Source organism: Lithobates pipiens, unplaced genomic scaffold, assembly GCF_037356315.1.
Source record: "Lithobates pipiens isolate NorthernLeopardFrog02 unplaced genomic scaffold, aLitPip1_a1.2 Scaffold_22, whole genome shotgun sequence".
NCBI lineage: Eukaryota > Metazoa > Chordata > Amphibia > Anura > Ranidae > Lithobates > Lithobates pipiens.
The window spans coordinates 186299813-186443991 of record NW_027507784.1 but is presented as its reverse complement, the minus strand read 5'-3'; the positions used below and the strand labels follow the sequence as shown (position 1 = coordinate 186443991).

At 45.3% G+C, this 144179-nt stretch overlaps 1 protein-coding gene and 1 non-coding gene across 3 annotated transcripts; both read right to left on the bottom strand.

Annotated features, from left to right (window-relative positions):
- Positions 1-36455: 36455 nt before the first annotated feature.
- LOC143925773 (U2 spliceosomal RNA) lies at positions 36456-36651 on the bottom strand. Its single transcript, XR_013262047.1, has one exon. It is a non-coding gene; the product is annotated as a U2 spliceosomal RNA (small nuclear RNA).
- A 12765-nt stretch (positions 36652-49416) lies between these two features.
- On the bottom strand, positions 49417-123198 carry WIPI2 (WD repeat domain, phosphoinositide interacting 2). 2 transcript variants are annotated; one of them, XM_077448736.1, is made up of 12 exons: positions 122987-123198; positions 107039-107121; positions 90533-90702; positions 86954-87050; positions 86410-86507; positions 84166-84258; positions 71632-71702; positions 70963-71070; positions 62627-62791; positions 61038-61145; positions 58747-58874; positions 49417-50469 (listed from the first exon to the last, which is right to left on the bottom strand). In XM_077448736.1, exons 1-12 carry the CDS (start codon positions 123058-123060, stop codon positions 50357-50359), a joined length of 1308 nt encoding a protein of 435 aa, XP_077304862.1. In that variant the 5' UTR covers positions 123061-123198; the 3' UTR covers positions 49417-50356. The 2 variants fall into 2 exon arrangements, with proteins under 2 accessions (XP_077304862.1, XP_077304863.1); XM_077448737.1 differs by lacking the exon at positions 107039-107121 and having other exon boundaries at positions 122987-123187.
- Between the last annotated feature and the right edge of the window lie 20981 nt (positions 123199-144179).

Sequence of the window (144179 nt, the reverse complement as noted above, 5' to 3'; positions counted from 1 at the left end):
GAAAAAAACAGCCCTTTTCACTCCAGTGTGAAAGCTGGAGGGCTTTCACTCCAGTGTGAAAGCCGGAGGGCTTTCACACTGGAGCGGTGCGCTAGCAGGACGGTGAAAAAAGTCCCGCTAGCCGCATCTTTGGAGTGGTGAAGGAGCGGTGTATTCACCGCTCCTAAACCGCTCCTACCCATTGAAATCAATGGGGCAGCACGGCTATACCTTTTTCGGCCGCTAGCGGGGGTTAAAACTACCCCGCTAGCGGCCGAATCCCGCCGCTAGAACAATGGTAAAGAGTCGCTAAAAATAGCGGCGCCTTACCGCCGACGCCCGCACCGCCCCAGTGTGAAAGGGGCTTTAGGGAGCATAAATCTGGAGTGCACCATACAGCAAGAAATTGCACCATCAATCTTAAGATTGAAACCAGCTGATTCTTCCACATTTGACACCTCAGAAGAGGATTAGTATTATATCTAATGGTGCGCTCAAATCAATTTTCTATTTAATTAACTACTCAAGTTATAGGTACTTCACGAGTCCGCAATGGCTAGGACTCCCTTACCAGCATACATCAAACTATATTGACCACTGTGCAAATATACAGATGTACTGTGCAAAGATATTGTGCAAATGTAAACAATTATCTAAAAGTGCTGTGCAAATAATGCAGTATTTGATATGTGCAAAGAATTGTGTATACAAAGAATTTATATATATTTAAATAAATTCCAAAATATAAACCTAGTAAAGTGCAAATATGCCATACTCATTTCCCATCAATACGCCTACTGACCAGTGCAAATTATCCAAATAAATCATATGTAATCCGACAACCGTGTAAATTATAATATGTGAAAGTATCAAAATTGATGTATATATATTTATATCTGTGCAAATAGCTATGACAGTGCACTATGCCTAAGGTTATGTTTATAATCAAATTTTATGACCACAGATTTGCATATAAGATAGTCACTTAATCCATATCCATATACAGCTTCAAATGCAGTTGGATCACGATCAGAGAGGGTTCCCCCTTATATCTTCACAGTACCTTTCCAAGCATTGTTACTCACGATCGTATTTTTCAGGAGTATGAGCACTTTCCAAGCAATATCAATATTACTATAATATTACTAGGATGACAACACTGTGCTAAGCCTCTCCCCCACCTCGCATTGTGCTCCCCCTCCTTCTCTTTCAAAAAGAGTTTTCCCACGCAAGCACAGGCCTCCAATCCGACGGGATCGGGCTTGTGAGTGATGGAGGGATGGCGTGGAAGAGACCTGGAAGCCGCCCCGTATAGAGGCGGTGAAAGAAAATGGCATTGCCAATTGTTTTCAGTTCTCCCTTATACTCAGCCTCATGAAGAGGGGAAGACTTCAGCCCAGGTGGGGGTGTCTGGAGGAAGCAAAAAAAAAAACAATCTTACTGGAGGTCTGCCTGCTGGCTGGAGAAAAATAATCTGCTGCTTCTGTGACACAGCGTGATCTCTGAGCAAAGCATGAGAAGGTAGTGCTCCATACAACCCCCAGTGGTAACAACATTTACTTTAAAGGAGACAATTCACAAGAAAATCTCCACTTACCTTTCCCGCCGCAGGGTTTTCTGTGGTAAACCAACAGACCCAATCGTTACCCCTCACTGTGGATTCCGTTAAACCTTCAGGAGCTGGGGATCCCCGAGGATACCCACAATCCTATACCTGCAATAGCACCACTGGCAGTAAACTTTATGGCCTTAATACCAAAAAATACTGGATTCCAGGGTCCAGCTCTCAAAAGAGAAGCATTCACAGGCAAAAACCTTGTTTCTTCGGACACGAGGCCCGGGTACCATTCAGTTCGCCAGAAAGACACCTTGAATGGATCCGCCTGCATAGCTAGCCCCAGCAAGAATTACTCCAGAGGAGCTCAGCTCAGCACATCTTTATTCCGTGACCAACACCTAGACACTGGCGAGAAAACTGAGGTACTCCCAGTAGTGGAAGAAGTTATATAGGGAGTGCACTTTTTGTCTTAGAGCGTGCCAGTGTCCATCACCTAAAGGTGGCCTATAACCCACATAGTAACTACTATGGCTCTGTGTCCCATGATGTATGATGTATAAAAGAAAGGTGCTTTTAAAACCTTGCCTCCTCGTGTTGGGTGCCGCTAAGCCCTGCCCCCCGCGTTGCCTACGGCTCTTTCCCCTTTTCTTAAAATACATTTTTTTCCTGAACGAGCGGTGGACTACAGGTTCTCTGAGACCTACAATAAGAAGCAGTATGGCGTGAGGAGCTGCAAGCCGCCGAGCGGTGCGCTGATCGCGCTAGGTTTTCTCCTTTTTTTTTCAAAGAAAACTTAGAGGCTTCTTCCTCCATGAAGAGGGGAAGACTGTCAGCACAGGGGGGAGATAACCGTGGAGAACCCCCCCCCCCCCCTTAAGCTTACCAGAGGTTCTGCTGTCTGGCTGGAGGAAGAAGCATCTCAGCTCCTAGACACCACCTGTTCTCTCAGTGTGAGGCGGTGAATGCGCAATACAGCCCCCAGTGGTGATACATAGGTATGACAAAATTTTACTGATCTTAAAGGAGACATTCATAGGAAAATTCAAAAAGTTTCTTAGAAAACTTCACTTACCTTTCCCGCCGCAGGGTTTTCTGTGGTAAACCAACATACCCAATCTTCACCCTTCGTGGTGGGTTCCATTAAACCTTCAGGAGCTGAGGATCCTAGAGGAAACCCACGATCCTGGACCTGCAATAGTATACCAGCAGTAAACTTTATGGCTTTAATACCAAAAAGTACTGGATTCCCGGGTCCAGCTCTCAAAAGAGAAGCAATCACAGGCAAAACCTTGTTTCTTGGGACACGAAGCCCGAGTACCATTCAATTTGCCAGAAAGACACCTTGCATGGATCCATCTGCATAGCTAGCCCCAGCAAGAATTGCTCCAGAGGACCTCAGCTCAGCACATCTTTATCCGTGACCAGCGCTTAGACACTGGTTATATAGGGAGTGCACTTTTTAATTTAGGCGCGTGCCAGTGTCCATCACCTGAAGGTGGCCTATAACTCACATAGTAACTACTATGGCTATGTGTCCCGTGATGTACAATAAGAAAACTGATTTTAACTTGTAAACAAGTTTGAAAAATAGGCCTGGTCCTTAATTGGTTAATACATTTACGGACATTTCTAAAATTCAGCGTTTACTTTGTGATTATGGGGTACTGAATGTAGATTAATGAGAACATTTATTTTTATTTTTTTTAACTGTGGCATCAGGCTGCAACATAACAAAATTGAAAAAAAGTGAAGGGCATCTAAGTACTTTATGAATGCACTATATATTGCTGTACTGTGTATTACTCTTGTTGTATTACACAATACAATGCAAAGTCTTAATTTTTTAGTAGTGGAAAAAGTTCATCTTTTTTCTTTTTTTTTGCTAAATTTTAGCTTTATTATGTACCAATATAATGGAAAATGTATATCAAATACCGTAATTTTTCTTTCCTGATGGACTCCATGGCAGCCTACGTATGGGTTAATCCCGCCTCTCATACCTCATAGGACCCCACTTCCATAAATCTTTGCTTCTAGACAGATATCGTGTTCCGTAACTTGGCCTACTCCAGCAAATGGAAGGGAACTCCTGCTGCCATAGAGTCCATCAGGAAAGGAAAATTATGGTAAGTATTTGATATAAATTTTCAGTTTTCCTGACAGACTCCATGGCAGCCTACATATGGGAAATAACTAGCCATACACTCCCGGTGGGAAATTGCTGGTTAAAAAAAGAAAAGGTTTAATTGGCACCATCAACAGATAAGACATGCAAACCAAAATTAACCGAAGACAAAAAAGCCGGTTCTACGCAATAGTGCGTCATAAAAGTGTTAATCGATGACCATGAGGCCGCTTTACAGATCACTTCCAGAGATACATGATGGGAAGCTGCATATGACGTAGAAATGTTTCTGGTAGAATGAGCTGTCACTGCTTCCGGAGGAGCCAAATCCTTAGCCTTATAAACCCCTTGGACAATCCAAGCTGCGATGGTTCTGGAAGAAGCACACAATCCTTTATTTTTTCCATGGAAATAGATGAACAGATGATCAAATTTCCAAAAAGAAGCTGTGGCTTCTAAATATTGCTTTAAAACTTCTCCAACGTCTAAAGGGTGAATATTAGAGTCTTCAGTTGTCCGGAAAGTTGGAAGAACAATCTCTTGATTCTCATGAAACACAGATATTACCTTAGGATTTGATCCTAGCATAGGAATCAATACCACTCGATCAGGAAAGAAAGTAAGGAATGGCTCCTTGAATCCTAGAGAACTGATCTCGGAGACCCTCTTAGCTGATGTTATGGCTACTAGGAAGACAGCTTTGAGCAAAAGATCCTTAATAGCTAACTGATCCATATGTTGAATTTATTTTCCTGAGAATAAATCCAGAACGAAAGGAAGGTCCCACTTGGAAAATCTCAGTTTTCTTTGGGGTCTGAGCCTTATTGCATCTCTGAAAAACTGCCTGGTAAGAGGATGTCTGGCCCAGGATACACTTGTGAAGGCAGAGATTGCGGAAACCTGAACCCACAAAGAACTCACTGATAAGGACAGATTCAGGACTGTTTGCAGGAAACCCAGAATATCCTGTATCGGATCATTACAGGAACTGTCAGTAGTAGAAACATAGTCAGCAAACTTTGACCAAATTCTTTGGTAAACTTTGTTGGTACCTGGTCTTCTAGCATTCAGTAAAGTAGCAATAGCTGTACTTGGACATCCTAGCCCTTCCAGCCTTCCCCTCTCAAAAACCAAGCCATCAGATGGAGGTGCGATGGGCATGGGTGAAGAGATGTTCCCTGCAACAGGAGATCTGGTCTGGAAGGGAGAGGAACCGGATCCCGGTAGTTTAGCTGCATTAGGAGGGGAAACCATGGCCTGTTGGGCCAATATGGAACAACTGTCAACACTTCGGCTTCTTCCAACCTGAGCCTTAATAGGAATTGGAGGATGACCGGAACTGGGGAAAAGGCATAAGCCGTGCGGAACCTCCACTGGTCCATCAGGGCATCCACTCCGAAGGCCTGGGCACAACGACATCTCGTGTAATATTTCTTCAGTTTGCAATTGCATGGGTAGGCAAACAGGTCCACTTCCAGTAAGATTGCCACAGACAGAATCCAGTTGAATAACTTGGTGTGGAGAGACCATTCGTTTTTGTCCAGGGAGAACCTTGAGAGGAAGTTTGCCTGGACATTTTGAATTCCGGGAAGGTAAACAGCTGTCAAATTTGTCAAGTTTGCCTGAGCCCAGGACATGATCGAGCTTACTTCCTTCAGTAAAGAGAGACTGCGGGTACCCCCCTGTCTCTTGATATAAGATACTGCTGTTGTATTGTTCAGCCTTAGGAAAACTGACGCTCCTGTGTCAAGTGGAGAAAAGCTTGTAGAGCTCGGAAAGGCAGCTCGGAGCTCCAGAACATTCGAGACTACACCTTGGGATGGGAAATCCCATTTTCCTTGAGCTACCTCCGTTAGACAAAGAGTGCCCCAACCTCTGTTGCTGGTTTCCATTGTCACCGTGATCCAGCAGACAGGTGCTATGGAATGGCAATTGAGGAGATTTTTCCGCTGCAGTCACCAGGAGAGGGTCCCACTGTTGAAGAAAACCCTTCTGAAGGGGCCGCATCTTCCATTGTGCCCATTTCACCATGGGGGCTGTGGACACTATGGTGCCGATTAACTTGAGACATTGTGAGGCTCCGAGAAGAGACAACGACATTGCAAGATGAATTCTGTTCTGGATCTTTGGAATTTTCTCTAAAGTCAAGAAGATGGTGCTCTTCACTGTGTTGAATTGGGCACCGAAGAATATCAGAGACTCTAGATGGCTTTTTTCCATGTTCAACAGGCAACCGAACTTTGTCAGAGTAGAGATGACCTGAGCTTGATGCATCAACAGCTGCTCTCTGTCTTGGGAAAGTAAAAGTAGATTGTCTAGATAGTGGTGTAACCGGATGCCTCTGACCCTGATTAGTGCCACAACAGCCAGTAAGAGCTTGAAAATACCCAAGGCGATGTTGTAAGCCCGAACAGGAGACATGTAAATTGAAGATGTATTTGGTCCACTGCCAATTGAAGATATTTCTGAATTTTCCTTCACAATCGGGACATGAAAATAGGCATCTTCTAGGTCTATGGAAACAAGCCAGTTGCCTGGTTGTATTGTCAGATGTACTGTTAGCAGTGTTTCCATCTTGAACCTTTCCTTCCTGATGAAGGAGTTCAGGTGTGTCAAATCGATGAATGGCCTCCAGAAGCCATTCTTTTTGAGGACCATGAAAAGGGGAGAGTAAACCCCTTGAAATCTTTCCTCAGTTGTGACCAAAATGGTGGTGCCTTAAGCCATCAGGGAGTCTGGGTAAGACAGGAGAACTTGTTTCTTTTCTTCTACGAGCGGTAGAGCTGTAGGAACAAACTGGTGTATGGGTGGACTGCTGAATACCCAAGAGTGACCTGAGGAGACTGTCTTGACGATTCAGTAGTCTTGAATCGAAGCTGCCCAGATGTGCTGAAAAGGGAGTAAACAAGCCTTGACTTGCTCCGTCTGGACAGGCCCCATATCAAAAGGACTTGAAAGTCTCCCGTCCCTCTGATGTGGCTTTCTTTCAGGGTTCCCAACCAGGCCTGTAGCGGCGAGCATCTCTAGCGTGCTCCTGTTCTTGTCTGGGTTGAGTTCTTCTTTGGCTTAGAAGACGACGGTCCTGGGGTAAGAACCCTGATTTACCTCCAGTAGCATGGGTAATGGCAGAGTCAAGATTGTTCCCAAAGAGGGAGGATACCTCAAAGGGAATCCTACACCATGTCTGTTTAGAGGCAGGGTCTGCAACCCACAGGCATAGCCACGAGGCGCGCTTAGCTGTAACTGAAGAAAGCATGACACGTCCCACTAGGCGAATAATATCAAGGGATGCTTCCCCCAGGAAGACTGATGCCAGCTTGAGTTTGTGTACTGATGAGCTCCTGACCAAATCTTCAGACACACTTACCAGAGCTGCACCAACGTCATTCGTCCAGGACTCCTTAGCTTTGGACAATGCTACAAGAGCCAGGGCTGGTTTAAAAGCCATACCTGCAGTGATATAAATACGTTTCAGATCAGTATCAATCTTCCTCTCTAAGCCATCCTTGAAAGAAACGGTATCTTCTAGAGGGAGTGTAACATGTCTCGCCAGCCTCATTAGAGCCGCATCAATAAGAGGCGCAGACTCTAAATGTTTTACCTCATCGCTCTTGAATGTAAATTAAGGAGTTTTTCCTTTCAACTTTACCCCATTCATCCGAAATAATTTTGACAAGTTCACCCAGGAAGGGGAAGTTTGGGTGTTCTTTCTTGAGATATTTTACAGTATTTCCTCTGCTTAGAGGGTGCTTCCACTGGCTTTAACTGCTCTGACCAACTGCGGAACCATGGAAAAATCAAAACCTGCACCAGGTTCATCCATCTCTGCCTCGCTGTCCAAGGATCCACTTAAAGAGAGACTACGTTGAGAGGGACCTGGAATTTTGGATTCAGCTCCTTCAGTGGCTAGAGCTGTAACAGAAGGAGGATTAAATGCCCGGTCAGAGTCTGTTTTGTTCAGAGATTCTTGAACCACTTTCCGGACTAGAGCTTCCACTTGCTGGTCCCCAGCTCCTCTTTCCTTCATAGCTCTAGAATAATATAAATTTACCCTCTGGAACCTGAGCTCTACATCCCCAGCAAGCCTTTCTCTCTGGGCAGCTGGAATGGTGGTGCGAATGGTGTCCAGATCCAGCTCTTGACCTTTTTTTGCATTGTCTGGAGGACGACCTAGTACATCTAGAACTTGACGTAGAATGATGATGTTGTGACCTAGACTGGTCAATATCCTTGTGTGCCAACAATTGACGTTTAAACCTCCTAATTACTACCCCAAACAATACAGGCAGAATGAAAAACAATTAATTTCCATCCTACCTGCGGCGTAAGGGCACTGGGGGGCGGTGAGACATCCATAGCAACAGAATCAAATGACTGAAAGCAATCCAAAAAGCAAATGAGCAAGCCGCTTTTCAGTAGAGGCAACACAGACTAACAGATGGCTAACACAGCATAAGTCTCCTACCTTAGATATCAAAAATGCGATCACCGGGAAGCAGCTGCCTGAGCTCTGAAAGCATCCCAAACAATAGCTGCTTCTGACAGCTATTTGAATCTGCCGTTAATCAATGGCGTCATTGCGTCAACAGCGCACCTGCGCTGTGACCGATGCCGCTCTATGGCGCTCGCGCACATGCATGACCACCTCCATCTTGCCCCAACCGCACACGCGCGAACCAAGCCTCAATCTCAATCGAGACTTCGCAGCTGCGGAGCTAGAGCGAGAAGTAACAGACTGGAACGCAGATGCATTCCAGCCGCCCTGACCAGGAAACCGGAGGGAAAAAAAAAGCAAAACAAAGAAACACACAAAAAACAGCTGCCATGAAAAGATTAATGGATACATTACCACTACAGCACAAACAAGATCCGTCCTGGGACTGGGAGTTTGTAATACTCACTGCACGACCGGGGCATTCTAAGAAAAGGCCTCCCACTAATAGCTGGGACGTTTAGCCATGTTGGGGCTTTCCAGCCAATGGCTAGGTAGTAAGGTCTTCAAGGCATCGCTATAAATCACCCGTGTCTGCCCTGCTAATAGCTGGGGAAGCCGGACTCCAGAAAGGACACAGCTATCACCATTATTCACGTGCAAACCACCAGGACTGGATCAAGAACTTGGTAAGGTAAAACACCTTGGTCCTAGGAGGAGGACAAAAAAGGAACACGGTCTCGGTCTAGAAGAAAATATTTATGGGAGTGGGGTCCTATGAGGTATGAGAGGCGGGATTAACCCATACGTAGGCTGCCATGGAGTCTGTCAGGAAACAATTATTGTACCTCTGTTGCAGAAAAGAAAAAGCGTTCTCAGTCTTCTGAGACAGGCATTGCCCCAGTCTCCTATAGAAACTCCTCCATTACTTCCTGCCTATTTGTCCTGGTATTTAGTATTTGGGATGGGAAAAAGGTTGGCGAACGATGGAAGTTGTTCATCTGCTGACATTGTCAGTAAACACTGTTCTTCCTTTATACACAGCCATCAACTGTTTTCTACCTTCTTCATGTACAGATGATTAATTTGGCAGAGTGAAAACATGAGAAGCCTGGGAAGTCTGTAAAGCTCACCATACACTATACTATAATGCAATCTCTAGATGGTGCCCCCCCCCCCCCCATTACATAGTTTTGGTAAATCTAAAAGAGATTGTACAGGGATTGTTCAATTGTATTGTATATGGCCACCTTTATACACTTAAAATGAACCAGTTGCGCTTTTGGTGCCATTAAGTGATAATGGCACCCCAAGCACAGAAAAGCAAACAGAATTTTTTAGAGTACAAAAATGCATGGCAAACATGCTATGAACAAAATTTTGCAAACCGCAATGCACCAAATTGCCCCATGGGCTATTTTGCTGCATTTGGCACGCATAGGGCACTCCATTGAAATCAATGGACTGCCCCGTGTGCTTTGCAGGAAAAACACACTGAAAACGTGTGCTTCCACTACGTGGTGTCAATGGGGCCTGAAAGTGAAATTTGACCCTCCCCCTCCCTGAGCTGGATCTGGAACATTGACAGCTGAATGTCTCCCTCCCATGAAATTGCATAATGCTGGTCATACACTATGCAATTTAATTGTGCAATTTCCTTTAGATGTATCAAAAATATGTAATAAGAGAACCCACCTTAACAATCCATTCAATTTGTATCAAATCAGTCAGGCCCTTAGTTGTTGGCACTACATAGTTGATGATAGATCTAAAGAAAATTGTACAATCAGATTGTATTGTGTATGGCTACCATAAAGTTTTACTAAACTGAGGACCCAGCATTAACTATATCTGGTCTCCCACCGTACATAGAACATGGAAATGCAAATATTTTTGTAAATATAAACTGTTAAATACCTTTTATCATCAGCAGTATATAGCAGTCTTGTCACTTTTATCAGTGTCTGGTTAAATCTTGTAGGAAGAGTTTTCATCCTATTCTGTTCTAGGAGGATGCCAGACCCCTGACCCTCTTTCTGGAGAGTGCTTGTTGGCCCTGTGTCCATTACATGCACCCTCCCATGCCTGCGGTGATATAAATACGTTTCAGATCAGTATCAATCTTCCTCTCTAAACCATCCATGAAAGAAACAGTATTTCTAGAGGGAGTGTAACATGTCTCACCAGCCACAGTGGATGCCTTTGAAAATTCAAAGCTTCTATTTAATGTGAAAAGTGAAATTCTGTCTGAAAGAGTGAACTTATCCTTTAGGCTAGGTTCACACTATTGCGATGCGGGAACGCCGCGAATCCGCGGCGTTTTCCCGCATCGCTCACCTCCCGCCGGCAGTTCACACTGCCCTATGCGGACGGCTGGGGGTGTCAATGTTATGTTAATGACACCCCCAGATCCGTCGGCATATCGCAGTGCGATCTGCCGACTCGCACAGGAATCGGATCGCATGGTGTGAACCCCCATGCGATCCGATTCCGTTGCGGACCCAAAAAAGGGTCCTGTGCGAGTTTGCTGCGGGACAGCTGCGAGTTCAGCCATACTATCTGTATGGCTGAACTCGCAGTGCTACGGAGATCGGATGTGATTTGCTGTGCGAATCACATCCGGATCTCCCCCCGCAGCAGTGTGAACCCAGCCTTATAGTGTACTCCCCAATTTGCAGTCAACTATGAGAAATCCCCATTATAGGTGTGTTATGTGTTCCCATTCACACAGCATGCCTATGAAAAAAAAACATAAAAAAAAAAAGTTTCTTACCTTTTAGATTGTTCTCAGGAGGAGTCATGGCTGCAGTGGCGGTGCGTCCCTAAGGGCACAGGGGCGTCGCCCCCTCTCTCCTGCCACCCCCCCCCCCCCCTCTAGCACCAATAGGTAGATTCATGCATTGCATGAATGTATCTATGGCCGACACTGCCACCCCCTATTTAGGTGCCCAGCCCCTTTTTGGGCACAGGGCGCCTGAATTACATCAGTGAGGGGGTGTTCTTGAAGCACCTGATAAGAGCCAAAAGCTCTAATAGGCGTCAAAAAATGTGACCTGCGAGCACCATGCTGGGTGCTCTCAGGTTACTCAGCCGTGTTAGAAAAGCGAATGAATATTCGCTTTCCTAACAATAAACCCCCTCTACGCCGATCAGGTGCTCGGATCTGTTACCTGTCACCTGATTTGCTGAAACGACGGGCACTGTGATTGGATGCCAGGCATCCAATCACAGCAAAGGACAGGAAGAGAGGATGAGAGAAGACATCAAGGAGCTGTCCCACCAAGACAGGTAAGTGCAGATAGTGGGCCGGTGGGGGAGAGCACACTGGCAGCATTTGATATCGCACAGTGGTTGTGTTTGATGGGGCACAAGTGGGAGCAATTGATGGGCACAGTGGTTGCATTTGATGGGCACAGTGGTGTCAATTGATGGGCACAGTAGGTGTATGTTTGATGGCACAGTGGCATAAATTGATGGACACAGTGGCTGCGTTTGATGGGCACAGTGGCGGCAATTGATGGGTGCAGTGGCTGCATTTAATGGCACAGCGGCTACGTTTTATGGCACAGTGGCTACGTTTGATGGCACAGTGTCAGCAATTGATGGGCACAGTGGCAGCATTTGATGGGCACAGTGGCGGCAATTGTTGAGCACAGTGGCTGTGTTTGATGGCACAGTGGCTGCGTTTGATGGACACAGTGGCAGCAATAGATGGGCACAGTGGCTGCCTTTGGTGGCACAGTGGCGGCAATTGATGGGCACAGTGGCTGTGTTTGATGGCACAGTAGTTGCACTCAATGGCACAGTAGTGGCAATTGAAGGCACAGTGGCGGCAATTGATGGGCACAGTGTCTGCAATTGATGGCCACAGTGGCTGAGTTTGATGGGCACAGTGGTGGCAATTGATGGGTACAGTGGCTGCATTTGATGGACACAGTGGCTGCGTTTGATGGGCACAGTGGCTGCGTTTGATGGCACAGCAAGGGCTGCAATTGATGGGGTTTTTTTTCAGAATTTTTCAGTTTGTTTGCCCCCCCCAAAAAAAATTTGAGCACCAGCCGCCACTACATGGCTGACTGCATGTTTTTTTTTATTTTGAACAATGTTAGAGTGAGTCTGTCCCAAGTCTGTGAAAGATGCCCAGGCACACATTTAACCCTTTGCTAGCTGAAGAAGATCTGCTTGCACAATACAGACATGGTTAATTATGTTAAACAACCTCCCCCAAAGAGAAATACCTAAGTTTTTTTCTTGCTAAAAAAAAATACATCTAAAAGATGTATGCTGCAATTTTTATGGTATGCTATATGGATAGGGACATGTAACATAAAGTGGGCGCTCTCATAATCTGGCTGCAAAAATGGAAATACACTTCAAACTGGTGTAGTATTTTTTTTTATATAGATATCATTTTTTTATTTGAGGTATTAGAATACAATGACAACATGGCACAATACTTTGTACAGTGCCTTGAAAAAGTATTCATAACCCTTGAAATGTTCCACATTTTGTCATGTTACAATCAAAAACGTAAATGTATTTTATGTGATAGACCAACACAAAGTTGCACATAATTGTGAAGTGGGAGGAAAATGATAAACGGTATTCAAATTGTTTTCAAACAAATATCTGAAAAGTGTGGCATGCATTTGTATTCAGCCCCCTTTACTCTGATACCCCTAAATAAAATCTAGAGGAACCAATTGCCTTCAGAAGTCACCTAATTAGTAAATAGTCTGCCTGTGTGTAATTTAATCTCCATATTAATAAAGTTGTTCTGTGAAGCCCTCAGAGGTTTGTTAGAGAACTGTAGTGAACAAACAGCAGCATGAAGGCCAAGGAACACACCAGACAGACCAAGGACAAAGTTGTGGAGAAATTTAAAGAAGGGTTAGGTTATAAAAACATATCTCAAGCTTTAAACATCTCACGGAACACTTTTCAATCCATCATTCAAAAATAGAAAGAGTATGGCACAGCTGCAAACCTACCAAGACATGACCATCCACCTAAACTGACAGACCGGGCAAGGAGAGCATTAATCAGAGAAGCAGCCAAGAGGCCCATGACTACTCTGGAGGAGCTGCAGCAATACACAGCTCAGGTGAGAGAATCTGTTCACAGGGCAACTATTAGGCCTCATGCACACAGGGCGTTAGAAAAAACGAGTTGCAAAGCCACTACCAACGCCAGGAAAAAGTGGCTGTAAAAACGCATGCACTGAGGATCTTGAAGGGACCCTCACCAAAATGAAAAAGAAAAACTGGAGTGGGGTTCCCTCCCAAGAGCATACCAAAAAATTTGCTGTGGGGTCCCCCCCCCCCCCAAAATCCATACCAGACCCTTATCGAAGCATGCAGTCCAGCAGGTCAAGGAGGGGGAGGAAACAACAAGCGAGTGCCCCTCCCTGCTGGACCATACCAGGCCACATGCCCTCAACATGGGGGGGTGGGTGAAGACAGCAGAAAAAGACACCGGAGAGAGGAGAACTGGCAGAGGGAGAAGACAGCAGAGAGAGGAGAACTGGCTGCGGAAGAAGGAGGGAGAAGAACCAGAGGATGAAGACATCGCCAGAGGGAGAAGAAATTGGAAGGAAAAGAGATGCTGGAGCTGCTTTTATAAATTACTTTGTCAAAAACCTGTGTACTGTTCTTATTTTTTACACTTTTTTTGGGTGATAGGGTAGGGGTACAATTTTCCTCTATACTTAGTCACATAGGGTGGGGGGCCGGGATCTGGGGGCCCCCTTGTTAAAGGGGGCTTCCAGATTCCAAGAAGCTCCCCCGCCCGCAGTCCCCGACAACCACCGGCCAACATGGGGACAAGGTGCTTTGGGGTGAGAGGTGCACCCCCCCTTTCCTGACCTACACGGCTGCATGCTTGGATAGGGGGGGACCCTACGCCAATCTTTTGGCATGGGGGTGCCCCTTAAAATCCATACCAGACTGAAGGGCCTTGAAATTTTTACCAGCGTCAGTTTTTACAGCTCTAACACCGATCCTCAGAACGCGCTGGCCCTGTTTTTTTTTTAAATCTTGAAAACACCTATGGCACTTAGGCCGCGTACACACGCGGGGACTGTTCGTTCAACTTTGTCCGCTGAACAGTGTTTCGGCGGACAGTCCGCTCGTGTGTGGGCTTCAGCGGACAGTTTCAGCGGACAGTCTGACGAACAAAGTTTTTCGGAAATTCCGAAAAACTGTCCGCTGAAACTTGGTTTGAGCGGACAGTCCGCCCGTGTGTAGGCTTGTTCGTCAAACTAAGTCTCGCGCATGCTCAGAAAGAATTTACACGCCGAAGGTTGCATTGCAGTGTATAGGACGTCGTTTTCTAGTCCCGTCGTACGTGCCGTTCACGTCATCGCGCACGGTTTCAGCGGACTGTTCGTTCGTCGTGTGTGGGCAAGTCCGTCCATGCTAATTTTGAGCGGACTGTCCGCTGAAACAGTTTGACGAACAAAGTTGAGCGAACAGTCCCCGCGTGTGTACGCGGCCTTACAGCTCCTAAAAGCCTGTGTGTGCATAGAAACATAGATTAACATGGAAAGGCATTTCTAAGCTGCCAAAAAAATCTTCTGATGCTGCTAAAAGCAGCTGTAAAAACAGCCTGTGTGCATGAGGCCTTAGTCATGCACTCCCCAAATCTGGCCTTTGGGAAGTGGCAAGAAGAAGCCATAAGAAGTACCGTTTGCAAGAAGCCATGTGGGGGACACAGCAAACGTGGAAGACGGTGCTCTAGTCAGATGAGACCAGAATTGAACTTTAAACTTTTTGGCCTAAAAGCAAAATGCTATGTGTGGCAGAAAACTAACACTGCACATCACCCTGAAAACACCATACCCACTGTGCAACATGGTGGTGGCAGCATCATGTTGTGGGGTTGCTTTTCTTCAGCAGGGACAGGGAAGCTGGTCAGCATTGATGGGAAGATGGATAGAGCAAAATACAGGGCAATCTTAGAGGAAAACCTGTTTGAGTCAGCAAAAACTCTGCACTGGGGCAGAGTTTCACCTTCCAGCAGGACAACAACCCTAAACATACAGCCAGAGCTACAATGGAATGGTTTAGATCAAAGCATATTCATGTGTTAGAATAGCCTTGTCAAAGTCCAGACCTAAATCCAATTGAGAATCTGTGGCAAGACTTGAAATTTGCTGTTCACATACACTCTTTATTCAATCTGACAGACCTTGAGCTATTTTGCAAAGAAAAATGTTCAGGGGGCGCATGCGCGCGAGCGACGGAGATGGCAGCTTGACTCCCTCGCCCCGCGCCTTTGGATCGTAATACCCGGCCTAATCCGACATAGGCATAGTCTTTCAGTGACACACTCACCCCCGCCAGCTCCGGAACATCCCGCGATGGCTCCGGTGATGCACAGATCGGCGAAGAAGCCTCCGAGGAGCCAGCAGCACTGCAAGTCTTCCCAGGCCTCTGCCAGAGGTAGAGTTAAGATGACGCTGGAGCCTCCGGACCCGGACGAGGACACTCATCTTTCGGCGGCGGGTCCGTCGTCCCCCACAGACAGCCTCCATCTATTCCCCATTGATGGGGGAAGTCCCCTCCGGCTGACACGGAGGACCTGCTGGTGCGGTTCCGCAGCATTGTATGGGACGAAATCACGGCGGCATCCCGTAAGCTTTCCTCTGAATTCATGCGGGGCCTTAAAGAGATAGGCCACCGCACTAACCAGCTAAAGCACCGCATGGACCTAGCTACCACTGTCCTTGAGGGCCATGAAGAGGAGGTCAGAGCTGGTGGCCTTGCGGGACAAGTTAGAGGACGCAGAAAATAGGGCCCTTAGGGGTATCCCCGAGTCACTCACGGATCTCCAAGGCACTGCCACGGCTTTCTTTCAGGAACTGGCTCCGGAGATCCCCCTGGAGAGGCTTGGGTTTGACCGCATCCATAGGTCTATGGCCCCTAAACCCTCCGAGGGCCCCCCGAGAGATGTTATCATCAAATTTCACTATTATCGTACCAAAGAGAGACTTCTGCAGGCAGCGAGGGAGCAGCAAACCCTCTCCTTTCAAGGTAAACCTCTCCAGTTGTTTGCGGACCTCGCTCCGGCCACCATTGCTAGACGCCGAGGCCTCAAGCCATACCTCCAGGTCCTCCAGTCACAGGGCATCAAGTACCGGTGGGGGTTCCCATTCAAGCTCACCTTTTCCCATCAAGGTCGGCAATTCCAGGCTTCATCCAGGACCTTCAGCTAGAGATCCCCTCGTCCCCCCCTGAGACTCCGCCCGTGCCCTCCAGATCTGGTCCCCCCAGGTCGGGACCCTCCAGACCACCCCGCCAGTCGTCACAGACCTCCCAGCGGTCCCAATCTGGATCCCAGGCACTTCGGGACTTGCAAGCCCAAAGATTCCAGCCGTCAGGTAAAGGATGAAGAGGTCTGCCCCCCATTTTTGTTGGCCTATTTTATTTGCTGACCACCTGCTCCCGTGTTGTGGGGACGTTACTTCATAATTTCTCCCCTTGGTACAGTTTTTCCCCTTGCTGCTCTCAACGCGGAGTACTGGTGAAATGCCCCGGGGCTCCCCCCCCCATCAGACTGTTATTTGTTACTGGACTGTCGCTTTAGCCTATGGGGGAATGCCCTGGGGCTGGCCGCCCTGTTGCCATACTGGCGGCCGGGGGTGACACTGATGCTGCCACCTGGACACCCACCAGCTGGACCCTTTTTCTTTTTTTTTTCTTATGTGTTCCTTGGTGGCTCTATCCGGGTGGGATTCTGGGGGGAGGTTACTGGCTGGGGAGGGGGAGGGGTGTGGGTGGGCAATGGGAGGCTTCTCCCCCACTGTTAGCCTGCTGGGATGCTGGTTCCACCCGTTCTGGACCCCTCTCCCTCCCATTCGGGTAGGGGGAGTGGGACGGATATTGTGGCCCGGCTGTGGGGGTGCGCCTGACCTCCTGGAAGATGGTGGCTTGGCTGCCCTCTCTGGGGGCTTTGGCGGGCCCTTATGTCCGCGCCATTGCGGAAGTGGTTTACCCATAGTTGTTACTGTGTTTTTGTTACACTCAACTTGGCTTAATTTTCCATGTTTATGTTAGTTCTGTTCTATGTTCACTTAATTATACTGTTTCAATGTGTTTAATTCAGGCCGGTGGTTCCGACGGACCACTGCTCCCCCAGATGTGTGTATACTTGGCTGAGACGGGTTTCTCAGCCATGGTCACACTCCTGAGTGGGCTATCCAGCCCACGTTGTTGTACATCTTTGAGCTCAATTTATGTGCCTTGTCAAGCTTGTTTTTCTTTCTATGCTTTTCGTATCTCTTTTCTTTTGTCTCTCCTCTTTCCTTCTTATCCTTCCCCTACTTCCCCTCTCCCCCCTTTCCCTCCCCTCTTCCCTTCGCTCCCTGGTGTGTGGGAACAGGAGACGCTCTGTTACATGCACCCGCCGTGATATCGCTTCATTGGCTTTCCCTGAATGTTCAGGGTATGAACTCCCCCCAGAAACGGGTTAAAATATTCAAATACCTCCAGCATCTTAAAATTGTCATTGCATGTCTACAGCAAACTCACATTTCTTCCTCTTCCTCCCCCCCGACTTCCTCCCCCCCGACTTTCTCCCCCCCGACTAAAATTATCCCTTTTTCAGCCCTTCGGTCATCCCATGATATTCCCCTCAGGGAATTTTATACTTACCTCCAACTTAAGCACTTCCTTCACCAATTGATTGGGCCCCAGTCTGCTCCCTACACACTGTCCCCTTTTGAGAGCCTTTGTAGATCTCAGCCCCATGCTTCAGGGATGATTTCTCTCATTTATACAGCTATTTTATCGTCTATGAAACCGCCGCTCCGGCCCTATCATCTTCAATGGGAGGCCGAATTGGGTAAACTGCTTGACCCGGAGGACTGACAAGCTATGACCAAGGCGCTGCTTACATGCTCCAGAAACGTCCTCTACCTGGAGAATGCGTACAAGGTGTTCTATAGGTGGTATTACACCCCGGCGAAGCTGGCGACATTTATCCCGTCTCACTCCCCCCTATGCTTTCGCGGATGCTCACAGGAGGGTACCATGGCTCACATCTGGTGGGCCTGCCCCAGGGTGACTAGATTATGGGTCAGAATATATGCTCTACTTCGTACACTCTTTCATGCGGATATCAGGAGAGACCCTTTTGAGGCCCTCCTGTAGAAACCGATTGCAGGGCTTCTGCGTCCGGAGCGTCAGCTATCTGCACATATATTTACTGCAACCAAAATAACAATAGCAAGGGCCTGGAAGACTCCGGTTCTTAGCTATGAGGCAGTCAAGAACTGTGTGAATGATATTATGGTGAACGAAAAACTGACAGCGATAGCATCAGATACCCATGCTAAATTTCTTCGGGTCTGGCAGCCCTGGTGGCTTATACCCGCCCATCCAGATTTGATCCAGTACTCCTCTCTCTTTAACCGTTGGATGTCCCCCCCCCCACTCCAGGGACCCCCCCACTCCAGGGACCTCCCCGCCCCCCCCCCCTCTCCCCATTTCTTCTCTTTTCTTTCTCTTTCTTTCTTTTCTATACCTCCATTACTATCTCTTTCTCTTACTTGCTGTTCTTTTGAATCTGTCTCACAGCGCACTCAGGCTGCCAAGTGGCAATCTCTGACCAGTAGTGGGTGTTTTATTTCCCTTTCGATAGCAGCCCAGACTCATCTGATCACTGTGTAAGAGTTTTGTCTGACTTTCCATCTGCTATGTGGTTATCCGACATAGGTGCCCCATCGAACAAATGAACTCTGTCCGCCCCTTTAGTTCTGCTCTATGGAGTGCGGCTGTGTGTTGCGGCCAGCCTCGGATACTCCTAGATGATTATTATGGGCCGAGCCCAACATTGTTATGTCTATATGTAACTCTTCACATGTTATTGATATGTCTTTGACAGATCTTTGTCATCCTTGTAATGTCTCACTGATGTGAATTTTCAATAAACCTTTTGTAAAAGAAAAATGTTCAAACATTTCACTCTCTAGATGTGAAGAGCTGGTAGAGACATACCCAAAAAGACGAAAGGTGGTTTTATAAATTATTGACTCGGGGCTGAATACAAATGCACGCCACACTTTTCAGATATTTATTTGTAAAACATTTTGGAAACCATTTATTATTTTCCTTCCACTTCACAATTATGTGCCATTTTGTGTTGGTTTATCACATAAAATCCCAATAATATAAATTTATGTTTTTGGTTGTAACATGACAAAATGTGGAAAATTTCAAGGGGTGTGAATACTTTTTCAAGGCACTGTAGTTGGTCATGGATAGTGAAGCTATACCTAAGTGATTGGACATTAAAGTGGTGCATACATACAAAGACGTGACCATACACTAGACTAGAGCATTAAAAGAATAGGTATTAACAAAAGGGTTAAGATCCTGGAGGAAGGAAGACAGTAATGCCGCGTACACACGACCGGTCTTTGATGGACTAGGTTCCGACGGTCTCCCCCCGACGGACTTTCGGTAGAGACCCGACTGACTTTCTGAACGAGCGGACCACACAAAACCGGACTAAGTCCATTCGTTTTGAACGTGATGACATAAACGAGACTAAACAGGGAAGTTCAGTAGTCAGTAGCCAATAGCTGCCCTTGTGCCGTATTTGGTCCGTCGGACTAGCACACAGACGAATGTTTTTTACGATTTTTAATCCGTCAGATAGATTTGAAACATGTTCTATTTCTAGGTCCATCTGATTTTTTTTATAAAAAGCGGTCGGACTAGCCCACACACAATCGGATTGGCCGACGGACTGATCCCGTCGGACCTAGTCTGACGGAAAGTCCGGTTGTGTGTATGCGGCATTAGAGTGGGGTGCCAAGGGATACAAAACTCTCTCCCAAAGAGAGGGAGTTGGGTAGGTTGGGTGACATGCAAAAAAAAGGGGGGAAGGGAGGGTGTAGAGAGGCCCAGGCATGGGGAGTAAGAAAAAAGAGAGGGGAAATAAAAGGAAAGGGAGGGGCTGTGTGGAGAAAGGGTATCTGTTTGAACATAATGTGTGTAAGTAATTGTAAACAAACAACAAACATGCTATACTTACCAGCACTGTACAATGGTTTTGCACAGAGCAGCCCCGATCCTCCTCTTTTTGTGTCACCTGCCGGAGCTCCTGGCTGCACCCCTCCCCCACTGATTGCCCACCATAGCAAGCCCCTTCTCACGTGGGCTCACTCCTAAGCCTGCTCTGTGTGACCATAGAGATACAGAGTGCAGCTTGACTGAATCCCTCCTCACTGGCTGTGATTGACAGCAGAGGGAGCCAATGGCTCCCACTGCTGGCTGGCTCAGCCTACGAGGAGGGAAAGAGCCGCTGCTTTCGTGTACATGGTTTGATTGAGATTGGGCTTAGGAAAGTATGGTGCATGAATGGTGTCTGGAGCTTACGCACTATGCCCTCTTCATCTAATTGTTAAGGGTGCCATAGTCTTAACAGCTGGTAGCCTCTTAGCAAACAGTAGTGCTGACAGTGGGTGGAGCTTCATGGGGAAGTGGAGATGCTAGTTCCCGGTTAGGTCCACTCTCTCATTATGATTCACAGTAAGCAGATTCTTTAGATAAAAGCATGTGTATTGACTATAGATTCGCCCTCTGCCTGCTGTCAATCACAGGGGTTGCAAACTGGATTGGAAACTAGTGTCTCTGAATCCCATCAGGCTTCACCCACACAGCTGCAAAACCCCTGGAATTGCAGAGTTTGAGGGACAGTTGCAGCAGCAGGGAGGGAGCTCAGCTGCATTGAGGACAAAAAGATGGGAATTTATCAAAACAGAACAGACTCTGGAGCAACTGTGCATGGCAACCAATAAGTTTCTATCTTTAGCTTGTGCAGTAAAGCTTTGAAAATGAAAGCTAGAAGCTGATTGGTTGTCATGCACAGGTAGTGCTACTCTCAAAGGAGCTGCTTAGTAATTTAGGTTCTTTGCCCCGACTCCAAGAACACCTTCAGCTCCTCTGACACAATGAAAGTTACTGCAAGCACTTCTAAGGACATTAATATAGATAACTTTAACAGGGCTGTGCGTAGCCAACTATCCGGTGAACTTAGTCTGACAGACTTCCCGCCGGACTTTCCGAACGAGCTACTTGCCCACACAGGGCACTTTTTCAGAGTACTAATACGGCGAACTAAGTCCGCCGGACTATCCGCCGTACTTTTGAAATGAACGGACTCACCCACACACGTGGAGGAAAGTCCGCTTATTTTGAGCGTGTCTCAAGGTAGCCGAAAAATCGGCGTGGGGTCCCCCCTAGGTCCACATCAGACCCTTGCTCTGTGTGGCCATAGAGACACAGAGCGCAGCTTGACCGAATCCCTCCTCACTGGCTGTGATTGACAGCAGAGGGAGCCAATGGCCGCTACCCGGCCAGCCAGGAAAGGGGGTGGGGAGGAGCAAGTGCCCCCCCTCCTGAGCCGTGCCAGGCCGCATGCCCTCAACATGGGGGGGTGCCTTGGGGAAGGGGGGACCGTGCGCCTCCCCACCCCAAAGCACCTTGTCCCCATGTTGATGAGGACAAGGGCCTCTTCCCGACAACCCTAGCCGTTGGTTGTCGGGGTCCGCGGGCAGGGGGCTTATCGGAATCCGGGAGCCCCCTTTAATAAGGGGGCCCCCGGATACCGGCCCCCCACCCTATGTGAATGAGTATGGGGTACAATGTACCCGTACCCATTCACCTGTGGAAAAAAGTAAAAATAAAACACAACACACAAGGGTTAAAATAGTTTATTGCACAGCATCCTCTGGGACTGTGACATCATAATGGGTGGGGACATCTTCCGGTGATGTCCCTATATAAGTTGCCACATCCCTGCCATTGTGAGCGGAGGCAGCAATGAGGCAACATCTGAAGAGAAGAACAGAAGACGGCGACATTGGCGACAGAAGACCAGGCCACCGCCTGTAAAAGAGCTAGAAGAAGGTGCAGTGGCCCGGCAAGAAGAACGGAAGAGGGGGACAAGACCCCCGAAGAGGAGGACAAGACCCCTGAAGTCGGAAGAAGAGAGCGGCGGCGAAGAAGAAAGCCGGGCTCCTCCGCTAGTAAAAGAGCTAGCAGAAGATAGCGGAGCAGTCCGGCCAGAAGACCCCCGAAGACGGACAGAAGACCCCTGGAGCTGTGCAATAAACTATTTTAACCCTTGTGTGTTGTGTTTTATTTTTTTCCACAGGTGAATGGGTAGGGGTACATTGTACCCCATACTCATTCACATAGGGTGGGGGGCCAGTATCCGGGGGCCCCCTTATTAAAGGGGGCTCCCGGATTCCGATAAGCCCCCCCGCCCGCAGACCCCGACAACCAACGGCCAGGGTTGTCGGGAAGAGGCCCTTGTCCTCATCAACATGGGGACAAGGTGCTTTGGGGTCTGCGCGGCCCCCCCTTTCCCAGGCACCCCCCATGTTGAGGGCACGCGCCCTGGCATGGCTCAGGAGGGGGGGTGCTCACTCGTCCCCACCCCCTTTCCTGGCCAGCCGGGTAGCGTGCTCGGATAAGGGTCTGATGTGGACCTAGGGGGGAACCCCACGCCGATTTTTCGGCGTAGGGATTCCCCTTTAAGTCCATACCAGGTGACGGGGCCAGCGACGCCTCCTTCGCTGGCCCCAGCTACCTGGAGACGCTCTCAAGATGAGCGGACTTTTCTTCGGGCGGGAAAAGTCTGTTAATTTCAAAAGTACGGCGGACTGGCACACACACGGCCGGATTGTCTGCCGAAAAGGGCGAGTCCGGCGGACAGATTGGAGTGCAAAAATACTTTCTAAGTCCGCTGGACTTTTGGGCGGATTGTCCGGCGAACTTGAGTTTGCTGGACTTTTCCACTGGATTGTTTGATCGTGTGTACGTGGCAAAAGTCTCTCTAATAGCAGGCAGTAAAGCCCCAAAGCAGCAGCTGATCATCCAGTCACACACTGTGATTAGTCCACTCTCTACTTTGCACCCAGATGACTCAGCACACTGGACAGCGATGTGCACTCTCTGGTCTCCCTCATGGCAAGTGGAAGCTGCGTCCTGTACAGCTTGAGTAAATGCAGCTCTTTCCCCTAATAGTAATCTCACTCTGGGAATAGCAGCTCAAAAGTTCTTGATTACAGTAGAATCTCTCTCCTCTAGACAACAGTCCACAGTGCAGTTCTGCCTAACTCAGCCTACTGATCTCTTCTCAGCAGTTCCTTTTTGTTGCCAATATAGCAGTTACCCAGTTCAACACTGCAAGGCGGCAGCTACAGAGTGCAGCTGCAGCTAGTGTTTTTCTCACTCTCCATTCTTAGCCAAGCACCTGGCTACACACAGCTGCTCCATGCATTAAGATAAAAAGCCTTCTCTGTACCTGAGCCCCCTCTCTATCCAGCAATGTCCGGGACTCTCCCTCCCGATTGGCTGAGGCATGGTAGCAGCGCCATTGGCTCCCACCGCTTTCAAACTCAGCCAATTAGGAGAGAGAGAGGAGGTGGGGCCAAACCACAGCGCCGTGTCTGAATGGATACACAGAGCTGCAGCTCAGCTCAGGTGCCCCCATAGAAGGTTGCTTGCTGTGGGGGCACTCAACAGGAGGGAGGGGCTAGGAGCTCCAGCCGGGGACCCTATATGAAGAGGATCCAGGCTGCTCAGTGCAAAACCACTATACAGAGCAGGCAAGTATGACATGTTTGCAGGACTGTTTTAAGGCAGGGCAAAAGGGTTAGTTGCCCTGGGCCCCAAAGCAGCTGCCTTATACTTGCCAATTATCCCTGTTTAAATTTCCTTATCCCTTGAAGTTTTAGTCCCGTGCTGTGTCCCAATATTTCAGTGTGAAGTCATGTTACTAATGCTGCTCAACTCTGTCCTATTGCTGCGTAAAGATGACTCACCTGCAGACCCTGGGGTTTACATGTAAATAACCTGCATTAATATGTAAATAGAGGCGACATTGATATGTAAATAGCAGTGGATCGATGGCATTGATATGTAAATAGAGGCGGCATTCATATGTATATAATGCCCCCGAGGTCATATTCACCATCACTTCTGCTGAATGCTGCCCACTGGGGAGGTAAAGGGGCATGGGCATGCTGGAAAGTCTTGCCTACAACTGTGGTCATTAAGCCTAACATCAGCCTTTTCTGCAAAGGTAAACAAATTGGAGGTGGAACACTTTTTGAAAATAACATGGTGCCACAGCACCCTGAATTTTGGTGCATGTGATTACGCATATCTCAGCAGATGCACAAGGGTGTCATTAACAATTAATGGCACTGCTGTGTATCTGCTAAAGGGCAGCACGTTTCTGAGGTGTCAGGAAAGCGATTTTTCATGTATTCCCAACTCACAAATGTGAACCCAGGCTAAATATCTCAGTTACAGTGGTGGTCACTGTAAACCTCATTACATTGAAGCTTGGTGTATAGTGATGGCCGAACGGTTCGCCCGGCGGTCGTTTCGCGGCGAATTTCCGACATTCGCGGTCCGCACGTTCGAACGCCTTTTTCCGTCGTTCGCCGCGGCGGACTTACGTGTTTAATGTATACAAGAACTTTAACCTTTGGTGACACGTTTATCATGTGATACAGGACAGCCAATTGAGACATGACAGCACATGGACACTTGTACATTCCCCCTAACCTATAAATACACCCGATCCGGTGGCCATTTTACATTCTTTCTTCTGTTAAGATAGGGACAGGTTCCTGTGTGGAGTAGGGAGAGATAAACCACTAGCTATTTGGTACACAAAAGTTCTTTTCAGGACTGGTATAGGTGTTAGGTGTTGATAGGTTTGCTGTGCTGCTGATTCTTGCAGCAGCCTGAGTGTCTTTTGTTAGTTTAGAGAAAGGGAAAGGACGGTGTATGCTACAGGGACAGCCAGATTAGTCTTTCATCATCATCATCATCATCATCATCATTAGCTGTTACTATCAAGGTCCACAAAAGAGCTGTTCCAGTAACCACTAATCGTTCTCTTTTTTTGCCAATTTGTATAGGGACAGGAAGGAAGCAGTGTTGTCAGGCAGTGAGGGTAATTTTAAAGACTTGCTGTTATTATTAGTTCCACAAAGGTTCTTTTCAGGACTGGTATCAGTGGTACAGTAATAGGCTTGTACATGTATAATATTCTTTCTTCCAAATATAGAAAGGATATTATACTTGACTGCTGCCCTTCTGCTGCAGTCTGCTAAACATTCACAACTCACTTGTTCCACAAAAGTTCTTATAAGGACTGGTAACTTGGTATAGGGTGCTACGGTACATAGGCTTGAGTGCGGTACAGTCTGCTGTTCTGTAAGGACCGCTATCGGTCCACAATAGATAGGGTTGACGTGCACCACTGCTGACCGCTGCCCTATACTGCAGCAGTCCTTCAGCGGTATAGGGACTGACGTACAGTCTGCTAATCACTAACACACAACCTGCTTGTTCCACAAAAGTTCTTATAAGGACTGGTAACTTGGTATAGGGTGCTACGGTACATAGGCTTGAGTGCGGTACAGTCTGCTGTTCTGTAAGGACCGCTATCGGTCCACAATAGATAGGGTTGACGTGCACCACTGCTGACCGCTGCCCTATACTGCAGCAGTCCTTCAGCGGTATAGGGACTGACGTACAGTCTGCTAAAAACTAATACACAACCTGCTTGTTCCACAAAAGTTCTTATAAGGACTGGTAACTTGGTATAGGGTGCTACGGTACATAGGCTTGAGTGCGGTACAGTCTGCTGTTCTGTAAGGACCGCTATCGGTCCACAATAGATAGGGTTGACGTGCACCACTGCTGACCGCTCACCTATACTGCAGCAGTCCTTCAGCGGTATAGGGACTGACGTACAGTCTGCTAAACACTAATACACAACCTGCTTGTTCCACAAAAGTTCTTATAAGGACTGGTAACTTGGTATAGGGTGCTACGGTACATAGGCTTGAGTGCGGTACAGTCTGCTGTTCTGTAAGGACCGCTATCGGTCCACAATAGATAGGGTTGACGTGCACCACTGCTGACCGCTCACCTATACTGCAGCAGTCCTTCAGCGGTATAGGGACTGACGTACAGTCTGCTAATCACTAACACACAACCTGCTTGTTCCACAAAAGTTCTTATAAGGACTGGTAACTTGGTATAGGGTGCTACGGTACATAGGCTTGAGTGCGGTACAGTCTGCTGTTCTGTAAGGACCGCTATCGGTCCACAATAGATAGGGTTGACGTGCACCACTGCTGACCGCTCACCTATACTGCAGCAGTCCTTCAGCGGTATAGGGACTGACGTACAGTCTGCTAAACACTAATACACAACCTGCTTGTTCCACAAAAGTTCTTATAAGGACTGGTAACTTGGTATAGGGTGCTACGGTACATAGGCTTGAGTGCGGTACAGTCTGCTGTTCTGTAAGGACCGCTATCGGTCCACAATAGATAGGGTTGACGTGCACCACTGCTGACCGCTGCCCTATACTGCAGCAGTCCTTCAGCGGTATAGGGACTGACGTACAGTCTGCTAAACACTAATACACAACCTGCTTGGTCCACAAAAGTTCTTATAAGGACTGGTAACTTGGTATAGGGTGCTACGGTACATAGGCTTGAGTGCGGTACAGTCTGCTGTTCTGTAAGGACCGCTATCGGTCCACAATAGATAGGGTTGACGTGCACCACTGCTGACCGCTCACCTATACTGCAGCAGTCCTTCAGCGGTATAGGGACTGACGTACAGTCTGCTAATCACTAACACACAACCTGCTTGTTCCACAAAAGTTCTTATAAGGACTGGTAACTTGGTATAGGGTGCTACGGTACATAGGCTTGAGTGCGGTACAGTCTGCTGTTCTGTAAGGACCGCTATCGGTCCACAATAGATAGGGTTGACGTGCACCACTGCTGACCGCTGCCCTATACTGCAGCAGTCCTTCAGCGGTATAGGGACTGACGTACAGTCTGCTAAACACTAATACACAACCTGCTTGGTCCACAAAAGTTCTTATAAGGACTGGTAACTTGGTATAGGGTGCTACGGTACATAGGCTTGAGTGCGGTACAGTCTGCTGTTCTGTAAGGACCGCTATCGGTCCACAATAGATAGGGTTGACGTGCACCACTGCTGACCGCTGCCCTATACTGCAGCAGTCCTTCAGCGGTATAGGGACTGACGTACAGTCTGCTAAACACTAATACACAACCTGCTTGGTCCACAAAAGTTCTTATAAGGACTGGTAACTTGGTATAGGGTGCTACGGTACATAGGCTTGAGTGCGGTACAGTCTGCTGTTCTGTAAGGACCGCTATCGGTCCACAATAGATAGGGTTGACGTGCACCACTGCTGACCGCTGCCCTATACTGCAGCAGTCCTTCAGCGGTATAGGGACTGACGTACAGTCTGCTAAACACTAATACACAACCTGCTTGGTCCACAAAAGTTCTTATAAGGACTGGTAACTTGGTATAGGGTGCTACGGTACATAGGCTTGAGTGCGGTACAGTCTGCTGTTCTGTAAGGACCGCTATAGGTCCACAATAGATAGGGTTGACGTGCACCACTGCTGACCGCTCACCTATACTGCAGCAGTCCTTCAGCGGTATAGGGACTAAGAGTTTTGTCACAGGGTCATTTAAAAAATGACATGCAGAGGAAGAGGCAGGCCCTTCCGCAGGGGTGGTAGGGGTAGGGCAGGAGCAACAGGCTTGAGCCAAAGTGGGAAGTTGCAGAAGGTGCGTTCAATTACTTTAAAGGATGCACCAGACTTGGTTGAGTGGCTCGCTCAGCCTTACTCTTCTGCACCCTCCTCATCCTCTCGATCTGCACCCTCTTCTTCACTCTCTGCTATGTGCACCCCCAAAGACACTACCACCAACAACACGACCACCACCACCACCACCACATACCTTCCGCTTGAGTCACTGGAATTATTTTCCGATCCATATCAAGAGGACATTTCTGATGCGCAGCCACTCTTGGTATTGGATCAGGAAGAGGAGGTAGCAACAAGCGCTACTCAGCAGTCTGACGCCAGTACCCAGATCAGCCCAAGGAGGAGGTTGGTCCCCGGTGTTGCTGCCTACTCCGAGATCTCTACTTATAGCGGTGGGGAAGGTGACGTTGATGATGACGTGTCTAGTGATGTCACGTGGGTGCCCACAAGAGAGGAAGAGGAGGGGAGTTCAGAGGGAGATATGGACCAGCAGATAGGGAGGAGAAGCAGCAATGACTTACATTGCACAGCAGGGACAAAGCAGACTGCAAATGTATCAGGAGCGAGTCATCGACCATGTACGGTCACATCTGGCGCTCCCAGGACACCGGCACATGGCTCCGCAGTGTGGGCTTTTTTTAACGTGTCCGCTGCTGACAATAGCGTTGCCATCTGCAATCTTTGCAGTCAACGCGTTAGTCGCGGTAAGCCCAATACTCACCTAGGGACGACCGCCTTAAGAAGGCACATGAGCAGCCATCACCGAGCCCAGTGGGAGCAACGGAACACACAAAGCCACACTGCAGGCTCTCACCGTCCAGCCTCGTCTTCTACTTCTCCTTCTCCTCTCTCCTCACAATTGTCCTCCACTCCACCTTCCATCACGCCAAGCTCACATTTTTCTGCAAAAAGGCAGGCTTCCGTGGGCCTAATGTTTGAGCGTAAAAAAATGATGATGCCGGATAACCCTCTTGCCCAACGGTTGGCGGCTGGCTTGTCAGAACTCATAGCCCGCCAACTACTGCCATATAAACTGGTGGACTCGGAGGCCTTTCGCAAATTTGTGGCCATTGGAACACCACAATGGAAGGTCCCAGGAAGGAAGTATTTCTCAGAGAAGGGCATCCCAGAGCTATATGGCCATGTTCAGCGGCAAGTGAATGTATCTCTGGCACACAGTGTCGGTGCCAAGATACATCTGACCACAGACACGTGGTCTAGCAAACACGGGCAGGGAAGGTATATCAGTTTTACTGCCCACTGGGTGAACCTTCTGACGGCCGTCAAGCATGTAACCCGTGGCACCCGTGTAGATTTGGTTTTACCGCCACGGATTGCATGCAGGCCTGACTCTTCTTCTCCTCCTCCTACTCCATCCTCCTCCCTCTCCTCCTCAGCTGCCTCCTCCTTTTCCGCTGCTAGCGTCTCTTCCACTGCACCGCCCAAGCTCCCCAGAACCTATTCCACATGCCAGGTGAGACGTTGCCATGCCGTGCTGCGTCTGTTGTGCCTGGAAGCAAAGAGCCACACTGGCCCGGCACTCCTTTCAGCTTTGCGTTCACAGGCAGATGAGTGGCTAACACCGCTCAATTTGACAGTTGGTAAAGTGGTGTGTGACAACGGTGCCAATCTGCTTAGCGCATTGAAACAGGGCAAAATCACGCACGTGCCGTGCATGGCACACGTCTTAAACTTGGTCGTGCAGCGATTCCTTGTCAAATACCCTGGGGTCCAGGACATCTTGCGGCAGGCAAGGAAAATCTCGGCCCATTTCAGAAGATCTTACACGGCCATGGCTCGCCTTGCTGACATTCAGCGGCGACACCATCTGCCGGTCAGACGTCTTATTTGCGATTGCCCGACGCGATGGAACTCAACCTTCTATATGCTTGATAGGCTGCTCCAGCAGAAACGTGCAGTTAACGTCTACCTGTATGAACTCTGCGAAAGAAACGGTTCTGGGGAGCTGGGTTTTTTTTCACCGCGCCAGTGGCTGCTCATGCGCGACACATGCAGACTTCTGCGGCCATTTGAGGAGATCACCAAACTGGTCAGTCGCAGCCATGGCGCCATCAGTGACATGGTACCTTATGCCTTCTTTCTGGAGCGTGCATTGCGTCGTGTCATTGATCAGGCTGTGGAGGAGCAGGAGCGGGAAGATGAGGAAGTCGCAATGCTGGATGAATTCCCAGGGGGGGCTACTCTATCTGAGACAAGTCAACAACAGGAGTCTGATGAGGAGTCAGAGGAGGATGGTGCCGGGGCGGATGAGCAGGAGCAAGAAGAGCATGCTTTAAACCTTTCTGGGATCCCTGTTGTGCGAGGATGGGGAGAGGAGAATGAAGAGGACGACATTATCCTGGATGATGAGCAGGAGCCAGGCCACCACACCGCTTCCACTTTAGTGCAAATGGGGGCCTTCATGCTCCAGTGTTTTAATAGGGACCCCCGTATAAAAAGCATGAGGGTCAAGGACCAGTACTGGGTGGCAACGTACTTAGACCCCCGGTACAAACACAAAATGGCGGAAATGTTACCGCCGTCGCAGAGGGCTGTCAGAATGCAGCACTTCCAGGCCTTGCTTCGAGAAATGCTGCATTCTGCTTTTGCGTGCGCTGGCAGAGGAGCAATTCCCACTCCCAGAGAAGGATTTGCGGGTACCAATCCAACAGCGCCTGCAAGAAGAGGCCGGTTTGAAGATGTGTTGGTGACTTCGGATATGAGGTCATTCTTTCAGCCGACCCATCGACAGGTGTCATCCGGATCCAGCATCAGGGAACGCCTAGACCGTCAGGTGTCCGACTACATTGGGTTAACGGCCGATGTGGACGCTCTGAGGAGTGATGAACCCCTAGACTACTGGGTGGGCAGGCTTGACCTCTGGCCAGAGCTTGCCCAATTTGCAATCGAACTGTTGGCTTGCCCCTCATCCAGTGTCCTGTCCGAAAGGACGTTCAGCGCAGCAGGGGGGATTGTGACCGATAAGCGTACTCGCCTAGCTCACCACAGTGTTAACTACCTCACATTTCTAAAAATGAATGAGGCATGGATCTCGGAGGAATTCAACACATGTGACCAGTAGACCATGTATATGTCTATAAACTATTTTTTTAATCAAGCACACAGACCTTCTTAATTCATTTGGCTCACTTCCTTGACCCAAAAAAGCACACCGTACTATATGCCCCTACCCTCCTCTTTGAAGAGGTTGAGCGGTGTCATATTTCTACTGGGGCTGCTTATGATATCCCTGTGCTGTGCTGACTTCCTCCTGGGGGTTCTTATTATGAAGGGATCACACTATCCCTGTGCTGTGCTGACTTCCTCCTGGGGGTTCTTATTATGAGGGGATCACACCATCCCTGTGCTGTGCTGACTTCCTCCTGGGGCTGCTTACGGTGCTGCTGTCAGTGCTGTATGTCACGGTGCTGCTGTCAGCGCTGTATGTCACGGTGCTGCTGTCAGCGCTGTATGTCACGGTGCTGCTGTCAGCGCTGTATGTCACGGTGCTGCTGTCAGCGCTGTATGTCACGGTGCTGCTGTCAGCGCTGTATGTCACGGTGCTGCTGTCAGCGCTGTATGTCACGGTGCTGCTGTCAGCGCTGTATGTCACGGTGCTGCTGTCAGCGCTGTATGTCACGGTGCTGCTGTCAGCGCTGTATGTCACGGTGCTGCTGTCAGCGCTGTATGTCACGGTGCTGCTGTCAGTGCTCTGTATTACGGTGCTGCTGTCAGATGCCTCTATCACGGTGCATGTGTCATTCCGGTATGTCACGCTGCTGGTGATCATCTCCTGCACCCTCTTCTTTGCCTACCCTGGTCCCTGACCTTCCCTCTCCTCCATTGCCTTCATTAGCTCCATAGTCCTGAATTGTTAGAACAATTTCCCAAATAAAATAAAAATGCTTGTAGTTATCGATCCCAAATTCACCTCATACATGTATTATGTCATTGTCCAGATGGTGGGACTACGTTTTACCCCCTAATAATTACCACGTGGCCGCAAATTCGACATGAAGGTTTGCAAAGTTCGCCTCCCATTGAAGTCAATGGGGCCCGCGGCGAACGGTCGGTTTCGCGAACGTTTGGGTCCGTTCGCATTTCGCGTTCGCGAAACGTCCCGTCGGAAGTTCGTCCATCACTATTGGTGTACAATCCTTTCATTCACACCAGTAGCCAGTGTGAAGATCCCTTTACTTTGGTGGTCAGTGTAAATCCCGCTTTACATTGGTGGTTACTGTGATTGCTCCTATTACATTAGGGGTCAGTATAAATCCCCATTACATTAGTGGTCAGTGTAGAAATTCCTCTTGCATTTGTGGTCAGGTTTAAATCCTCCCTTAGATTGGTGGTTCATGTAAAGCCCCCCTTATTGGTTGTTGATGTAAAATCCCCCATTACATTGGTGATCAGTGTACATTTTCCTTCACATTGGTGGTAAGTGCAGAATTGCCCTTACACTAGTGGTCAGTGTAAATCCCCCCCTAACAGTGGTGGGCATGGGGGTCATTGTATATTCCTCCTTACACTGGTGGTTGGTGTAAATGCTTCTATTACATTGGTGTCAGTGTAGAAACCCCTCTTTATATTGGGGTATTTTACGCCACTCACCGTTACATAGTGGTTAGTGCAAATTCCCCCTAATCTTGGTGGTCAGTGTAAATCCCTCTTCACCTTGGTGGTCATTTAAAATTGCCCATTACATTGATGGTTAGTGTAGAATCCCCCACTGCAGTATATACTGTACTTGCCAATGATTTCCAGCTTTGCTCACCAGGATTCAGAATTTGCCACAGTGTACTGCCTACTAACTAATCCCATCCCCCAATACTGCCACTTATCCCATAACCCCCCCCCCCCCCCCCCAGCATTGCCACTGATCACATCCCCACCCCCCCAAGCATTGCCACCGATTCCAGGAGTCCTAGGATCCCTAGGAGTTTTCTGTCTATTGATGGGTCCCAGCAACCAATCAGTGAGCAGTAATAATGTGTGGAAACCTCTAGCAACAAATTGGTGAGTGGTAAGGATGTCCAGTAACCTCTAGCAACCAATCAGTGAGCAGTAATAATGTGTGGAAACCTCTAGCAACAAATTGGTGAGTGGTAAGGATGTCCAGTAACCTCTAGCAACCAATCAGTGAGCAGTAATAGTGTGTGGAAACCTCTAGCAACAAATTGGTGAGTGGTAAGGATGTCCAGTAACCTCTAGCAACCAGTGAGCAGTATTGATGTACAGTACTCTCCAGCAACCAAACAAGCAGAAGTCATGTGCTGTAACCTCTAGCAAATAATCAGCTAGTCATTATGTGTGCTGCAACCTCTAGCAGCCAGTCAGTGAGCCGTAATGATACACTGTAACCTTTGGCAACCAACAATCGCTGCCTGATCTGATTCAGTAAACAGATTTTGAGTCTAGCTGCTATTTATTGTATGTCTCAGAGCAGGTGGAGAGTGAAATTGTATGAGATTGGGGGGGGTGGGGGCAAGAAAATGTTTGCCTAGGGTCCAATCAATATTAAAAATACAGCCCTGCATGTTTGTTATTTTAATAGAAAAAAATAGACTTTATAATCACTTTAACATAGTAAGTTATTGATCGCATCTGTTTCTAATATGTAATCTTAACAATCAAAATACGATCGTATCTATAGCCAAAATTATCTCAGTCCTGTGGAACAATGCAAAAATCCAGACGGAATTGATCAGAAGGAAAGTTATGGCTATTTGATTGTGTGTAAACGGTTGAATCTGCAAACATATTGGACATATCAGAAAATAAAATAAAACATGTAGGACCCTTAATTTTGTACAATCAACTTTAGATTTATCAGAATCTCAGCTGATATGTCAGTCACCTCAGAGGATTAGGATCCACGGAGTCTGAGTAGGGAACTCATTTCTCCACTATAAAAGTTGTCATCACCCCCCAATGGCTCAACAATATACCTAAGAGCCAATTTTTCAGACTGAAAAAGAATTGTACTAGAATTGATGATTACGATAATCAGAGTAAGACTTTAAAATCAAAATTCCTTGATAAAGGGTTCCCAGTAAATCTTGTGGAAACAGCATGTTCTCAATACAAAAATACAACTCCCTCTTAATGATTTACGCTTCATCACTCAATTTCATTCTCGTCACAAACAGATGGAGAGTATTGTACGGAGACATTGGCCCTTGCTGCTTCAGGATGAGCATCTCCTTCCTGTTGTTCCCAATAGGCCAAAGTTTGCGTACAGAAAAGCACCTAATATTAAGAGCAAAGTGGCACCAAGTAAACTTAAAGAGAAACCTCCTCCCCCTGGTAGCTCTATTCCCACTTTTCTAGCTATCTCGGGTATGTACCAATGCCGCAAACCATTATGCAAAACCTGCCAGTTTGTGAGACATGGCCAGAAGGATTTTGTTGTAAAAGGAAAAACATACCCTATCAATGATTTTCACACATGCTCCACTGACCATGTGGTATACTGTCTAACATGTCCTTGCGGCCTGTTTTATGTAGGGAGAACCATTAGGCCACTTCACAAGCGTTTCGGCGAGCATCGCCATTTCATCTCCGGTGGATTCGATAATCACAGTATTCCTAGGCATTTCCTCAAATGCCATCAAAAATCTACAGATGGTTTAAGGGTCTGGGTCATTGAGACAATGCCAAAGAACCTCCCCTCAGCCGAACGTTTCAGAAAACTCTGTCATAGAGAAATGTTTTGGATTTTTACTTTAAATGTTCTTGCCCCTGGAGGGTTGAACGAGGACTTTGAAACTAGTGCCATTCTCTAGATTCCTCCTTTCCTAATATAATTGTGCAGGATTTTTTATTAGTATATTATTTTAAATATGGTAAATATTTTTAAATAATTTTAACCATTTCGGTATATATATATATATATATATATATATATATATTTAAAAAAAAATTGTTTTAAATATATTTAGCTAATATATTTATACATATTTTTTGCCCTAGATATTTTTCAAAATATTTTCTCTTTGCCCCTTTATTCCCTTTCTTCTTTTGCCCCTCCCTTTTTTCCCTACTCCCTCCCCTTCAGTCTTATATATATGCCTAGTCTTAAGCATTATTGAAGATTGTGTAAAAATATTGATTCTCATTTTATATTTATTTTTAAATGTCGCTTATTGGTTGTTGTTCTGTATGAAATCATATATTTTTTTTTGTTTGGATAAGGATTTTGTTTCACCTCCTGTCCTATACCTTTATATTGTGATAATGCCCCATTTACATATTCCCGCCCCTAAGGTCCACCAAGGTAGTATAAATTAGTCCCATACACACACAGTCATCAGTTTGATAAAGGAACCAATGAGATGCTCCGAAACGCGTCCCTCTTTGATGACTCCTTCCTGTTTTGCTTCCTGTTTGTGGTCCACGCTGGTTGCTGGTTATTGTCTCCTGCCGTTGACATCACTTCCGGGATCCTCGTGTTTTGAGACTGTGATTGCGGGCTGGCCTGTCAGTTCAATATACAGTTCAATACAATGCAAATCTGTGTTTATCTGCGACACTTGGCAAATCTTATCTTTCTGTGGCCTAGGCATGCCCTTTGCTGGGGTAATTAACAGGTATGGTTGCAAAATGGGATGTAATCCCCAGAGCTCCATTTCCTTTACACAGTCATACTCAAGACACTCCAACTCTTACTTTACTAATAGAAATTGGTTTTCTCATCGCCAAATTACCTTCTCTCATTAAAAAAAAAAAAAAAACAGTTCTGGTGTGCACTTACCTGTTTTAACAATGTTGATGTGAACAAGAATGTCTGCTATATTATTATTCCACTTCATAAGAAAATAGTATTGCTTTGTCATACTATTTAAAAAGTAACCTAATTATTTTTTTAAACAATCAACTACTCAATCTATTTTATTAGCAAGTCTTATTTTAAATATCCTATTTATGTTTTTAGGTTACAAATATATTAGATCAGCAACTCAGCTTTGTTTAATCAGGTTCATACACACCCATAGTACATGTAATGATGGACAGCAACATGCATTTAAAACATTTTTTTAATTTTGTTTTTATTATTATTCTTTCTGAACCTTTTCCCCCTCATTACATATGCATAGACAACATGTATTTTTGTTTCGACTTCTATCATACAGAGCAGCACATGTGAAGTCCTGTAGCATTGCAGGATTTTAATTTTTTTTGTTTTTTTTAAATCAAAGCAATGCATTGGCAACAACACTCAAAGCCCTTTCACACTGAGGTGCTTTTGAAGCGATTTGACACAAAAAAAAAAGCATAGAAAAAGCTCACAAAAACCCTATTTCCATTAAAATCAATGAATGCTTTCACACTGGAGTGGTGTGATGGCGGGAAGGTGAAAAAAAACTCCTGCAAGCAGCATGTTTGGAGCGCTTAAAAAAAGTGCCTCAAAAGCAGCCCTCCCTATTGAAATGAATGCAAAGCACCTCAAAATAGTCCTTAGTTTTTAGTCACGTGACCTTCAAAAAAGGGCACTAACATATGAAAAGCACCGCAAAAGCGTCTGAAAAGCGTTCAGCGTTTTATGGGCACCATAAATGTGTAAGGGCTCCAACAGTAGATTTTCTCTGGTCGATACATTTTGCCTGCACTAACAAAATACTGCAAAATGCCCTCACACATAGGGCAATAAGACCCGGTTCACACGCGTACATTTTGCATGTTAAAAAAAATAATAAGTTTGCTGCATCTTTTTTTTTTTTTGTGCACCGGTCCTGTAGGTACTGCAATACCAGGTCGATGCGTGGAGTGGAGTGGACAGAGCAAGCTCTTCTTCCATCTCCCTGTTCTAAAAATCCATTTAATATATGGTCCCCAAATAGGGGACGTATCAGATATTAAACTGATAAGAACGGATACTACACTTGATCTTAGCCAAAAGGCCGAGAAGCGATAAGTTTGCTGCATCTTTGAAGAGCTTTCATTAAAACACATGCTACATATAGAGTTAAAAGATAGCACATCACACACATGTGAACCATGCCTTAGGGATGACCTTTTGTGTCTGCAGCAGCTTTATGCTTGTATCTTTGATTAGCTATGTTGACTTTAATCACTTATATACTGTAGCAGGGCAGTCCTATTGCACAAAACAACGTACCCGTAGGTCGGTTCGTGCATGAGAGACTGTGCGCATCCGCTGCACAGCAGGGGAGCCAATGCGCAGGTCCAGCAGCCATGATGCTCGTCAGCCATCCACAATCGCTCCTCAGTGAGGCAGAGCATGGATCTGCCTATGTAAACAAAGCAGATCCCTGTTCTGACAGGAGAGTACAGTGAGATAAGCTGTTCCTAGTGATCAGGAACAGCGATCTCTCTGTACTCCCAGTCAGTCCACCAGCCCCACCCCACGCTAGAAACACCTCCCCCCAGGGAACACTTAACCCCTACCCTGCCAGTGTGATTTCTACAGTAATCAGTGGATATTTTTAGCTCTGATCCCTGCAATAATGTTACTGGTCCCAAAAAAAAAGTGTCCGATCTGTCCACTGCAATGTTGCAGTCCCGCTAAAAATTGCTGATCATCCCCATTACTAGTAAAAAAATAAATAAAATAAAAAAGCCATAAATTTATCCCCGATTTTGTAGACGCTATAACTTTTGCCCAAACCAATCAATATATGCCTACTGTAATGCCTGTCAGCGGCCATTTACCATGATGCATGATGTGTCGGGTCCGGAGGACCCTCATCCATGCTCCATGGAAGTCCTCCCAGAATAAGCGCTGCAGCCGTCTTTCGGCTATGACCCAGTCAGCAAGTGGATAAAACACTTTGATTGTAGCTTCTTACCTCGCTTATATTTCAGGTCTTCATCCAAACTCACAGCATCAAACAGAGGAGTTCAGTCTCCACTAAACAATTGTCAATGACCTAAACATATTTTATTTTTTTGCTATTCAACAATCCAGGAAAATGCATAATCATTTTAAATGATTTCACCATCAGTTAGGGTAAGACCCCTTTCACACCACACCGCCCTTTGCGTCGGCGGTAAAACGCCGCTATTTTTAGCAGCGTATTTCGGCCGCTAGCGGGGCGCTTTTACCCCCCCGCTAGCGGCCGCGAAAGGGTTAAAACCGCCGGCAATATGCTGCAATTGCAGCATTTTGCCAGCGGCATTACAGCGCTGCCCCATTGGATTTCAATGGGGAGCAGCAGTGGAGGAGCGGTAAACACACCGCTCCTTCACCGCTCCAAAGAAGCTGCTGGCAGGACTTTTTTCTGACGTCCTGCCAGCGCACCGCTGTAGTGTGAAAGCCCTCGGGGCTTTCACACTACACACAATGGTGCAGCTTCTTTAGGGCGGATTGCAGGCGCTATTTTTAACGCCTGCAAAATGCCCTGGTGTGAAAGGGGTGTAAAAGTACAGTACTGAAACTTTTAAATGTACTTATTTTTCATGTACAGATATATTGGAGTATCAGGATCTCAAAAGAATCTCCTCACTGACAGAAATTGGGAATTTTGACCTTTGAATTATAGATGTTAGAGTAAAGGACACAGGCAGAATGAATTCATACATCATGGATTAAACGGTGTGTACCTTCAGGTGATTGGACATTGGCAAAGCATTTCAGGGCATGCTCCTGTTCACCTTCCCTATAACCCTACCCCACTAAACCAAGGAATAGAATGGAACGTGGATTGTGTCTTGTACTGTACGGCCCAGGCAGATTATTTATACACCACGGGATATCCCCAAGCAATGAATAAAAAGGGCAGGCAACAAAGAGGCAAGGCCCAAACAGAACACCCAACTCAGAATGCCACTGCAAGAACCTTGTGGGCCAAAAGCTCCATTAGCAGAAGACTCGATGTGCACCTGGTAAAACTTTGAAAAAGTATTAGCAAAAGACCACACGGCAGCTTTACACAACTGGGCTACAGCGGTTTGGTGCTGAAACACGCACTGGTGGTATGGGCAAATAAAAGTGCTAAAGGTGATTTCTCTTTAAGAATGTAAGCTTTTGCAATCAGATTCTGTATCCATTGTGCAATTATCGACTTTACAGCAGGGTATTTCTTGGGAGGACCCGAGCACAGGGCAAACAGAAAATCCATCTGGCTGATTTCTGTTCACGTCCCCCAATTCAGCTAGAGATTTTTCAGCTATGGTGGCAACTCTGTATATGCTCTGTTTTCAGTGAGTTTCTTTGCAGAGCATTTCCTCCCCATCACATCTGAGCAGCCCATGTGTCTATATAGCATGGGTCTCAAACTGGCGGCCCTCCAGCTGTTGCAAAAGTACAAGGCTCATTGCAAAGCTGACAGGCATTGCAAATCTGATAGTTACTCCCTCATCAGGCAGTGGCATGATGGGACTTGCAGTTCTGCAACAGCTGGATGGCCACCAGTTTGAGACCCCTGGTCTATTGAGTCATATATGTGGGCATATACACAGTGGTAAATCACAGCCCACTTCCTCCCTCCCTCTCCATGCCCACTAACCAGCTAAACACAATGGGGACGGGATATTACAATTGTGGCTTCACCTCCATTTGTATGCCAATTTATCGATATCAATTATTTTATTAGATTTATTTATATTATATATTATTTTACTCTGTATTCCAAAGGCATTTTTATAATTTTTTTACTTTGAACATATGACCAGCAGCAGAGGACTACTAGAAGCTCCTCCAGCTTATGTTTTCCTGCAGACAGGCTGGTAAATATCTGAGTCATGTGACAGCTGTATATTAATAAAAGAAAAAACATCTAAGGACCTTTTTCCTATCAAAGTAAATACAGTGTTTAGCATCACTTTAAGGCTTAAAGCGGAGTCCCCCCCCCAAATAAATTAAAAGTCAACAGCTACAAATATTGCAGCTGCTGACTTTTAAAATAAGGACACTTACCTGTCCAAGGCGCCCGCAATTTCCTCAGAAGAAAGCGTCCCTCGACGGCCAAGTGGGGGCACCGGCATCTTCAGTAAGGGAATCAGGAAGCGAAGCCTTGCAGCCTCACAGCCTGGTTCCCTTCTGCGTATGCACAAGTCCTAACTGGTCCCTGCTGTCTTCTGGGACCTGTGTCTCTCCCAGAAGATAACGGGGGGGGGGGGGGGTTACAGACATGGCGTAGATGCAGATTCTGCAGCGATCAATCGCCAGAAGTGGGAGCAAATACTCGTACCAGGGGGTTGACTGGATGCTCCATTTTTGGGGTGGAACTCTGCTTTAAACTTAAGACCGCTATTATTTCCTTATCTGATTGATTGGTGGGCAATAAAAAGACATTTACACTGCCATTTAGTGGATGGAATGACCAATGTTTTTAACAGCAAAATGGCTAAGGAGTGCTAAATGAGATTCCTTTATCAAAAGTGCAATATTTATCAGTTTGATAATCTTTGGGTCAACGTATTAAATCATACTAATGTGTTCACAACCTTCCACTGATCAGGACAAATATACCTGGTATTAGAAGACATTATTCCATAACTTTAAATAATTTGGAGCACCGACTCTTCTACATTAGATCATCAACGAGGTCCAGATAGACTTGAGCATTAACAATTTGAGTAGTTGCTGTGGTGCTTATCGTGAAGAAATTATTGGATTTAAAATATAAGATAAATACTAATAGCCAGATCTGTGTAATAAGTATTCTTAAATTATAATTCTACTCAAGATTTGCCCAAGATTACTATGTTAAATAACGTTACCTTTAATATTATGCATTTTGGAGATTTGCTGATTGTCTAGTCTTAATCTAGGGATAGGGGAAAACACTGCGCTAAAATCAAATATACATAAAAAGCACAGCAGCCAACTGCGCTAAGATCAAATATACGTGAAAAAGTACAGCAGCCAACACTCAAACAAACAAAGTTCAACAAACAGAAATAAAAAATAGTGTAGCGCTTCTAAGGTGAAAAATATGTTGAAGGAATGCTCCTATAACAAAGAACATATAGATGTGTAAATAAACAAAATAAAGTCCAAAGAAATGGATGTAGGCTTCCGTGGAAGGACCGGCACAATGGTAGTCAGACCGTATCACAATACGAGGCAAATCTCATTAAACGGACATGTCCATGTACGACAGCTTGTCTGGAAACATTGGGAAAGAATAGATGGGTACTTCTTACCAGATCTGTTGGACTCACACAGTCATATGACGGTTGAGTCAATAAGGCTTGGGGTCACAATCTGGGACCGAGGAGTGGATCAAAGTGGGTTCATCAGCCTGGTGGAGAGACTTCAAAAGACCGTATATCCAAATGATGAATCTCACCGATGGAACTTCGGAATGGTTAAGAAATCCAACTCAGGTATAGCTCACTGCACTCCGATACTCCAAATACCCCAAATGGAGGGGAAGATATTTAAAGGGTTTAGACCAAAAAAGAAAAAGCTCCACATGGTGCGGGTCAGGCGATAAAAAATAGTAATTTATTAAAAGTCAAAAGAGTAACAAATGACTTAGTGATCACAAAGCAATAAGGTAAAATTTAAAGTAAAAGCAATGTGGGGTGCCAACAGCTAGCCCGACGCGTTTCGACACATATGTCTTCGACATATGCCCCTGTCGAAGACATATGTGTCGAAACGCGTCGGGCTAGCTGTTGGCACCCCACATTGCTTTTACTTTAAATTTTACCTTATTGCTTTGTGATCACTAAGTCATTTGTTACTCTTTTGACTTTTAATAAATTACTATTTTTTATCGCCTGACCCGCACCATGTGGAGCTTTTTCTTTTTTGGTCTAAACCCTTTAAATATCTTCCCCTCCATTTGGGGTATTTGGAGTATCGGAGTGCAGTGAGCTATACCTGAGTTGGATTTCTTAACCATTCCGAAGTTCCATCGGTGAGATTCATCATTTGGATATACGGTCTTTTGAAGTCTCTCCACCAGGCTGATGAACCCACTTTGATCCACTCCTCGGTCCCAGATTGTGACCCCAAGCCTTATTGACTCAACCGTCATATGACTGTGTGAGTCCAACAGATCTGGTAAGAAGTACCCATCTATTCTTTCCCAATGTTTCCAGACAAGCTGTCGTACATGGACATGTCCGTTTAATGAGATTTGCCTCGTATTGTGATACGGTCTGACTACCATTGTGCCGGTCCTTCCACGGAAGCCTACATCCATTTCTTTGGACTTTATTTTGTTTATTTACACATCTATATGTTCTTTGTTATAGGAGCATTCCTTCAACATATTTTTCACCTTAGAAGCGCTACACTATTTTTTATTTCTAGTCTTAATCTAGAAAATCAGCAGCCTTCTTATCTGTACCGACAATGGTTTGCCTGTTGAGCTCAATTTGACAGCTCATAGGCACTTCCTGAAACCATGGTCGGTCTTCGATAAATCTGCTCCTGTCCTGCCCAGCACCATCACTCCCAGCCATCAGCAACATGTGTACATGTATCCCCTTGTATATCACTTCCGGAAGCCCTCAACGTCAACGGGTGCAGGCTAGCTGCGTCACTTCCGGCAAGGCGGCAGGGGACATGCCCAAGAGCTGCAATGTTGAGAAAAGACCCAAAGCAAAAAAGTCACGTGACTGGCCGACCTTTCTCCAAGAAAAGTTACGAGGAAGCCCGTTTATAAAAATATAACAATGCAGAAAACATGCTCTGGTGGATTATGTTTCATTAGCAGTGATTACACGTCAAGCCTTTCCTTCTCCTTTAACCATTTAAAGAGGAAGTAAACCCTAATGGGTTTACTTCCTCTTTCATTCCCTGCAAAGGTAAAGCATGCAGCTTAGACAGCAGTGCCCGTCTTTCGGCAAATATCTCCTAAACCGTGTAGATATTTCTTGGACCTACAGGTAAGCCTTAATCTAGGCTTACATGTAAGTAAAAGTTGGATGTAAGGGTTTACAACCACTTTAAGGACCAGCCCTAATTTTTCAAACTTGCTTACAAGTTAAAATTATTTATTTTACTAGAAAATTACTTAGAACCAAACATTTTTTTTCAGACACCCTAGAGAATAAAATGGCGGTCGTTGCAATATTTTACGCCACACCGTATTTCCGCAGCGGTCTTGCAAACACCATTTTTTGGGAAAAAATACACTTGTTTGAATTAAAAATTAAGATCACAGTAAAAGGTATGCCATTTTCTTTTTTTCATATTGTGAAAGACAACGTTACCCCAAGTAAATTGATACCCAACAGGTCATGCTCCTCGTGGAATGGCGACAAACTTTCTCCCTTAAAAATCTCCATAGGAGACTTTAAAATTTCTACAGGTTACCAGTTTTGAGTTATAGAGGTCTTTTGCTAGAATTATTGCTCTAGTGATCGTGGCGATACCTCTCATGTGTGGTTTGAGCACCGTTTACGTATATGCTCACTTCTGCGTGCAAGCGGAACGGGGCACTTAATTATTTTTTTTTTTTTACACGGTCCCTTTGAAAATATTTTTTTTGGATCACTTCTATTCCTATTACAAGGAATGTAAACATCCCTTGTAATTGAATACAGCATAACAGGACCTCGAATGTGAGATCCGGGGTCAAAAAGACCTCAGATCTCACGTTTACACTTGAATGCAAAAAAATCCAGCTGCCCTATGTACCAATATAGCATTAATGTACTTTTGCAAAAATATCAAAGCTTTCCATTAATTTTACAAACACTTACTCCACGTTCTTCATGGATGTTTTCCAAATGTATCCATTAATTTTGCCTTACTTCCTGGACAGACTATAGATCAAGACACAGGAAGAAGCCTACCAGCTGACCTCATTAGCACACACCCTGCATCATGTACCCTCCTACCCGCCCACCCATTTCCAGGTGCATATTTTTTTTTTTTTCAATTGCGATCACTAAAATAGACAAAAAAATTTTCCCCCTATCTTAACTTTAATCTTGCATAGATAGTTCATGTTGAAGTGTGCAGGAAAATGAGAGAAGATAGGTGGAGCATATGTGGAGCAAAGATGCAATGTTGAAACAGGGGGAAGTGACCTATGAACTGTACAACTCAACAGAAATCTTTGGGGGGGGGGGGGGTAAAAAATAAAATAATGTAATTGCACAAGTGTTGCACCCTCTAGCTGAAGATGTACCCGTGTTCAGAATTAAGCAATCACATTTAAACTCATATTAAATAGGAGTCAGTAAACACCTGCCATCATTTAAAGTGTCTCTGATGGACCCCAAATAAAGTTCAGCTATTCTGTAGGTCTTAACTGCCATTTTCTTAGTCACACCCTATAGCAAAAGCCATGGACAGCAGAGAGCTTTCAAAGCATCAGAGGGATCTCCTTGTTAAAAGGTATCACTCAGGAGAAGGGTACAAGAGAATTTCCAAGGCATTAGATATACCATGGAACACAGTGAAGAAGATCATCATCAAGTTGAGAAAATATGGCACAGCAGTGACATTACCAAGAACTGGACGTCCCTCCAAAATTGATGAGAAGAAAACTGGTCAGAGAGGCTGCCAAGAGGCATCCAGCAACATTAACCCCTTCCCGCCGTGCGTACGCAGATGTGCGTACTCAGCTTCCGGGGGGTATACCGGGATGATGCCCGCACCTGCAGGCATCATCCCGGTACAGTTTTTTCCAGCGGGCGATTGGCTATCCAGCCATAACAAAAGCCGTTATGCCGGAGGAGCGGGAGGGGACGCCCCCCCTCCCACCACGGTTACCGGTGCTCGCGCTCGATCGGGAGCACCGATTCCAAATCCCCTGCCTCCGGCTGCTGGGGAGGAACTGGAACGAAGCCGTAATCGGCTTCGTTCCAGTATCCTAATAGTAAACACGGAAGCGACGTCACTTCCGTTTACTCGGCTGCCAACGGCGCGGGTTTTAAAAAATATACGGTATTCAGAATCGCCGTTTTCTGCGATCTGAATACATTGAAGTGTAAAGGACGGATCGGGGGGTCTTTTAAACAATTTAGTCATTTGAAAATAAATAACATAAATAAATCGCGAAGCCAAGAAAACGCATACGGAAGTCGCGCCCGCATATGTAAACGGTGTTCAAATCACACATGTGAGGTATCGCCGCGATCGTCAGAGCGAGAGCAATAATTCTAGCACTAGACCTCCTCTAACGCTAACCTGGTAACCGTAAAAAAAAATTAAAGCGTCGCCTATTGAGATTTTTTAGGTACCGTACTTTGTCATCAATCCACGAGTGCGCGCAATTATAAAGTGTGACATGTTTGGTATCCATTTACTCGGCGTAAGATTATCTTTCACATTATGCAAAAAAATTGCGCTAATTTTACGGTTTAGTTTTTTTTAATTCATGAAAGTGTCCCTTTTCCCAAAAAGCTGCATTTAAAACACCACTGCGTAAATACCGTGCGACATAAAATATGGCAACAATCGCTGTTTTATTCTCTAGTCTCTGCTAAAAAAAATATATATAATGTTTGGGGGTTCCAAGTAATTTTCTAGCAAAAAATATGGATTTTAACTTGTAAACACCAAATGCCAAAAAATAGGCTTAGTCATGAAAGGGTTAAAGGAGTTGCAGAAATATCTGGCAAGTACTGGCTGTGTGGTACATGTAACAACAATCTCCCATATTCTTCATATGTCTGGGCTATGGTGTAGAGAGGGAAGACAGAAGCCTTTTCTTATGAAGAGAAACATTCAAGCGTGGCTACATTTTACAAAACCACATCTGAAGTCTCCTAAAAGCATGTGGGAAAATGTGTTATGGTCTGCTTGTTGGCCATAATAATTCCAAAAGATATGTTTGGTGCAAAAAAAAAAACTGCACACCACCAAAAGAACACCATACCCACAGGGAAGCATGATATTGGCAGCATTATGCTTTGGGGCTGTTCTTTTTCACCTGGAACAGGGGCCTTAGTCAAGGCAGAGGGAATTATGAACAGTTCCAAATACCAGTCACTATTAGTGCAAATCCTTCAGGCTTCTGCTAGAAAGCTGAACATGAAGAGGAGCTTCATCTTTCAGCATGACACCAACCCAAAGCATACATCAAAATCAACAAAGGAATGACTTCACCAGAAGATTAAGGTTTTGGAATGGCCCAGTCAGATCCCAGACCTGAATCCGAATGAAAATCTGTGGGGTGATCTGAAGAAGGCTGTGGACAGGAGATGCCCTCGCAATTTGACAGATTTGGAGTGTTTTTGCAAAGAAGAGTGGCCAAATATTGCCAAGTCAAGATGCCCCATGCTGATACATAAACCCAGCACTGTAACAAAAAGTTTTTTTTTTTTAAAGCATTTTGCACATATCGAATATAGGGCAGCACAGGCACCTGAATGGGCTACAATTGCCCCAAAGAAGCCACAGAAGCGGAGCTTGGTGCATTTTTACTGATTTTTGGCGCAGTGTATTTATGAAATGCAAGGAAACACACCAATGTGAATAGAGCCCCATTGTTCTTCTGTCAACGCATCAATTTAACTTTAAGGTCCCATTCACCCCCACCTAACGCAGCGGAAGTACATGTTTTGTGGCTCATTTTTCCTGTGACACACATAGGGAAGCCTGTTGATTTCAATGGGCTGTGCTACATGTGGCTTTGACATTCTGGCGTGTTGGGAGTTTTTTTTGCAGCATTTGCCATTCGTTATTTCACGTCAAAATGTGCGTTTGCTTCTGTGTTCGGTGTGCCGTCAACAATTAACGGCACTGAAAACGCAACTAGGTAATTTTAAGTGTATAAAAGATGGCCATACGCTATAAAATCTGATTGGTAAATCTAAAGGAGATTGTACAAACATATAATAGGAGGAAGCACCTATATAGCCGATCACTCTGTATTCAATCATGCAGTCCCTTACACTTCATAGTTGATGGTAGATCTAAAGGAGATTGTACAGTCAGATTGTATTGTGTATCTTGAGCTTTACAGAACTCAGGGCACACTTATCCCGTTTTCAATATTACAGGCTCTGCTCAACATAGGCTATTATCTCATCTCTCATTTCCTACACACTTCAAAATGCCAAAATGAATTATCTATGCAAGATTAAAGTTAAGGTGGGGGGGGGGGGTGATACCTGTGTATTTATTGAGAAGGGTGATCACTGATTGATTGCATATCATTTAAAAAACATGCACCTGGAGATGGGCGGGTAGGAGGGTAGATGATGCAAGGTTTGTGCTAATGAGGTCAGCTGGTCAACTTCCTTCCTGGCCAGACTATCGGTCATGACACAGGAAGGAGAAGTAATAAGTTAATAAGTTAGGGAAACATCCATGAAGACAGTGAAGTGTGTGTAAAATAAATAGAAAGCTGGAATATATTTAAAAAAACAAAAGGGGGGGGGGGGTTTGGAGAACAAAAAGGGTGAACTTATCCTTTAATGGTTTTAATTGCACTCTCCTAATAGAGTTCTGTGTATTTTATATTCACTATTTTTTTTCCACTTAAATTAAGTAGGTAATAATACAGACCCGATTTGTCAGTATAACATATTCTAAAATATTTAGGCAATATCGGTTTAATTCACACATTGAGGTTTTGCATACAGTGTATGTATGTATGTATGCATGTATGCATGCATGTATGCATGTATGCATGTATGCATGCATGCATGTATGCATGCATGCATGCATGCGAAGAAGGAAAACAATTATGCTTAAAACTACATCTAAAATATGCAAGATATTTTATATACACAACTGTAAACCAAGAAAAAAACACTGAAACTGAGCCAATAAAAAAATAAAATAATCTAGTTTACGTAAAATGTGCATTCCATTATGCTGGCTTTTCACAACACCTCTGGGAAGAACAGCAGGTTCCAACCACCCATTATGTGTTCCGCTTTCTCAGGAACTATTTCTATATGAAATGCTTTCTCGAGACTGAAAAAAACATTTGATTTGAGTAGACAGTAACTATGTAAATTGTTCAGCCTCTTGGAAGTTTTTAGGTTTATTGTCATAGAACACAATTACATTTTTATACACCGATCAAAAGAAATATACTCTAAATTTAAAAAATAAATAAAACACACTTTGTTCCATAACAATATTGCATGAAAACATCCAAGGGTGAATACTTTATAGGCACTGTGATTAATTTGCAGAGAGACTTCTGAAGAAGTGTTTATGACTGGCATGTAAAACGAAAGGCTTTAGATCAGTGATCAAAGAAAAAATAAGAAAGGCGACAGGCAGGTAGACTGAATCATTTATACATTTCTGTGTTGAAGGTACACTTCAGTCGAGCTTGTCTCTATAAAGGCAGTGGTCTCCAAACTGCAGCCCTTTGCTTGCCTTTATCCAGCCCTTGTAGCACTATTCCTCCCACAGACACCAACTATGGGACACTATTCCTCCCACTGACACCAATGAAATGACACTATTCCTCCCACCAACACCAGAATCGCGCACTATTATTCCCACTGACACCAGTGATAGGGCACCATTGTTCCCACTGAAACCAAAGGGCCACTAATAATTCCCTCAATACCAAAGATGGGACATTGTTTGCTCCCACTGATGCTGGGACATTTTCTACTCCCATTGGCTGCGGTCTGGCACCCCTAAAGTCTGAAGCACTGTAAGGCTTAATGTACACGGGACATTTTTACAACCTCTCCTGAACGATTTAACTCGACAGATAGTAATTCAAGTTTAAAACATCCGTTTTGCCATGTTTACACATGCCCCACATGGGATTCACCAGATAGCACATTCCCAGGCACTTTGTAAAGCATACGCGTCCTCCAACTGACAATCACATTTTAGACAGCCTTTGCCCTTCCAGTAGGCATACTCAAAAGGGGTCTTCATTAATAGGCTTACATCAGTGGGTGTAGAACAGCCCTAGACCTTTAAAGCACTTTGTGGCTAATATAGGGCCTGCATCTTGAAGGTGGGTTCCAGATACGTCTGCCAAAGTAGTGCCACAATCTTGAAATCCGCAAAGTGCGCTCTCCTGGCTCTGCAGTGAACAAAAAACGTAGAGAAAATGTCGCCTTTTCCTATTCAAACCTAGTGCTTTGAAGCAGAACCATAGGCAAAACTTTTTTTTGCCCCATTGCAGATTTCCCATCAGTTCCTGTCCCATAGCCAAATAGGCAGCGAGAGCTAATCCCTAAAAATTGAGGGAATTCCTTGGGGACCCCCCAGTTCACCAAAACCAGTGTCTCCATTGGAAGACTTCCCTCTATTACTTAAAAAAAAAAAAAAAAAAATTACCTTTAGTTATACTTAAAAGGCTAAATTCAGCATTTGACAAAAAAAATTTAAAAAAAAAGCTGCATTTGACTTGCTTTGTCTGCAACCCAAATGCATTTCAATAGGCCCTGCTGCATCCAAAAACAAGTCGAGGAATGCAAAACAGGTCAGTAAAGCCTTTAACCTGACAGTTACACTACTCCAATAAGATTAATGGGAATCCGCTAACCTTGATTGTAGTGCATTTCAAACATGCTTCAAATGCAGGAAAAGAACACCCATTTATACAAGCCACAGTCACAGCAGGTGTACAGACCCAGGAATTCAAGCCTTGATAATTGTGACAAATTAAGTCCATTAGAGATTAAAAAAAAAATAATTACTGTTATGCGGTTTAACTGTCCATCTACCAAAAACAGGAATATTCGTTTTGGGTTGGCTGAGTAGTTAATATTCATAATTCTGTGAAAGGTTGTTTGCTTTTCAAGACATGTTTCTTTCCTTCCCGAAATTGCAGGGACGATTCACCTGATCATCACAGTAACAAGCAACAGAATACCAAAAATTGAGCATTTATTTCGATTTTGGAATACACAAGCTAGCTAGCTTACTTCATAAAATGTGCACTGGAATGTCATGAGCAAACAAAATAATGCATTTGGCAGTTTTATACAGAATGATTATTTCCATTTGTGAACTGTGTTAATGAGTGTATTTATTTCACATTACACTTGAAGCTGCACTACATCTTGATCTGAGCAAAAATCTTTCAGCAAATATTTGCACTGGCAAACTTCAGTTTCCTTTGGTTTCCCTACTTTTAATGACACGAGTAAAGCAAAAGGACCTTGGAAAAAGAAAATGAATTAAAAAAATTGTTCATAATAAACATAAATCTATAAATATCGCAAACATAACTGAAGAAGGTATCCTGTAGGCAAAAGACACATAGTAAAGATGTAAGAACATGAATTTTGTTAGGCATATAGCCTTACTATACAGCACTGCTTTGGTCTAATGATGGCTTCACAAATGACTATACAAGTTGTTTAGATCAGAAATAAAAGCAGAATAATGGATGAAGCAACTATTATATATTCACAGCTGATTAGCCTTTTTTACTTTAGTCAAGAAAAAAAAAATCATACATATATACACACAATATATTTTACACACATACAAGTTTTAAAAGTATTCAAAGATTAGTGTAGCAGTTTCTATTTGTCTAGACTCGGTTGGCAAACAGCAACATGCTAAGCAACAGAGTATATCCTAATTTGGCAATCAGACAACAGCTAAAATTGGACTGAAACTTAAGTGAAAATATCTGTATTACTTGCACTGTTAAAAAGAACCCAAATATATTCTGAAGAAATCAAAACTGCATCTGATACTTCCCTGACTTTTACAGATGTCCATAGCAGCAAACACAAGACATTTCCATGAATTGGTCATCTTGTTTTGGATCTACAATGGGAAACTGCTAGCACAAATATTCACTCGGTTCTCAAAACCATGGGGGGGGTCTCGCTGTCTTCATCTAGCCGAAGAGCATGGGTGTCATCTTCTAGGTTTGTCCCACCTACAGCTCCAAGTTCATCAGAAAAGGCTGTATGGAGAAACAAAGTGGATTACGTTTCAGGTATTCATATGCAGACACTGCCTACCTCTCTCAGCTCACTATGTGATTAAACGGCTTAAATAAGTTCACCTCTAAGGGCAATTACAGGATGTTGAGCAAATTTGTAATGAAGTCAAACATCGACAGGGATAAACTATACAGCTCATTTTAACCACCTCAAGTCCACACACTTTCACCGCCTGCCAGTCTGGCCTTTCAGCAAGGTCATACTTAGAATGACATTTACTCAGTCATGCACCACTGTAGTACCCAAAATAAATTTATATCATTTTGGAGGCAGTTAGAGCTTTCTTTGGTGCCATTTAATCACCACTGGGTTTACCTTTTGCTATAAAAGGGAAAAAAGACTGAAAATTTAAAAATAAAATAATGTTTTTAGTTTGTTTATAATTTTGCAAATAAAGATTTTCTTCATACATTTAGGACAACATATATTCTGCAACATTTCTTTGCCTAAAATAACCCCAAATCAGTGTATATTTAGGTTGCGTGAAAGTTAGAGAGTCTACAATCTATGGTATATACGATCTGAAAATTGATCAGTTGTGATGTACTGACGGGTTATCTCATTTCTTGAGGACCCAAAATGCCAAGACAGTACAAATACCCCCGAAATTACGCCTTTTTGGAAAGTATTTAGCAACAGGCATGGCAAGGTTTCTGAAGTTGTCATTTAAGCTATTACACACACACACCACAAGCATATCACGTGAATTTTTCACAACCTAAATGCATAAAGGGGCCCAAAATCCAGGGAGCACCTTAAGGAGCTCCAGTGGCATAAATCGAATTTCGGATTACATTTTTGGAAGCCCTGGAGCACCAGGACATTGGAAACACCCATAAATTGACCACATTTTGATGAGTAAACACCCAGGTATTTTGAAGACTTTAAATTTCTTGCCAAAAAGTTTTTGGAAAATGCATTTTTTTTTTTTTTTTAACTACACAGTATCAGTCCAGGCAGAAAGGTGTTGAATAGTCAGCAGAGGGTGATAGGAGGGGGGAGGAGACATTTTAGTGCTAGCTAGGTTTAGACTGGAATTCTACTTTAACCCTTTCGCTGCCAGGGTCATACGGTATACAGAACTACAACACTGCCCCCAAGTGGACAAGTCCGTACGGACCTCTTTTCTCCCCCTCCTATAAGCTCATATTCACTTCAATGACCATAAACTTATTGAACTGCTCAACAGAGTCTGCTGAACAATTCTGCTTCAACTGCGATTAGTGAATTAGAACCAGCTGATCAGAGTTATTAATCCTAATAATTTTACAGGCAAGTATGACGTAAAAATCCTATTTTCTTTTTCTTACATCATGGGACACAGAGTTAGGCGAATATTCATTACCTGCGGGGATGTCCCAGAGAAACAGCCTTGAGGGAAAGCTGACACCCTGCCAAACAATATCCATCAGAACTTATATGGCAGCCCGCAGTACACTGTGGCTGAAAGCCGAATCCTCAACTGCTCAAACATCCACTTGATAAAGTTTTGTGAACGTATGCACTGAAGAGCAGGTAGCAACCTTACAAATCAGCCACAGGTAGAATGAGCGCTCACCCTAAAGGGAGGAACTTTAGGTTTTTGTCAGGGCTGGCTGCTCAGCTGTCGGCTAATTGCCAGCTCTCATTTCTCTCCACAGTTACCAGCTGTTCCTGATCATGGTCGTCTGAACTGCCTACTTAAAGCTGTCCAGCTCACTTCACCTCTGCCTTCGCCTTGGTCACATCACAAGAAACCATCTCCTGCGGTTCTGTTTAAAGACTGGCTTGCTGACATCCCTTCTGGCTCCTTAGCCTGCATGCTGTTGCTCTACTTGGATCCCTGACTTCTGGCATGGCTGATTACCCGATCTGGTTATTGAACTCTGGCCTGGCTGACTACTCGATCCGGTTACTGGACTGGCTATGCTTTGACTATGCTTTTTCTATTTACCTTTTTATTTTTATTTAACAAGTGTGAGTTAATTGTACTTCTGACTCGGTCCGATTCATGGTTTCTGACAGTTTTAGACCGTAGGCCTGAATGACCAATTGACAGACCCAATTAGAAATGGAAGCTGCCTGCCCCTTCTTGGGTCCTTTTGGTAAAAAAACAAAAAAACAAACAAAAAAAAAACAAAAAAAACACAAAAACAAAAGTCTGCTCCTCGGATCTCCACAGATCTAGACAGATAAACCTTGACTGCTCCGCCAAATGAGGCCGAGAGAAAAAAAAAGGCAAAATAATATCCCAGTTTAAATTAAAGGCCGACAGCACTTTTGGCAAAAAGAATGGAATAGGTCATTAAACACGACTGTCATGGTGAATTATCTAGTACGATTCCCTGCATGAAAGGCCCGCCAACTCCGAAACCCTTCTAGCCAAGATGATAGCCATCAGGGAGGCTAGCTTGTGTGACAGCAAGTCTAATGGAATTGCCTTAATAGGTTCAAATGGTTGTTTTTGTAACACAGACAGCATTAAGTTCAAGTCCCAAGGACACACAGATGACCTAATGGGGGGAAGCAAGAGAGTTGTCCATTAACGGATCAGTGAATGGGAGGCTAAAGGCCTTTAGAAGAATACCGATAAGGCCAAAAACTGACCTCTGTACTCAAAGCCAATTTGATTTCCACAGCTGACTATAGGAGAGAGAGAATTCTCCCAATCACATATTTCCAAGGATGCCATTTTCTTGCTTCGCCTCAATATAAGCCTTCCAGGCCTTATGATAAATCTTCCTAGTGAGAGCTTTTCTAGAATTCCCTAGAATCGACACCACTGGTCCCAAGATGCCACGGTCCTTTAACACCCTGGCTTCAATATCCATGCAGTCAAATTTAGAGACTGTAAATTTGGGTGGAATATAGGAGCTTGAGACAGTAGATCAGGGCGATGTGGAAGCGTCCACGGCCCATTGATCATCAGTCTCACAATCTCCGGGAACCAGGGCCTTCTGGGCCAGGCTGGTGCCACCAGAATGACTGGAACCCCCCTCACTGAAACCTGCGCAACAAACATGGAAGGAGAGGTATCAGAGGGAAAGCATAATCCAGGGAGTACTGACTCCATGGAACTACCAGAGCACCTGCTTTAATTGCCAGAGGATCTCTTGTCCGAGACACAAACTGCTGTAGCTTGTTGAACCTGGATGCCAGTAGGTCGACCTCTGACCATTCCTGACGTTGGCAAATTTCCTGGAACACCTCTTAATGTAGGGACTATTCCCCCGGGCAGATCTGCTGGCGGCTGAGATAATCTGTCTTCCAGTTCTCTACTCCCGGGTTATGGACAGCCAATATCATTGGCACGTGTCTCTCTGCCCAGGCTAGTATGTAGTTCACCTCCTTCAGAGCTGAAGGATTCCTGGTACCACCTTGGTTTATATAGGCCACTGCCGTGGCATTGTCGGACTAAACCCTGATGGGGCAGACCTGAAGCTCCACCGTCCAGGACCGCAGGGCCAGACATACTGCCCGTAATTCTAGGACGTTGATGGGCAGGGTCTGCTCTGTCCCTGACCATTTCCCCTGAGCCAGTCTAGGGTCACTCCCCAGCCAGAAGTTACCGGGAGAAACGATTTTCCCTTTCGCAGGTTCTGATCCTGCAACCACCTGAGGAGATGAGCACATTGGATAATCCAGGGCTTTTCTTCCTCTTTTCCAAGCCAACAAGAGGTCTTGTTGTAGAGGCCTGGAATGGAACTGGGCATAGGGCACTGTCTTGGAGGACTCCATCCTCCCTAGAAGACTCATACAAAGCTGAATGGAGGGTTGTCTGTTGCCCCTTATCTGATGCACCCGATTCTTCAGGGCACACATCCTTACGAGTTGCAAGAATACTCTTGATTGGACCAGGTTTAGAATCAGACCTAAATATCTTAGACTTTGAGCTGGTCTCGAGGCTGACTTTTTGGTATTTATGATCCAGCCTAAGCTATTCAAATAAAATGCCTTACTGTGCATAATTATGCTCTGTTCTAGAGCCTGTACCGAGTGATCTCTGAGCAGGAGGTCGTCCAGATACCAGAGCACCAGGATCCCTTGGGCTCTTAAAAGAGGCAGTACTGGTGCTAGGACCTTTGTGAACACCCGGGGAGCTGTAGCAAGACTGAAGGGTAGAGCCACAAGCTAAAAAAGGGACTTTCCTCTACTGCAAAACGTAGGAACCTCTGACGAGTATGAAAGATAGGTACATGCAAGTACACATCCTTTATATTGATGGAGGCTAAAGTCTCCCTTCTTGAGTGAGGTTACTACCGAGTGGACAGACTCCATCCGAAATGACTATCGATAGATACTTGTTCTGTATCCCAGTTTGGCTTCTGAACCGATAACAGTTTTGGAGTAAAACCCTGTGCCCTTTTCGAATACAGGAACCTCTCTACAATCACTCCTTGATGTAGTGCCTGAAGCAATAAAGGTTTCTTCTTTGAGGATCCGAGGGAACGCTGAATCTTTTAAACCTCTGAGGGGGAACTCCCCGTAACTCCAGCTTGTAACCGCGAGATATAATTGAGGTGACCCATTCGTCCTGAACTCTTTTCCAAATGTCTGCAAAGTGCAGCAGCCTTACCCCCCCACCCAATGGAGTGGGGGCATCCCCTCAAAAAGGAGGCATTGGTGCTGGGTTTAGAAGAATTTTGGACCCAGGGCCTTTTCTGGCCCTGGTCTTGTAGCTTGCCCCTAGCGCCGGAACCGCCCTGACGCTGAGACATTTGAGGAAGCAGTCCCTGGGTTTATACATTAGGGATGTTTGGTGCTCTTCTTCACAGGAAGTACAGAACTCTTCCCTCCGGAAATCTTTTGGATATATTTGTCCAAGTGATCATCGAATAAACGTTTCCCCATGAAGCGGGAAACCTGTCAATAACTTTTTACAAGGAAGCTTGGCTGACCAGCTCTTAAGCCATAAATGTCTGCGCATATGTACAGACAAGAGAGCCAGATGAGAAATCTGATGTATTGAATCCTTTAAAGCATCAACAGCGAAACACAGCACTCGAGGAATATCAGTCTTATTTTCAGGCAGAGCATCCTCCTGGTTAGGCCTATCTGGCTGTTTGACCTGATCCTTTACGACTGGCAAATACCAATTGCTGCAACAGCTGGCTGAATAGCTGAACTGGCCAAAAAAAAGAAGCCTTTAATAATAACTCCAATAATAAAACTTTCTTGTCAACAGGGTCCTTCAAGCCCTGTGCGTTATCTACCGGACAAGTTGAGTTCTTGTTTAAGGAAAAGACTGCTGCATCTACAGCTGGCATGCTCCATTTTTTTAACAAACTTTTTATCCATGGGATATAAAAGGGAAAACCTTTTAGGTGGCAAAAAAGTCCTGTCAGGATGTTCCCAATCAGCATACACCACCTGTTCCAACAGGGGGTGTAGTGGGAATGTCTGTGGGACCTGAAAAGGTCTCAGAGATCCCAAAAGAGGACCAGGTGGGTTCAGTCACCTCTGCAAGAGGCAACTTAAAGGCAGAACAAACCATTTTGATCAGAGTCATTAACAAAATTCTCTGCAACAGAGAGGCAGACATCGACTGGATATCTTCTTGCCAAATATAAGCAACTAGGGAGTCCTGCCTCCCATCTAAAGTAGTACTCACCGACTTGATAGCGGGGGGGGGGTGTAATCAAAACTATAGATTACCCAAACAAAAAAAAAAATAGAAAAACATACGATACTAATACACACCCTAAAGCGTTAAACTACATATATATTTAATTGGCTATAAACAGTGAGATACAAAAAGCATAATCAACAATAACCCTTAATCCCCAATATAAACCCCGTATACAGTCCCTATATAAAAAGATATTCAATAAATTTACCAATTCCCCAAAACTCATACCTCTACAAAAGTATGTATAGAAACATTCCTCCTCTCAATAGAGAGGGGTATGTTGATGCAGTGTATGACTCCCTCCCCTTATATATGGCCCCCCCTATCTTACACCTATAAATACCCCCAGCCACCTAAGGTGAGAGCTAACCTGGACAATTTCTAGAAGTAACAGCGTAATTCCATACCATGGAAATAACTTGCGCTGTTCCCTTCTGAGATAGCCCAACAAATGCAATCAGAATTAAATATATACAAATACACAATCTGTCACTCAGTCATCAGGACTAAGAATAATGGTAAGTCTTCTCTGCTGAAAAGCAAAAAAAAAAAAAAAAAAAAAAAAAAAAACACACACACACATGTAAAAAAACAGGAGGTAATTATTATGCTATATTTGATATTCTCCTTATATTCTTCCTTGTAGTAGTCCCAAGAAGGGAAAAGATGGTAAAAACAGACAAAAAGGAAGTATGATTGTCCGTAATTAATTTCTAGTAATTACATGTGACTGAATGAATGCGAGCGGGCACTGGATCAGCTGGATGAATCATCAGAGCCTCTGCTGTTTGTATATACCATTAAATGTGGACAAAACACTGCTGTCATCCTAGTAACCGTATTCCAAGGTTCCCACAGCTGCAGGTATATCCTCTAAGCAATACAAGTAACAAATTTTCTCGGTTACTTACTGGATGTTGATCTCGCAGGTTATTCTGTCAATCCGGGATACATTTTTAGTTGTCCGTCTATGTATGACAGCTTTGGGTTTCTCATCGCCAGTTTGCCGGTCCAAGATTGAAATTGTGACTTTACACAGGTGGCTTCCCAATCTCAGTGCCTGCTTTTAGTATTTAGTAATCGCATGAGTCTTTTTCCAGCATCATCTTATGTTACTCACTCCAGATAAATCATGAATTTGTCCAGTATAGTCTCTCAAACCAGTAAAGATCGGTCTTGACTGGGGAAGGTGAATCAAAGATTACGGGGGTAATCCTGTGCTCTAACCCAGCTAGGGCTGAGGACAGTTCATCCTTAGTGATAAAGGGTGAAGCAGCAGCATCGACTGTAGGAACAATATCAGATAGGTGCAGCAGCTCAGATTGCCCGGGAGCCTCTGATCTTTCAGGGGATATGACTAGGTTCATCAGGAACTACTGATGAACTTCTTCCCTATGGTGTTAGTCCCACTCTTCTTTTTGGAAGACATTCAACGCCGCAAACAAAGGAGTACTTGGGTGTAGTTAAAACACAGCAGAAGGGAGACCCTTTAATAGGTCTCACCAAACCCCTATGCAACAATCCTACTAAGCATCTTTAGCCTGCCAAGCAACTCCTGGTGACTCACGTGACCCGGGTAAGGAAAAATTAACCACTGCAAGTGTCTGTCCCATAGCTGCCTTCTGGAAGCACCAAATGCTTGGCCTGCACAGCTTAAATAAGCTGGGTGTGCACCGGAACACTCTATGCATCTGTGCGCAGTCCCGTCGAATGAGCATGACTGTTTTCGCAAAACGACGTGAATCTTTGTGCCCCCAGATAAAAGGCTACGGCGCATGTACTGAGCCCAGTGGTACTCTTGAGAATGCACGTGCGCCATGGTGAACCAAGGCGAAATGCCGCTCCGTCGTACACCATCATGCAGGAAAAAAACAGCCAGACAAGCAAAAAAGCTACACTCTGAAAACACCCACAGCTAGCCCAGGAGCTCCACTGCACACAGGTGTCCAGCCTTTAGCTAGCTTGACTGATTGTTACAATCACTGAGATACCAAACAATAATAAAACGGGTTTCACTTACCCATCCAGGCGACGGGCCATTTAGAAGCTAAGGGGACAATTTTCACCCTTCAAGGCAGGTTCCTCTCCCTTGGATCTTCAAGGACTGGGTACCCTTTTATGTTTAGGGTCCACTCCCTTGGACCTGTACAGCACCCTGCAGGAAATGCCTTAGCGCTGTAGTGTCCAGGATTTCCACTCAAAACCTTGCACGATCTTGAGTCTTCTTTGCGAGGCACGGGTACCATTTATCTAACCATAAAAACCTGTGTCCAATGGATCCAATTGGTCAATCCCTTGATTCATTTTTGGAAAGGTTTGTTGGACTAGAGACCTGAAGCTCAGAGAGCTCAAACAAACCGTGCCATCCACCTTGCAGACACTGGTAAAAAAACAAAGTACTTCCTGTATGGGAGGTGTTATATAGGGGATAATTTCCTGTCTGAAGAACTTTGGTCTACCAGTGTCCATTCACCTAATGGAGTATAACCCAGCAGGTAATGATTAGCATGACTCTGCGTCCCATGATGTATGCAAAATAAATGTTTGTTTTTGAGTTTAATATGACCAAGTAAAATGGCAAATATACAAATTGCATCTTTTACAACATTCGTGTAAAATGATGTCTTACCATGATTTGTTGGTGATGTAGAATATGTATCTTTTGTTGCTGCACCACTGTAGTTCTTGGATACTAATGGTCTTTCATGTGATGCCGGCTCTAGAATTTCATTGCCGGGCTCCATACTGCCATCCAACCTGAGCAAAATGCAAACAATTAACGATCACTTCTTGCTAAAAGGATGAGTGCAAATAAATTGTGCAATATAGAGCTTTCCAAGGATTAGTACAAAGGTTATCATTTCTAATTATATCATATTCTAATTATCTAAACCAGAGAACAAAAATGTAATATACTTCAGCTGATCAGTCCTTAGATGTGGTGGCCGCACTCTTTTCTTTCAGGCATTTTTATGCCATGTTAAAGCCAAGACCATAAAAAAAATGGAAGAGGAACTTTTTTGTCACCTGTGACAACAATCCTCGGTCTTGTTTAAAAAAATAAAAATAAAAAAAATCTATTTTGGGATTTAAATTGAGATCAATAAATATCAGTGACCAGGGTGAAAATGACGAATTACCAGATGTTCTAAAACGTGTCCATATTTTACCAAGTGTCCATCACCATAAAATCCAATTTCAATTATTCACTTCATAAGAAAACTGCTACCAGATCAGTCCTCCACCAGCACCCATGTGCTTAAAAAAATGTAAGCCTGCCCACAAAAATCAAACCCATCCTTTGTGGGTTATATCAGCTCTCAGCTTTTGTACCACTTTAAATGGAGGGTCATTCAGGTTATGCCTCAAACTCTGCTCTCCACTTCTAGCACAGACCATTTACCTATCATTGGTTGAAGCTTGTCACGTGTTTCAACAGCCCTAGCGCATGCTGCAGGTACCCATTTAGATTGGCAGTATAAAGAAGTTACATGGCACTTATGGATAGCTTGGCTGAGAGGATTTGTTTACCTTTCCTACATAAAACCTGCACTGAGAGAACACTATGGGCTGTCATGCTGGACACCTTTTGAAAAGACTCATTGATGACAGTATCCAGCTTTAATCATTTTTGTAACAAGTATGCAGATCAGAAGAGTCAGTAATCAGAATACAGATCTGCATAATTGAATTACAGACCCAGAACAAGCAAGCAGCAAGGGAAGTCAAATTGACCTCCTGACCTACACAGTTGTTTTGTGTCAACATCACTAAATGCTAACCTAACTGCTAGTTTCTTTTAACTGAAATGTTAAACCTCTATTTCTCCTTTGATTTGACATACCCTGGTCACAATCAATCACATAGTGAAAAGCAAAAGATTTAACTGCCACCCACTTTTGCTACCTATAATCACCTTCCCTTTGCTTCTAAACTATTCTCATTAGTTGGTCTGTGAAAAGAAAAGAGGCAGGCCAGACCCCAATTTCAGGAAGTAGCCTGTATAGAATAGTTTGTAGGTGGGCAAGGTCTACTATAAAATTCTGGGGGCAGTTCAGTAGACTACAAGTTACTTTACCCTTTCCCTGAGCAGAGATCATAGATAATTATATGTCTAAGCTAATATTTTTATTATAGGTTAACAAATGCAAACAGATGGAAAGATAGTTTTCAATTTAATGAATTTTAAATAATTTTAATACTGTAATTGTACCCGACAGGTACAGTATTAAACAGGGTAAAACTACTACGTTCAGGCTACAGTGTTATCTGCAGGCATATTTTATCAACTCCAGCCTGCATGTGAATTCTACATCATACGCAAGCAGTGTTCAGGAATCACTGATTCTGATACCAAGTACAGACCAGAGCTGTTAAATGCAGCTGGAATTGGGACCCAACAGCTGCTCAACTCGTTAGTGGTTTACTCTGGAAAGGGGGACAATCAATAAATGCAGCATTAGATAATATGGTGGAAATTGTGAATTACAGATTGCTACCTGAAAGGAGATTAATCCAAACATTTAAAGGGGTTGTAAAGGTTCGTTTTTTATTTTCTAAATAGGTTCCTTTAAGCTAGTGCATTGTTGGTTCACTTATCTTTCCTTTGATTTCCCTTCTAAATGTTTTTTTTCTTTGTTTTCTTTGTCTGAATTTCTCACTTCCTGTTCCTCCTCAGTAAGCTGTTCTGGCTGACTAACCACCGCTCGGATGATGGTGTGAAGTTTACTGACGAGAAACAGGAAGTGAGATATTCAGACAAAGAAAAAAAACATTTAGAAGGGAAATCGAAGGAAAAGGTAAGTGAACCAACAATGCACTAGCTTAAAGGAACCTATGTAGAAAATAAAAAATGAACCTTTACAACCCCTTTAAGAGTTCACAGCTTTGTAACATTCTATTTGTAATACTTTTTATTACCTGTGTTGTTTCATTAGAGTGCACTCGCCGCCCTCCTGTGGGTCCAGATTATAAATGTAAAGGTAACCATCTGCTGCAGCAACAAGTAAACGAGGGATCTTTTGAATCCTAAATGTGAACATTTTAATATAGGTTAAAAAAATATAAATAAATCAGTGTCATTACAATAAGGGTTATTGCACATCTCCCATGGCCCCCACAGGGATTTGGACAAAAATTAAGTGTTTCACAGCTTCTACCACCTGATTATTGTTAAAGTCACAAGCCAAAAAATTATTTCTGTATAGCACTGCCTTTAATGCAGTGCAAGAAAGCATACATAACAAATAAGAACACAATAGAAAACCTGCAGGAGGAGTTTTAAGGTCTAAACCACTTAGCTGGGGTCATCTCATGTGAGTTCTACCAGCCAGTTTTTTGCTAGGAAAATCCTGCATATCTAAAGGGCTACTGAAATGCCTTACTTGGTGTAAAAGTCACAGTTGCAAGACTACCAGATGCTTTGGACATGTATACAAGCTGCAGTGGAAATCTCCTAGCTGAAGTCTCTGCACTGGAAAATCTGTGCAGTTTATCACTAATCGTGGTATACAGACCAGACAAAAAGGGTATATAGTGGCAATATTTTATGTAAAAAGATTTATAAGCTGTGTGCACTGTGGGGGGCAGATGAACTAGTTTCATATTACTGGGTTTAAATCCTTTTTCACTCTACTACGCATCATCACAACTCCCTAAGAAAAGATTCCCTATAACTCTTTACGGGAAATGGAGAATTCACCTCTATAGGGACAAAGACGGCAACATAAACCTGACAGATGTTTTAAACATTACCTGCTCATTTCAAAACTAAAAAAAAACATGTTGGCTTTATTAAAAAAAAATAGAGAAAGGGACAGGAAACATATATACAACATATTTTCTCTGTATCTAAAGGGTTCTGTACTAGACAAAAAAAAAATTTTATTGAATGTCCTAATGGTTGTTGCAGCAATTCATAAAATTCCTTAAAGCCTTCTTTATCTAAATAATCTAATCTAAATAATAATAAGCATCTAAATAACAATAAGCATCTAAATAACAATAAGCATCTAACACTTCCACCTTCCTACACAAAATGTTTTTCCAAACTTACGCTCTACTTGCATGAAAATCTTCAAACAATGCTCACATGACTTCCACTCTCCTCCCATTTTTTAATCCAGGGGCAGCCTGTGGGTAGAGTACAGCAACACACACGTCACACAGCAATGACATGTATGCACTGCCACTGCTGGCAGGCTGGTTGATGACTACACTTTGTGTAGCCATATGATTACAGGTGGGGAAGTCATGACTGTGTGCCGACTTCTGGGTTGAGCGAGTCTGGGCGTCATTCAACCTGGAAGTGTGACAGCAGCAACCAGATTATGAGAGAATCCATCCTGGGGAGGTTGGGATTGCAGTCAATGCTGCATTTTGTTTTTATTTTTGCAGAAATTGAGTTAGCTATTTTTTAAAGCCTAAAGTTGGGCATTAAATCCCCATTCACAAAGTTATTTTTCACAGGAGGTAGTGGGGGAGAAAAAAAAAAAAGGATCTGAAATTACATTGCTAATGCACAGATGTTTTTGTGACCACAAAAAGGCAAACGAACAGTTGCAAAAGCTCTTCCTTGGTTAAACATTTCAGTAACTTGAGAGGGCAAGTAACTGGTGGAAGCCATGATAACTTTTCCAAAATAACCCGTCCAGGTTGTTGGCTCCTCGACAGGCCTAAAAAAAACAAAAAAATAAATAAAAAATACACAATTATATAGGTATATACACATACACACACACTTTTAAACACATTTTTAAACATATCTTTTCAATTCTAGCCTCTGTTTTATAGTACATCGGGTGATTCTGCCGATTCTCCCCCTCGGTTCTTGTTTCATACTGATCACCCCAAGCACAGAAGCAGATCTGTGCCAGTGTGTTCAGTTTGCATGCCTAGAATCGATGCTGGGAGTTAAAAGGCACTATGCTGACTAACAGTGTCATGTACTCCCATTGTCAGTTGCATGCAAAGGTGTACCCTCTTGTTCATATAGAGCTGATTTTTTATTTTTTTTGCAGTACTTTACAAGAAACATCATTACAAGAGGTTCAATGCAAAGGCAGGAGGTGCAGATCACTAGGGTGATATCAAAATCAGAATACCTCCTTTACACTTGGTAACATCTGTGCTCATGAGTCCATCATAAGAAAATCACTAAACAAAAGTGGTGTACACGGGCTATGGTCAATGAGAAAACCACCTTTTCCCTCCAAAATAATGTTGCCCATCAGAAGTTTTCCTAAGAACACCTGAATTTTTGAGGCTATGTAAACAAATGTTTTAGGCCTGATGAAACCATCTCATTTTCTGGTAAACATAGAAGATATGCATACTAAAAACTTAGAAACTTCATCCCAATGGTGTGAGGCAGTTTTACATCCTTAAGATCTGCACGGTTTGCAGTCACTGGGGGGATTGAATAGTTGTATCAGGAAATATTACATGCGTCTGATCTAAAACTCAGCAAAATGATTGACAACCGCAGCACATCACACCCCGTGTGCTTGGAATGTGGGGCAGAAAATATGCACGAGCAGGTTTCCCGAACCACGGTCCGGTGTGAACTGGCACTGATTTAATATCATTTTAACCTCCTGCACGGGATCACGTACTTGTTCCTCATTTTGTGCACTGGGTTTGGGGCACAAATACCGCCAGTGACACGCTTCCGCTGTGTTGAACAAAGCAGGAGCAAATCTGGGACACGTCGATCGTTCTCAGGAGAGGCAGAATGGCGATCAGCCCAGCACAATATTTAACAGAGTCCCATGTTGCGAGTGAATGAGACAAGGATGGGATTTAAAGGCTTTGGATGAAACTGAGCTGATAGAAATAAGTGACGATAATGGGAGAGGATCCACATCCACAAGATCAACGTATATCCAGAGAGGAGCCGACTCTCCAGCATATAGTTGTAAGGGCGCAATTTGTGCTGCGTTATAATACACCAGATTTGGAACTGCCAAACCCCTTGCACGCTTCTGTTGTGTATAACACCGATTCAACCTTGGCCTTGTCGATCCCCAGACAAATTTAAAAACGTGACGTTGTAAAGAATGCAAGACATGTGGGGGGATTGAAACCGGTAAGACTCAAAAAAAGCATACGTAAGTTTGGGGAGAATGGATGCAGTCCATCCAAGAAATTATGGTCTTATCCAAGGATTACAATAAACAGTTGATGGATCTGATGAGGGGAGGGGTAATTAGCCATATATAATGAACAGTGGGTCAATGGTAAATTAATCCCCAAACAGGGAAGAGAGGGTGGCCAATGGAATGAAAAGTTTGGTGCTAAAGAATGTTGAACTGAGTCTGACAATTAAACATTTTAATGTACAGGATTTAGTTTGATTAATTAAGTCCCGACAAGGAGGCGAAACCGTCCAGAAGTAAGAGTAAATTAGGAAGACTGGTATAAGGGGATGTGACATAGGCTAAGACATCATCGGCGAACAGTGCCAGTTTATGATGCACTCCAGCCAATTCCATCCCTCGAATATAGGTATTCAAAGTGGATGTGTTCTGCCAAAGGTTCGAGGGCTATAATGAAGAGAAGAGGAGAGGAGACGAGACCATGGGCAGCCTTGATGCATGCCATGTGAGATGGGAAATTGACAGGATTCGTACCCCGTATATTTGACCGAGGCCGTCGGATGGGAATACAACATACCAATGTAGGAAGGGATCACCCAGGCGAAGCGAAGGACTTTTAGATACGCCAGGACAAAGTATCGAACAACTTCCAAATGTCCAAGGACAATAGCATGAGGGGTATAGTTCGATGGTGGGCTAAGTGGGTCAGAAGGAGTGTACGGTGTATATCATCAGTGGCCTGTTGCAAAAGGGACAACCCCTGTCTGATCTTTCAAAACCAGGTGATGCAAAATCTTATTTAAGTGACTAGCAAGCACCTTGGTCAGGAGTTTCACGTCGATCTTGATGAGAGATTGGGTGAAAATTCGCCCAGAACCGCGCATCTTCCTCAGGTTTTGGAAGAATCACTATTGAGGCCAGTAACATATCCGTGGAAAGGCGTTCCTCTTTCTTCAGACCATTAAACATAGTTGCAAGATGAGGGACTACTATATCTGGTAATTTCTTGTAGAATAAAGCCATAAATCCATCCAGCCCAGGGCAACCTAGTGCTGTCGTATAGAAGCTAGAGCCGAATTCTGTAGGAGGGATTGAATCTCAGCATTAGAGGCAGTAGCCCCCAACAAATAGATCTTCGCTAGAAGAAAATTAAATTTATCCAAGATCTTAACTAGGTTAGATGTTCGGACCTGAAACCTCATTTTAAGTGATAAAGCTTGTTTCTGAGATTCAAAGGATTTAAGCTTATTAGCCAATAATGAATTTATCTTTTTATTGGGTATGTTTTTCCAGCGCAAAAAAAAAATAAAAAAATAAAAAACAATTTATTCAAACCCTTCTGTTAGAGCAAGAGCCCTTCATGATCAAAAACGGGACACAACAGGGTTGCCCCATGTCACCTCTCCTCTGCAACATACGACTGAACCTAGACGTTACGGGAATAATGGTTGGCGATACCCAGCAGAAAGTATCGACATATGCAGATGACATGCCGTTTCTCTCACAAATCCTTCAATCCCCCTACCCAACTTTCTCCATGAATTTGAGCGATATGGGGCCCCCTCAAAATTTGAAGATCAATGGGAATGGGCGTACCGCAGGCCCCTTCTTTCGCAACTCCAAGCAAGTTTTAAATTAAAATGGACAACATAGGCGCTGAAATATCTAGGGACAATTGTCCCCTCTTACCATGACAAATATTTGACATAACTTTCCCACCACACATGAAAAACAACCCTAAACAAATGGCATGCCAGACTACATTAGTGGTTTGGCAGATGCAATACCCTTAAGATGAGAATTCTTCCCAAATTAGTCTACCTCTTACAAGCCTTATCGATACGTAGCCCTTCTACCTACTTTAAACACAGACAGACCTTATTTTCTGACTTCATTTGGGAATACAAATGCCCACGCTTAAACAGACAGCTCTCGTTAGCCAAACAATATGGAGGGTTAGGGTACCAGACCTACATACATATTATTAAGCAATATATTTTGGTAGACTTGACTGGAATCGTCACCGAGCCACTAAACTATGGCCCCAACTGGAACAATCCCAAAGTGTCACACCTCTTGGTAGGACACCCTGGCATTGCCAACTACTGCGAAAAATTTTGAAAAAAAATCACCCCCCGATTGGCAAGACTACACAACTTTGTTCCTCCCTCATTACTTGAGCCTCTTACATCGACACACTCACCACTCTTTCCGATACTGGGAAACGCACTTTTTACACCGGGATACCAGGATGCACTCGTCCACACTTTGATGAACTCTGATTGCTACCAAGCCTCTCACTTCCCAACTGATAGACATTAGCCATCAATTTCTGATCTCACAAACCCTAATGGGTCCTTTCAGCTGGACTTCTGGAGAGCTCTCCAACTCAGTAATTTTCTCAAACCCTTGCCACTCCGGGGAAACTTCTGTCAAACTCTTACCACTTTTGAGGACTATTGCTCGAAGGAGGACACTATGCCGCATGTATTATCCACCACCTGCCAACTGTTGATTGCACCCCCAGAGAATCATCAACAACGTATTAGGATGTGGAAGCAAGACTTAAAAATTGTACATTCAGTTTACATCACAGACAACATATCTTCCGATTCACGGATAAATCATCTGTACGAGAATACAGGAGACTAATTTTAAAATTACAACTGGGTGGTACAATACACCTGTACAATTACACAAGATCTTTCCCTCATCCTTAGATTGTGTTGGAGATGTCAGGAGGACCGAGAAACACTTCTCCACATTTTTTGGGCCTGTCCCAAACTAGCAGTTCTGGAAGGAAATCCGCCTCAATGCCCAAAAATTTTCAGACTGCCCAATCACCGATGACCCAGCTTTCTTTTTACTTCACGCCTTCAATTTTTACAGGGTTAAAAAAAACGGCCATTCGCCATCCTGTCACCGCAAAACCATGCATCCCTCTCTGCTGGAAATCTACGCAGCCTCCGACCATAGGTCTAAGGCTCAAAAAAGCTGAGGACATAACATGGAGGATTTTATCCTCGCGGCACATCAACATGAACGCTACTCTAAAACATAGCTTGCTGCTATTTCCTCCCCCCCCCCCCCCCATTCCACTTTTTTGTTTTTGTCGCCGTATTCATATGGCTCTCTTAGACCCCTTTCGCACATTAAGCATTTTTCAGGCGCTTTAGCGCTAAAAATAGCGCCTGCAAAATGCCTCACCTGCAGTCTGAGACCCACTGAGGCCAAAAGACCCTACAAGTGGTACGTGAAATCACTTGATCATGTGCAGGGAAATTTTAGTTGTAGAAGGCACATTCACCACAACTTTTTATCGTTCACTTCAGCATCCAGCAGTGGACTAGTGTGGAACTTCCAACAATAATCCCCCTGCATATTCAAGTGATTTCACGTACCACCTGCAGGGTCTTTCCTCTTTTGGCCTCAGTGGGTGCTCTGGTCTGACCCTCCTGGGGTGTGTATTGTGGGGGAGCTGGGTCAGCACTCTAGGCTGGACACCCCTCTTGGAGGTGTTTGGATCTCTGGCTCAAGAAATTGGGAGCATCTTTTGCACTCATGTTTTTAATCAGCACATTTTAAAAGAGCTGCCATCCCAATACATAAAGTATTATTGCTTAATTATGCCCCTGAAGGAGAGACACACATGTACTCTAAAATACGTTGGGTGCAAGAGCCTTTAGTTTACAATTTGTTTTATGTTGTTATGGTGACAGCATTGTAAATATGTTCAAATTTTTTTTTTTATACATATATTGAATAAATATTTCAAAATCAAAAAATACTCTAAGAAGTTTTCATGCATTTAAAGTCCATCATAAAGGGATTTTGTTCTTTTCCTGGGGCATAGATAGGTGGGTGTTAAATTTTTTATGTCACAGGATATTTGCACAGCTTTTTTCAAAAGCCAATTTTTGGGGAAAAATACACTTTAATGAATTTTAGAGGATACAATCAAACACAATATAATACCCAATTATTTAATAAAATATAAAAGATGATGTTGGGCCCAGTAAATAGAAGCCAAACAAGTCATGCTTTAAAGTTGCAAATACCCATAGAATGGTGGAAACTTCTGCTGCCTGTAAAAGTGATTGTGTGGCTGTATAACTCCTTGGATAATTTTTACAAGAAAGATGGATAATCACCTCCTGAGAAAACGGTACCAGGATCATGGTTGTAGCTGCAGCCATGATACTGGTATAACCAACTCAATACAAGGACGTATATACAGTATATGTATGGCCTTCCTGAGTTCCTGAGGTCTTGCTTACTAGCGCCTTACTGAGGTCTTGCTTACTAGCTAGTTCATTGAAAACTGCAAGCCGACAGCCACAAAGGATGTCAGGGCTTGTAGTTTCATTCACACAGAGCTGCGTGGGTAGAGCAAATTTAAAAAATTGACAGCTAATAGGAGGAACTTCTCCACGTACTGCTGTCACAGGGAGTGCGGGAATTGGGCAGCAGCTGCAGCATTGGGAACTTGTTACATACCCCACCCTAAACAGGTGGAACAAGTAACAAGCTCCCAAAAGGTGAACTTTTCCTTTAACCACTTCAGCCCCGGACCATTTTGCTGGCCAAAGACCAGACCACGTTTTGCGATTCGGCACTGCGTCGCTTTAACTGACAATTGTGCAGTCATGCGACGTGGCTCCCAAACAAAATTGACGTCTTTTTTTCCCACAAATAGAGCTTTCTTTTCGTGGTATTTGATCACCCCTGCAGTTTTTATTTTTTGCATTATAAACAAAAATAAAATGACAATTTTGGAAAAAAAAAAAAAAAAAACGCATTATTTTTTACTTTTTGTTATAATATCCCCCAAAAATATATATAAAAAAATTAAATTTCCCTCAGTTTAGGCCGATACGTATTCTTCTACATATTTTTGGTAAAAAAAAAAAAAAAAAACGCAATAAGCGATTGATTGGTTTGCACAAAAGTTATAGCGTTCACAAAATAGGGGATAGTTTTATGGCATTTTATAAAAACTTTTTTTTTACTGGTAATGGCAGCGATCAGCGATTTTTATTGTGACTGACATTATTGGCGGACACATCGGGCATTTTTGACACCATTGTCATTTATACAGCAATCACTGCTATACAAATGCAGTGATTCCTGTGTAAATGACACTGGCAGTGAAGGGGTTAACCAGTGGGTGGCAGTGTAGGGGTTAAGTGTTCCTAGGGGTTAAGTGTTCCTAGGGGTGTGTTACTAACTGTTGGGGGCTGGGCTTTCTTTTAGTGAACACTGATCTCTGCTCCAATGACATGGAGCAGAGATCAGCGTCACTTGTTGCTAGGCAGAATAGGGAGATGCTGTTTACAATGGCATCTCCCAGTTCAGCCGCCCCACGAGACGATCGCATGTATGCCTGCGGCGATCGAGTCCGCGGGACCCGCGACCAGATTCACGGGGGTCGCAACCGGATTCACGGGGGTCGCGACCGACACGCGAGCATTTAAGATTGGACGTACCTGTACACCAATATGCCTGCCCGTGCCATTTTTCCGACGTACATCGGCGTGCGCCGGCCGGGAAGTGGTTAAACGAATGATCATCAATATCACCATTACAAAAAAAATACTACTAATTTTTGTTAATGTTAAAAGTACTTTGCTATGCACTTCTGTGACCCATATTCAGCTGAGGTCACTCAGGTGGTCCAGGCTCTGGAGAGATTCCAACTTTAACCGCTTCCCGAGCCACAGTCATTATACTGCAGCAAGTTGGCTCGTTCCCGCAAATCGCCATAGCTGTACGTTGACACGGGAATTCGCTTTTGTGGGGGCGCACGTGCTACCATTGGCCAGCGGGGAAGCCAATCAGCAGGTGCAGCGGACTCTGTCTGCTGGCCACCCACGATCATTCCCTGCAATGACAGAACGGGGATCTGCCTGTGTAAACAAGGCAGATCTCTGTTCTGACAGGGGAGATCACACAGATCCTGTCTTTCTGCTATGTAGGAAGACAGATCTGTGCATTTCCGCAGTCACACAGTCTCCCATACAGTAATACCACACAATGAGGGAACACATTTAACCCCTTTCCTGCCAGTGTCATTAATACAACAACAGTGCATATTTTTAGCGCAGTGATTACTAGAATGTCACTGGTCCCCAAAAAAGCGTCAAAAATGTCAGTTAGGTGTCCGATCTGTCCACCGCAGTGTTGCAGACCTGCTAAAATCACTGCCATTACTAGTAAAAATGCCATAAATCTATCCCCCCTTTTGTAGACGCAATAACTTTTGCTCAAACCAATCAATATACGCTTATTGCGATTTTTTTAACAAAAATATTTAGCGGAATGCATATCGGCCTAAACTGATGAAAACTTTTTTTATACATTTGTTTGGAAATGTTTTATAGCAGAAAGTAAAAAAATTTTTTTTTTCAAACGCAGTGCCGTATTGCAAAAAAACAGCCCGTCAGGAAGTGGGTAAATCCTTCTGGGTCTGAAGTGGTTAATGTCGGGATTCACCTGGATGCCTGACCAGCAGCTGGTTCACCCTCTTTGCACGCTGCTGAGTGCCTGAGCCAGCTGCTCCCAGCCCCTCCATAGCCCAGAGATGCAAGGAGTGCTGGGAGGGGCAGAGGAGAGGCGGTGAATGACTGGTGAATATATTCAAACAGGTCTCTATGAAGCAGAAATCCAAAGTCAGTATCAAACTTTTTCAGCATTTAAAGAATAAAATGTAAAAAACGCAAAGCAACTGAATAGATAAAATGAATACACACTTTTCTTTCACAGTCTCCAACTTGAAAATATGCACAGTTTCTGTGTTACTTGAGGCTGACAGAAAGATACCATCCATGCTGAAAGCTAGGGAAAATATTGTCACACACCTATAAGTCAACAAATACAAAAAGTATTAAGGTCAAAAGGAGGATTACATTTACAGATCATAAGCAAGCTGTAAAAGCACTTTAAAAACAAGCCTCATTCATCTCTGCACCTATAAGCATTGTGAAGAATTTAATTTATTTTCAAAATTTTTTTAGGGCACAGAATCTTGTAAAACCACCAGCAGGTGTTTCTAAGCTGCTGGGCTTCTTTCACAGACAGTAGTATCTGAAAACCAATCCTTTGTTGTGATCGTTGAGGATTTTTATTTATTTTTATGAGAAAAATAAAATTAACAGCAGAAATAATAAGTAAAATAGCTTATTGTCCATAGTCTGGGCACAGGTGTCAGACTATGGGCAGAATTTTTATTTTTTTTATAATATAAATATATATATTTTTTTCACATCGCCTGCTGTGCCTTTTCTGTTAATGTACCTACACACCCCTTCTTTCATCACCCACCACACCTGCAGCCCCCCTTCTCTTAGAAAAAACACCAATACTAAACCTTTTATTACACCAGTATTTCATAGAAAATTATAAAATATATTTCTCTGCACCTTTTCACTCCTCTCCGGAATTCAAATAGTTTTTGACCTTCTGGAATGGAAAAAACACGGATCACTGTGCCCTAAAGAAAAATAGAAAATTCTCACTGTTAGCACTACTATTAAGTCAAACGTATTGCTATGCTGCAGAGCTACAGGCTCTGCAACTATTTTAAAGTTTTGGACACTTCCTGCAGCATGCTGTTGCAATCCCCCTTGACCACCACACTAATAGCAATTTTTCCAAAAGCGAGGAAATTCCCCTTTTAGGTGCTTTACAGGTGCTACATTGCTAAAAATAGTGCCTGCAAAGAGCCTCTCCTCTCACTCCAGTGAGAAAGCCCAAGTGCTTTCAAACTGCAATGGTGTGCTTGCAGGACGGTAAAAAAAATAGGCCTGCAAGCAGCATCTTTGCAGCGCTGTAGGGAGCCATGTATACACCACTCCTAAAGCACTCCTGGCCATTGAAATCAATGGGCAGCAACACCAAAACTTTGCAGCAGCGCTTTGCTAAAACACTGCTAAAAATACTGGCGCTTTACTACCGACGTCCCCAAAACCCCAATGTGAATGCAGCCTTAGGCTAGGCTCACATCGGTGCAGTTATTTATTAGGGGTGCAAATCTTCACTGACCTCGTAATTAGATTATCCTGTCCACGATGCATTACGATTACCGCGCTCTGTTTTCGCCCAAAAAATTCAAGCAGTCAGAACTACTCTATTTTATTTTTTCTGTTCTTAAAAAAACAAAAAAAAAAAAAAAAAAAACACTCCCTGCATGTAGCAAAGTGTAAATTACAGCAGACAACTTAAAGAGGAGCACCAGACTGCCCCCAAAATACTACAAGAGAGGGCCAGAGCCCGCAGGCACGATACAGGAGAGGGCCAGAGCCCGCAGGCACGATACAGGAGAGGGCCAGAGCCCGCAGGCACGATACAGGAGAGGGCCAGAGCCCGCAGGCACGATACAGGAGAGGGCCAGAGCCCGCAGGCACGATACAGGAGAGAGCCAGAGCCCGCAGGCACGATACAGGAGAGAGCCAGAGCCCGCAGGCACGATACAGGAGAGAGCCAGAGCCCGCAGGCACGATACAGGAGAGAGCCAGAGACTGCAGACATGATACAGGAGATGGCCAGAGACTGCAGGCACAATACAGGAGAGAGCCAGAGACTGCATCTCCTGTATAATGTCTGCAGTCTCTGGCCATCCCCTGTGTCATGTCTGGCCAGAGACTGCAGACATTATACAGGAGATGGTGAGAGACTGCGGCCATACTACAGGAGATGGTCAGACTGCAGACATGATACAAGAGAGGGTCACAGACTGCGGACAATGTCCCCATAATGTCCCCCCAAACAATGTATGCCATTTCATTAACTATGGTTTATGTAGGTCTTATTGTCTTAGTGATTGATTTACATTACAACTTCACTGATACCGCCTTTATTTTTTTGTATGATTTATGGTTTTGCTCATCACTGACCCCACACATGCAGGAAAAAAAAAAAAAAAAAAAAAAGGTATTAATGAAGTTGTGATATGAATCACTAAGACAATAAGACATACATAAACCATAATTAACAAAATGGCATTGTCACTTGTTAGGTCCCCCATCAAGTTTATTTCTTTTAAAAGTAACTTACATGTGCATACAGTAACAATTGCTGCAGGAGCACACAGGAGCCAGAGAGGAGACTACCTGCCTCCAATGGGGAAAAGACAATGCCAGTGGAATGGCAGAACATGGGGGTGCTCAGGAAAGTACCACTGGATGGGGGGGGGGGGGGGGGGGGGGACTGCAGTGCCCACCAGCCTCACAGCACAGAATGTCAGGGGATGGAACATGTAGCCTTGAAGCTATCCTGGGGAGAGCAGCAGCACAGGCAGTCAGGCACCGCTGCAGTTGGCCGGGGAGAGCGGAGGAACCTCTCGCAGCTCGACTTCCGGGTTCCAGGATCTATTGTCACCTGACCAGCAGCGTCACACCTCACACAGGCTCCAGGAAACACAGCGATTCCCTGAAGTGGCTGGGAATGACCTCAGCAGACGGAGGGCGTGGCTAACGCCCACGGCTCTGTGGAGAGGCAGGGCACAGCTCTTCCAGCTCCATTCGGAGTGGCAGGCCGGCGCACATAAAGATGATGTCATCGTCATCCCAAAATCTATTTTTTAACGGTCGCAGCATCGATGCCAAATCGTACACGGCCGATTCGCGATGCATCGATGCTGCGATTAAATTCAACACCCCCATTATGTAAATCCCACGCATTCCTGCACCTGCACACAAAACACGGTGCTTTAGAAAAACGGGTGTGCCATTAACCCCTCCAATGAATGAGCTGCAGTTTCTGCACAATTAGCTTTAGACAGCTGGCACCATAACAAGTGTCCCCTCTGGAAGATTCAACTTTTATCCCTATTGCGATGACAAATAAGAACTTTGAATTCGCTCTCACTTCCAATCCTAACAAAGGTCACCAGGAACAAGAGCATAAATCTCTCCAGTTGGGACACAGGAAAAAAAAAAAAAAAAAAAAAAAAAAAACACCACCCTAACCACTTTATCAAAATAATTTGTTAACGTTTGCAAAAAAATAAAAATAATATTTTTTTATTATTATTATACACACACAATATAAAAAGTCTACACACCCATGTTAAAATGTCAGGTTCCTGTGATGTAAAAAAAAATAATAAAAAAAAAAAAAAAAACACACAAGACAAAGAAATAATTTCAGAACTTTTTCCACCTTTATTGTGACCAATATACTCTACAATTCAGTTGAACAACAAACTGAAATATTTTAGGTGAAGGGAAGTAAAAATAAACTAAAATATGGTTGCACAAATGTGCACACCTGTAAACTAATACTTTGTTGAATGAACCTTTTCATTTTAGTCTTTTTAGGTAAGAGTCTATCAGCATGGCACAGCTTGACTTGGCAATATTTGTCCACTCTTCTTTTCAAAAACACTCCAAATCTGTCAGTTTGCGAGGGCATCTCCTGTGCACATCCCTCTTCAGATCACCCCCCAGATTTTCAATCTGATTCGGGTCTGGGCTCTGGCTGGGCCATTTCAAAACTGATCTTCTGGTGAAGCCATTCCTTTGTTGATTTGGATGTGTGCTTTGAGCCATTGTCATGCTGAAGTTCCCCTTCATGCTCTGCTTTCTAGAAGAAGCCTGAAAGTTTTGTGCCAATATTGACTGGTATTTGGAACTGACCATAATTCCCTCTACCTTGAATAAGGCCCGTTTCAGCTGAAGAAAAATGGCCCCAAAGCATGGTGCTGCCACCACCATGCTTCACTGTGGGTATGGTGTTCTTTTGGTGATTTGCAGTGATATTTTTGCGCAAAACACATTTTTGGAATTATGGCCAAAAAGTTCAACCTTTGTTTCATCAGACCAGAAGACCTTTTTCACATGCTTTTGGGAGACTTCAGATGCGTTTTTGCAAAATTTAGCCAGGCTTGAATGATTTTCTTCATAATAAAAGGCCTCTGTCTTGCCACTCTACCACATAGCCCAGACATATGAAGAATATGGGAGATTGTGGTCACATGTATCACACAGCCAGTACTTGCCAGATATTCCTGCAGCTTCTTAAAGTGGCTGTAAACCTCCCTGAACTATTTTTACATCTAGGTAAGGCTTACCAATATGTACTGAAAATAACTACTAAACCTGCACCATTTAGGAGATATTTGCCTTGTAGTGCGCAGATGTCATCGGCGCATACGCAGTGAAGAAACAGCCCTCCTTGCTGTTTCTTCCCCAGCGTGTGCCATGGTATGCGTGGGAGTGATGTCACAATGCTGCGGCCAGTCACAGAGCCGGAGTCTGCAGCCCGGAAGGAAGAGGCATAGATGGACGCTTCCACCAGCAGGGACATTGCAGGCTTCATTTGCAGGCAAGTGCCACATAATGGGCTAGTATGCGACGCATACTAGCCAATTATGCTGTTACTTTGCAGGGGAATAAAGAGGAATTAAAACCCACCAGGGTTTACTTTCTCTTTAAGGGCCAGTTCACACCACATGCAGTCCAGTGCATTTTTGTTCTGCATCAAAAATGCATGGAAAGTAGGTTATATGGTTTCCAATGGCATAGTTCACACCAGTGCAGTCAGTTCCAGGGCTTTTCAGGTGCAGAAAAATTAAAGTGGAACTTGCTGCATTTTTCCTGCACTGGAACACAGTAAAAATGCATCAAAAATACACTTACACTAGTGCATGCAGAATTGATCTGGAGTGCGTTTTTGTGGTGTGAACCACCCTTAATGTTGCTGTAGGCCTCTTGGCAGTCTCCCTGACCAGTTTTCTTCTTGACAATTTTGGAGTGACGTACAGTTCTTGGTAATGTCACTGTTGTGCCATATTTTCTCCACTTGAGGACTGCCTTCACTGTGTTCCATGGTATATCTAATGCCTTGGAAATTCTCTTGTACCCTTCTCCTGAGTGATACCTTTTAACAAGGAGAGCCCTCTGATGCTTTGGAAGATCTCTGCAGACCATGGCATTTGCTGTAGGATGCAACTAAGAAAAATGTCAGGAAAGATCTACTAGAACAGGTAAACTTTATTTGGGTTAATCAGAGGTACTTTAAAATGATGGCAAGTGTGTACTGACTCTTATTTAACATGAATTTGAATGCAACTACTTAATTCTGAGCATAGCTACATCCCAGTTATCAGAGGCTGTGCACACTTATACAACCAAATCATTTTATTTTTTGTATATTTACTTCCCGCCCCTCCCTCTAAAAGATTTAAATTTTTCAAATTGAGTTCTATAGTTTATAGGTCCCTTTAAGGGTGGAAAAAGTTCTGAAATTATTTATCTTGGTCTCATTTTAACCACTTTAGCCCTGGAAGATTTGGCTTCTCAATGACTAGGCCATTTTCGCGATACGGCACTGCGTCGCTTTAACTGACAATTGCGCGGTCATGAGACACTGTATCCAAAACAAAATTTACATTTTTCCCCTCCCCCACAAAGAGCTTTTTTGGTGATATTTGATCACTTCTGCGGTTTTTATTTTTTGCAGTATAATACAAAAGAGCAACAAAGTTTGCTATAATAAATATCCCACTTAAAAAAATAAATAAAAAATATATAGGATTTTTTGTAACCACCATAAAATCCTTTTCTCTGTAATTCACCGACCGACAGCTCCTCTCTTAGCCATTGGGTTGTTAGCCTTATCACTAGAAAACGAAAACACTAAGAACTCTTAGTTCCGTCCGGGGGGGCGGTCCCTTGGGCTACAACCCCTCCACCCTGCCATGCAGTCATCAGTACATCAACAAGCAGTATAACAAAGAAAAAAAAAGGAGGGGCGGGTGCTGTGTCGGTCGGTGAATTACAGAGAAAAGGATTTTACAGGGAGTACAAAAAAAATCCTATTTTCTCTTATATTCACCGACCGACACAGCTCCCTTGCAACAGTGCTTTAACATAACAGTACTGTGTTTTTATCGAAAAACCAGGAAAAATACATTGCATAGTCAATTGCAAATATACGGCCGTCTGCAAACTTTGTGGCCAAAGCAGGCATCAGCCGATGCACTGACATCTACCTTGTAGAACTTGGTAAACGCGTGGACAGACTACGAAGTCGCCGCTTTACACACCTGAGCGGCAGACGCTTGGCGTCGGAAAGGCCCAAGACCTTCCGATTGCCCTTGTGGAGTGGCCTGCGACGGGAAAGGGTGGCACCTGCTCCTTCAAGGTGTAGGCTTGTCCCACAATCTGTCTGATCCACCTGGAAATGGTGGCCGACGAGACCGACATGCCTTTCTTTGGACCAGCCACCGAAACAAACAGTGAGTCTGACTTCCGAAAGGGAGCCGTGGCAAATACACCTTCAGAGCCCGAACCACATCAAGAGCATGAAGGGCCACCTCCTTAGGGTGCTCTTGCTTAGGACACAGAGATGGTAATACAATGTCCTCATTGATATGAAAAGCCGAGACCACTTTTGGTAGAAAAAAGGCGGTTGCGGATGCAACGCCACCTTATCCTTGTGGATAACCAGATAGGGCGACTTGCAAGACAAGGCCACCTGTTCCGAAATCCTACTGGCCGATGTGATGGGCACTAGAAAGACCACTTTCTGGGAAAGAATCAGCCGGGGAAGCTCCCTGATATGAACAGTGGTTTTTGAAGCGCTGATAACACCAGGTTCAAATCCCAAGGGGTAATGGTGGACGCACCGGAGGGACTACATGTCGTACCACCTGAATGAAGGTACTCACTAATAAGCGAGATGCCAGGGGGTCGCTGAAAAAAAAAAAAAAAAAAGACAGCCAAGGCTGAAATTTGTCCCTTAATGGTTGGTGCTTAACGCCAATTTCTGGTCTACTCCTTGCTGAAGAAACAGCAGGATCCTGAATATAGAAAAGGAGCACGGATGCCATAGTTTCTCCTCACACATGGAGATGTAGGCCTTCCAGGTACGATGGTATATCTACCGGGAAGAAAATTTTCATGCTCTTAACATAATTGGGATCAACGAGTCTGACAGACCCCGGTTCCTCAACACCTGGCTCTCAATAGCCATGCCGTTAAAGCAGGATGGAGAATCGGACCTTGAGACAGAAGGTCCTCTTGCAACGGCAGTCGCCAGGGAGCGTCTGCCACCAGACACACCAGGTCTGTGTACCAAGGACACTGAGGCCGATCTGGGGCAACCAGTATCACTGGGATCCCTTCGGCTTCCACTCTGCGAAGCAGACGTGGTAACAGTTTCAGTGGAGGAAAGGTGTAGATCATCCGGTACTGATCCCACTGAGCCACCAGCACGTCTGACACGTCTGCCCACGGATCTCTTGTCCTGGACATGAATCTTGGCACCTTCCGATTGAGACGGGAGGCCAGCAGATCCACGTCTGGTGTGCCCCACTTCAGGCACAGTAACCTGAATATCTCCGGATGCAACGTCCATTCTCCCGGGTCCAGCATCTGTCAACTCAGATAGTCCGCCTGCCAGTTCTCCACTCCTGGGATGTAAATGGCCGGCAGGGCCAGTACGTGTCCCTCTGCCCACCGAAGTATGTGAGCGACCTCCCGTGCAGCAGCTGCACTTCTTGTGCCCCCTTGGTGATTGACGTATGCCACCACAGTGGCATTGTCCGACTGGATCCTGATAGGATGCCCTTGCAGTCTCATCGACCATGTGGAGAGGCACGGCCTGATCGATCTCAATTTGAGCAGATTGATCGGCAACTTGGATTCTTCCGTTGACCAGAGGCCCTGAGCCGACTGAACCCCCATCACTCTACCCCAGCCGGATAGACTGGCATCCGTTGTGATCACTGTCCATCACAGAGGTAGGAATGATTTTCCTGACTGAATCACCGGGGACCTCAACCACCATATCAGTGAGTCTCTGACTGATTGGATCTGTCAATCCAGGGACAACTGAGATTTGTCCCATTTTGTCAAGATCTCCTTCTGCAGGACTCTGGTGTGGAACTGGGCATATGACATTGCCTCAAAGGAGGTTACCATGAGGCCCAGTACTCGCATGCAAAAGCAGAGCGACGACCACTTGCGGTTCATCAGCAGTTTTACCGCGGATCTGAGAGTCTGCAGCTTGTCTGAAGGGAGAAACACTCTCGCTTCCATGAAGTTCAGCAGCAAGCTTAGGTACTCCAGATGCTGGGTCGGTACGATCACCGACTTCTTTAGGTTCAACAGCCACCCAAATTCCTGCAGGGTCCGCATGGTGATCGCCACATCCTCCTCTAATTCTGAGGCAGAAGATGCCCTCAGGAGGAGGAGATCGTCAAGGTATCCCACGTTGCCGTAGCAATGCCAAAACTGGAGCCAATGCCTTGGTAAAGACTCGGGGGGGGTTGATGCCAGACAAAAAGGAAGAGCCACAAACTGGCAGTGGGCTTCCTCGACTGCAAACCGCACAAATTTTTTTTATGCCGAAGGCATATGGGTATGTGCAGGTACGCATCCTGGATGTCTAAGGATGCCAGGGAGTCCCCTCGATGGAGTGCAGCGACTACTGAGCGAACAGATTCCATTCTGAACCTCTGCACTTTTAAAAAGTGATTGAGGGCTTTTAGGTCCAAGATTGGACTTACCCCTTCCTTCTTGGGAACCACAAACAGATTTGAGTAGAATCCCTGGAAGCGTTCCGAATCCGGAACCGGTACAATCACCCCGCGATTCAGCAAGTCCCTTACTGCCCCCAAGAGGGCCTCCCGGCGAGCCGGGGATACAGGTATGCTGGAAGGGAAGAATCTGTTTGGCGGCCAAGAGAGAAACTATCTTGTAGCCTGTGGAAAGTAGATCGCAGACCCATTGGTCGGATAACCGGGAGGCCCACCAGGCTGAAAACTCCCAGTTTGCCGACACATGGGTGGGGGCAAACCTTCATGCGGTAGCACTTATTCACAGGCTTGCGGTTCCAGGGACATTTTTGCCTGTCCGTGGTTGTCCTGTCGGGCTGGGGGCATTTTGAGGAAGCTCCAGGCGGACGAAAAATCTGTTTGTGAGCAGAAAAAGAGGGCCCTTGCCGACGGCGCGGCTCCTTAGCCACTCCTGGCCCATGGGAGTAAGGTACTCTTACCACCGGTGGCCGACCACTTCTTGAGAAGGCTCTCCTCAAAAAGGGTAATGCAACGCCATGTATTTGGGGACCAAAAAGCCCCATGCCTTGTAATTGAACTTGTCAAAATAAGTCAGATAAGGGGACACCTTAGGTGAACATGCTGGCTTGCGGGACCCAAAAGGGACCGGTACATCAGCAGAGGGATCCGTTGGCTCCTGAATCTTCAGGGTATCACACACAGCTGTGATAAGTGCTCCAACAAGCGCTTTGTCGCGCTCGGACCCGGATGGAGACTCATCTTCACTGTCCTGGTCAGCGTCATCTGACAAGACAGAGCAAGGGTTACCAGCCTCAGCAGGACGCGAGTCTGCGTCAGAGCTCTCCCCAGAGGACCGGGGGGGGGGGGGGGGGGCCGGGGCCGCTTTAGTGCACCTTTCTTCCCACGCACCGCCTCCATCTTGGCAACAAACTAATTAAGGACCGCCATCAGGGTGTGCATGGGCACTGCGCAATCCACAGATGACCTGGTTGCAATTGCCTAGATTTCAGGGGAGGAAACACCAGTTTCTGGATCCATGCTGACCCTACCCTGCCACCCGAAGGGGACTTAGGACAGTGACAGTCCCACCCTCCTTGCTGTCGCTGGCTGAGGGGCACTTTCCTGCAGGACTCACCACCCTGGAGAGTTCTGCGCTGTCCCACAAGTAGTGCCTGTAGTCCCCGAGTGCTCCCGAGTTCAGAGGAAACCAAAGCTGTGTCTGTGGCAGCCACCAGAAATAGCGCCAAACTTCTCTAGAGATGTGCTCAGGCTTCAAGAAAATGGCCGCCCAGCGTCCAGTACAAAGGCAGAAATCACAGGGAAAATGGTTGTGAGAGCACGAGTCATGCTGCTGCAAGAGAACACTGAAAATGTGTTCAGGCTTCCAGAAAACGGCTGCCAGTGTCCTGAATAGGAGGGCACTGGGAAAATGGCCGCCGAAGCCCAGGAAGGCATGCTGCCCTCGCCCCCACACCTAAAATGGCCGCCAGCAGCTCCATGAGGTATTGAAAGAAAAACGATGGCAGAGAACACAGCGCCGCACCAGACAACAGCAGAACCCCAGAGGCACCTTCCAGGGGCATAACATATAGGACCCAGGACACCACTAGAGCCAGCCCCCCCATCCCAGGTGAGAGCCCACCAGAGAGCCCCTGTATATGCACCTCTCAGCAGCCACATGCAGCATCCCTCCAGTGGAGGGGGGGGGGGGAATAGGAACAGGGAGAGAAGAGAGGGAGGTGAGGGACTCCCGAATCGACCTACCAGGGAATGCCCAGCTGCTCAGCCCCACGAGGCAGGGAGAGCTGTACTTACCAGTCCTGAAGAGCTGGGAGACATTCCATTGCAGAACCACTAACTGATCAGTACAGGGTGGCTGCTGGCCTCGGCCCACTATAACGCAGACATCAGTAGCCCGGTCATATGTGAGCCTCACAGCATAAAAGCTCACCGACCACCTCTGGAGCTGAGGTTTCGTCGTGGCCTGCCGAGCACGTAGCTGCGGCCTGCACACACTCGATGGCGAGACTGGGGAGACTGGGGAGACTAAAAGGATAAGGGTATCCAGCCTGTCACCCAAGGGAAACTAAGAGTTCTGAGTGTTGTGTTACAACTAATGCCTAGTATTCTCCTAGTGGTAAGGCTAACAACCCAATGGCTAACAGGAGCTGTGTCGGTTGGTGAATATAAGAAATATTTTTTTTCCTTCAGTTTAGGCCGATATGCAATCTATTTTTTTTTCTCTTTACCAAAAATATCACAAGAATATATTGATTGGTTCGCACAAAAGTTATAGCGTCTATAAAATAGGGCAGTGATGGCGAACCTTGGCACTCCAAAGTGCAAAGTGCATGAGTATCATGGGAAATGTAGTTCCAAAACATCTGGGGTTTATTATTATATTTACTATTAATGGTGGTGATCTGCGATTTTTAGGTGGACAAATTGGACACTTGACAATTATATAGCGATCAGTGCTATAAAAATGCACTGAATACTGTATAAATGTCATTGGCAGGGAAGGGGTTAACACTAGGGGGTGATCAAAGAGAGAGACACCTTGTCTGTTCATACGATCTGTCTACTCCCCTGAAAGAACCAGGATTTGCTTGTTTACACACACCTTGGTTCTCGCTCTGTCACCAGCGATCGCAGGTGCCCGGCGGTCACTGTGCCCACCCCTATTGGCCAAAAGGCCAAGCGACGTAAGGCATTCAGGACAAATTTCATGCTCCCACATTTGTGGGAACAGTTTGGGGATTGCCCCCTTCTGTTCCAACATGACTTTGCACTAGTGCACAAAGCAAGGTCCATAAAGACATGAATGAGAGAGTTTGGGGTGGAGGAACTTGACTGGCCTGCACAGAGTGCCTTTCCAAATCATGTCCAATCAATTTAATTTTCCACAGGTGGACTCCAATCAAGTTGTAGAAATATCTCAAAGATGATCAGTGGAAACAGCTGATGCCTACACAGCTGTAGGAAAGAGTCAGTTAATGAAGATTCTACTAACAGGTACAGCTGAAATTTCAAAGGTTGTCCTTTATATTTTTGTTTCAATATATATAGCTATGAGCGAGTCAATCAATATAGACCACCTTCTTATGTCATCAGGGAGAAACTGCAGTTTTCATGTGAGTTCCCCATTATATTATATTCGAATAATTATAATCTCTCTCTGCAAGTACCTGTCCATTTTTAATACAAGAGAACATAGCATTTTTATACTATATGCGGCTTCTAGTCCCTTCTACTAGTGTGGATGGTGTCCAGTCCAATATGCTTATCTATGAACTTACTGAAGTTTAAAGTTGTCAGTTTGCTGTGATCATTGGCAGATATCTGGAGGTTTGCTACCAGCATACTTGCTTGATCTCGGTTATAGGGATCAATTTTATTTGGTAAGATGCAATTGTACCTGTGGTGGAGGGCACAAAGTGTTTGGTCGACTCAAAGATATTTTCACTCAACGAATCTTGATTGGGCTGGAATGATGGCCTGGGAAAGGTTCCCGATAATCAATTGTGGACTTTTGTTCATTGTGTGTTGATGTGCACTTATTTTATGTATTTACTTATATTATACTCTGAAAACATCATTCAGGAGATTACGACTTTCTCTAGGATTCATAAATGCTCTAAGGGTAGTGATTCTAGGGAACATAGATAAGCAACCATTAAAACACTGCATCCAATGTGCCCTATGATCCAAAATGTCAATGCCAGTTATGGCAGAAGTTGTCCTTTTTTCCATACTCTATACGGATCAGCGATTGACAACTGCAAAATGGATACAAATTTAAAGGCAATATAAATCTTCCTAACTTGACCTTGTGTTTTCACCTACATAAGATGTACATTGATCATGTTGTTTCATGGTATCATTTGTTGTCTGTAGTATAGTACATATTCATAATCCTGTGTCAGTTTCAGTTTGTGTAGAAGCCTATGGCATGCCACTGCACAGATAAATCTGTCTATTGTGAGAACTGCAGTTTCCTGCAAAGAAACTACATAGACCACAATCCCTGGGTCTCAGTTTAGTTCTGTGCCGGTTAAGTAATTCGATCGGACTGTGATTTGAATTCACAGACAGACACACAGAGAGCTTACCATGCAGCAGAAAGATTACATTAGCACTCCCACATTTGTGATGTGGCACAAAATGGATGGCGAAGCATGCACTTGACACTGTGACCTGGAACATAAAGTTGTCTCCTCCCTCTGGCAATTAGGGACAGGCTAGCTGTAGCAAATATTGGACACAGGGGAATCGATCAGTTATGACACTGCAAACTGCAGCCATAACATGTAAACCCATCATTACAAAGTAAGGCAAACGGTACAGGGAATATAACTACACTAATATCTTGTTAAAACAACAAAACATTTAAAAGTGTACACTGCCTTTAAGACAGGAAAAATGAAATTACCTTTTCTGATGCTGTAGCTAGTTTTGTCCCAGTTGCATCAAACGCTAAAGCTGCCAAAGGACTGTCATGAGCAGGGATCATATTAGCAGCTCTCTGTAAAACATTAAATAACGTTAAACACCTATAAAATGTTACAGCTAAATTTGTTAAAATTTCCTCCATCTATCCCTAAAGCACATCACCTATACACAAACCATTTAGAGAGCGGGAGAGGGAGAGAGACTAATACTTTACTGTAACATAAGAGAAAAATGCGCAGTCAGCTGTTTTTTTTTGGTGAAACTTCTTGGTAGATTAATCTTAAAAAAAATAAAAAGGCAGGAATCACCTCCTAAGCATAACCCCGCCTATCTAGGAAAAGCTTCCATTTTTGTAGCAAGCCATGAACCACGGGAAGAGGGAGGGATCCCCATTTCCTGTGATGTTTTCCAAGAAAAGGGATTTTACAGGCAAACCAAAAATCACATCTTTACTGTACATCACAGTGGATCTGAATATTCATTATGCTAGAGATATCTCAAAGCACCGAATATGAAGGAAGGACAACATGCCAACAGGTCCAAACAGACCAAAGACAGGTTAGAACCTCATGCAGCAACTTGGAAAACTTATTGACCAAAGGAAGCTTCTTCTGCTGCTCAAACATTTACTTGGTAAAAGTATGAACCAAAGACCAGGTAGCATCCTTACAAACTTGAGCTACTGAAGTGGGATAACAAATAGCCCAGAAGTAGCTACACTCCTGGCAAAACAGAAAAAAAAAAATAGAAGGTAGATTTAGAAGCTGCTTGAGCTTTCCAGAAGCATAAATTTCCAGCAGTCGATTTCAGGCAACACTTGAACAACATCCAAGGATTGAAGAGCCTTGTACCCCAGAGCTTGAGGTTTAGAACAGGACAGCAGCACAATGTTCTAGTTAAAAGGGGTTGTAAACCCTCTAGGTTTTTCACCTTAATGCATTTAGGTGAAAAACCTCCTTTAGTGTAGCAGCCCCCCAGTGCCCCAGTTTTGCACACCAGCTCCAGCCACTGTCTCGTGTCCTGACTGGATAGATAGCAGCGCAGCCATTGGCGCCTGCTGCTGTTAATCAAATCCAATGATGTGAGAGTGGGACCAATTCATGTGGTCTGTGTTAATAGACGCAGCAGCAGGTCATGAGTGCGCACCTTTACGGGTAACCTGAGGGAGAGAGCTTCTCAGATGGGGCTTCCGAAAAGGAGGAGCCAGGAGCGCCGCTGAGGGACCCCAGAAGAGGAGGATCGGGGGCGCTCTTTGCAAAACCAACTTCAGAGGAGGCAAGTATGAAACGTTTTCTTTTTTTACCTTTAGATATCCTTTAAGATAGAATGAAGAAACCACCTTTTTTTTTTTTTTTTTTTAACCAAAGAGAAGGGTAGGTGAGACTATAGAAACTGTCTGTCCTCACATCTGGCACTCAGTCCAGGGGAGGCAATATATAATCACTATGTAGCACTCAGCAAAAACAAACTGAGCTGAGGGAAGGGGGGGGGGGGCAGAGCTGCCAGCAGGGACTACCCCATGCCATTTGGCAGTCCAGCCGCAGGATCCCCTACCAGTCCTCAAGGCAAGGCATTTCAAAGGGTCTCACGCTGACTAGCAACTTATAGGCTGTACCCATGTCTTCACTGTGGGGTCCAGGTATCGTGCTTCTGGACGTAGGAAAGCTGTAGGCAAGGAATCCCGCAGAGCCAGTTTACTAATTCCAGGTGAAATTCTTGAGAAGCTAGTTTTTGTGCAGAGAACGCATAAACATGACCATCGCCTACAACACTATCAAAAAAACTGAAGACTTGCCTAGATGAGAGAGGTTATGCCTAGGTGGGGATTTCCTGCCTTTTTGCCCATATCCAATCACCTGAAGGTGGCAGCATAGCATTATCATAATAGATATGAAGATCCACATGTCCTGGGATGTACAATAAAGAAATATAGATTTGTAACATAACAGGGATGGGGACAACGCATATATAAATTTGACAAGATATTTACTTTGCGAGTTGTTATAACATTTTAATAAATTGCCTATTGCTGCACTACATGGCGCTTCACTTTCTTTACTGAGTTCACACACAGTATCAGTGGGGGAAATCTCATGCGATTTGGACAGGAATCGCACTACTGTTTAAATCGCATGAGATTCTTTGCAGCGCAATTTGCACCCATTCATTTTGTATGCACTCATACTGAAAACGTTATCGGTGCATCCCTACAACCAGCACTTACCAGATTAACAGTGTCAAAGACCTGGACCTCTCCAATAGATGCACTACCGGGGTATGCCAAATAGCAGTTGTCTCCATTAATGGACAGTGCACATAGACCTAAACAAAACAAACAAAAAAAGACACAAAAACACAACACATGAGTGTTAAATAAATACTTGTACCATCTAAAATACATCCAGTCAAAATATCCAATATTCTACAATACCCCATCAGACAGTGGGGGGAATTTACTAAAACGGTAGCAGCCAGAATCTGGAGCAGCTGTACATAATGACCAATCAGCTTGTTTAGCTAAGCTTTGAAAATGAAAGCTAAAAAGCTGACTGGTTGTTATGAACAGTTGCTACAGCTTTAGTAAATTCCTCTTGGTGTGCTTATCTGTACATTAAACTGGTTTCTGAAATAAAAAAGGGGGGTAGAAGTTTTTCCACGAAGGTGGTAAACAAAATTAAAAAACACAATTTAGGTATACACTACATTACGACACACAGATGTGTAATATTTAGACATTTATTTTGTGAGGAAACAAAAGGGAAGCATACCTGCAGGGTTAGGAGGAGTTTCTCGAATAGTGTGCAGGACTTTCATGTCTCTTATGTTGTGTATGTAGAGAGACTCCTCAAGGCATACAATCAGCCTCTAGGGAGCAAGAATAATCATTTTATTTTTGTGCAGTTATAAACAATGATCCTTGGATAATTAAAGCCCAGCTCCATTTATTATTTTATATAGTACCTTTGCCTAGCTGTAAATCAGTTGCATAAATAACATTTCGTAATGACCATCTCCAGATAAGAGAACAAATACTTGTGATGAGATCATATCGTATGGCAACCTGTGGATCTTGCTGTGCTCCCCAGCCGCATCACTCACTACCACACCAGCGTTGAAACACTGCTAATGCTGATAGGCAGGAGTTCTCATACTGACACAATCCCCAGGAACTTCATGTTTATGCCTTCTAAAGCAAGCCTCATACTGTTTGCCCTGCTCTGGACACTGTTTACTTTAACTCTGATTGTTCTATTTCTGTCTTGGTCACATGCATCTTATCAGCCTCTCACTGTCCATGCTGTCCATGTAAATAGATTGTTTTACAATTCTTATCTTTTTTGCCATGTTAATCTTCCATAAACTAGTGAATGGATTAGTCTTTTGATGCTATAGCATATTTCCTACATTTAGGCCTCATGCACACTGCAGTCCAAGTTTACCTTTAAAGAAAATCTGTAAGGTGACCTTACACTGGACCTTCTTCCCCATCCCACCTGGTCCTGCTGTACCAGATTGCCCCAACCTCCCACTGATCCGACACTGAAAAGCCACTTCACCGAGCTAGGGATTTGAAATCCAGACGGCTCCCTCTTTGTGCTGGCAGTACGGGCTTGACAGCCTCTAACTGGTCAGCGCCATTCACGTGACGGTGCCAACAACTAAAATCCCTATAATCCATACTGGCCAAGCAAAACGGACATGAGATTAAGACGTGGGGGGGGGGGTTAAATCTACGAACCGGTAAAGTGGCTTTTCGCTGCCTGACAGCAGGGGAAATTGCAGCAATTTGGTACAGCAGGACCGGGTGGTAAGGTCACCTTTCAGATTTTCTGTAAGGCCTTATGAACACGGGTTTATTGTAAACGCAGTTTCTCCTGATCGGGGAAAATCAGTCTTATATACTCACCTAAGCTATATTTTCTCAATTCAGCTTAGGAAAGTTTAGCAGCATATGGAGTTTGGGCATTTCATTGGCCAGAATTTTAAATGTATTCTGCCAATTTAACCACTTGCCGACCGCCTCACACAGCTATACTGAAGCAGAATGCCGCAGGCAGGCACAGTAATGTATGGGTACGTTATTTGCGTGCGCCCCCCCCCCCCCCCCGACCCCCCAGTGCCCGAGGTGGTCGGCATCATTCCGGGAGCGATCCGTGCTGAGGGGGAGGCCACTGATTTATGGCCACCCCCTCACGATCTCTCCCGGCCTTTACATTACAGAAAACAGAGGAAAGGAAGTGATGTCATCTCCCCTCGTGTTGGTCTTTTCGTTACAGCGCTGAAGAGAGAAGTCATCAAGTAAGTGTGGAGTTTGGTGCACTAACAGTAGAACACACAGGCACACTTTTCACGCCCCAATCAACCCCCCCCCCCCCAAACCCCTGTCACAGGGGCACCAATAGCCGTTTTTATTTTTTTTACCGATTACTGCATTGGTGTCATTTGTGACTGTTAGAAGTGGTAAGGCAGTTAGTGTTATGCCCCTTTAGGTCTAGGGTATCCCCCTAAATAAAGGATTAACCCCTTGATCACCCCCAGTCACCAGTGTCACCAAGTGATCTTTTTTCTGATTGCTGTATTAGTGTCACAGGTGACACTAGTTAGGCAGGCAAGTATTTAGGTTCACCGTCAGCATTTTATAGCGTCAGGTACCCCCATATACTAACTAGTAAAGGTTTTAACTCCCTGATTGCCCCCTAGTTAACCATTTCACCAGTGATCATCGTATAACTGTTACGGGTGATGCTGGTTAGTTTGTTTTTTATAGTGTCAGGGCACCCGCTGTTTATTACCCAATAAAAGTTTACCTTACCTATAAAAGGTTCCGTGCCAAGCTCATATTTTACCCTTCATGGTAAAAAAAAAATAAAAAATCTTTTGTACATCAATACATTTTATTAATAAAAAACACTTTTCCTTGAATTCCTTGTTATTTATGTACTTTGCTGCTAAAAAACTCCTCTTTGGGGCATCACTGATAGGCACTAATTGCCATTCCTATTAGACATTAATCACTACCCCTGGTGGTCCTGGGTAGGCATCCTGGGGGGGGGGCTGCACTGATAATAAATCAGTGCAGACCCTCTGTCAAGAGAGCAGCTGACATACGGGTCTTCCTATTTTCACTGATCAGCTGTGATTGGACACAGCTTATCACGTGGTAAAGAGCCTACAACAGAGGCTCTTTACCAATATTAGAGCTGCGGTACGACAGCTGCCACACCACCGATCATCGTGCTGCAGGCGCGCACTGGCTTGTTGTCATGCTGCAGTGGCAGGAAGTGTTTAATAATCATTAAAATCACTAGTCCTAAAAAAATCATCTTTACTTTTTTTTTTTGCATTGATACATGTCCCCCAGGGCAGTACCCCGACCCCCATACCACTTTTATGGCCAATTACTTGCATAAGCGTTCACAATGGGCACTTTTTATTTTTACTGTTCTTCTCCTATTGACTTCAATGAGGTTTGCGATTTGGGAAAGAACTTTTCCCCTGTTTGGGAGTTCTGCTGCAAACTGAACAGGGGGTTTTTCGGCCCATGTCTACAGGTTACACACAAATGTTTCAAGCATGATTTAGCACTTCCCTGTCACCCAGTTATCTAACCAACTTAACACTGGTAGAGAAGAGAGCAAGCAATCTGAGGAAGCCACTTAGCATACAGTAATACATGCTAGATTTTTAATTTACTCAAATGTAACAAACTGTAAACCACAGAGACACATGACTCATGAGATTAGATCATTTTAACAGTTTTTGAACAATAGAGACCAATGATCACCAAAATTGCCAGCTGAATTATAGCATTCTGTAAAACGTGACAGCATCCATTTACTGGTTGTCACATTGACAAATAAGACATTTGGCCCATTATAAACAGGGTGAATGCGACAAGGGAATGCTCAACTAAAAGGAGTTATAAAATATTCACTGGCCTTTACTCCAGAGATGGTTTTATAAATATACCCCATAGTTTTCATGTGTATAGTCAGCATAAGCTTGTGTATTTAAAAAGAAAAAAAAAAAAAAAAAAAACAAAAAAAAAAACACAGGAGAAAGGAGATTTTTCAGTTTGCATGCAGTCAAAGAGCAAGTCACCGAGGATCGCACCATGTCCGTACACCATTCAGAAATCACTTACCGGATGAATGCATGGACAATAAAATCGTTGGATTCATGAAAAAGATTTAACAAACGTATTAAACAGGATATAAGTCTTATTTGCTATTGCCAAAGTAGTTATTGCTTCCTTTTCATCTTCACCCAATCATGGCATATTAGATTTAGAACTTCACAGAGATGTTCATAGTGACTAATTTAATACATTGGTCACATTCACTTACCTGCCGATTTAGCTTTACTGCCAAAATTGTGTTAGAGTAGCTGTAGTTACAGATTTCTGTTCCTTTTTTAAAATGGCATACTTTAAGTTTTCGTGGCGCTTTAAGACTGACAATAGCAACCAAACTACTGGAAAACAGTCGTTCCACAATGCAGACATCCTCTGTATCAGCTGAGGAAAACAAATGGAACATAGAAAAGGCAGTTTATTAGTATCTTAGCATGCCTACAAAACAGATCTTCAACTAGGCAAGTGATTATTTTTTGCACTGCTTGGTTATACTTCAGAATTCAGATCTTAATATTGAAGATTAATCTGCTTATGTTTTGCCCTCCCTGGTTCCTCCCTCCATCCCTCGACATACAAACTACCTTTTTTTGTTTTGTTTAGACCTGGTAATATCACTGGGTCTTTGTGCTCGTCTGTATGATTCACACAGATTATGGCTGTAAGGAGGAGTTAGCAGGCTGCTGTACATATGAAAACATCACAGCAGCCAGCCTCAGTACTCTTATCAAGTGCCCTCAGTCCTGATAAAAGCCCTAGCTGGCTCATGGGAGAAATTATGCAAATATCAAAATTAGGGTTGCACCGATACCTGTATTTTAAGGAGTACCGATTCTTTTCCTTAAGTATTTGCCGATACCAATTACCGATACCTATTTATTTATTTATAACGCTGTACCTTTAAAAAAAAAATATATATATATATATATATATATATATATATATATATATATATATATATCTCAATGTTATTGCTATTACAAGGGATGAAAAACAAGGCCGCAACACATTTGGGACGGCACTGTTGGCAGATTCGGCACATTAATAATTTTGCGACCCCCCCCCCCTCCCCATGCTACGCCACTGCCGGCGGCCCTCTCAGACCATGGCCGAACTAACAGATAGGCAGCACGGGGGTTTAGGAGGGGGAGGGGGTTATTGTTTAGGGTGGAGAGACGAGAAGGTTTTTTTTGTTTAGGGTGGAGAGGCGGGAGGGGGAGGGGGGGGGGGGGTTGGTTAGGGTGAAGAAACAGGGAGGGCGGCTATCGTTGGCATATGCAGGAAGGGAGGAAGGAGGAGAATGGGGTATTTGGAAACCCCACAGCTGCTAATCACTGCTCTGCACTAAAACACCCAGCAGACCTGTCCTCCCCTCTCCAAGAAGTTCTGCAGCAGCTGAGACACTTAGGGAAATTCATCAGAGGTGGGGGGGGGGGGGGCAAAGCCTCCTGGCTCAGTGCAGGACACACTACTCACCCATGTGCAAAGAAGGGGGGAAAATACTGCGCGAAACCTGTGAGATGGGTTTAAAAGCTGCTAACACTCAAAGTAAAAACAACATGTGAAACAATATGTGTAGCACATAAACATATAACCACGTGCATGAAAACACAATGATAAAGTAAAAAAAATATATAAAATATATATATATATGAGTGTATAAACAGTAAAATGTTAAAATAAATCCACACAAAGTGTGAAAACACCCAAAGGAGGAACCGTGGGTGCTAATAAACGAAACCAAGTAAAGCAGTTCACGAATATGAAAAAGTCCTTTGGAGTCTCCCTTCCAGAAAAACTTGATACAGATGTCAGTGTGTCAATCAGATCCTGACAACGGTGTACACACTATAGGGTACGCCTACCAGCAAAGTTGGACACACATACCATACAGCAGTGGGTCAAATGCGCCTGTAATTTTCCTGTTGGTGTCACCTGGGATGTATGGATAGGCAGCTCACAATCCCCGAACCGTGAAGGCCCACAGAGGACCGTAAGATCGTCAGCCAGAGATGTCTCAGAAGGATCCACATAGGAATGGACGAACCAGGATCAAAAAAAAAGGGCAGGATGGAAAATGAAAGTGAAGGAGATGAAAAAGCTCCATATGGTGCAGGTCAACCGATAATCGTTTATGGGGCTAAAAATTATCGTTCTCCAGTTGAAGACTGGATGCCCCAGTTGAAGACCCCTCGCTTCGAAACGCGTCGGACTTGCTCATTTGAGACTCCCACATTGCTTGTTTATCCTTTCCATTACACTTTATTGGATTTGGGATTGTTTTTATTTATTTTATCTTGCAAGTTGTTGTGAGAATCTTTAGCCCAATAAACAATTATTGCTTGATTTGAACATTTCACTTTTTATACACTAATTTTTTTACTTTATCATTATGTTTTCATGCACGTGGTTATGAGTTTATGCTCTACACATTGTTTCACGCACTACTCACCCGGCAGCCACCCACAGAGGAGCCAGAGGAAAAGCACATTGTCTGGAGGACACAAACTGAGCTAAGGGGGAGGGGCCGGGAAATCCCACTGATAGCTGAATCGTCATCGGTTGTTAAGGACGTTGCGGCCCCACTTCTTAACAACTGATAAATTGCCTGCATTCCTTTGTATATATTTCATCTGTCAGCAGGGGAATCCCACTGACAGATGAAAGAACCGAACCTGAAAGTATCGGTTTCTAGTATCAGCACATTTGCAGGAGTACTGATACTCGTGCAAATGCTTAGTATCAGTGCAACCCTAATCAAAATGATCTGATGTGTGGAAGACAGTCTGGAGGAGTGGGAACTCTAAGGAAGACTATAGACTGCTCCAAGTAATGCCCATGTGTGATGCAAAACCTTCATCATTCAAAGAACTTACATAAAATAATTGAAAGAAGTGGATCATGAACAGCACAGCTAAGGAGAAAAGAGCTAGATGATACTGCATGCCCTCCAGTCAGGAAACAGGGCAGGCTCTGACTTGCTGTGGCTTCTAATGCACACCCCACTTCTTATGGCTGAAAGTCTAACCTTTTCCCTCTATCCAAAACTTAGAAAAGAATTATGGACTACAGATGCCACATAGGGTTCACAACATGCAAAGATTCAGATTAGTTTGTCACATTTTGGGAATCCTTCTCGAGAAGCACGTGACAGAATCAGGACACTTTAGCCCACTCCTAAGCTTTAATAGATTAAGATTAGCCAGTAGGGTAGATTGTGTATGTTGCCCATAGAGGTGCAAATGATTAAGCCAAGGTGAAGCCACTGCCTCTTGGGTGGAAAATTCAGGTACCTTCAGTAAACAGCCAATGGTCTTGTACACAATCTTCAAATAAAAGGACGACTTCCTAATGGGGAACCATCCAGACCCAATGTGAGCAAGTCACCATAAAGACAACAGGGTTGTCAAAGTAGTGCACTTTTGTGAAGGGCCAGTGGGAAGATGCTTCAAACGGTGCCACAATGTTCTCTTAACATGATGCAAAGGCTCATGCAGTTATATATCCTTCTAAGAGTTTATTATACTTCAGTCATCTTACACAAAATGGGCCTCTTAGATGCCCCTATTTGCGGTAAATGCTGCAGGGACCTGGGGGACTTAATCTATTGTGGAGATGCCCCAAATTACATAGGTACGGGTAGGGGTGGTGTGACGGGAGGGCACATGGAACACAGGATTCCTTGGAAAGGTTGGGAAACCCATGTTTCAGCTCCCCATACAACTCTTATGTCTAAGTCACCCTGTGCCTTCCTGGAGGGGGGGGGGGGGGGGGGGGGAGTATCCATGAGCAGCCCTACCTTGTTATCTACCCCTTGTGTAAAATGTGTATAAAAGTCTGGATTCTGTCCAATAAAAAGTTCAAGATTCTACAAGCTATTTTCGGCTAGACTTGTATTCAATGCAGCTATGATAATATATCTCTCTGATAGATTGGAGGAAGCGGGATGCACTAATGGGATCGGATCCGTCATAGGTGGTTAAAGAGGAAGTAAACCCTGATGAGTTTACTTTATCTTTCATTCCCTGCAAAGGTAAAGCATAATGGACTACTATGCATCACATAGTAGTCCATTATGTGTCACTTACCTGACACGGGAGCCAGCGATGTCACCGCCGTCCCCTGTAGTCCGGAGCATCCATCTTCTCGGTGGGTCTCGCTGCTTCGCCACTGTCATTTGGCGATGACGTCACTCCCGCGCATGCAGGCGGGAGCCACCACGCGCGGCATATTCGCCGTTGACGGTGCCGCACTCAGTGCGCATGTGCCGTAGACAGCGGTGCCTGTATTTTGGAAAATATCTCCTAAACCGTGTAGGTTTAGGAGATATTTCTTGGACCTACAGGTAAGCCTTAATCTAGGCTTACCTGTAGGTCAAAGTGTGTTGTAAGGGTTTACAACCACTTTAACACAGTTTTCCAAATATCCATGGCACTCTACCCTAAACCCTGCCTACTGGGCATTTTAGATGACCTTCAACTGCCTGTTCCCACTGAATAAGCTGTAGTTCGAGCCCCTTTATCAGGCCCAGAGGGTTCTCCTATGGCACTGGAAATCTTCAGACCCTCCCTCGCACAAAGTGGGTACAGTGCATGGGAGAAACTCTTCGCCTGGACAAACTCATATACCAACATAGAGGTTGCCCCCATAAATAAAAGTACCTTTGGGGTCCATTTTTGGATACCCCGCTAGACCTAGTCATGGATAGACTCTTTGTAGGTTAATACATACTCCATCGTCTTATGCTCTTGGTTGAGTGGTTGGTTGGCTGGGGATACTGCTTAAGCTTCATGTATCTTTCCTTTGATGTGCTACCTGTTAACATTATGGTTGGCCAATTGGTCTTGCTATGATGATGTACTCTGTATCACTGTCTAATTTTGACACTGTACACAAAACCACTGATCTATGTCCTGGTGGATACTCTGTTCTGGCATTGTTATACTGGTATTTCTTATATTCAATAAAACTTTTCAACTTACCCCAAAAAAATTAGAAAATAAAAAGTAGTCAAGGCACATCGATTTCAAAGAGGGAGCTTGCGATAAACAAGATAATGGATTCATGTGAACTGAGTTTGTTTCTCAGATATTTATCAAGAGCCCCCTCTTTTGGAATATACGGTATGTGCCTAGACTACTATGCTGTCTTTATGGTGCCATAAACACAGTGGATCTGGATGGTTCTCCATTGGAAAGTTGGTCCTTTTATTTGAAGATTATGCATATAAAGCCATTGGCTGTTTACTGAATGTACCTGAATTTTCCACCCGAAAGGCAGTGGCTTCACCTTATCTTACTCATTTGCACCTGTATGGGCAACATACACATGCTATGAATTCTAGTCTTACTGGCTGAGATTACTCTACTAAAGATAAGGAGTGGAAACTTTGCATGTTGCAAACCCCTATGTGTAGAGTAATAGTTTTTCAAATGGTACAAAATAAAAGTTGTTTTTAAAAAAGGTACTCAGCTGCTCTTCTATATGTCCACAAAGTCCATGACTACATATTCTGTGTAGTGGCTGGTGGGTGGGGTTGGCAGCAACCAATTCCGGGCCGCCAGTGGAGCTGCACTAGCACAACTGCCCCTTATCCCTCGGCGCGGCACTAGCACCCCCAGCAAATCCCCACCCGCTGTCTGCCGGTCAGTCCTTACCCTGGATGCGGGCGGTGAGAGCAGCAGTCTGTTATTAATGGAGTGCGAAGTTGATGCGGCCCTCTCCCAGCGTGGTCGCCCCTGTCTAAGCGTGGCAGGCCCAGGGGAAAGCTGCTCCTGTGTCCTCTCCTGGTTTCATACCCGCTTCCTGTTTGGCCGGGAGGAGGATCAGTGTTGCAACAGCGTATATTCATTCGCTGTTGCAACACACCTGGGTGGGATTGGAGTGCATTCTCTGCGACCCGAGCCCACCCTATTTTGAAGCCTATTAGAGCCTCTGACTCTAATCAGGTGCTAAAAAAAAATAAAATAAAAAAAAAAAAACACCACACCTTAGTTAGACTTACCGGTGACAGTATTTCTACGAGCCTTTCAGGACGGCACCTTGAAGAGAGCGTAGCTCCACCTCTTCACAGAAAACACTGCGTGACAATGCCCCTTTTAAAAGCAGCTGCTTCCACCAATGAGTTGTTACCAAGAAATCCTCTGACATGCTGGAAAATATAAACAGACAGTTACCAAGCCCTATAATTATACATAATCACCTAGAGAGGGAAGTAGGCTGCTGTCCTGAAAGGCTCGTAGAAATACCGTCACCGGTAAGTCTAAGGTTTTCTCCCTTCGCCTTTCAGGACAGCACCTTGGAGAGGATAACCGAGAAAAGGATTGATCCGAGGCTGAAAGCAGATCCAAGCGATAGTGCCTTGTAAAAGGTTGAAAGACTGGACCATGTGGCAGCCTTGCAAATTTGCTCAGGAGATGCCCCGACCCTTTCTGCCCATGATGCCGCTACTGCTCGAGTCGAATGAGGCAAAATCCCTTCTGGAGGTTCCAGACCCAAAGAGGTGTATGCCTCTTTAATGGCTTGTTTTAACCATCTTCCGAGGGTGCTTTTGAAAGCTTTACATCCCTTGTGAGTACCTTCCATTAAAATAAAGAGTGAAGATGATTTTCTAAAGTCCTTTGTTATCTCCAAATAGTTAAGACACGTCCTGACATCAAGAGTATGGAAGGCTTCTTCCCCTGGCCCCGAAGGTAAAGGGCAAAATGTAGGGAGAACGATCTCCTGTGTACAAGATAGTTTATACGTAAACGCCCTCTGTCCTCACTATGTATAAACGCAAGTGCTTATTTACACACAATGTGCGTGTCTATTGGGTGCTGTAGAATTATACAATCAGCAGCTGCCTAATTGATCATTCCTAAAAATGAGTTTCATCAAATAAAAAAGGTACACAAATGTTCAGTCAGCAGATGCGAAGCCAAGAAAACTGACGGTCTCTCGACTGCTCACTGCTGCCCAGAACAGCAGCGCTACAAAGAAAAATAAACAATACACTCCTTATTGAGTAAATATTCGCTGACTCTCAATTGCAAGATGCAATTTGATGTGCAAAAATAATTACACACACACACTCATTTAAAATTCATTCATTAACTCTACATCATTATAACTGTGTGCACAAATAGTCAAAAAAAAAGTCCAAAAAGAAAAAAGAAGAAAGGAACCAAAGGAATTCTCCAGAGTGAATTCTTTCTGTTGGAATTCCTTCACCACCACCACCGTGTTTGCCACACCACCTTCACACGTGAATTCCACACATAGGAGGCTAGTGCTCAGTGGAGGCCCCTTTGGTAATATTCTTACCGAAATGCACAGATGAAATCAGCATGTCACATATACATTATCCCCATCGGCACTGTTTTTTTGGCTATTTATCTCCTCCTGTTTAATCTTGATATCGCTATTGCTCCAGTACTTCCCAATGTTTGTTTGCATGAAAAGATGGAACCATAGTGTAATCCCGTCAAACCACAGTTAATTTTATTGCAATAAACAGCAGAATAAAAACTCACAAACACAATCCTTCAATAGGCACAAAATTACAAGACTCAGCGGGTTCGTCAAGTTCGTTGCAGTTCACCACATTGCTCACCCATCCCTTGAAATCTGCACAGACCACACAAATTACAAGACCAGAGGATTGTAATTTTTCGGCAGGAAGGCTGGATCTGTCCTTAAGACTGCCCTATCTGGTAGACATCTCAAAGGGTTCTTTAATTTATAGAGCTTGTAACTCAATGATTCTATGGGCAGAAGTTACCGCCACTAACAAAACAGTTTTGAGTGTCAAAAACTTTAACGATGACCCTTCTATAGGCCTATTTCTAATCTTCCCTCTTTATCTAAGGTACTTGAGAAAGCAGTTGCAAGTCATCTTCAGGATCATCTCAAGCATAACAGCCTTTTTGAAAAAATTCAATCAGGCTTTCGTTTTGCTCATAATACGGAGACCGCTCTCGTTCGGGTTACAAATGATCTTCTTATGTCATCTGATGCCGGTTCTCCGTCTTTACTTATTATGTTGGATTTGTCAGCTGCGTTCGACACTGTCGATCATGGCATTCTTTTAGATAGTCTTCGTTATAATGTTGGACTAAAAAATTTAGCCTTCAGTTGGTTCGAGTCATATCTTACAGATAGGATTGAACAAACTACATTGGGTCATTTTAAATCGAAACCGCATGTGGTTACCTGCGGAGTTCCCCAAGGGTCAGTGCTTGGCCCGATTTTATTTATTCTATATCTTACTCCCTTGGGCCATAATATAAATCGTTATAATATTTCTTTCCATTGTTATGCTGACGATACACAGCTTTATATAAAAGCTGCAGCTGAAACTCCTTCAGTGCAGTCACCCCTATCAGTCCTTACTGCCTGTCTGGAGGAGATAAAGGAGTGGATGAAACAACATTTCTTGCAACTAAATAGCTCCAAAACTGAGTTTATTATGATTGGAACATCTCACCAGATTAAATCATCGCTGATAACAAGTATTGCCTTTTCAGGCTCTAAAATTCCAGTTTCGTCTGTTGTCACTAATCTTGGTGTAAAAATGGATTCCCAACTCACTTTTGAAGCTCATATAAATCAAGTATGCAAGACTTCTTTCTACCACCTTCGTAATATCTCTAAATTTCGTCCTATCCTTTTTTCCGATGCTGAAAGGTTGATGCATGCCTTTGTCTCCTCCAGGCTGGATTATTGCAACGCACTTCTCATTGGGATTCCGAGAAAGAGCATGCAGAGGTTGCAATACGTTCAAAACTCTGCAGCGAGGATCCTAATGAGAGTGCGGAAGCATGAGCATATCACTCCAATTTTAAAATCTCTTCATTGGCTGCCGGTCTCTACAAGGATTGAGTATAAGGTCTCTCTTCTTGTCCATCAATGCATACATGGACAAGCTCCACCTTATCTTAAGGAACTTCTTAGATTGAAAAATCTACCGCGTTCCCTTCGCTCAACTAATTTGAATTGTTTAGAAGTTCCAAAAACTAGGTTGAAAACCATGGGAGATAGGGCCTTTAGTGCTGCTGCCCCACGTCTGTGGAATGCTTTGCCTTATAATCTGAGGGTTTCTCAGTCTACTGAAAAATTTAAAAAGGGGTTGAAGACTTTTCTTGTTAGCAAATGTTTTGTAAATTAAGCGGTTTGTTGGTTTTTAATTGTAATTATGTAGCACTTTGAGGTCTTTTGATGGAAAGTGCATTATAAATAAAATTTATTATTATTATTATTATTATTCTATAGGTTCAAACTGAGTCTGTGTCAGTACCTGAAGAACTAAAGATAAATCCCATTTGGGAAAACTAAGAATAGATCTAGGTTTTACTTTAGCCATAGCCCTAACCAATCTGATTAAAAGTTCCCCCGACAGGATCCTTTCCAAAAAAAAAAAAAAAAAAAAAGATAAAGCAGCTACCTGCGTCTTGAGCGTACTTGCTAACCCCTTCTCCAATCCTTCTTGAAGAAATTCCAAAACCGAAATTTTACTAAGCAAATTAAAGTTTTTTTTTCCTAGAACACCAGGTATTATACACCTTCCAGACTTTGAAATAAATGTCTGTCACTTTTTTCCTACTTGCAAGAAGGGTAGCAATACGTTTCTCTGATAAGCCCTTCTGTCTTAAGGTCTGTTCTTCAGAAACCAGGCTGCTAAATTGAGATAATCTGGATCTGGATGGAGGATCTAGCCCTGACTCAGATCTGTCCTGCTTGGCAACTTCCAAGTATCCTAGACCAGCAGATGGCCCTGACCCCCAAAACTTTTTGCTAGGCATCCCTTTTTCTAAATTGACGAAATCCCAAAAGAAGTTATCTTGACACATCCTGACAGCTTCGAGGTGTCTTATTGCCCTCCATTGGAAAAAGACACAGCCCCCCCCCCCCCTCTGGTGCTCTCCACACTAGAATCAGAGATGTGGAGCTGATGGAAAAGATGACCGCCAGGATACAGGACCGGTTAGAGGCGCATGACGTGGTATGGAATCCCTGGAATCTTCGGAAAGGATCGAACATGACCAGGCGCATGGACCACCCATGGTGACTACCCACCTCTACCTCTTCCCCCTCCCCCCCTCTACTCCCCCCTTTTCTTTCTCTTGGTTTTTTCCCTTTTCTAGCTCGCTCTTCCTTTTTATTTCTTCTCTAGAGAGTAGTTTTGATAACGAATAGTACGTGCATATAGTAACATAAGTTGATACCTGCTAGCGCAACATGGGCTCTCTCACTGGAAACCGTGACCTGTGGATTTGTATACCGATTCTCAGTGAAGGTCCTAACGACTGCGAACGAGCCTCCTCGGCCTGGTCCGTACCTACTCCAGGTGGCTATACTCCGTAGATCGATAGGCATGGACTATTTGCTACTGTTCCTTTTCTTGTTATTTTAATGCGGCAGTGAAATGCATGACGTGTATTGCATTGTATTAAACAAATAAAAAGTTATTTGCAAAAAAATAAGAAGATTGAAAACCATGGTCTTTTCGGCCAATAAGGAGCTATTAAGGATTAGTTCCGTGGATTCCATCCTGAATTTGGCTAACACCCTTGGAATCAGCTGAAATGGGGGAAAAGTGTAAGACAGCTGGAAGTCCCACTTGTGGGCCAATGCATCTACAGTGCCTTGCAAAAGTATTCGGCCCCCTTGAACTTTTCAACCTTTTGCCACATTTCAGGCTTCAAACATAAAGATATAAAATTTTTATTTTTTGTGAAGAATCACCAACAAGTGGGACACAATTGTGAAGTGGAACGAAATCTATTGGATTTTTGAAACTTTTTTAACTAATAAAAAAATGAAAAAGTGGGGCGTGCAAAATTATTCAGCCCCCTTGCGTTAATACTTTGTAGAGCCACCTTTTGCTGCGATTACAGCTGCAAGTCGCTTGGGGTATGTCTATCAGTTTTGCACATCGAGAGACTGAAATTCTTGCCCATTCTTCCTTGCAAAACAGCTCGAGCTCAATGATGTTGGATGGAGAGCGTTTGTGAACAGCAGTTTTCAGCTCTTTCCACAGATTCTCCATTGGATTCAGGTCTGGACTTTGACTTGGCCATTCTAACACCTGGATACGTTTATTTGTGAACCATTCCTTTGTAGATTTTGCTGTATGTTTGGGATCATTGTCTTGTTGGAAGATAAATCTCCATCCCAGTTTCAGGTCTTTTGCAGACTCCAACAGGTTTTCATCCAGAATGGTCCTGTATTTGGCTGCATCCATCTTCCCCTCAATTTTAACCATCTTCCCTGTCCCTGCTGAAGAAAAGAAGGCCCAAACCATGATGCTGCCACCACCATGTTTGACAGTGGGGATGGTGTGTTGAGGGCGATGAGCTGTGTTGCTTTTACGCCAAACATATCGTTTTGCATTGTGGGCAAAAAGTTTGATTTTGCTTTCATCTGACCAGAGCACCTTCTTCCACATGTTTGGTGTGTCTCCCAGGTGGCTTGTGGCAAACTTTAGACGAGACTTTTTATGGATATCTTTGAGAAATGGCTTTCTTCTTGCCACTCTTCCATAAAGGCCAGATTTGTGCAGTGTACGACTGATTGTTGTCCTATGGATAGACTCTCCCACCTCAGCTGTAGTTCTCTGCAGTTCATCCAGAGTGATCATGGGCCTCTTGGCTGCATCTCTGATCAGTCTTCTCCTTGTCTGAGCTGAAAGTTTAGAGGGACGGCCAGGTCTTGGTAGATTTGCAGTGGTCTGATACTCCTTCCATTTCAAAATGATCGCTTGCACAGTGCTCCTTGGGATGTTTAAAGCTTGGTAAATCTTTTTGTATCCAAATCCGGCTTTAAACTTCTCCACAACAGTATTACGGGTCTGCCTGGTGTGTTCCTTTGTCTTCATGATGCTCTCTGTGCTTTCAACAGAACCCTGAGACTATCACAGAGCAGGTGCATTTATACAGAGACTTGATTACACACAGGTGGATTCTATTTATCACCATCAGTCATTTAGGACAACATTGGATCATTCAGAGATCCTCGCTGAACTTCTGGAGTGAGTTTGCTGCACTGAAAGTAAAAAGGGGCCGAATAATTTCGCACGTACCACTTTTCAGTTTTTTATTTGCTAAAAAAGTTTAAAAATATCCAATAGATTTTGTTCCACTTCACAATTGTGTCCCACGTGTTGGTGATTCTTCACAAAAAATTCAAATTTTATATCTTTATGTTTGAAGCCTGAAATGTGGCAAAAGGTTGAAAAGTTCAAGGGGGCCGAATACTTTCGCAAGGCACTGTATTCCGAGAGCTTGATCCTGCCTCTGAAGGAAGAAGAAGTCTGGTACTTTTGCATTTTCTTGTTTTGCAAAGAGGTCCACCTGAGGGGAGCCCCATCTCCTGGAGATCGTCTCGAATAATTCCTGATTTAGAGATCACTCGGCTTCCCTTATTTCTCTCCTGCTGAGGAGATCTGCCAAGGTGTTTTCCATCCCCTTCAAATGGACCTGCGGATAGAGAGGCCAACTTGTTCTCTGCCCATCTTAGGATTTGGTAAGCTAGCTCCATCAAGGTTCTACTTTTTGTGCCCTCTTGCTTTGTTAAATATAATACTGCCGTCATATTGTCCGACAATATTTGGACATGCTGTTTCACTAGAACTTCCTGGAAGGAGAGCAGGCTTAGGTGAATAGCCTTCAAATCTCTCCAATTCAAGGACCTTCTTGCCTCTGGTTTGGACCAAACCCCCTGAACCATTTGTTCTTCTAGGTGGGCTCCCCCACCCCATGCACTGGTATCTGTGGTCAGTCTTCTGGTTACCGGAAGGACCAGAGAAGCCCTTTTGAGATGTTTCTTTGGTTTCTCCGCCACCAGAGCGATCTTTTTGCTTTTGCCCCTATGAAGAACTTCTTCTCCAGAGGTTCCTGGTATGACCAATTCCTCAAAATATCCACCTGCAGTGGACGAGCATGGAACCTGGCCCACTGTACTGAGGGAATTGCCGCTGTCAACAGGCCCAGAGCCGACATGGCTTGTCTTATGGAAATCTCCAAATTGAATTGAAGTGCTTTCAGAACTAACTGCATCTTCTCTATTTTCTCCTGGGGCAGAAATATTCTCTGTTCTAATGAATCTACTTCATTCCCCAGAAACCTTACCCTTCAAGATGGTATTAGGTTTGACTTTTGAAGGTTGAGAAGCCAACCCAAACTCTTTCGATGTGCTTGAGTTATTTGAAGATTGATTTCTACTTGACCACTTGAGTCGGCAAACAGTAGCAGGTCATCCAAATAGGGCACTATTGGAATCCCTTTCAGCCTCAGGAGCTCCAAGGCTTCTGCCATCACCTTCGTGAATACTCTGGGAGAGGAAGAAAGGCCGAAGGGCAGAGCTCGGAACTGTAGATGCCAAACTTCTTCTTCCCCCAGATTGACTGAAAGACGCAGGAAACTTTGTGATGGGGGTACTATTGGAATATGGAGATAGGCATCTCTCAAGTCGATGGAAGCCATGTAACACTTGGGGGTCAGTAAGTTCCTCCCCGAGAAAATTGTATCCATCCCGAATTTTTTGTATTTTATGGATCGATTCAGAACTTTCAAATTGAGAATCAGGCGGAACTTTCCGGATTTTTTTTGACCAGAAAAATATGGGAGTAAAATCCTTTCCCCTCTTGACCTTTTGGAACCTGTGAGATGACTTTCTGCTGCATCAGCTCTTGTAGAAGAGATTTCATAGCCAGAGCCTTCTCCTGATCCCTTGGCAGGTTTGTGATGTAAAACCGACTTGGGGGACTCCTGTGAAAATTCTAGATGATAACCCTGTTTGATTAACCCCAGAACAAATGGACTTCTTGTTGTTTCTTCCCAAACTAGCAAGAAATCCTGAAGTCTCCTGCCTACTGGGAGATCGTCATTGTTTTTTAGGGGATTTCTCTGGGTTTCTAAACAGTACCCCGCCTCTGCCTGTTCCTCTGAGGATTCCAGGGACTTTTCTTTGTTTGGTCTTTTTCCTTATCGGTTTGTCGAAAAGGATGAAAATTCTTCCTGCACCACTTTTTTTCTGTGGGAAAGCTTTCTTTTTGTCTGTAGTCCTGTCAAGGATAGCCTCCAGTTCTGGTCCGAACATCAGGTCACCTGAAAAGGGTAAATTTCCGCACAGGTTTACTTTAGAAGCCGAATCCCCTGACCAAGTCTTTAGCCAGAGGGCTCTTCTCACTGAGTTAACGAGCGCTGAGGATCTGGCAGATATCCTGATAGACTCTGCAGAGGCATCTGCCATATATTTGACAGCCTTAAAGCGGGAGTCCACCGGGACTTTTTTTTTTTTTTTTTTTTTTTTAAAAGCCAGCAGCTACAAATACTGCAGCTGCTGACTTTTAAAATAGTGACACTTACCTGTCCAGCGCGCCCGCGATGTCGGCACCCGAAGCCGATCTCTAGGTCGTCTGTCGGGTCCTGCCGCCGCCATCTTGGGTATGGGAATCAGGAAATGGAGCCTTTCGGCTTCATTTCCCGGTTCCCTACTGCGCATGCGCGAATCGCGCTGCGCAATAAGGACGCTCCCCGCTGCCTCTGGGATCTGTGTGTTTCCCAGCAGGCAGCGGGGCACTTGCGGGAAGGGGCGGGCACTTGCGGAAAGGGGCGTAAGTTACGCCCCTTTCCGCAGAGAGCTATCCCGGAAGTGGGTGCAGTTACCTGGATTATCCAGGTAACTGCACCCCCCTCCCCCCTGAAAGGTGCCGATTGTGGCACCGGAGGGGGGGAGGGTTCCGATGAGCGGAAGGTCCACTTTAGGGTGGACCTCCGCTTTAAGCAATGTAGGGAAGGACTCCAATATATCTTTTCTGGAGGTACCTGCTACCACATGACTCTTAAGTTGGTCTAGCCAACACTCCAAATTCCTAGCTACAACTGTAGCTGCCATTGTGGGTTTCAGATTGGCTAAAGATGAATCCCAGGCTTTCTTCAGTAGCCCATCTGCCCTCTTGTCCATTGTATCTTTGAGAATCCCCATATCCTCAAAGGCTAAATCAGTCTTCCTAGACACTTGTGAAAAGGCAGCATCTATTTTTGTTTTTTTATTCCACACAAATTCCTCAAAAGGAAACCTTTAGAGAAGAAATGCCCTTTTTCTGGATCCTTCCACTCCTTTTTAATAGTGTCTGTTAAAACTTTATGCACAGGGAAGACTGTTTATTCTCCTCCAGCCCCTGGTACATCTTGTCATGTACCGACAGCTGGGTTTTTTTCTTCCTGGATCTCCAGGGTAGTGTAAATTGCCTTGAGTAGATCATCCACCTCCTCAAGTGAAAGTTTGTATCTAGATGATCTGGCTTCTTCTTCCTCCTCCTCCTCCTCAGAATCAATGGTTGAGGGAGGAATGCTTTCCCTTTCTTCCACAGACCCATTTCCACCTGTATGGAAGTGGATGGAGGGAGACTGGACTGAGAGCTCTGTTCTTGGCTGGAACTCTGGCCACGCTTTTTCACAAGGGAACGCACTGTCCCTAGGGCCTCTGCCATTTCTTTTTTTTTTACAGAAGATTAGAGCTCCTTGCACTCCTGTGAGGACTCTTTTACTAAATCCGCAATGCAGGATCTGCACAGGGGTTTGGGCCAAGAGTTCCTTAAAGGATTTCTGCATGAGGGGCATTTTTTCCCTGATGTTCTCTCTGACTTGGCAGTAGCTTCATGAAACAACAGAAAAACAAAAGAACCCCAAGGTCCTTTAGCTATAGCCTCTAAAAAGGAGAACGGATAGCACCCACAGTCGACACCCTAAGTGCCCAGAGTCTCACTCCTTGCTGAACTGCTAATGGAACGTTTACACCAAAGCAGACAACTGCAGGTTTTTGTTTCAACAAAAAAATAAAAACACGCAGTGATATACAAGGAAAGAGGCACCGCTGTACGTCTCCTACCTGGGACTGGCCGGGAACCTGGGCGCCTGCATCCGCCATTGCTGCTGACTATTCTTCCTCCATAACAAACGTTGCAGCCACTGCCTATGTGCTTTTGAATGGTGTCCTCCATGTGCCAAACAAAAGGAAGTCCCGGCCAGAGGACTCGCCCTTACCTCCTGCATTCCAGCAGACAAAACCAAACCAATCGTTATGCCCTGCCGGAAGTCTCCGCCCACCGGAACAGGCGTCACTCGCCGTCCGGGATTAGACGCCGCCATACCGAGGTCTGCCATGGAACGCTCATTCTGAGCACAACCGCAGCCCCCCGCACACCATGGGCGGACGACCTCCAGCAGTCCATTACTCCTGTGAGCCGACGAAGGAAGGGACACCGGAACACACCCCTCACGTGCGGGAAGGTGCTGGGCTGCTCTTGAGCATATCTGAAGGTACTGTCAAAACCATCTCCTTTGAGAGATTGCAGCCCCTCTGGTTCCCCAGCAGTGCTTCCATGGCAGAGGAAACAGCGGCTTTTAAACGGGGCGTTGTCACGCAGTGTTTCCTGTGAAGAGGTGGAGCTACGCTCTCTCCAAGGTGCTGTCCTGAAAAGCGAAGGGAGAAAAAACACCACACCTGGCCGCTGTAATTCATGCAGGGGCCAAACGCATGAATAAGGGTGGCTGTGGATAAATTCATGGTATGCATTGTATATAGGGGGTGGCGTCCAGGCGCCCCTAATGGATGGGCCTCCACTGCTACAGACACACTTTCACAGAATCAAACCTAAGATGTCATGGCCAGCAACACCTGGAGGAAAGCTTGGAAATCACCTTCTAATTTAGAATCTTAAAAAGTAAAAACTTACTGCATTCATATATTTGCTCTAGCTTGTCCACAGATGACAAGGAGAAAAACTTATATCCAGACTTGATACCAACAGCCAGAGATCTGTAAAAAATAAAATGGAATTTCTAAAAATGCACATAAAATTATTAGGTCAGAAAACTTCCAAAGTTCAGCTGAAGACACAGGTGGTCTCGTGTGTGTCAGACCTATCAAACATAGATCAATGCTTTTTACTCTAAAGTACTCACTTTTCTGGTCGAGATTGAAGAGATATTATAGACTGCATTGCTTACAGTCAAAACACCAGGAGAGAAGATAGGTTTAAACTGTTGCACTGCAGCTAAGCATGAGCATTAAATCTCACTTATTTGATTAGGCTGCTTAATGCACCAAAATGAAATGTGTATGCTCTATTTTGTGGAAATGCAGTGTACCACAAACCAAAGTAATGTGTGACTATGTTGTGTAGTGTGCTGCAACACATCTGTTGGCAAGAGGCATGGGGGAGGGGGGGGGGTCCCATTCATGACATTAGTTACAGCAATGCAGAAGTGTGAATCTAGCCTAAAAGTAACATCAATTGATAGTTTTGGTCATATGTATGTGGTTTATTTATCAACATGGCAGATATATGTTTGCTATAAAAAAAAGTAGAGTTGTAAAATTAAAAACACACAGTATACTTCGAGTTCAGCTTAGTTGTGACTAGATCTCCTTAATTATCAGTCAGAGTACAATTATACATTATAGCCTGGAATAGAATGATATATTTGTGTAAGAATTAGTTTTCAAAATAAATAATGCTTGCTGAGCATAACCAGTAATGTTTGTCCAATAACAGCTATTATTTTATTTACTTTGTTCAAGTATCACATCTCAAACTACAGCAATTTGTGGGGGGGGGGGGGGAGGGGTAGGGATTCATCCCTGACCACACGAAAGACGCTAGCCCAGTTCCATGAAGGAAGACAAAACTCCTTTCATTATCTTTAAATGCAGGTGATAGCAGTAATCAAAAAAAAAAAAAAAATCTTGTTATATTCCATAACCAACTTGAAAACAAAGGGTTGAATTGCTGGCTATTGCTTAGTTTATGCTGCAGGCTACATTCACATAACAGCAGCACGTGAATGTGTGGAAAATCGTGCCATTTTGCATACGGTCACAAAACATGCAAAAACAATTGTTACGCTTAAGGTGCCATTTATTGATAATGGTATCCCAAACGCAGCAAGCAGATGGAAAAAAGCATGAAAAAGCTAGATGATGCACATCAGCTACTTTGCCATGCATAGAGAAGCCCAATAAACAAATGGGTTGCTCTAAGCACATAACGCAACAACACGCAAAAACACACAAGTACAGGCGGGTCCCCTAGTTACAAACATTCGACTCCTACTTACAGAGGGAGACAACAGGACGCGAGAGGAAATCTACCCCTAGGAAGAGAAATTCACTCCTGTAACAGTTATTATGGAAAAAAGGTGTCTACACTGAAGCTTCATCACCAAGGCTTGTTTCCACAACAACCCAAAAGACAGAAAGTGAGGTAAAACAGGGGCACAGACAGCAAAACAAACATTACGGGGGTGTTAACCCTGTCCTATGCAATCCAAAAAGCTTAAAAATATTTTTTGGGCTGAAGCTACACTTAAAATAAAAATAAAAAATAAAGTACCTGTTCTGACATGCAGATTTCAACTTAAGAACAAACCTACAGACCCTATCTTGCTTGTAACCCGGAGACCGCCTGTAATCTCAACTTGACATCACATGTCAGTGTGAATGGAGCCTTACTGAGCACTTCCTCATTTCCCACCATAGAAGTTAAGCCCCTTTCACACGGAACAGATCAGTGATGATCCGCTTGCTCAGCGGGGATCATTCCGTTGTCCCTGCTGAGCCGGCGGATAACAGGGCGGTCCCGGCACACTGTGCAGGGACCGCCCTGTCAGCTCTCCATTCTCCTCTATGGGGGATCGGATGAGCACGGACCGTCTGTCCGTGTTCATCCGATCCGCTCTGCAGACGGATAGAAAAATAGGATTTTCCTCCGTCTGCAGAATCGGACAATAGCGGAGGCGGACGATAACGGGTGTCTGCGGATGTTTATCCGCAGACACCCGCTATCCCATCGGAATGCATGTATGTCCGTATTTCATCCGCAAATGGATGGATGAAATATGGACATAATGTCCGCATGTGTGAAAGGCTTTATGTACACTCGCAGCTCCTAAACTTGAATTTAGGAGCTTTTGGCGTTTTGACAAAGCTCCTCAACTCCATAAAAGCCTATGTGTCAATGTACACATAGGCTTTTAGCAGAGTTTAGGAGCTGTTGCTGGTAGACGAGGTACCCTCTGCTGAACGGGGAAGAAACGTGTTCAGGATAGGAATATTTTGACTGCCGACCGTGGTAAAACGCTGCGATTTAGCGATTCCCTGCAGCCACAGTAAATGATGATCAAGTGTACATGAAGCCTTAGACAAGACAGAATGTGACAGGAAATCTCAAAAAAGCCAAGATATTTAAAGTAGGCTTTGTGCATATTTTTAGCAAGTAGCAAAACAAGCTCTTACTAACCTCTCTAGCTGCAGACACTGTAGCGTAATTCATGCTCAAGGTTTTGAAGAGATCCAGTGAGGTCCTGCAAAGTCAGGGCTTTGCACTGTGCTCTCTCTTCTGATCCTGCGCACCTGCTCTGTGTTTGCATTAGATTAGAAATCTGGCAAGGCATTGCTGATGGTGGGGGGAAAACGGAGGGCAAACAAATGTAAGAAGTATTTTTTCCTCAGAACATTTGAGGATACATTTCATAGTATCTGCACATAGAGATCAGCGCAGATTTGGGATTTTCTTTACTTTCAATGAAAGAAGTAAACATGACAAATAGAGAGGGTTTAACTCTATAATGGGGGCACAGACAGCAATAAAAACCTGACAGGTCTAATCCCTCTCCAGTCTGTCCAAAGAAAAAAAGAAAAAAGGATTTGCCTTTAATAAAACTTTAAAGAAAGACACACATTTTATTACTGCAACCCTCTCATGGGATTTAAAGTGTTACTAAAGCTAAAAACCTTTTTTCACCTTAATGCATTGTTTGCATTAACCGCTTAAGCCCCGGACCATTTAGCTGGCCCAAGACCAGACCACTTTTTGCTATTCGGCACTGCGTTGTTTTAACGGACAATTGTGCAGTCATGTGACGTGGCTCCCAAACAAAATGGAGGTCCTTTTTTCCCCACAAATAGAGCTTTCTTTTGGTGCCATTTGATCACCTCTGCGTTTTTTTTTTGCGCTATAAACAAAAATAGAGCAACAATTTTGAAAGAAAAAAAACGCATTATTTTAACTTTTTGCTATAATAAATATCACCCAAAATAATATATATATAAAAAAAATAATAATAATTCTCTCAGTTTAGGCTGATATGTATTCTTCTACAAAAATTGCAGAAAGCATATATTGATTAACTTTTGTGCAAACCATAGCATCTACAAAATAGGGGATAGTTTTATGCCATTTTTATTAATTTTTTTATTTTTTACTAGTAATGGTGGCGATCATTGATTTTTATTGTGACTGCAACATTATGGCGGCCTAAGTCCCGCTGTGTAAGTATGGAGCTCGGCTCCATAGACACACAGGTCAGGAGCACGTATACTATACTCTCCCCATAGCGACTGGCTATGGTAGTCCCAAGAAGAAGAGGAGAAGGAGCCAAGATCATCGCCGGGGGGACCCCAGAAGAGAAGGATCGTGAGTAACTGTGCAAAAACACTGCACATAGCAGGTAAGTATAACATGTTTATTTTAATAAAAACTTTTTTTGACTTTAATAACACTTTAACAACATAATTTAAAGAGGAAGTAAACACTACCTTTTTTGGGGGGGGGGGGGGGGGGGGTGACTTGCAAACTAAAGGCTTAAAGAGGAAGTAAACCCTGATGGGTTTACTTTTTCTTTGTCTCCCTGCCAAGGCAAAACATAATGGGCTACTATGCATCACATAGTAGCCCATTATTTGTCACTTACCTGACACAGGAGCCAGCGAAGTCACCGCTGTCCCCTGTAGTCCGGAGCGTCCATCTTCTTCCAAGTGTCGCTGCTCTGGCCACTCACAGTGCCAGAGCAGCGATGACGTCACTTCCGCGCATGCGCACGGGAGCCGCCACCAACGGCATATCGCATGTGCTGTAGACAGCAGTGCCTGTCTTTTAGTAAATATCTCCTAAACCGTGTATGTTTAGGAGATATTTCTTGGACCCACAGGTAAGCCTTAATCTAGGCTTACCTATAAGTCAAAGTGGTTTGTAAGGGTTTAAACTTAGCTGCAAACAAAGCCCTCATTGTCACCACTGGAGGCTGCATCCATCTTTGCCCATCTTCCTTCCGAGTCCGTGGACTCCGGCTGTGTGATTGGCCAGAGCCGCGTGATGTCACTCCCGTGCATGCACGCAGGAGCTGCCAGTCACAGCACAGGGCTCTGAAGAAAAGGCATGAGCGGCTGTTCCTTCAGAGTGCATGCGCCGATAACGTCATTGGCGGCATATACAGTAAGTATCTCCTAATTTGTGCAAGTTTAGGAGATATATACAGCTACAGGTAAGCCTTAATACAGGACTACCTATAGGTACATACAATCAAGGGAAGTTTACTTCCTCTTTAACAATCCAGACGGCAGAAGCACTGGGATAGGAGATCAAGAAGGCCTTATCACAGTGCTCACTCAATGATCGGGATAGTGGAAGTGAGAAGTCTGAGCAAGCAGCATAACTAGTCGGAAAGTATTGGCGCCATCCTGGTGGCTAATTCATTATTACAATGGGGTGCGAGTCACAAAAGGGGCTAAACAGAACAAGTATTAAAGTGCATGTATAATTATAACTTTTTTTTTTTTTTAATCTTCGAATATAGAAGGTAAGAATAGCAATGCCTCTCAGGTTTTATAGCTGTAAGGGCCAGTTCACAATTGCCTAATTTTCTAACGCTCAACAAACGCTCCTATATCGTCTGCATGGCGTTAGTATGGGTGTCAATGAGCTTTAGTGTGTGGGTATTAGACAGGCATTTTACAAGCATTAATGAGTTAAAAATGCCCTGAGGGGAGTTTCAAAGCATTTGACAAGTGTTAAAACTGCTCCACAAAATGCTTATTTCATTACAGTAAATGAACAAATCTTAACGCCCCACAACTGATTCACAACTGCCTGCCAGAGAATTTATGAGCCGTTACCATAGACTTGAAAGGCTTCAAATGCCTCCTGACTCGACATGAGGCTTCAATTTTGAAGCGATGCTAACGCTTAGTGTAAACAGCACTATGTGCTGTCTATTGTATCTTGTGCATAGGTGTTTGAGGGGCCTTTTTCACACCTGCTCTTAACGCCAGTGTGAACTTAGCCTAATAGTCCTCATATGAGGTGTGCTCCATTTAGCCTTTAGCTGGGTACACACTATGGGGTTTATTTACTAAAGATAAAAATACTATGCACTTGCTCCAGAGCTTAGTAAATGAGGTAAAACTTCACTTTGCAAAAAAATACCCAATCACATGCAAGGAGAAAATAAAAATAAAAAACACCGCATTTTTGGATGATAGAAACCAGCAGAGCTCCCCTCAGATCTAGAACAAATGCACTTAAAGCGAATATGAAAGTCAGCAGCTACAAATACTGCAGCTGCTGACTTAATAATTGGACACTTACCTGTCCCAGGGTCTAGCGATGCGGGGGAGCGAAGTCCCACTCGTCTCCACCTCCTCTCTGCGGCGCCTGTATTGTAAAAGTGGGCAACCGGCTGTGGCATCACAGCTGGGCACCCACTGCGCATGCGTGAGCCACGCCATGACTGACCAGGCAATCATTTGATTTTAGTATACAGCATTCAATTCAGATTTTCCAAAAGAAAATTTCCGAAGGGACAAACGCCAACATTTTTCTTATATGTGAACAGAACAAACGATTTCCGTTTAATGTGTACATTTTTTTTTTCCCCCACACATAAAGACTGCATTATCAGAAACAAAAACAAAAATAATAATCGGAGGATCATTCACACTTTTTCTCATAGCGTGTACCCACCTTATGACCTTCAATAGTGGGGGTGATGAAATACAATGAGGGGAAAAAATTAATTTTGTATGTTTGCCCACTGACAAAGAAATGATTGGTCTATAATATTAATGGTAGGTTTATTTTAACAGTGAGAGACAGAACAACAAATATATCCAGGAAAGCACATTTCAAAAAAAGTTATAAATTGATTTGCATTTTAATGAGTGAAATAATAAGAATTTGATCCCCTATCAGCAAGATTTCTGGCTCCCACGTGTCTTCTATACAGGTAACAAGCTGAGATTATGAGCACTCTCTTAAAGCTAGTTGTTACCTGTATAAAAGACACCTGTGCACAGAAGCAATCAGATTCCAAACTCTCCACCATGACCAAAGAGCTGTCCAAGGATGTCAGGGACAAGATTGTAGACCTACACAAGGCTGGAATGGGCTAAAAAGTACCAGTTACTTACCGGTAACTGTCTTTCTGGGAAATCTTCCAGGACGGCACACCTGAGAGATGAGAGGCTCCTCCCTACAGGAAACACAATCAATCGACAGCTGTTTTAAGTCCCCACCCTTCCCCTTGATCCTCAGTTTGTAGAGAAGTAACTCCTGAACCAGGTTCACAAGGGAAATCATTCCTCATAGGTACTCACCTTCTAGTGTTCTAGAATTTTCCCTCCTCCAACGGGCGGGAAGTAGGCCTGCCGTCCTGGAAGATTTCCCAGAAAGACAGTTACCGGTAAGTAACTGGTACTTTTCTCAAGTCATCTTCCAGGACGGCACACCTGAGAGGATAAACAAGTACCTCAGGCCTACCTTAGGGTGGGGCCACTGCAAAACCCTCTTGGCGAACCTTGGCTCTGCAGTGAGCTTTACCTCCACTCCATACGCTCATATGCTTGATGAAGGCATGTTAGCTGGATCATGCGGCTGATCTGCAGGTCTGCTCCACAGATGTTCCTGCCTTTTCCACTTCAGATGCAGTATCTAGGTGAAATGGGCTCTTAAAAATTGAATCAGAAAACATGTTAAACTTGTAGGTTAGCAATGTTGCCTATCTCACACATCTAACAACCATGGCCTATTATGCCTGTAGGTGCTACTTAGAACCACTAAAAAGATAAATAAGAGACCTGTGTAAGACAAGGACACTACATTAATCAATAAGAGGGCCTGTCTTAACACTATCCTGTTGAGGGAAATAAAACTGCTTCCTTTTTATCTTTATGTCAGCAAAAGACTAAAGGGAAGCCTACTTAAGGGAAATAGATTAACAGAAGCTTGAACCCTGGGTTTAAGGCATGCCCAATCTATGTCCTTACTTACGCCTGAGAGCCTTCTTCAGGAGATTAAAGTCCCTAGCAGGAGTAGACTACCCATATTGCTATGTCTAGTTTTGCTAAAAGGGCAAAATGAAGGCCATGCACCAAGCCGAAACCTATTCGATCGGGTATACATCTTTATACTTCATCCTCAGGCCCTAATACTCCTCTGAACAGAACTCTCCAAGTTCTTACTAAACAGGGCGATTCATTATCCCCTTCCTCCAGTGTCCCATAACCCTACAGGGCTTCAACCCTAGGAAATGGTTCTGGCATCCCTGAATGCAAGTGGTCAAGGTTTTCTGACATGTGGCAGCGGCAGCCCGAACTCCTGGCCCCTCCATGGAAAAGAAGGCTGAAATACAAAAAGGTGATACATGCATTATTAATATCACAAATAAAATGATCATAGATTGTGGGCACGGCACAATAGATTTAGACAGAAAGGACACAAGCATAGACAACAATGTTGTGTGCCTGAGTGTGACTAGCTAAACCAATATATCAAATATGGGAAGAGACCCAAATCTGAACCTCAACGTAGACAAACAGTCCTCATAGTCTGGTTTTCTGATGTGCTGCCAAGACGTAAAAACATTAAGACTCAAGCAAACCCTAAATGCTGCGTATTTCTTTAGTGCAGCTAGCTAGGTCATAACTGATATATAAATACGGAAAGGACAGGAACCCCCTTTACTGTTGTGCTTTACCTATGTACAGCAAAACAAGGCTATAAAGACAGAAAGACCCAAACTTCTATGTTGTGTATTTCTGACAAACCACCACAGTTATAAGATTAATATGAACACCAACTCCCGTGTTGTGCATTTCTGCTATGCCACAGGGAAAAATATGGAACACAAGACAATCCTTTCTGTCATGCACTTCTGTAGTGTAGTTCAGATAGAACCAACACTGAGAAAGGACACGAGCAACCTGCAGCATTGTGTTTTTCTGAAACAGAAAGCACCAGCCAGCTTCAATCTTGAGTATTTCTGCTGTGCAACAACATAAAAGCAGACACTGAGGAAAAAGACAGACAGCCTTTACAGCTGCAATCTTTCTGGTCTGCTGCAAAATAAAACAATAACGTCATGATGAGTATTCCTGCTGTGTAGCAAAACCTCAATCAGAAGGGACAGATAAGTTTAGGGTTCCCACACCCGTGCGACCCAACCTGCGACTTGGGACTGCAAGACGCATGAGAAGTCATATACTATGGCTTCCAATGGGTACCATTTGTGTCTGTGCGACACCAGCAGTCCCTGATTCCTGGATCCACAGACCTCAAGATTACACAGGTCGCAGGGAAAAAAAAAAAAACAAATAGCAATTTTCAGGTCGAACCAGTAAGGGGTCCCCAATGCTGTGACTCCCTGGAGGATTGCAGCCAACAAACCCCTGCTGTGTATCCCTAAGATGCAGAAAGGTAGATCCATGAGAAACACTGCTTAGCCTGATATACAAACGATAAGGCAGTAAATATAGGACATACAGGACACAAACATTCAATCTTTGTGTATGTCTGATGTGTAGTAATATACCAATACTGAGCAGAGAGGCCACCATCCTCAATGTGTCTCTCAGCTGAGCAGCAAAAACAAAATCAGAAAAAGACAAGCAACCTTCACTGCTGTGTCCTGATATGCAGCCAATAAGGCAGAATATGCAAGACATAAAAGGACAGACAACCTTCAATCTTGTATATGTCTGATGTGCAACAATATAACAATTCTGAATAGAGATAGCACATGCATATTGAAGCGATTTGGCCTTGCGACTCAACATGTCAAATCGCATGGCTAAAATCAGCACAACACCACTTTGTGGTGCTACATGGATTACCAAAGGCAGTATATGTACTACACCTGGCAGGGGTTCAATTTGTATTTCTACTATGTAGCCCAACAAATTCGAACCATCAATTTTCACTGCTGCCTTTCTGATAAGGCAGTAATACAGGACACAAAACCTCACAGACCTAAATGCTGTACAAATCTGATGTGCAACAATAAAACACTATGAATAGAGATAGCACATCCATATTGAAATGATTTGTCATGCGACTCAACATGTCAAATCGCATGTTTAAACTCGGCAGCCATTGCTGTTAATAGCACTGTCTGAATCAGCACAGCGCCCTGCAAATCAGGACCATCAGACTTCACTGCTGCCTTTCTGATAAGTAACCAACAAGGCAGTAAAACAGGACACAAAGCCCCACAGACAGACCTCAATCTTGTGTATGTCTGATGTGCAGCAATATAACCATTATGAGCAGAGATGTCACCAGACACAATGATGTGCATTTCTGCTGTGCAACACAAAACCAGAAAGTACAGACCACCTTCACTGTTGTATTTTTCTGATCTGTAGCCAAACAAAGCAGTACCTTTAGTATATAAAGGACAGCAAACAAGCTTCAGTGCAGTGCATTTCTGATGTACAGCAATATAGCCCTTATAAGCAGAGATGTCACAAATCTCAATGTGTATTTCTGCTGTGCCACAAAAACATCCCAGCAAGCACAAACCTTCACTACTGAGGTCTACTGGTGTGCAGCCAATGAGGAGTCATGGTCTATCCCTTTATGAAATAACCAACAGGCAATTTATTTCATAGGCATAGCCTGGGCTGTAGATACTAAACCTCACCACCAGAGAAGGAACAGATCCTAAAATGGTTGGACACCCTACTATTAGTAGTAGTAGTTGTCCTACCTTACCTCCATAGACTGAGCAAACGCTAGCCAGCACATATCCAGGTGGTGCTGATTAGCAACTAAAGTCTCAATGAGCCCAGCCCTAGAGACCAATTTAAGACCTCTCTAGAAGAGGTGGTTACCAGTTTAGCCTGGGAGGTAAATAGCTATTTGCAGGCTTCAAACAATTAATTATGTAGCTCTTGCATAGGTTTGCACAGAAAATCCTCAATTAAAAGGATGTAGGGAGCGATCTATGGTGAATCGCCTTTAGATCTGCCACTGCGTGGATTGTAGCCCAAACCAATAAAAAAAAAAGTTTCTTCTTACCTCCTACACTATAATATAAACACAGTGTAAAGGTGGAGTGGGAGGTTGGAGCTTGTGAAAGTTAACTATAGCAGGCAACCCCCAAAAGGAGGATCTGTGACAAGGGAACCCCTACTGTGCCACACAGTAGCTTGGTCTCTGCCCATCCTTGAATGTTAGGTCAGCTTTTAAACATTGTGAAGCAACTTCAGATTCCTAGCAGCTGGGCTAATAGGGCCGGTAACCTAGTGCACCTGCTGACCAGGGGAGCTTCTGAATCCACCAACCACTGCCCAATTAATAACCTGTTCAGTGGTATACCTGGCCTGTAAGTAACTTTGTATCTACCAGGTCCCCTCTGTACGCTATATTCATCCCTACTAAATGTACCACAACTGGGCATGTAGGGAGAGGCTGGCAACCTACTGCTGCGATAACCACAGTGTCTCTGCTGTAAGAGGGAGCTGTGGCTGGTGGTTTTAGCAGTGGCGTCTGCGCTATTTGTATCCCGACCCCAGGTTCTGCACTGCACCAGTCAGTATATACACGGGGAAGGGGGAGCAATGGCCTACCTACCTCTTTCTCATCTGAAGTGGTTTAGGCACACTCGTTCCTCTGCACCACCTGTCCACCATACAGCTTCTCTGATGTAAGAGGGAGCTGCGGCTGGTGTTTTTAGCAGAAGCTTAAGGGCTATTTGAATCCAGACCCCAGGTGAGATCTCAAATGCCCAGGAACCCTCTGGCTGGAATTGGGGATTTTGCAGCTAAATTCCCACGGCAAAAGGAAAGTAAAGTACTCACCGTTGTCGTCTTCCTCTTTTTGCCACAGCCAGCGGGCTTGCTTTTCCATCCTTATGGTCCACACGCAAGGAGGATAGCCGCCAAAGTGCTCCCCCCCCCCAACTGCTGTCCCCATAGGGAAGTCAGTCTATATACATGGGGGGGGGGGGGGGCAATGCCTTCCATTCCTCATTCCCATCTTCATATCTGAGGTGGTTAAGGCAGACATCCACCGTAGTAAACTGGTGCCTCCTCGCTCTAGAGAAAGGAGGATGTGGGCGCCTGCTCCTACTGACTCTCAGCCTTCCCTCCTGGGTAAGAACGCCGCTGCCATTTTCCCGAAGTTTGAAAATGACGCGGGTGCTTGTTGCCACGCCCTCTCCGGCAGCCCACGCGAGCTACCGGGGACCCAGGAGTCGGGGACAAGCCCCCTGGAAAGAACCGATGGCCAGCACCCCCGTCTGAACAGCCACCTGTACAGGTAAGGAGGGGGGAGACAGGATAATGGCCCCTGAAGTTCTGGGTACACCACTGTACCCAGGGTCCTTCAGCTCTCAGGGGGGCTCTTCCAATTTCTGCTGCCCGCCCTGAGGAAAAGATAGGGGAACCCCCCAGGAAGGACAAGAATATCCTACCAGACCCAGAGGCTTCCCAGGCTTGTGGTCCGGCTCCCAGGGGGAGACCACCAGCCCCAGGCTTAGGGTCATTTGGAAAAAAACAAACAGTTTCGCTGTGTAGGGAGAAACACAATCAAAAACTGAGGATCAAGGGGAAGGGTGGGGACTTAAAACAGCTGTCGATTGATTGTGTTTCCTGTAGGGAGGAGCCTCTCATCTCTCAGGTGTGCCGTCCTGGAAGATGACTTGAGAAAGACTATCGCCAAGCAGCTTGGTGAGAGGGTGACAACAGTTGGTGCGATTATTCGCAAATGGAAGAAACACAAAATAACTGTCAATCTTCCTTGGTTTCGAGCTCCATGCAAGATCTCAGCTTGTGGCATTTCAATGATCATGAGAACGGTAAGGAATCAGCCCAGAACTACACAGGAGAATCTTGTCAATGATATCAAGGCAGCTGGGACCACCAAGAAAACAATTGGTAACACACTACGCTAAAAAGAACTGTAATCCTGCAGCGCCTGAAATGTCCCACTGTTCAAGAAAGCACATGTACAGACAGTCTGAAGTTTGCTAATGAACATCTGAATGATTCAGAGAACTGGGTGAAGGGGTTGTGGTCAGATGAGACCAAAATACATTTGGCATCAACTCACCGTGTTTGGAAGAGGAGGAGGAATGCACCCAATGGCCCCAAGAACACTATCCCCACTGTCATACATGGAGGTGGAAACATAATGCTTTTTGGGGTGTTTAGGGGGCAGGACAACTTCACCGCATCAAAGGGAAGATGGACCGGGCCATATACTGTCAAATCTTGGAGAACCTCCTTCCCTCAGTCAGGGCATTGAAAATGGGTCATGGATGGTTCTTCCAGAGTGACAATGACCCAAAACATGCAGCCAAGTCAACAAACAAGTGACTCAAGAAGAAGCACATTAAGGTCCTGGAGTGGCCTAGCCAGTCTCCAGACCTTAAGCCCATAGAAAATATGTGGAGGGAGATGAAGGTTTGAGTTACCAAACATCTGCCCTGAAACCTTAATGACTTGGAGAGGATCTGCAAAGAGGAGTGGGACAAAATCCCTCCTGAGATGTGTGAAAACCTGGTGGCCAACTACAAGAAATGTCTGACCTCCGATTGCCAACAAGGGTTTTGCCAAGGGATCAAATACTTACTTCACTCATTAAAATGCAAGTCAACTTATAAACTTTTTTGAAATGCATTTTTATGGATATTTTTGGTGTTATTCTGTCTCTCACTGTTAAAATTAAAATTATAGACTAATCATTTCTTTGTCAGTGGGCAAATGTACAAAATCAGAAGGGGATCAAATACTTTTTTTCTCCTCACTGTAATGCATGGCACCTTTGGAAAAAAAAATTAAATGTGGAAAGTTTCCACAACTCCAGAGGATTCTCTTTGCTTTTTATTGTGAAGTATTCATGTCACAATACCAAAATTTACTGTCATGAATGCTCTACAATTAAAAGTGAAAACAATCTTCTGGTGTGCTTGTAACTTTCAAAATGTTGGGGTTTTTATGGTCATATTGGGGAGATATCTTTTCTATTTGTTCTGGTAGCAACTGTCACCAAGACAGGCAGTGAAGAGAAAATTAGAATGTCACAGTTGTTGCCAGAACATGAGGTAGGCGTACGTCTTCTAATGGGGGACCCCTGTTTGATTGACAGCTGTCCAAGAGCATGAATCCACTTACAAATGCACAAAATAAATTGACAGTGGCTTTAACCACCCCCTACCCAGTACTAATTGGATATACATACAATGTAATACATATGTAGGTCAACTGTGAATTTAGCCGTTTAACTGGAGTACCACTTGGATGAAAATTAAAGTATAACTAAACCTAAGAACAAATATTTTATATCTTACAGCTTACCAGTCTCTAGATGTTGTGACTGCATTCATTTTCTTATTTCAGGCTAAGAACATTTTCAGCAAGTACAGGAAATACATGTTGATCTTGCCAGAAATGTCCTGTCCTTGTCACTTTCCTTGAGCTGCAAAGATCGCAAAAATTTTATCTGTCTTGTGTAAACTACTCAGCCTTTAATTTGTAATATAATTATGTCTGAAGACAAGCAATAGAGAGAAAACCAACGCTCCAAGAAGAAGATTCTTAAACGTGATATGAGGAAGGCCCACGCTGAAAAGTTACACCAAAGTTTAAAGAGCATGGTGGGCTTCTTTTCAGGGTGGTAAAGACCATCATAAACTGGTGTAAGGAGACTTGAGTAAATCCTGCTTCAGAATCCACTTCTCGATGTACTGGTTTCCTAGTCATTGCTGGATTTTGTTCAGTACCGCCATGAACCCACTCTTCACAAGGGTTACCTACGGAATGCCTGCGTGGTATTGGTTTGATGACTTGGTAATCTTATGTTTGAAGCTCAGCTTGGGCAACAACTGAAATTTAGTTTGGGCATGTTTAGATGCACTTTCGAACCAATATGGTCAAGGCTGTCGGCAAGCTGTCATCTGTCATGGGCCAACCAATTGCAGCCAAGGTATTCCTCATCTCTCTGCAGTGGCACATATATGCGTCCCTGGTATACGTGTTGCTGTAGAGTCAGGAATGCTCAGGCCACAGATGAGTGGCCCATTACATGTGATAGCTTCTTGGCAGGCATGGGTTTAGAAGAACATCTGAACATGCGTGAGCTCATTCTTATGAGCAATCATGGCTGCCTCCATAGATACTGTGCAGGCAAGAGCATAGTCACCTAAGGACAGGAAGTGGGTTATTTTCAGGATTAGCAGATGTGAATACAATTTTTTGTATTTTTTTTTAGACTAAATAAAGGAAATGTAGCCACCACAAACGACAGGTAATCTGTAATACATTACATCAGGGGTCTCAAACTGGCAACCCTCCAACTGTTGCAAAACTACAAGTCCCATAAGGCATTGCAATGCTAACAGTTTCAAGCATGACTCCCACAGGCAGAGGCATGATGGGACTTGTAGTTTCGCAACAGCTGGAGATCCGCCAGTTTGAGACCCCTGCATTACATGTTTGTTTTTGGGTTTAGATATATTAGCCATCTAAGGGCTTGCTTACACTTGCTGTTGGGGGGTGGTAAAACATGCAGTTTAGCCACAACTTTGCCACGCCACAACCACTCTCTCTACAAGCCCTTTCATATTAGCTTTCTGATCAAGTCTGCCTGTCAATTTTTCAGGTTGAAACGATTGAAAGCTGCATATGGGCTGGCTGATACCAGACTTGTGCCCATTGACACAAAAAACCACCCAGAGAAAAAAAAAAAAAAAAACACAAACAACTACGTTCTTTTCCAGACCTAAACATGACAGTTCGAAGGTAGCCTGATGTAAACGGACACCCACAACGCCATCACAGATCTACTCCTGTCTGCTTTGTAAATGTGAACACACTGAAAAGGCATGGATGTAAAAAAAAAAAAAAACCTGACGACTGTCCCATTCATTTCTGAGTCAGTAAATGACCTGTACACAGATCCCCTGCTGACCTGACAAAGCCCATGTGAATGGTCCCTAATGCTGCAAAGACAGTGGACAGGGGTGTACACATGCATAGGCCCTGTCACATTTGGTGACCACTACCGCCCGCCAAATGCAACCCATTCAATGAATTGAGCCAACCCACAATAGCACGCAATGCACACAGCTGTGGAACAGTAGTGTAGCATTTAGGGGATTAAAAAAGGCAGTGAGGAGGCAACATCTTGCTGCCTCTAAAGCAATCAGAGTGTGGATCACTTTTCAGAGGAGCATGTGTAAATGAGCCTGTAAAAACACAAAGTAATGTTACATTGAGGCACATCACATCTGGTCCAGAGAAGGCACAATGGACACTTCCACCTGCCCAGCTAGCAGGCAATGCACAGGGCCACCATGGATGTGTAACATTGTACCAGGTTCAGGCAAGGACTGCTTTCCACTGGAGGTGAACTACAAGATCCAGCATTCCCCCTCCATCTTATGTCTATAAATTGTTCATGTTCACCCTCCACCACACATGTGTACAGGACTCTTACTACTGAGCTCCCACACAACTCCACACTGCTCACCTAGCTCCTCCCCCATGTTATGACTGCTGTCCATCTCTCTATAGCATGATACAATGCACAGCTACCTCAGCAGGAAGGTTCCCTACAATCACGTACGTGTTGTCCTGGTTGAAGTTGGCGAATAAGAGCTGAGCCCCTCCGGCCTCCACGTTCTGACTGGCCAGGTTCATAGTGACCACGTCTTATCACCTAGGCACAGAGCTGTTCAAGCTGCCGACAGCTCCGAGCCTGCTGCCGCCTCATTCCTTGTTTACCGGCCTGGACGTGACACCTCACTGCGCATGCGAGCGCCACCGGACTACGCAGGTAACCCAAAGGCGCCGTGACGTCATTTACATGCGCTGCCAGCTGACTGGAGAGCGGCGAAGAGGAGGGCGGATGAGCGCCAGTGATGTGAGAGGACTGTGAGGCGTGTAGTGAGACTGAACACCTGCAGCTTAAACTGAGGGAGGACTGAGATCTCAGAGGGGTGTGTTAGGAGAGAGCTCACCCTCCTTTATGTAAACATCCCGGACTGAAATGAGAACATAGCTACTAATGTTTCATGTACATGGGACGTTCAACCTCTCCTGAACGATTTAAATTGACATAGAAAGTGGGATCTAAAAACGGCCATTTAGTCATGTTTATAAGTAGCGTTTGCATCTAGAAGTGTTTGTGGAAAAAAATATATATATATTTTTTCAAAATATCCAAAAAATGAAAAACGCATGTTAAGCACTTAAGCCCCGGACCAATTGTCAGCCTAAGGACAAGAGGTCTTTTTACAATTTCGTACTGCACTGCTTTAACTGGTAATTGCGCGATCATGCAATGTTGTACCCCAACTAAATTTGCGTCCTTTTCTTCCCACAAATAGAACTTTCTTTTGATGGTATTTGATTGCCTCTGTGATATTTATTTTTTACGATATAAAAGGAAAAAGACTGAAATTAAAAAAAAAAAAAAAGATATTTTCTAATTTTTGTTGTAAGAAAAATCGAATAAACTAAATTTTAGTCATATTCAGGCCAAAATGTATTCAGCCACATGTCTTTAGTAAAAAAAATGTCAATAAGCGTATATTTATTGGTTTGCGCAAAAGTTATAGCGTCTACAAAGAGTACATTTTCTGGAATTTACACAGCTTTTAATTTATGACTGCCTATCTAATTTCTTGAGGTGCTAAAATGGCTGGGCAGTACAAACCCCCCCCCCCCAAATGACCCCATTTTGGAAAGTAGACACCCCAAGGAAATTGCTGAGGGGCATGTTGAGCCCATTGAATATTTTTTCTATTTGTCCCAAGTGATTGAATAATGACACAAAAAAAAGTTTACAAAAAGTTGTCACTAAATGATATATTGCTCACACATGCCATAGTTATATGTGGAATTGCACCCCAAAATATATTCTGCTGCTTCTCCTGAGTACAGGGATACCACACATGTGGGACTTTTTGGGAGCCTAGCCGCGTACGGGACCCCGAAAACCAATCACTACCTTAAGGATTTCTAAGGGTGCAAATTTTTGATTTCACTCCTCACTACCTATCACAGTTTCGAAGGCCATAAAATGCCAAAATAGCACAAACCCCCCCCCCCCCCCAAATGACCCCATTTTGGAAAGTAGACACCCCAAGCTATTTACTGAGAGGCATGTTGAGTCCATGAAATATTTTATATTTTGCCACAAGTTGCAGGAATATTACAATTTTTTATTTTTTTTTTGCACAAAGTTGTCACTAAATGATATATTGCTCACACATGCTATGGGCATAAGTGAAATTACACCCCAAAATAAATTCTGCTGCTTCTCCCGAGTACGGGGATACCACATGTGGGGACTTTTTGGGAGCCTAGCCGCGTACAGGACCCTGAAAACCAAGCACTGCCTTCAGGATTTAAATATAAAATGCTACCAAAAAAAACGTTAGCGATCGCAGGGATCAGGCCTGACTCTGCGAACGCTGCAGTTATGTGTTTAGTGTTTTGTAAGTGACAGTGATCAATTGATGCTGCACTTGGATGGGCTGGGCGGAGGGGCGAAACGCAGGTGCTAGCAGGTATCTGGGCTGATCCCGCTAACAATGCAATTTTTTGGATCCCTAAACTGCTGGGGACGCTAGTATAGATCTGATCAGATCAGATATTGATCTGTTCAGATTCTATACCACTACGGGAGATGTATGCTTTGCGCGTGGGTGTTAGCGGTACTGGCACTAACCTAGCGCTGCCTGGGGCGACGCAGACTTTGACCCTAAAGCCTAATCGATATCACCCGCCGGGTGATCAAGGGGTTAAACCTTTATTGGGTAATAAATGGTGGGTGCCCTGATGCTATAAAAAGCAAACTAACTAACCAGAATCACCCGTAAAAAATTATACGGGGATCACTGGTGAAAGGGTTAACTCTAGGGGCAATCAGGGGGTTAAAATCTTTATTAGGTAGTATATGGGGCTATCTAACGCTATAAAAACCTGGAAGTGAACATAAAAAATAACTAGCTACCTAGCGGCACCAGTGACACTAATGCAGCGATCAGAAAAACGATTGCTTAGTGACACTGGCAAAAGGGGGTGAAAGGGTTAACTAGGGGCAATCAGGGGGTTAAAATCTTTATTAGGTAGTATATGGGGGTATCTAACGCTATAAAAACCTGGAAGTGAACATAAAAAATAACTAGCTACCTAGCGGCACCAGTGACACTAATGCAGCGATCAGAAAAACGATTGCTTAGTGACACTGGCAAAAGGGGGTGAAAGGGTTAACTAGGGGCAATCAGGGGGTTAAAATCTTTATTAGGTAGTATATGGGGGTATCTAACGCTATAAAAACCTGGAAGTGAACATAAAAAATAACTAGCTACCTAGCGGCACCAGTGACACTAATGCAGCGATCAGAAAAACGATTGCTTAGTGACACTGGCAAAAGGGGGTGAAAGGGTTAACTAGGGGCAATCAGGGGGTTAAAATCTTTATTAGGTAGTATATGGGGGTATCTAACGCTATAAAAACCTGGAAGTGAACATAAAAAATAACTAGCTACCTAGCGGCACCAGTGACACTAATGCAGCGATCAGAAAAACGATTGCTTAGTGACACTGGCAAAAGGGGGTGAAAGAGTTACCTAGGGGCAATCAGGGGGTTAAAACCTTTATTGGGTAGTATATGGGGGTACCTAATGCTATAAAAACCTGGCGGTGAACCTAAAAAAATAACTAGCTACCTAGCGGCACCAGTGAGACTAATGCAGCGATCATAAAAACGATCGCTTAGTGACACTGGCAAAAGGGGGTGAAAGGGTTAACTAGGGGCAATCAGGGGGTTAAAACCTTTATTAGGTAGTATATGGGGGTCCCGGACGCTATATAAAAACCTGACTGATTTGTGTGCCTATGTGTACCTACGTGTCAGTGCACACTTACTGTGTGTTCTCCTCACAGTCCAGTCAAAAAGACCGCCCCGAGGAGAATGACATCATTTCCTCCCTGCCTGTATTTACACTACACAGGCGGGGGAAGCTTCTCATTCGCCAGGAGCGATCCAGAGGGGATGGCCAGAAACCAACGGCCATCCCCTCATCCCGGATCGCTCCTGAAGTGAAACGGACTGCCCCAGCCAGCGGGAGGGGGTCCGAACGGACCCCCCACCTGCTGGAAGGCAAGCACATACATGTACGTGCTTGTGCCTGTCGGTGCCATTGTGCCGATGTACATTTACATGCGGCGGTCCTTAAGTGGTTAATGAAATGTGGCTAAATACGAGTTACCGTGTTTGAAATGCCTCTAATCACAGCTTCTGAACGCATTTTTTTGGGTTCCAAAAAAAAAAGCCTCTAAACGCAACTGCCTATAAACGACCCTGTGTACATGTACTGATAAGATAACATAAAGGAGCATTCAGGAGCAGTTGAAAAAAATGCCCAACTGCTCCTAAACGTCCGTTTACCAGCAGCAGTGTACATGAGGCCTAGGGCTTCATATACATAAGACATTTTTACAACCTCTCCTGATCGCTTTAGGGCATCGTGTACATGGGACACTGCTAAACATACGTTCAGAGGCAGTTGGATGATTTTTTCAGCTGCTCCTGAACTCATTCAATGTGCGTTTCACAGCCTTTCTTCGAAAGCAAAAAAATGGGTTCCGATGCCAAAGATTTCCACGTTTCAGAGACTAAACGTGGTACTGGCGTTTAGACAGGATTTGTTTGTAGGCGTTTTTTGTTTTTGCCCATTAAAAAATATATATATATATTTTTTTCTTTTTTAGAAATGCAAACGTGGCAAAACACAGCTAAACACGCCATGTAAACTGACATTTTAAACGTGGGTTACTATCTGCCAAGCTAAATCGTTCAGGAGAGGTTATAAAAACACATTGTTATTTAACTATTTTAGCCATTTTGACCAGAGTGAGTAGCAGCAGCAGAGAGAGCAGTATTTGCGATCCAGGGTCAGAGTTCATCGCTATTGCACCCATCCATTGCATTGCTTGCGCAGTGTGCTGCGTTTGTTAAAAATATGTGTTTTTTTTTTATATTAATCAGATACATGCGAAATGGACCCATGTCTACATTCCTCCACCAGAGAAACCAGACTTCCTGGAGGCCACAAAAGATATTGGGGAGACCATTCAAGAACTGTTGAGAGTAGGGATCCTTAGACATGCTGTAAGTCCTTTCTCATCTCCGGTGTTCCCAGTAAAGAAACCTGATGGGACATATAGAATGACTGTGGATTACAGAGGTCTAAACAAAATGGCACCTCCATTGAAATCAGCTGTACCAGATATGATCTCAATTGTTGAGAAAATTGCTAAAGAGGCAGAAGACTATCATGCTGTGATAGACCTGGCAAATGCTTTCTGTTCAATTTTGATAGACCCAGAGTGTCAAGACCAGTTTGCTATGGTGTGGGATGGCCGCCAGTACACTCACCGTGCTTCCTGGAGACTATGTTCATTCTCCAATGATGTCATGGACTGATTGCCCGAGTTTTAAGTACCCTGAGTTTGAAAGTCACTGTGTTTCACTACATTGATGACATCATGAGCTCTGGAACAAAAGAAGCACTGCACCTGCTGATACATCACGTGGAGAACAGAGGGAGGGCTATCGACAAAGTCCAAGGACCTGCCACAGAAGTGAAATTCCTGGGAATGATGTGGACTGAGCCACAAAGGAAAATTCTGGAGACAGTTCTGCAAACTATCCAGGCTCTGTCGCCCCCTACTACCAAAGAGGAGGCACAGAAGTTCATTGGAGTTGTGGGGTTCTGAAGACGATTCATCCCACATCTTGGACTGATTCTGAGGTCTATATATAATGTCACCAGGAAAAAGAGTGAGTTCTTGTGGGGTTCAGAGTAACAGACTGCATTGCTAGCTGCTAAAGAAGCTATTTTGCAGCATCAGGGATTAGGACAACCCCCGAGATAAGGAGTACCATTTCAGCTGGATGTAGTGAAGCAGAATGGTACCATATTTTGAGTCTATGGCAGCCAAATGAAAAGACTTAGAGCAATACCCACTGGATTTTGGTCCAAAGAACTGACATGGGCACAGAAGAGATACACACCCCTAGAGAAGTACCTGTTTGGGGCCTACACAGCACTTCATCATGTAGAGACCATTACAGGAAAGGACACAGTCACCATCCATACTGCATTGCCAATAGCAGGTTGGTTGAGTGATAATGGCTGACCACTAGGGCAGCTGTAGCCCAGATCCAGACACTGATGAAATGGAAGTGGTACCTTCAAGAAAGAGGGGATATTGCAGCTGGATGTTAGAGACATTTCAAAACAGTTGGCAGGGCTTGTTACTTTTATCAGCACCCAACCAGAAGAAATTCCTGCTGCATTCAAGAGGCTCCACCCTTTGAGTCTCTGTCAGAAGACATGAAGGAGTCAGCATGGTTCACTGATGGTTCAGCCATAGTCACCTCGTCTGGGTGTAAATGGACAGCAGCAGCCTACAACCCAAGTACCGACACAGTCCTGCAGGAAACCGGAATTGGAGGGTCCAGTCAGTTGAAAGCTGTAGTCATGACTCTTCAGTAGGATCCTTCTTCCCATGTCACTATCTACAGTGCCTTGCGAAAGTATTCAGCCCCCTTGAACTTTTCAACCTTTTGACACATTTCAGGCTTCAAACATAAAGATATAAAATTTTAATTTTTTGTGAAGAATCACCAACAAGTGGGACACAATTGTGAAGTGGAACGAAATCTATTGGATATTTTAAACTTTTTTAGCAAATAAAAACCTGAAAAGTGGTGCGTGCAAAATTATTCGGCCCCTTTACTTTCAGTGCAGCAAACTCACTCCAGAAGTTGAACGAGGATCTCTGAATGATCCAATGTTTTCCTAAATGACTGATGGTGATAAATAGAATCCACCTGTGTGTAATCAAGTCTCTGTATAAATGCACCTGCTCTGTGATAGTGTTAAGTATCAGATAAGACCAGAACTGTGTGGACTGCAACAGAGGAAACCCAAACGTGTATAAGTGAAATATGATTTATTAAAGAAAGTGAATAATATAAATACAACCACACAGTGCAATAAACCAACCAACAAAGACCCCCAAACAACAACAGACAGATATGTATAATAAATGGGAAATGCAAGGACCGTAAACGATAGGCAGGCCAGGGTCATACACGGGGAGATCAGCAGATAAACAAGGGCAGTCCAGAATCAGAGTCACAAGCCAGGCCAAGGTCATACACGGGAGATCAGCAAATGGGGTAAGGAACACAGGACAGGGAGAGGATGGACGGATCAGACTGCAGGACAGGGATAATGGTAACAGGTGGGACAGGGTAGGGACCAGGACAGGGAAACAGGATAAGAACCACGGGTCACAGGTTCAGGGCACAGGAATAGATACAGAATCAGGATCGCAAGCAGCAGGTCAGGGCACAAGGAACAATACCAAGGCGAGGTGTGTGTGCACCTGCCGGGTATTTATAATGGCTGCTGTCAGTCATGTGACGCCTGACTGCAGAAGGCAATACCTGCTCCATACTGCCAGGATCCCTCCACTGGTGGACACCAGTACTGCGGACCAAAGATGACATAATTCCAGCAGGAGACACCTGCTGGTGGATCGCAGTACTGCATGCCAAATGATTGATATTACCAGCGGAGGGAACCTTTCCTGACAGTACCCCCCCTCAAAGGAGCGACCTCCGGACGCTCCAACTAGCAGTTGCTGGGGAAAGTCCATTGCGTCAAGCTGGGCTATGAGCAAAGTCACATCAGGTTGGGTAACGGGCACTTCAAGCAGGGCAGCAGACAGAAGCACATCGGACCGGGAAGCTGGCACATCGGGCTGGAAGGCGGGCAGCGGCACGTCAGGCTGGAAGGCGGGCAGCGGCACGTCAGGCTGGAAGGCGGGCAGCGGCACGTCAGGCTGGAAGGCGGGCAGCGGCACGTCAGGCTGGAAGGCGGGCAGCGGCACGTCAGCCTGGAAGGCGGGCACTGGGATGTCAGGCACATCAGACTGGAAGGCGTCGGACTGCAAGGCCGGGACATCAGACTGGAAGGCGTCGGACTGCAAGGCCGGGACATCAGACTGGAAGGCGTCGGACTGCAAGGCCGGGACATCAGACTGGAAGGCGTCGGACTGCAAGGCCGGGACATCAGACTGGAAGGCGTCGGACTGCAAGGCCGGGACATCAGACTGGAAGGCGTCGGACTGCAAGGCCGGGACATCAGACTGGAAGGCGTCGGACTGCAAGGCCGGGACATCAGACTGGAAGGCGTCGGACTGCAAGGCCGGGACATCAGACTGGAAGGCGTCGGACTGCAAGGCCGGGACATCAGACTGGAAGGCGTCGGACTGCAAGGCCGGGACATCAGACTGGAAGGCGTCGGACTGCAAGGCCGGGACATCAGACTGGAAGGCGTCGGACTGCAAGGCCGGGACATCAGACTGGAAGGCGTCGGACTGCAAGGCCGGGACATCAGACTGGAAGGCGTCGGACTGCAAGGCCGGGACATCAGACTGGAAGGCGTCGGACTGCAAGGCCGGGACATCAGACTGGAAGGCGTCGGACTGCAAGGCCGGGACATCAGACTGGAAGGCGTCGGACTGCAAGGCCGGGACATCAGACTGGAAGGCGTCGGACTGCAAGGCCGGGACATCAGACTGGAAGGCGTCGGACTGCAAGGCCGGGACATCAGACTGGAAGGCGTCGGACTGCAAGGCCGGGACATCAGACTGGAAGGCGTCGGACTGCAAGGCCGGGACATCAGACTGGAAGGCGTCGGACTGCAAGGCCGGGACATCAGACTGGAAGGCGTCGGACTGCAAGGCCGGGACATCAGACTGGAAGGCGTCGGACTGCAAGGCCGGGACATCAGACTGGAAGGCGTCGGACTGCAAGGCCGGGACATCAGACTGCAAGGCGTCGGACTGGAAGGCTGGGACATCAGACTGCAAGACGTCGGACTGGAAGGCCGGGACATCAGACTGCAAGACGTCGGACTGGAAGGCCGGGACATCAGACTGCAAGACGTCGGACTGGAAGGCCGGGACATCAGACTGCAAGACGTCGGACTGGAAGGCCGGGACATCAGACTGCAAGACGTCGGACTGGAAGGCCGGGACATCAGACTGCAAGACGTCGGACTGGAAGGCCGGGACATCAGACTGCAAGACGTCGGACTGGAAGGCCGGGACATCAGACTGCAAGACGTCGGACTGGAAGGCCGGGACATCAGACTGCAAGACGTCGGACTGGAAGGCCGGGACATCAGACTGCAAGACGTCAGACTGGAAGGCCGGGACATCAGACTGCAAGACGTCAGACTGGAAGGCCGGGACATCAGACTGCAAGACGTCAGACTGGAAGGCCGGGACATCAGACTGCAAGACGTCAGACTGGAAGGCCGGGACATCAGACTGCAAGACATCAGACTGGAAGGCCGGGACATCAGACTGCAAGACGTCAGACTGGAAGGCCGGGACATCAGACTGCAAGACATCAGACTGGAAGGCCGGGACATCAGACTGGAAGGCCGGGACATCAGACTGGAAGGCCGGGACATCAGACTGGAAGGCATCAGACTGGAAGGCCGGGACATCAGACTGGAAGGCATCAGACTGGAAGGCCGGGACATCAGACTGGAAGGCATCAGACTGGAAGGCCGGGACATCAGACTGGAAGGCATCAGACTGGAAGGCCGGGACATCAGACTGGAAGGCATCACACTGGAAGGCATCAGACTGGAAGGCCGGGGCATCAGACTGGAAGGCATCAGACTGGAAGGCCGGGGCATCAGACTGGAAGGCATCAGACTGGAAGGCCGGGACATCAGACTGGAAGGCCGGGACATCAGACTGGAAGGCATCGGACTGAAAGGCCGGGACATCAGACTGCAAGACATCAGACTGGAAGGCCGGGACATCATACTGCAAGACATCAGACTGGAAGGCCGGGACATCATACTGCAAGACATCAGACTGGAAGGCCGGGACATCATACTGCAAGACATCAGACTGGAAGGCCGGGACATCATACTGCAAGACATCAGACTGGAAGGCCGGGACATCATACTGCAAGACATCAGACTGGAAGGCCGGGACATCAGACTGCAAGACATCGGACTGGAAGGCCGGGACATCAGACTGGAAGGCCGGGACATCAGACTGCAAGACATCAGACTGGAAGGCCGGGACATCAGACTGCAAGACATCAGACTGGAAGGCCGGGACATCAGACTGCAAGACATCAGACTGGAAGGCCGGGACATCAGACTGCAAGACATCAGACTGGAAGGCCGGGACATCAGACTGCAAGACATCAGACTGGAAGGCCGGCTGGAAGGCCGGGACATCAGGCTGGAAGGCGTCTGGCTGGAAGGCCGGGACATCAGGCTGGAAGGCCGGGACATCAGGCTGGAAGGCCGGGACATCAGGCTGGAAGGCGTCTGGCTGGAAGGCCGGGACATCAGGCTGGAAGGCCGGGACATCAGGCTGGAAGGCGTCTGGCTGGAAGGCCGGGACATCAGGCTGGAAGGCGTCTGGCTGGAAGGCCGGGACATCAGGCTGGAAGGCGTCTGGCTGGAAGGCCGGGACATCAGGCTGGAAGGCGTCTGGCTGGAAGGCCGGGACATCAGGCTGGAAGGCGTCTGGCTGGAAGGCCGGGACATCAGGCTGGAAGGCCGGGACATCAGGCTGCAAGGCCGGGACATCAGGCTGCAAGGCCGGGACATCAGGCTGCAAGGCCGGGACATCAGGCTGCAAGGCGTCTGGCTGCAAGGCCGGGACATCAGGCTGCAAGGCGTCTGGCTGGAAGGCCGGGACATCAGGCTGCAAGGCGTCTGGCTGGAAGGCCGGGACATCAGGCTGCAAGGCGTCTGGCTGGAAGGCCGGGACATCAGGCTGCAAGGCGTCTGGCTGGAAGGCCGGGACATCAGGCTGCAAGGCGTCTGGCTGGAAGGCCGGGACATCAGGCTGCAAGGCGTCTGGCTGGAAGGCCGGGACATCAGGCTGCAAGGCGTCTGGCTGGAAGGCCGGGACATCAGGCTGCAAGGCGTCTGGCTGGAAGGCCGGGACATCAGGCTGCAAGGCGTCTGGCTGGAAGGCCGGGACATCAGGCTGCAAGGCGTCAGGCTGGAGCAGGTTGGTTGATGTGGAGGCAGGTTGCGTTACTGGCAGGATCAAATGGGTAGGAAAGAACTTCCGTCTCTTTTTAGATTTAGCTACTGAAGGCCTGCAGATCTATAGGTAGGGGATGAAGCAAACTGGAGAGAAGGGTTGGAATATGGCAGGGAAGAGGTAACAGTGGCTGGGGGAAGTTCTTGAGGGACAGTGGGCCACGGGAAAGAGGCAGTTGGATTAAAGGCAGGATATGTGCAGCAGGAAGAAACAGGGTATTGATATTTGGTGGGGAGTAGAGTATATTGGGCTGAAACTGAGGTTGCCATAGGTGATGGAGGAAGAGTTTCTTGGGCAGGTAGGTGTTTGGTAGCAGAGATGGTTTGTTGTGGGCTGGCTGTGGCTGATTGCAAAATACCAGACCATGCTAAAAGTAGTGGTTGCACAAACTGCGGGTTACATACTGCCTGTCTGACAAGGGATTGTACGGAATCAACACATTCTATTATCATCTGTTGGGAACAGGCTGTGTAATGCTCAAAAAAGTAAGGGGAATCATCTTCCAGAAGCCATACCAGTGATGTGACTTGATTAATACTGAAAGGGGGAGAAAAATCATCCTGGCCCCCTGGGATGCAGGGCAGGGCCAGCTCTGTGCAGATTTGAATTAACGGCTGAACATCCCCAAACAACATACAGCCCTGATCAACCCAGGAGTGAGCTAAACGAATGGTTTCCAACAGCTGATCACTGGTCCACCCTTTCAGTGTCTGGCAGAGATATTCACTACTCTCAGACGCCAACAAAGCATAATAACGAATCACTTCTAAATTCATTTCTGTAAGCAACCTGAACCAAGATGGTTCCTCTGTGTAGCCACTTCTGGTCAGGGATGGCCTTGGTATTCTGTTAAGTATCAGATAAGACCAGAACTGTGTGGACTGCAACAGAGGAAACCCAAACGTGTATAAGTGAAATATGATTTATTAAAGAAAGTGAATAATATAAATACAACCACACAGTGCAATAAACCAACCAACAAAGACCCCCAAACAACAACAGACAGATATGTACAATAAATGGGAAATGTAAGGACCGTAAACGATAGGCAGGCCAGGGTCATACACAGGGAGATCAGCAGATAAACAAGGGCAGTCCAGAATCAGAGTCACAAGCCAGGCCAAGGTCATACACGGGAGATCAACAAATGGGGTAAGGAACACAGGACAGGGAGAGGATGGACGGATCAGACTGCAGGACAGGGATAATGGTAACAGGTGGGACAGGGTAGGGACCAGGACAGGGAAACAGGATAAGAACCACGGGTCACAGGTTCAGGGCACAGGAATAGGTACAGAATCAGGATCACAAGCAGCAGGTCAGGGCACAAGGAGCAATACCAAGGCAAGGTGTGTGTGCACCTGCCGGGTATTTATAATGGCTGCTGTCAGTCATGTGACGCCTGACTGCAGAAGGCAATACCTGCTCCATACTGCCAGGATCCCTCCGCTGGTGGACACCAGTACTGCGGACCAAAGATGACATAATTCCTGACAGATAGTCTCAGGGTTCTGTTGAAAGCGCAAAGAGCATCATGAAGACCAAGGAACACACCAGGCAGGTCCGTAATACTGTTGTGGAGAAGTTTAAAGCCGAATTTGGATACAAAAAGATTTACCAAGCTTTAAACATCCCAAGGAGCACTGTGCAAGCGATCATTTTGAAATGGAAGGAGTATCAGACCACTGCAAATCTACCAAGACCTGATCGTCCCTCTAAACTTTCAGCTCAGACAAGGAGAAGACTGATCAGAGATGCAGCCAAGAGGCCCATGATCACTCTGGATGAACTGCAGAGAACTACAGCTGAGGTGGGAGTCTGTCCATAGGACAACAATCAGTCGTACACTGCACAAATCTGGCCTTTATGGAAGAGTGGCAAGAAGAAAGCCATTTCTCAAAGATATCCATAAAAAGTCTCGTCTAAAGTTTGCCACAAGCCACCTGGGAGACACACCAAACATGTGGAAGAAGGTGCTCTGGTCAGATGAAACCAAAATCAAACTTTTTGCCCACAATGCAAAACGATATGTTTGGTATAAAAGCAACACGGCTCATCACCCTCAACACACCATCCCAGGGGCGGGCTGGGCTGGGGGGCAGGGTGGAAATTTCCCCCCAGGCCGGCACCTACATTATCTTTAAAACGGCCGCTGCGCTGGCTGGCTGTTCATTTTTTTTTTTCAGGCTGTGACGAGTCACACAGTGTTAATAGCGTCGGCCACTGATTGGCTGGCTCAATGCTGCTGCCCAGCCTGCGCTGCATTGTGGGAGTTGTAGTCCGGCTGCGCTAAAGCTCCTGGAAGTGTGAGCGCAGCAAACTACAACTCCCACCTCCCAGGAGTCTCAGAGGCCGGCCAGGTGTGTGGCAAGTCAGGGGAGGGGACGCCCGGTGTCAAGAACGTCACGTTGCACGTGACCTGCTGGGCTTATGTAGCTGTCTGTCTGTCTGATCCTGCACTGTGCAGTGTTTCCAGCCTCCCATTATCCTTGTGACAGTTAGACAAAAAACAGACTGACTTGTCCCGTCTGTAGGACAGAATGATCAGTCTGTACATTTAGGGGCTGGTGGCTGCAGCTGAGCGGTGTGTCTCACACACAGCCCAGCGAAGTTCACTCCCCCCCTCCCAGCAACGGACCAATGTAGTTGTACTGCATACAGCTGCCCCTCCTCCTCTCTCTCCCTGTGTCTGCCTGGCCCGCCCACTCTCCTATTCCGATGTACAGCTGTGATGGAGAGAGAGGAGAGAGGGAGGAGAGAGGAGGGTGCGCGGGAGATATGAACAGCAGCAGCTACACATTCCAAGCTGTGAGAACTTCCAGCCTCCTCCCTGAATCAGTGAGCTCTGCATTTTTCATTACACATTGATAACTGAACTGTCCCTTTCTCTCCCCTATCTGTCTCCCTCCCCCGCTCTGTTATTCCAAGATCCAGTTACCACTAAGCCACTTATGCAGTCCATATATTGATCGCTTTTTTTTTGTCATTACACTGGAAAAAAATATGATCCAATTCCCCCATCTACACATTCCAGGTGGATGGGGGAATCCTCCGACAGTGGACCAGTGGGGCGAACAACCAGGGTTGCTTTCCTGGCACCAAAATTTGATAGCACTGGTCTCTGTCTCCATGGCAACAGCGCATTAGGACCTAGCGCTGGCTACTTGGCGCATCATGTCTGCAGTCTCTGATCATCTCCTGTACTATGTCTGCAGTCTCTGATCATCTCCTGTACTATGTCTGCAGTCTCTGATCACCTCCTGTACTATGTCTGCAGTCTCTGATCATCTCCTGTACTATGTCTGCAGTCTCTGATCATCTCCTGTACTATGTCTGCGGTCTCTAATCATCTCCTGTACTATGTCTGCAGTCTCTGATCACCTCCTGTACTATGTCTTCAGTCTCTGATCATCTCCTGTACTATGTCTGCAGTCTCTAATCATCTCCTGTACTATGTCTGCAGTCTCTGATCACCTCCTGTACTATGTCTTCAGTCTCTGATCATCTCCTGTACTATGTCTGCAGTCCCTGATCATCTCCTGTACTATGTCTGCAGTCTCTAATCATCTCCTGTACTATGTCTGCAGTCTCTGATCACCTCCTGTACTATGTCTTCAGTCTCTGATCACCTCCTGTACTATGTCTGCAGTCTCTGATCATCTCCTGTACTATGTCTGCAGTCTCTGATCACCTCCTGTATCATATGTGCAGTCTCTGACCATCTCCTGTAGTATATATTTTTTTTTGGTGGTGGTGGGGGGGGGGGGGCTTGGGGGGCTGGAACTGGAACTAAGTTGTCTGCTGTGATTAGACTTTGCTGCATGCACGGAGTGTTGTGTTTTTTTTAAGAACATATAAAAAGTTCTCCTGACTGCTTGAATTTTTTTTTAAGAAAACCGTGCACAGTAACCATGATGCATCGCGGAATCGAATCGTTGACATGATAATCGTAATCAAATCGAATCGTGAGGCCAGTGAAGATGCGCACCTCTAATAGCATAGCCATCATGACAATTTTAAATTTTGGCAGTGGCTGCTTTTGGTTTTTTTCTACCACCCTCTCCCCACCAGCGGACTTATCTAACACCCTCCCCCCCTCCAGCGGACTTATCTAACACCCTCCCCCCACCAGCCTACTTATCTAACACCCTCCCCCCCACCAGCCTACTTATCTAACACCCCCCCACCAGCGGACTTATCTAACACCCTCCCCCCACCAGCCTACTTATCTAACACCTTCCCCCCCACCAGCCTACTTATCTAACACCCTCCCCCCACCAGCGGACTTATCTAACACCCTCCCCCCACCAGGCTACTTATCTAACACCCTCCCCCCCACCAGCCTACTTATCTAACACCCTCCCCCCACCAGCGGACTTATCTAACACCCTCTCCCCCACCAGCGGACTTATCTAACACCCTCCCCCCACCAGCGGACTTATCTAACACCCTCCCCCCACCAGCGGACTTATCTAACTCTCTCCCCCCCACCAGCGGACATATCTAACTCCCTCCCCCCCACCAGCGGACTTATCTAACTCCCTCCCCCCACCAGCCTACTTATCTAACACCCTCCCCCCACCAGCCTACTTATCTAACACCCTCCCCCCACCAGCGGACTTATCTAACTCCCTCCTCCCCACCAGCGGACTTATCTAACTCCCTCCCCCCCACCAGCGGACTTATCTAACACCCTCCCCCCCACCAGCCTACTTATCTAACACCCTCCCCCCCCACCAGCCTACTTATCTAACACCCTCCCCCCCACCAGCGGACTTATCTAACACCCTCCCCCCCACCAGCGGACTTATCTAACACCCTCCCCCACCAGCGGACTTATCTAACCCCCCCACCAGTGGACTAGCCCAATCAATCTCCCCCCTCCGGTACGCACGGCCAGCAGCACAGACACACACAGCCACCTCCTTGACCCCCCCGGTCAGTGGTGCGGACTGATCTGGGAGGACACCTGCCCGCTGCATGCCTGCCACTTAGCCCATCTTAGTGGTGGGTCAGGCAGCAGGTGAATTGCAGCACAATACATATAGGGGGTGGAGAGGAGAGAGGGGCGGCGCCCTGGTGCCCCTAATGGGCCCGCATTGCATTTTGGTTCTTCTGCTTTGAATGGAGCGCTCAGTGAGCTGATTCGGTGGTTCAATGGGCCACTTGACTGGACTTGCCCCCCTGGCCTAAGCCTGCCAGCCCTCCCCTGCACCATCCCCACTGTAAAACAGGTTTGGGCCTGCTTTTTCTTAAGCAGGGACAGGGAAGATGGTTAAAATTGAGGGGAAGATGGATGCAGCCAAATACAGGACCATTCTGGATGAAAACCTGTTGGAGTCTGCAAAAGACCTGAAACTGGGACGGAGATTTATCTTCCAACAAGACAATGATCCCAAACATACAGCAAAATCTACAAAGGAATGGTTCACAAATAAAGGTATCCAGGTGTTAGAATGGCCAAGTCAAAGTCCAGACCTGAATCCAATCGAGAATCTGTGGAAAGAGCTGAAAACTGCTGTTCACAAACGCTCTCCATCCAAGCTCACTGAGCTCGAGCTGTTTTGCAAGGAAGAATGGGCAAGAATTTCAGTCTCTCGATGTGCAAAACTGATAGACATACCCCAAGGGACTTGCAGCTGTAATCGCAGCAAAAGGTGGCTCTACAAAGTATTAACGCAAGGGGGCCAAATAATTTTGCACGCCCCAGTTTTCATTTTTTTATTAGTTAAAAAAGTTTCAAAAATCCAATAGATTTCGTTCCACTTCACAATTGTGTCCCACTTGTTGGTGATTCTTCACAAAAAATAAAAATTTTATATCTTTATGTTTGAAGCCTGAAATGTGGCAAAAGGTTGAAAAGTTCAAAGGGGGCAAATACTTTCGCAAGGCACTGTATACTGACAGCTGGGCGGTTTTTAAAGGACTGACAACTTGGATGCCCACGTGGAATTCCATTGAATGGTTGATTCATGGAAAGGTGGTGTGGGGAGGCAAGGAAGTCTGGGACTACATCTGGAAGGAAGCTCACTCCCGCACCATAAAAGTGGGGCATGTTGATGCACATGTGCCCCTAGTCCCAGACATTGAGAACTATAACAGAGTTGCAGATAAAATCGCCAAAGTGAAGGCAGTTGTGCCAATTGATCCTGTCTTGATGAACTTGGCCAACTGGGCCCACAAGCAATCTGGACATTTGGGGGCAGAAAGCAACATATGAATGGGCACAGCAGAGAGGGTTGCCTATATCCATGGACTTGATGTAATAGGGAACTGTACAGTGTGTTGAGAAGTGTGACAATTGCCATTGCAAAAGTACTCCAACGGGTCGATTGAGAGGCCTGCAGAGATCTGGCTTCATCGGTCCCCTGCCCCGGGAAAACAACAGACTGAAACTGCAGTGGACACCTATTCAGGACTTATGCTTGTTCATCCTTGCAAACGTGCAGATCAAGCCGCAGCACTTCAACTGCTCCAGAAACTTGTCATTGCTTATGGTTGTCCCAAACAAGTCCAAGTGATAATGGCTCACACTTCACCGGATCAACAGTACAGAAGTGGTCCAAAGATTCTGGAGTGTACTGGTTGTGCCACATCCCATACCATCCACAGGCAGCTGGTTTGATTGAAAGATACAACGGGCTATTGAAGGACCAGATACGCAAAGTTACAGCCACACATACACTAAAGGGGTGGGATCGGGTCCTCACACAGGCAGTCATCTTGTTAAATTCTAGGCCAAAAGCACACCATATGAGAGGATGGTAGGGGCTGGGGCACAGATTCCACAGCTGGAGTGCAGAGTTCAGTATTTATGTAAGGTTCCTGAAAGAACAGGGCTTAACAGGTACCATGTTACTGCTTCCCATGACATAGAAACCAAGAGTGACGTATCTGAAGCCTATCTAGGAATGAGAGTGAATCTGGCAGGAAGGTTTGAAGTTATATTTGTATTGGCAGATGAGCTTGAAGACAGTAGCTGGGACTCTGACTGGTTAGTGGATACTTCTCAGCAAGAGTAGAAAGTGAGGCTACATAACATCAAACCTTACAAAATAAACAGCAGTGATCTTCTGGGAAATATCATTATATTTCCTCTCCTCCCTTTTGATGTTCTTTGGGAGGGTCAAAAGTGGGTACAGGCAGGGGGCAAAGCGTTAGTCAAATTCAGGCAAGAAGCCATTTAGAGGAGAGATTGTAGCTGAAGGGATTGGATCTACTGTTTATGTATTATTAGAAGGAACACATAATCCACTTTGTTTTCCACTCCACAGGCTGTTTCCGATTTGATCCATAGGACATGATGGAAAGAATGACGGAAGATCACAAGAGCTGTGGAGAGCAAGGCCTTTAATGTGTTACAAGCCTGGACTTGTATCTAAACAACTTTAGAATGGACTTTCTAATGAACTTTTTAGTTAAAGACTGAAATACCTTCTGAATGACAGAAATATGGGAGGTGTTGCAAGGAAAATTAATGTTTAGAATGAGGCCGCGTACACACGCGGGGACTGTTCGCTGAAACTTTGTTCGTCAAACAGTTGCCGCAACAGTCCGCTCAAAATTTGCATGAGCGGACTTGCCCACACACGGCACTTTTTGAGCGGACTGTTTCAGCGAACTGTTTGCCAAACAGTTCGCTCAACTTTTGAAATGAACGGACTCGCCCACGTAAGGCGGAGGCAAGTCCGCCCATTTCGAGCGCGTGTACAGGTAGGCGGGGCCCGCGAAGGAGACGTCGCGGGCACCGCCGCCTGGAATGGACTTAAAGGGACACCCAACGCCGAAAAAAATCGGCGTGAGGGTTCCCCCAAAGTCCACAACAGACCCTTGTCCGAGCACGCTACCCGGCCGGCCAGGAAAGGGGGGGCGAGTGAGCGCGCCCCCCCCCTGAGCCGTACCAGGCCGCGTGCCCTCAACATGGGGGGTGCCTTGGGGAAGGGGGGGCCGCGCGGCCCCCCCACCCCAAAGCACCTTGTCCCCATGTTGATGAGGACAAGGGCCTCTTCCCGACAACCCTGGCCGTTGGTTGTCGGGGTCTGCGGGCGGGGGGCTTATCGGAATCCGGGAGCCCCCTTTAAGAAGGGGGCCCCCGGATACCGGCCCCCCACCCTATGTGAATGAGTATGGGGTACAATGTACCCCTACCCATTCACCTGTAAAATAAAAGTACCCAAAAAAAAAACAACACACGAGAAAAAATATTTTATTGCACAGCTCCGGGGGTCTTCCGTCTTCGGGGGTCTTCTCGCCGGACTGAAGACCGGGCCACCGCCTGCAAAAGAGCTTCAAGAAGGCGCGGTGGCCCGGTAGAAAACCGAAGAGGTGGACAAGACCCCCGAAGTCGGGAGAAGAGGCCGGCGGCGGGGAGGAAGAAAGCCGGACTCCTCCGCTAGCAAAAGAGCTACACGAAGATAGCGGAGGAGTCCGGCTTTCTTCCTCCCCGCCGCCGGCCTCTTCTCCCGACTTCGGGGGTCTTGTCCCCCTCTTCGGTTTTCTGCCGGGCCACCGCGCCTTCTTGAAGCTCTTTTGCAGGCGGTGGCCCGGTCTTCTGTCGCCGCCGCCTTCCGTTCTTCTGCCGGGCCACCGCGCCTTCTTATAGCTCTTTTGCAGGCGGTGGCCCGGTCTTCTGCCGCCGCTGTCGCCGTCGCCGCCTTCCGTTCTTCTTCTTCTTCTTGTTCTTCTTCTTCTTCTCCAGGAGATGTTGACACGACGCTCTCTCCGGCCGGAATGCCAGAGCCGCCCTGCGCTGCCACTTATATAGTGACAATGGGGCGGTGTCACATGGTATATGTCACATGGGTTGGTCACATGGGTTGATGTCACATGGTGACCCCGCCCCCTTACGATGTCATAGTCCCCATGTGACATCAACCCATGTGACCAACCCATGTGACATATACCATGTGACACCGCCCCATTGTCACTATATAAGTGGCAGCGCAGGGCGGCTCTGGCATTCCGGCCGGAGAGAGCGTCGTGTCAACATCTCCTGGAGAAGAAGAAGAAGAACAAGAAGAAGAAGAAGAACGGAAGGCGGCGACGGCGACAGCGGCGACAGAAGACCGGGCCACCGCCTGCAAAAGAGCTATAAGAAGGCGCGGTGGCCCGGCAGAAGAACGGAAGGCGGCGGCGACAGAAGACCGGGCCACCGCCTGCAAAAGAGCTACAAGAAGGCGCGGTGGCCCGGCAGAAGAACCGAAGAGGGGGACAAGACCCCCGAAGTCGGGAGAAGAGGCCGGCGGCGGGGAGGAAGAAAGCCGGACTCCTCCGCTAGCAAAAGAGCTACACGAAGATAGCGGAGGAGTCCGGCGAGAAGACCCCCGAAGACGGAAGACCCCCGGAGCTGTGCAATAAAATATTTTTTCTCGTGTGTTGTGTTTTTTTTTTGGGTACTTTTATTTTACAGGTGAATGGGTAGGGGTACATTGTACCCCATACTCATTCACATAGGGTGGGGGGCCGGTATCCGGGGGCCCCCTTCTTAAAGGGGGCTCCCGGATTCCGATAAGCCCCCCGCCCGCAGACCCCGACAACCAACGGCCAGGGTTGTCGGGAAGAGGCCCTTGTCCTCATCAACATGGGGACAAGGTGCTTTGGGGTGGGGGGGCCGCGCGGCCCCCCCTTCCCCAAGGCACCCCCCATGTTGAGGGCACGCGGCCTGGTACGGCTCAGGAGGGGGGGCGCGCTCGCTCGCCCCCCTTTCCTGGCCGGCCGGGTAGCGTGCTCGGACAAGGGTCTGTTGTGGACTTTGGGGGGGACCCCCACGCCGATTTTTTTCGGCGTTGGGGTTCCCCTTTAAGTCCATTCCAGGCGGCGGAGCCCGCGACGTCTCCGTCGCGGGCCCCGCCTACCTTCACACGCGCTCGAAATGAGCAGACTTTCCTCCGAGCGGGAACAGTTTGCTCATTTCGAAAGTAGCCTACACACGGGCGGACTGTTCGCTCAAACAAAGTTTCAGCGGACAGTTTTTCGGAATTTCCGAAAGACTTTGTCCGTCAAACTGTCCGCTGAAACTGTCCGCTGAAAGCCCACACACGGGCGGACTGTCCGCTGAAACACTGTTCAGCGGACAAAGTTGAGCGAACAGTCCGCCCGTGTGTACGCGGCCTGAGGTTTCTTAGTAATGAGTTTTCTGTATGGAGTGTGAAATGAAAAAAAATCTAGGACGGAATGTGTTGTGTTTGTTAAAAATATATTTTTTTATATTAATCAGATACATGGGACAATATTACAATAGTGAGTTGGTCAGATTACTGGCAGTTTTTTGGCTTGAGTAGATTTTTCAAACAAATGCTGTTTCATACAATGGGGTTAGATACCATTGTTGTATGCAATTGACAGTTTGAATAGGCTATTGTCTCTATAGCTACAGTTAACAAGTAATGCCTTGTACACACAGTCGGAATCCGATCGGATTATATTGTCGGAAAATCCGATCGTGTGTGGGCTCTATTGGATTTTTTCAGTCGGAAATTCCGACAGAAAAAATTTTGAGAGCAGGATGTCAAATTTTCCAACAAAAAAATCCGATCAGACTTTTTCAGATCATTTGTAGAGAATTCAGATCGGACAAAGTGCCACACATGCTCAGTGCCCAAAGTGCCCAAATTACGAGACCAAAGCTATTGGCTAGTA

What these genes read in the sequence shown, in the direction of transcription:
- WIPI2 (XM_077448736.1), bottom strand. Translation starts at nt 123,060, where the DNA reads ATGAACCTGGCCAGTCAGAACGTGGAGGCCGGAGGGGCTCAGCTCTTA. An exon ending in TCTTTGACACTGTTAATCTG is followed by an intron (nt 84,259 to 86,409) that starts GTAAGTGCTGGT and finishes AATGTTTTACAG; the next exon opens with AGAGCTGCTAATATGATCCC. An exon ending in ACTCTAATGAAACAACACAG is followed by an intron (nt 58,875 to 61,037) that starts GTAATAAAAAGT and finishes CATTTTGCTCAG; the next exon opens with GTTGGATGGCAGTATGGAGC.